This window comes from Bactrocera oleae, chromosome 3 (assembly GCF_042242935.1).
Source record: "Bactrocera oleae isolate idBacOlea1 chromosome 3, idBacOlea1, whole genome shotgun sequence".
In the NCBI taxonomy this organism is placed as follows: domain Eukaryota; kingdom Metazoa; phylum Arthropoda; class Insecta; order Diptera; family Tephritidae; genus Bactrocera; species Bactrocera oleae.
Window position 1 is genome coordinate 78,023,278 of NC_091537.1, and position 121,896 is coordinate 78,145,173.

The 121,896-nt window shown below is 33.6% G+C and overlaps 5 protein-coding genes and 5 non-coding genes across 24 annotated transcripts in view; 5 read left to right on the plus strand and 5 right to left on the minus strand.

Moving 5' to 3' along the window:
• The window catches only part of LOC106624681 (cilia- and flagella-associated protein 299), a 1,181-nt gene extending 188 nt beyond the window's left edge, over window positions 1-993 (plus strand). Inside the window, exons 1-2 of the mRNA XM_014244446.3 lie at window positions 1-426; window positions 493-993. The exon at window positions 1-426 is cut by the window's left edge and continues 188 nt beyond it. Of these exons, the coding sequence (XP_014099921.2) occupies window positions 109-426; window positions 493-888 (714 nt within the window). The 5' untranslated portion in view covers window positions 1-108 and the 3' untranslated portion in view covers window positions 889-993. The remainder of the gene's footprint in view (window positions 427-492) is intronic.
• A 3,835-nt stretch (window positions 994-4,828) lies between these two features.
• clumsy lies at window positions 4,829-14,583 on the plus strand. Its single transcript, XM_036376384.2, has 15 exons — window positions 4,829-5,112; window positions 5,198-5,344; window positions 5,431-5,493; window positions 7,945-8,148; window positions 8,211-8,422; window positions 8,488-8,676; window positions 8,742-8,894; window positions 10,072-10,313; window positions 10,374-10,563; window positions 10,623-10,981; window positions 11,194-11,296; window positions 11,356-11,451; window positions 11,875-12,106; window positions 13,367-13,635; window positions 13,703-14,583. Exons 1-15 carry the CDS (start codon window positions 5,028-5,030, stop codon window positions 14,414-14,416), a joined length of 3,258 nt encoding a protein of 1,085 aa, XP_036232277.2. The 5' UTR covers window positions 4,829-5,027; the 3' UTR covers window positions 14,417-14,583.
• A 2,027-nt stretch (window positions 14,584-16,610) lies between these two features.
• On the plus strand, window positions 16,611-16,774 carry LOC118683538 (U1 spliceosomal RNA). Its single transcript, XR_004979388.2, has one exon. It is a non-coding gene; the product is annotated as a U1 spliceosomal RNA (small nuclear RNA).
• A 3,654-nt stretch (window positions 16,775-20,428) lies between these two features.
• Window positions 20,429-20,542, plus strand: LOC118683541 (U5 spliceosomal RNA). The gene has a single exon (XR_004979391.1). It is a non-coding gene; the product is annotated as a U5 spliceosomal RNA (small nuclear RNA).
• A 6,330-nt stretch (window positions 20,543-26,872) lies between these two features.
• Atg18b (Autophagy-related 18b) lies at window positions 26,873-51,592 on the minus strand. Of its 2 annotated transcripts, none has more exons than XM_036376382.2 (5): window positions 51,013-51,592; window positions 29,826-30,550; window positions 29,374-29,763; window positions 28,569-28,853; window positions 26,873-27,260 (listed from the first exon to the last, which is right to left on the minus strand). In XM_036376382.2, exons 1-5 carry the CDS (start codon window positions 51,054-51,056, stop codon window positions 27,160-27,162), a joined length of 1,545 nt encoding a protein of 514 aa, XP_036232275.2. In that variant the 5' UTR covers window positions 51,057-51,592; the 3' UTR covers window positions 26,873-27,159. The 2 variants fall into 2 exon arrangements, with proteins under 2 accessions (XP_036232275.2, XP_036232274.2); XM_036376381.2 differs by having other exon boundaries at window positions 26,873-27,263.
• LOC118683540 (U4 spliceosomal RNA) lies at window positions 31,494-31,634 on the minus strand. The gene has a single exon (XR_004979390.1). It is a non-coding gene; the product is annotated as a U4 spliceosomal RNA (small nuclear RNA).
• On the minus strand, window positions 34,222-34,435 carry LOC118681549 (small nucleolar RNA U3). Its single transcript, XR_004977272.2, has one exon. It is a non-coding gene; the product is annotated as a small nucleolar RNA U3 (small nucleolar RNA).
• On the minus strand, window positions 37,705-37,918 carry LOC118683539 (small nucleolar RNA U3). Its single transcript, XR_004979389.1, has one exon. It is a non-coding gene; the product is annotated as a small nucleolar RNA U3 (small nucleolar RNA).
• A 563-nt stretch (window positions 51,593-52,155) lies between the features above and the next one.
• Pez (protein tyrosine phosphatase non-receptor pez) lies at window positions 52,156-74,818 on the plus strand. Of its 2 annotated transcripts, XM_036376379.2 has the most exons (9): window positions 52,156-52,601; window positions 52,661-53,116; window positions 64,800-65,240; window positions 65,305-66,143; window positions 66,739-69,060; window positions 69,815-70,033; window positions 71,940-72,116; window positions 72,189-72,512; window positions 72,585-74,818. In XM_036376379.2, exons 2-9 carry the CDS (start codon window positions 53,026-53,028, stop codon window positions 72,711-72,713), a joined length of 4,542 nt encoding a protein of 1,513 aa, XP_036232272.2. In that variant the 5' UTR covers window positions 52,156-52,601; window positions 52,661-53,025; the 3' UTR covers window positions 72,714-74,818. The 2 variants fall into 2 exon arrangements, with proteins under 2 accessions (XP_036232272.2, XP_069963074.1); XM_070106973.1 differs by having other exon boundaries at window positions 52,156-53,116.
• A 2,152-nt stretch (window positions 74,819-76,970) lies between these two features.
• PDZ-GEF (PDZ domain-containing guanine nucleotide exchange factor) lies at window positions 76,971-104,716 on the minus strand. Of its 13 annotated transcripts, none has more exons than XM_036376376.2 (8): window positions 104,357-104,716; window positions 94,100-94,799; window positions 93,329-93,526; window positions 89,468-93,269; window positions 89,258-89,317; window positions 85,169-85,558; window positions 84,770-84,895; window positions 76,971-82,952 (listed from the first exon to the last, which is right to left on the minus strand). In XM_036376376.2, exons 2-7 carry the CDS (start codon window positions 94,127-94,129, stop codon window positions 84,813-84,815), a joined length of 4,563 nt encoding a protein of 1,520 aa, XP_036232269.2. In that variant the 5' UTR covers window positions 94,130-94,799; window positions 104,357-104,716; the 3' UTR covers window positions 76,971-82,952; window positions 84,770-84,812. The 13 variants fall into 13 exon arrangements, 11 of the variants coding, with proteins under 11 accessions (XP_036232269.2, XP_036232267.2, XP_036232265.2 ...); XM_036376374.2 differs by having other exon boundaries at window positions 76,971-82,947; window positions 89,258-89,401; XM_036376372.2 differs by having other exon boundaries at window positions 89,258-89,401.
• Window positions 104,717-121,896: the final 17,180 nt, after the last annotated feature.

Below are 121,896 nucleotides of genomic sequence, written 5' to 3' on the forward strand. Positions count from 1 at the left end.
AAAAATTAAGTAATACCCAATTAAAAAATATTCGCAAAATAAAGAAAACCAGAGAAAAATTTGTAGCAACCTACACACCAGAGTCACTACCAAAACACCAACGTCAAAATGAGTTCCGTACAACAGGATATGTTTCTACTGGACTGTCCCACCTATGAGGACTATTTAGATACATTCATCACTCGCCATGATATACATTTTCTACGCAACATACGCTTTTGTCGTATGCTTGTCGAGCTTGGCTATCGTTCAGCTTCCGAAATATACACACCCGAACAGTATGAGAAACGAAAGGCTGCGGTACAAGAATCATTATGGCCGACTAAAAAATCGGCAATGTTATTCAGTGAGAATATGAATTCCACAGATCCGGTGCTGCTCGAGTTGGCGCGACGTGAAGAGCCGAATACGCAGAAAATCATATCGGTAACAATGGCTAGTAATGATTAAATTTTAATTTGTACTTAAAGAATATTATTTTACTTCTTTCAGACCATTATATTTGTTAAACATCGCCTAAAGTCCGGCTTCGAGATTTCCGGCTATATTGATTTCGAACACAGTCTCAAGCAGGCAAATTTGATGGTCGAAGGTTGCACGGATTGGTTGGGCGTATTTCAGGAGCGTGTTCTATTGCGTCCGAAACCGACGGATCTCAGTTTTTACGATTGGCATAAGGGTACAGTGCATTACAATCATTCCGAAAACTATGTGGTTCTGCACGATGTCGAGAATGGTCTAATATTTATGCATCGCGGTGATCACAAGAAGATCTGTGTCGATATTTTACGCGAAATGTATACAAATAATTGCACACGCGAAATGCATTTCTCGGAAAAATATGGACATGTCATATTTTACGATCACATAATTCGAAAGAAGATATAGTTTTATAGCATATACTTGTATTTCTAACGGTGTGTATTTTTTGGATGTTATTGTATAATATAATTGCTATTGGCGCGCGTTTACAATTTTTTGCCATTGTAAAAATATTGTGACTTTGATTTTTTTGGGTGTTTCTCATTGCATTGACTCGATCGGTAGGAAGCTTCATGAAAAGTCTATAACAGAAAATTGAAAAAACTATAATCAAATGAGCAAACATGGTGTCTACATTTTATTCGAAGTAAGTAGTCCTCCTGAGGGTTACTATTGGATAGCTGGGCCTAGCAGGAGCAGCTGATGAGTGATGGGCAACTATCAGTACCTGTCCGATCGCAAGATCTTTCGGACCTGATGTAAACACAAACGAAAGGCAACGAGCTTTTCGTCTTCAACAAGGTTAAACTTTCTCAGTAGCTGCTTGAAAGAAGACGAGGTAGAAACATCTCAACACTTTCTTTTAAAACACAACGTACATTACATCTTTAGACATCAAACTGTGTTGGCCTTAATATTCCAAGCACGAACCTATCAGGATCAGCTATATAACTAACATAACAATTTTTTTCGCAAGAATAGCCTCAACCGAAAAAGAAACATCGATTTAAAAAATATTTAATTCAATAAGCAAGAAATAAAATATGTAATATGGGAATCTCAAATTCCATGATATATTGATGTAAAATATTATAGGTAATAATGAATTATTTACTCCATTATCATCCCATCAGTGGGCAAAGAATATGATGCAGAGCCTTTTTTAATTATTTCCAAAAATACACAATGCTGTACTCGATCCCTATTATTTTGGGAGCCTTAGCGAAGCTACAGACATTGGGATTAAGAGGTGCAGCTTCCAGCTCCAAACAATGGGACTCAATAAATAAATGTCGACGATATATCACTAAATCTTTGCGTTCCAGAATTATGAGAATTGTTTTACTCACTTTATAATATGGCTGAATGAGTCTAAAATGTACTTTGATTGTTCCTTAATATACAGGCTATCTCTGCTGGACTGGGAGATGCTATCGTAAAAACAACAACGAAGAGAAAAACTCTTAGCAATCTCTTCCCATTACCCTTAACGAAAGTTATGTTTTAATCGCTTAAATTTTTCGAAATTTCATAACTTAATTTGTATCGTTTATGCATTTATACAAAGCGATCGTTTTGAATGTTAGTATAGCTGTTTCTTTAAAGTGGTCCGTGTTAGACTATAACTCAGTTAAAAACATTTGTCTCCGAAGTGATTGCATAGAGGTTTGCCGGGACTGAGGATGAATCATATTTGCTCTCATTTCTTTTGCCATCCAGGTGCATTATTGAATGGGGAAATTATTTACTTTGATATATTTGGACATGCTTAGAGTTATCTAAAAGTGATGATTTGATTGAGGGTAAACCACTATAATCAATCCTATCCTAAAGTTTATAAAAAGGGGTTGATAAAAGTATTATAAGGACAACACCAAAAATGACAATCAGTGCCATTCTATACTGGACATAGTTGGCAAGTACATTTCGGCGAAGGCTGCTATTTGACTAAAGGAAAATGAGTACATGAGGAGTCCCAAGAGTTGCATTCTGAAGTCCTCCGCTACTTCTTTTATATCCCTGACAACTTGAACCGCTGTATCATGAAACTATCGTCGGATGGTCCCCATCCCCTTCGAAGTTTAATGAAAAGATGGGAGGAGATTTTTCTGTCTGGAGCTCTCTTTTCACTCTAGCTTCAGGCTACCATACTATAGCTAGAGTGAAATACTGTAGTATTTTTCAAGCGTTGACGGCTGCCATCAAGCTAGCAGTAGATGTACTGCTTCGAAGTAGAGCTTATTTAAGAGAAGTGTGCATTCACTCCAATAGCAGAGCTGTAATACTAGCGTTGAACTCGCTGACAATGCGCTAAATACTAGTCAAGTAGTATGCTTGACCTCACTATCAGTAGCACCATACTACTTTGTTATCCCACTGGTTTGGGTACCGGGCCTCAGCGGAATCTCTGGAAGCTGCAAAGCCGATGCACTCAGATTGAGAACGAATCGATACTCTTACGCTGTAGCGTTGACCTTGCCAAACGCTGGTTACCAACAAAAACTTGTGCGATATCCTTCTGTCCCAGAGTGAAACGTAAGAGGTCCTCTAAACTGCTTGTTCTTAGCAAGGTTCATCTCGCCGCTATTAACGATGTTCTGGCTAGACACTGTCCAATAAGTCCACATGCGGTGAGACTACATATTTTGTCAAATATAAATTGCCAAAGCTGTATGAAGGAAGGCAAGGATGAGTCATCTAGAATATTCTTCTCAACTGTCCAGCTTTTACCAGACTGACGATGAAACACCTCGGCAGAGACACCTCCGACGATACTACAGCTAATATCGTCGGAGGTGTCTCGAACTCCTGGTAGGCTCAAAGCGCTTCGATGATATATAGGGGTCTGATAATACACATCAATAATATTGTCTATTAATTAATTGTGGTGGTCCACTCAATTGTCAAAACCAATAGAGTCTGGGGCTGAATCCGGTGAAAACGGTTCTGATTGTGTTCACAAGAAAATATATAATCCCTTCAGCGAGGCTCCATTCGATTAATGGAACACAACTCTATATCAAGGACCGCACCAAGTAGCTTGGGGTAACCATGGAAAGAAAACTGTTCTAGAAGCACAATGTGAAAGAAAGAGTAAGAAAGGCCAGCTCGGCACAATCTGAAGGATTTCTACATGGTACTACACATTGTAAGACCAATTCTGCTCTACTCTGGTTCAGAGGCTTGCTGCGCTGTGCATAACGGAAGCTCTAAGAATCACTCCAACGGCTGCTCTTGAAATAGTTCTAAACTTGCCACCTATAGACCTTGGCTACAGGAGAATTTACATATAGAACCTTCGCGCATAGCTCCGTGAGTAACGGCGGTTTAGCAAGCACCGACTATATGATTCCACTTTTCAACTGGGAAAAAAGGTTCAAAGTATACATAGAAAAAGATCGATGACGTAAAGATATGTTAGCTAAAGGTGGTGAGGAGATATACTGTCCAGTAGGCAGCAAACTCGTATTGCATATTGGCCAGATGTGTCTCGGAAAACAGGACAGCACCAAGCGACTTCATTTCTACTGGGTGCCAGGTGACCGAAGGCATCGATTGCAATGAGATAGTGGTCGAGATTGCCAAGAGTGGTATACGGCTGTAATTCAGTAACGTGACCGACATTGGTAAATCCACTCATTGGCTTTACGACGATCTGTACAAGAGCATGGAAAGGAAGATTACAACTCGATGAACGATCCACCTGGCGGCAAAACTACAAGTCAAAACTGATCTACGCGAGCCTACCAGACTAACCTAACTTAACTAAAAACTGATGGTCAATTGGTTTTTGACAATTTGACAGTTATTATGATTTTTTTTGTGTTTTTCTATAAACAAATATTCGACGTAGCACTTTGTAAAATAAAGATCGCGTCATTTTGGCCGCTTGCCAACGCTTTTTACTTAGTGGGACTTAAACATAATCTAACATACATATATGTACATATGTATGTATATGTTTGTATGTATTTAACGATTTATTTGTATTGTGCTTGGCGCACATTTTACGATTTGTTTAGAAAGCACTGAGCAAAACAGAGAAGAAACATTGTAAAGGGTACTTTTATGTATTTTTCTTTGATGGCAGCATGGTCAAATGCAATATTTAAATAAATAAATGCAAATGAAGTGAACGAATAATAAAACTGAAAACACATGAGAGTATACGCCGAAAAAAAATTGTGTTAATCTCTGAGCAAAATGAGGACAATGACGCTTTTTCATGCACTTTTATGTTTTTATCATACGCCGATCCACTATTGCGATCCGCCGGCGTCTGCAAAATTTTTACATTAGCTAAGGCTTTCAATGCAGCAGTCGATTTGTCTTAATGTCGAATATCTAAATATAATTTTAGCATTAATGGGCGAAAAATTTCTAAGTGCTGCATTTCAGCTAGCAACTTTTAATGCAACGGTTGTACGTGAATTCTCAACAGCGCATAGTGCGCAGCACGTAGTGAGACAAAGGATTTGTTAAGTAATTTCATTTCAAATATTTGAAAATGTGCTAAAATTTGTTAAAAATAAAAATTTATTGCAATGAAAACTTTATTATTGCATATCATATATGCGTTACTCTACGCTATCGCCTACGCTGCTGAGGAGCGTCCGAAATTTAATGTCGGTAAGTACATCACGCAAAAATATGCTTCGAAGTAGCTTGTAAACTTACCTTATAATTGTAATGCATATATTTACCAAAAAAAAAGGCATAATTTTCGCCAGCAAAAATGATGAAACCGAAATCGCCTTTCGCACAGCGATCGAGCGCGCTAATGTCTTTGAGCGCAGTTTCGAGCTCGAGCCCATTGTGGAGTATGTCGATACCGATGATAGCTTCATGGTGGAGAAAACAGGTTAGTTAGTCAAGTGCTATTACTTATTACAATTATTATTAATTTGCGTTGTTGTCCATGAAAAATTACGCTTTTCTGCAAAATAGTCTGCAAATTGATTGCGCAAGGCGTTATTGCTATTTTCGGGCCAAACACAGCAGGCGGCACAGGTATGTAAGAGCTACGAAAGAGAAGCGCATAAAATTATACATACATATATATCTACAAACACACATATACATATATACATAAATACACACCTACATACATGCAACTGCACACACACACATATTTAAGTTTAGTGCACTTGAGCAAGTTCATCTCTTCTCCTTCAGCAAGTGATTGTTTGTAAATAAATGCCGCAGTTCTTGTAGTATATTTATTTACAAACACACATACACACCTGCATTATTGCAGGCACGTATATGTATGCATTCGCGTTCTTATTTATAACTCCCCTTGAAATTTGTTAACCTACTTACCTACAATATACCGGCGTTCTTAGCACGTGTTGCACACTGGTGGCGAGTGTGTTGAGCACAATAAATTTATATTGTTGTTGTTGTAATTTTTAGTTAAATAGGAAAATGCTAAGGATTCGGCACTTCGGATCACTTGTATAGTTAAGTATTGTTGTTGTTGTAGTGGCAGTAAACCTTTCAAAAATTTTCAGGTTTACGGCGGAGTTGAGATTTATGGTACTGATTTATAATTGTATACCCCGGGCTGTTAAAGTTACATACTTTTTAAAGTGTTGTTGTTGTTGTAGTGACAGAAAATTTTTCAAATAATTTCGAATTTATGTATGTATTTTGATGTTGACAGTACTGGCCCTGATTATAGACCTAGTAAAAATAAATGTATTATTTTTCAATAAATTGAAGGTTTTCTTCTTGTCATTTTGACGGTTATCTCATAATGCCGCTTTCGTAGAGACCCTAACCTCTATTGGCAAAAAACTGGGACAGTCGACCTTTCACAGGCTTCTTTTGAGTTGAAGTTTTCAGCAACAAAATCATTTGCCTTAGACAAGAACAAGTAGTAATTACTTCGTTTCAGGTCCGGAACATACGGTGAATGCATAGGAAACTCCTAACCGGATTTCGTGAGATTCTAACAAATTACTATAAATTAGTATGGCCTGGCGTTGTCCTAATGGAACAGAGAAAGCTGATCGCTTTTGCTCGATTGCTTCCTTCAGACGGTCCAATTGCTGACAGTATAGGTCCAAATTTACAGTAAGGCAGTAAGGAAACAGCTCATAGGTTATTCCCTGACAATCCCACCAAACACATAGCAAAACCTTCCTCACAGTCAATTCTGGCTTCGCCTCAGCGATCATTTTTGCTTGACGTTGTCGTAAGTCACCCACTTTTCTACATCTTCCGCTTCAGAAATTGATCGGTTTTGTTGCGAATTCAAAACATGAGTTTTTTTTTGTTTGACAACCATACGAGCTACTTTTTATATTCAGCCTTATTTAAATGCTTCCAAACGGGTTTTCGTGCATTGTTAAGCTCCTGATCAATCGAAACAGTATCGACACTTAGAGTTTTTCCGCATGATTGGCTGTTAAAGTGTTGGGCGTGTTCGTCTTTATCGAAAAGAAAAACTTTAAAATATGACATATTTACTCTTTCCTGGCTCAAGCAATCACAAAACTGTCTGAGAAGTTTCTTTAGTACGACATCTTATACTTCTAATGCCCTGGAACTTATACCATGTGAGTTACAGAGCTATCGTAAGAACTAAAGCAATTATATATGATGGAGTCTTATCCGGTTGTCTCTCGTCAGACAAGGTCAAAGCTCCGAGTTGGCTTTTTTCGGCTCATTAACTGTAGTTAGACGGCTTCAAACTAGTGCAACATTGCATTTGAAATAAGATGGGAAGCTCTGTTGTAGGTGCAAGCAATAATTATATAAATATATAATAAATATAGCGATCAAACTTATTCATACTTTAAAAATAAAAACTATTGACAAGGTTAGTCAAGGTATAAATAATGGAGGTCTTGCAGGAGGTCTTGCAGGAAAGAAGAGGCTCAGCTAAGAATTTTGCAGAGGAATTAACGCTAATTCTTTATATTATATATAAATAAGCATTATCGTGGCTTACAGTCGGAATGAACTATTGGCACATGAGGTCTTGTCAGACAATTTTTTCTCATTGAACCGCTTATAAGAATTACTAATAATTCATTTTCATAAGATCGCGGTTAACATTCCATCTCACTGATAGGAGCAGGACAGATCGGTCGCTGTTGTAGCGGTTAGACCGGATTGGTGAAACTGCTATATACGAGGTATCATAAAAGTAAAATCATTGCCATTTAACTATATTAAATTTCTCATAGAGCTTCCCAGGTTTGAAACTTATTGTACGTGGAAAGTTTCCTTCTATTAAAAATAACAGCTTTACTGAAATTCAAAAAGTTGTAGATTTAAAAGTTTTCATAATAGCTCGGTAATAGTTCACGGAGTTGAAGTTATTTCGATAATTTCTGAAAGTTAAAGTTATACGATTATTAACAGCTAACCCTACTAAAGCTAATATAAACCGACTGAAAAAGTCAGCTCAAGTAATTTATAAAATGCGAACAAAAACTCCACTTCTACCAGATATTGTGACATCCATCTGCAATATGCTCGACATACCGCATATTGTTTTCGACTGGACCCCTAGTGAAGCACTATCCGATCGCCAGCACTCATCGATGACACTCAATGTACACCCAAATAATATATTACTATCACGTGGCTTGGCTGAGATACTACAGAGTTTTAGTTGGCGCAGCTACACGATCGTTTACGAAACAGAAAGAGGTAAACGAAAATAAAAGACATACAAAATATACAAAGTTGAATAATAATGAGTGTATTTTTAGAGCTTCAGCAATTACAGGACGTACTGCAAGTGGGTGAGCCCAGCACCAATCCAACTACTGTACGTCAGCTAACCGAAGGTACTGATTTTCGTCCCTTTCTGAAGAATATCAAATTGTCCACAGATAGCTGTATAGTGCTGCACTGTTCGACAGATAATGTTATGAAGATTTTAAAGCAAGCGAACGAACTGAAAATGTTAGGGGAATATCAGGTCGGTTGGTTTTTGATGTCGGGAGATCCTTTAAGTTTGAAGTTTTTGTAATCCTTCATTCACAGAGCGTTTTTATCACGGTGCTCGACACGCACACTTTGGATTTTCAGGAATTACTCTCAGTTACTGCTAATATTACCACTATACGCTTGATGGACCCCACCGATTATCAAGTAAAGAATGTGGCACACGATTGGGAGGAACATGAAAAACGCGAGGGTCGTTATTATCGCGCCGATCCGTCACAAGTGAAGGTAGTACTCGCAATTTCTTACCTAAAATTAAATATTAGTATATATTCTCTCTTTTTTTTCTATAGACAAATATGATTTTAGCTAATGATGCCGTTTCGATGTTCGTGAAAGGTCTCGCAGAGCTTGGCATTGTCGAAGAGCTTAATCCGCCGAAGTTGGAATGCCGCAAAAATCGTGCTTGGACGCATGGCAAACGTATCATTGAGTTCTTAAAAGCGGTAAATATTTTATGTTGATGAACACTTTCTTCAACAAGGTAAAATATTTAAGACTCTTTTTACTGCCTCTCGCTTATTAACCTCAAAAAAAAGAAATTCACGTATTTATATACATATGTTTCACGAGACCACTTCTTAATAACTGTTATGATCTTTCTTCGATTCTTGTTCTTTAATAGTAGCATATCCTAAAATCAATCGACTGCAACAAAATTATGTGACGCAACAAAACATCGTCACACTCACCTGATCAATTTAGAATTTTTTTTGGATTAGCAAGAGTAATATTCGGATGATTTAAAAGAAAAACACAATTGAAAGTTGCCACCTGTTTAACAATTTTGAATGCTTAAAAATTATAAAATAAATTAAACTTAAAATAAAACATCTAAATATCAGGTTTGAGGAAGTTGACAATATTGCGAGGAGGGTTACCACCTACTTTAAAAATATAATTACGTACATACAACAACAAAAATCTAATTATTACAGTATGTATACCATACTAAAGAAATTTAAAAAAATTGATGAAAAAAAATATTTTTCAGATTTTTTTTTTGGCTGTTTAAAATTTGAAATGCATAAAATTTATCAATTAAATTAAACTTAAAATAAGGCATCAGAATAGCAGGTTCGAGGAAGTTTAAAGCAAAAAATGTTTTGAAAAGGGTTACCACCTATTTTAAAAAATATTATTAATTAAAACATAAAATAATCGAATTAGTACAATATGGATGTCAAACTAAAGAAGTATAAGAAAATTTATGAATATATATATATATTTATTTTTTAAGAGGGTGCCACCTCTTTCAAAATTTTAATTGCTTAAAATTGATAAAATATATTAAACTGACTATGACATCAATATAAAAAGTTTGAGGAAGCTTAAAGTTAAATTTATTTTAAGAAAGGCTACCACTTGTTTGAAAATTATAATTAAGTAAAGCATAAAAGAATCGAATTATTACAATATGCATATAAAACTAAAAATATTTAAGAAATTTATGGTTAAAGATATTTTTGAGGAGGTTGGCAATCTCCAAATACGTTCTAGGCAACACACTAAATACGTTTCGTATTGTAGGTTATTATTAAATAGATTACATTTCATTAAATTTAAAATAAACTGATATTATAGCTTCACTAATTTAGAAATACTTTCTACTCTCTTCCACAGCGCTCGGTAGAAGGCGCCACAGGTCGAGTCGATTTCAACGAACATGGCGAGCGCAACTTTTTTACTTTACGCTTTATGGAATTAACTACCAGCGGTTTTCTAGACTTGGCCACATGGGATCCGGTGAATGGTGTAGATTCACTTGAAAAAGAGGATGCCAGTGAAAAGCGTGTGGGTGAGAAACTTTCAAACAAAACTTTTATAATCACTTCGCGTATTGGTGCGCCTTTCTTATTGAATAGGTAAGCGTTAGAAATTTCGACCGAGAATTATTGATGTAATTCGGTATTAACTTATTTCAGAGAACCAAAAGACGGTGAAATACTACAGGGCAACGCACGTTATGAGGGTTATTCAATGGACTTGATAGATGCCATAGCAAGATTGCTGAACTTCAAATATGAATTCGTTTTAGCGCCCGATGGCAAATATGGCAGCTTTAACAAATTAACGCAATCTTGGGATGGTCTAGTCAAGCAGCTGCTAGACGGAGTGAGTAACACCTCATCGAGATGAACATTTAAGCTTATTTTTTTTAATATTTCTTACAGAACGCCGATCTTGGTATTTGCGATCTCACCATGACTTCCGCACGGCGTCAGGCTGTTGACTTTACGCCACCCTTCATGACATTGGGCATCAGTATACTCTATGCTAAGCCTGAACAGCCACCACCAGATCTTTTCTCTTTTCTTTCGCCGTTTTCTTTGGATGTATGGGTTTATATGGCCACCGCATATTTAGGTGTTTCTCTGCTAATTTTCGGTCTATCGCGTATGGCACCAGCGGACTGGGAAAACCCACATCCCTGTAAGGAGCCCGAAGAAGTAGAAAATCCTTGGTGCATGTCCAATACGACTTGGTTAGCAGTCGGTTCCATTATGGGGCAAGGATGCGATATATTGCCTAAGTAAGTGCCGCGTCAGAAGATTTTCATTATTAGAAATATATTGCCTGCTGCCGAAAGACCGCTGATCTCTAAGAGTTATCTGTAAAGAGTCTGAGACCATGATCTGCCAAGTAGTAATCACGCATTCAACCTGCTTGAGCCTGCTCTTTAATGTCAAATTATTTGTTTTGAAGCTTAAACCATTTATAGTTAAAAACTTTATTTTTTCACAGAGCTGCTTCGACGCGTCTCGTTACCGGCATGTGGTGGTTCTTTGCCTTGATGATGTTGAACTCTTACACAGCCAACTTGGCCGCCTTTCTAACAATGTCTAGGGTAATAAATTTGATACCAACTAACTGGAAATGAAAGTTTTAAATATAATTTCGTTTTAGATGGAAAGTTCAATTGAGAGCGCTGAAGATTTGGCGGCACAAAGTAAAATCAAATATGGCGCTTTACTAGGCGGCAGCACGATGGGCTTCTTTCGCGTAAGTGAGCGAGCTTTAAAGCTTACATATGTATCTAGCTGAAGCTTTCACGTTTTTGGTTTCATATTTAATCTAAGCGAACTTTAAAGCTTAAATATTTAGAGCTTGAGCTTTTATTTTACTTTGTTTATAATTTTTGTACAAGCTTTAAAGCTTTCATATCCAGCTAAAGATTTCACTTTACTTATGGTCATTTTTGCATGAGCTTTGAAGCTCTCATATTTAGCTGAAGCTTTCGCTTTACTTTCTGTCATTACTGCACAAGCTTTAAAACTTTCACTTTTCTTTTTATCATTTTTGCACGACCTTTGTAGATTATATATTTAAAGCTAGAGACTTTTCACTTTTCCTTTTTTTTAATTTTTTCACGAGCTTACATACAAGTATTTAGCTAGAGCTTTAACTTTTCTTTTCATCAATAAGGATTCAAATTTCTCCACATATCAACGCATGTGGACCGCCATGGAAACTGCGCGTCCATCGGTATTTACCAAAAACAATGATGAAGGTGTGGATCGCGTACTTAAGGGTAAAGGGCTTTATGCCTTTCTAATGGAATCAACCACATTAGAATATATAATCGAACGTAATTGTGATCTGATGCAAGTCGGCGGCTGGTTGGATTATAAAACGTATGGCATTGCAATGCCTTTTAGTAAGTGAATACAGGATATCATTTTTATACTCTCGCAACCTGTTGCTACAGAGTATAATAGTTTTGTTCACCTAACGGTTGTTTGTATCACCTAAAACTAATCGAGTTAGATATAGGGTTATATATATATAAATGATCAGGATGAAGAGACGAGTTGAAATCCGGGTGACTGTCTGTCCGTCTGTCCGTCCGTCTGTCCGTCCGTCCGTGCAAGCTCTAACTTGAGTAAAAATTGAGATATCTTTATGAAACTTGGTAGACATGTTTCATGGTACCGTGAGACGGTTGGTATTGCAGATGGGCGTAATCGGACCACTGCCACGCCCACAAAACGCCATTAATCAAAAACAAATAACTTGCCATAACTAAGCTCCGCAATAGAATACAAGACTGTTATTTGGTACACAGGATCACATTAGGGAGGGGCATCTGCAGTTAAATTTTTTTTTTAAAAGTGGGCGTGGTCCCGCCTCTAATAGGTTTAATGTGCATATCTCCTAAACCGCTAATGCTATAATAACAAAATTCACTGGAAGCAAATGTTTTTAGCACTTCTATTGACGGTGTGAAAATAGTTGAAATCGGGTGGCAACTCCGCCCACTCCCCATATAACGGTACTGTTAAAAACTACTAAAAGCGCGATAAATCAAGCACTAAACACGCCAGAGACATTAAATTTTATCTCTGAGATGGTATAAGATGACTTTATAGGAACTGCGTTCAAAATTAGACAGTGGGCGTGGCACAGCCCACTTTTAGGTGAAAATCCATATCTTGAGATCTGCTTAACCGATTTCAACCAAATTCAGTGCGTAACGTTCTTTTCATGTTTCTATGTCATAGTGCGAAAATGGGCGAAATCGGATTACAACCACGCCTATTTTCCATATGACACCATTTTAAATACCACTTGATTCTTTCACTTTCCACTATGCATATCAAGCAACAATGATTATATCGGCGTAAAACTTTGCGTGAATAATACGTTTAAAGTATGCCACCTTGTGACCAAAAATTTTCTAAATCGAACCAAAACTGTTCAAGCCCCTAGGTACTGAATATGTGGACCCCAGTACCTATAGTTGACCTTATACCGAAAATATCAGTCAATCCACAAAGAAATCACAAAAGAGTATACCATTTGACTTTGCGAGAGTATAAAATGTTCGGTTACATCCGAACTTAGCCCTTCCTTACTTGTTTTTATATTATATTTTTTGAAAATTTATAAATATACAATATTTGTTCTCTGGGCACAGACTCTCCCTACCGCAAGCAGATTAGCGGGGCCGTATTGAAGCTAGGCGAATCTGGTATGCTCTCGGAATTGAAGCGTAAATGGTGGAAAGAGATGCATGGTGGGGGTTCCTGCTCGCAAGCCGAGAGTAGTGGTGGTGATACTCCTGAATTGGATTTGGAGAATGTCGGCGGTGTGTTTCTTGTGTTGGGTATTGGACTACTCACTGCTATTCTAATTGGTATGTGCGAGTTTTTATGGAATATTAAAGCGGTGGCTATAGAGGAGAAGGTATTTGCTTTTATATTGATTTTTTTTTTTTTTTGCAATAAATAACACCATTCATAAATTCCCACAGATTTCGCTCTCAGAAGCCTTCAAAGCTGAACTCATGTTTGCGCTACGCTTTTGGATACAAACAAAGCCTGTACACACTTCTTCTACCAGCAGTGGTAGTTCGTCCTCCTCCTCCTCTTCATCTTCTAAGTCATCGAAATCCAGTAAATCATCATCCTCCACTTCATCCAACTCAACGAAACGTTCGAAACGCTCATCGAAATCTTATGCGCGCTCTATTTCGCAAAGCACAAAAAGCATCACAAATGTCACACACGATCTGGTGAAGAATGATTTATCGATACACGATAAGTTGGGTAAAATCAGCTCTATGTTTTCACTAAAATCTGCACCATCCGAACCATCTATCGCAAATGTACACTTGGAGGCCCCGCCGGCATTAAAACATAATTCACAGCCTAATCATCATGCTGCAGTTGAGAAGCGTACACAAATGGTTCGAGAAGTGGCTCAACAGACAACACTGACCGCAGATGATCAAAGTGATCGGGACGAGGAGGAGGTACAACAACCGGAAATTGATGAAATGCCAACAGCACAACCGCATCATCATCACAATCATCATCATCATCACCACCACCATCACAAACATCAGGATCATAATCATCAGCAGCAACTGGAGGATCATCAACCGGCCATGCAACTAATTGAGCGCGCACAAAATGGCAAAGTTGCCCGAAATGGTCATGCCGGTTTTGGCAGCGCTGAAGTTTAAAGCTAAATTTTAGTTCCCTTTCAATTCAATATTTGTACACTGTATATAACAGTACATCTACCTCTACCTCCTCCTTGAAATGTATATGATTTACTAATTGTTCACTCTGATAATATATTCTAAAAAATAAATATGTTTAAATACAAAATATAGTATTTCTCCTTCAAGGTTCAAAGATTTTTACTTTCGAAAAAAAAGTAGTATTGTAGTCGAGGCACAAATGGTAATTTATAATCAAGAGTGTAAAAACTATCTAAAATTATATTAGTATCAGACTTATATATATAAATATACTGAAACTATTGTTTATTACTCAAAAAACTCGGAAACTGTCAATTGTCGCAAGTGTTTTTTTTTTTTTTGCTTTTTTAAAAGGAAAGCATTTTGTAAATGGATTTCCAATTTTTGGAACAAATCGAATGCAATAAGGTCTTCGTGGCTAAATGTTCCTAAATTTGAAACAGCAATCAAAGCAATTTCGTTTGGGGATATTTCATTACTCTTTGCAGTAATACTCTCAGCAGCTGTATTAATATCATCAATAGTTTCTGAAGTTTTCATCAATTACAGCATCCAACTCGAAGTCTTCATTATCGGTGCATACATATTGTGTTATCTATTGCGATAAAGTCATCCGGACTAGATTCCTCGAGAGTTTTTAACAATGAGAAAATTGGAGCTAACGTTGTTAACGGCAAAGCTTCTTCGAGCTCAAATTAAGATGGCTAATTTCTATTTCTGTCAAATAGAAGCAATTTTTTACGGTCGGTTGAATCTTCGCCCAGGCCTCTTTAATAATATTGTCTTTAATAGTATAGCCTCTAAAAAATTTATATTTTTTTAGGCGCACCAGCTTACCAAGATATCTTTTACTTGAAAGTTTCGATAATGAATTTTAAAATTTTGAATAATTCCCTGACAAAAGGCTGTCAAACTGAAGTCGCGTTACTAGGCAAAAAAAAATTATTTTAACACTTTTAAAACTCTCTTAGATATTATGTTGCGTTGTCTAGAAATAATAATACTTTTCTATTTTGTAACTGCATTTTTTGTCAAAATCTTTCAGCCACGGTGCCATTACGTCACGTGTCGTCCATGTTTTCTTGTTTTACTGCCAATTTACTGGAAGGTTTTAATATCTGTAGACGCAAATGCTCTCTGGCGGGCAGCTTTCCCAATAGCAAGTGGCTTTTCTTTGCCTCTGCCACATTTACCCAAAATAGAACAGGCAGCCATTCTTTCGAAAGTTTTCTTCAATGACAAACCTTGTTTTTCAGAGCCAACGTGTTGTTTAGCAAAGCTCGGAAGAAAATAACTGTCTCGTCAGCTTTATAAATATCCCTAGGACTATATCCGATTAGCATTAGCTCATACAAGGACTCATACATAAGTGAAAATTTTCAAGTAAAAAAAAAAATTTCGTAGGGTTCTTCAATAGCTTGATGATTTCATTTTTTTCCTTTAAGCTTAGGTTTGATCGCGCCATCGTACTTGTTAACACATAGACGGAACATTATTCACTAACTTTTCTAACGTACTTTTGATTTTATTCGGATAGTCCCATGTTTCATTTCGTAAATACATATTTACATTATCGATACGACACGGTTAAAATCCACCGAACATCTCGTTGATTTTTTTTTACTTTTGCCCAACTTTAGGTTTAGGTTGGATTTGTTTTGAAAAATAATATTTTTGTATGTTGAGAAGAGGTTCGCGTCCGCTCAGTAGAGGTTTTTTGCTCAATATAATAGCAAATAAATATCTGCGTCTGCACAAAAGAGAGTCCGCTTAAAAGAGGGTCAAAATTTCTAAAAATTTCATTTAGAACTCGGTGCATGAAAAAATGTCCGCTCCAGAAAGGTGTCTGTTAGGACAGGTTTCCCTGTATAGGCATACACACACGCATACATGCTGTTAACATACTTTGTACAGCGATGGAATGAATACATCAGTAATCTGTTTTTCATTCATGCATAAATATGTACATACATATACATATACTATGTAGATACAGTATACCCACCAACAAAACTATCAACCGCATTCGTTCAACAGCGTTTAGCGCAGCAAGAAATTTCCAATTCCACTGAAATGTTCGTTCCGCTATTCTATTAATATAGTTTTGCTGTGTAATTCTCAGCCACCTTAAAGAAATTGTAGTTCAAGAAATTAGTTGTGTGCGGATCAAAGCATACTTACCTGGCGTAGAGGTTACCGTGATCATGAAGGCGGTTCCTCCGGAGCGAGGCTTGGCCATTGCACCTCGGCTGAGTTGACCTTCGCGATTATTCCTAATGCGAATAACTCGTGCGTGTAATTTTTGGTAGCCGGGAATGGCGTTCGCGCCGTCCCGACATGGTTTAATAAATGCACAACATGTTATAAGAAAGTAGAGAAAATTTTTCGCCAACTGTGAGCCGTACGTTCTATTGAAACCAACATGCCTTGCGCATAACAAAAAAACACCGTTTATAATTAATTATAAATATTTTAACTTTTTGTTATATTATTATATATGAAATTATATAATACTATGTTGATATAAGTAAATATGCGGTATATTTTAAAGCATTTTAATTACTTATTAATAGACAAACTGAAAATTCAATTTAACTATGAGTGGACGGGAAGAAATAGTTATTGTAAAAGAATTTGAGTCATAATAATTCATTTGACCAAAAATAATTCATTTAAAGCAAAATTTATCGTTGTAGAAATAATAATAAAAAAAATCAAGAAATCGATTGAGCCAATATTTTCTCTAATTTAAGTAAACATTTATTTAATCACAAATTTTATTTATTGTACATTTTATATTTCAGCATTTAGCGATAAAAATATGTACAATATTTCATTAACAGCTCTTTACATTAAATTTTACCATATTACAATATTATATAGTTCTAAGTTTATTTTTTGAATATATAGAGACTATTTAAATAAAATATTTGTTGACGTTGCGATATTTTTATAGCATAAAATAGGGTAGGTATACCCGGTAGCTGCCTCTGTGTTTCAGCATGCAGCGATAAAAATATGTAAAATATTTTATTAACAACTCTTTATATAAATAAATTACCATATTGTTATATAGTTTTAAGTTTTGTTTTTAAATCTATAGTCTTCTTAAATAAATTATTTGTTGAAATTACAATATCTTTTAGTATAAAATAGTAGATGTTTCTTTCTTAAAAAGTTATTTAAAATTAGCTTACGCAACACTATTACACAATGCTCAATAGCAATACTGGCAACAAATTTGAATTTATTAACAACTACTTGTGAAATGGACGGAGCTGCCAAGGCTCGTTACGCCTTTACAAATTTCCGGGAGTGCGGGAAATTCCCAGCTGAGTAAAGTATTTTCATTTTTATTATATTTGAGGAACACTCATATTCTTCACCTTTAGGAAATTTGAACAATGGGGCGATTTTGTATCATTTACAACGTAATTAATGCTTAATTGCACCTTACATTTTTCTGTGGTGAATATTTATTAATTTACCACAGTTAAAAAAGAGGCATAAATATATATCTTAATTATTCTGGAATTTGCCAATAATAGTCGCTCTTTTAAGAATATATGTATATTAAAATAAACTGATTTTATTTTGAAAAAATACAAAAGTTTTACATATAATCAATATTTTAACTAGTTTTTTTTTATTCCCCTCATTTTCAGTTTGTACTCACATTCCAAAGACAGCTGTTAAAATTCATGACATTCTCATCATGGTTGTAGAGACATCCCATGATGCAAAACACAGTGGGCGTCCAAATCAGGCTGTAACACCAGAAAACTTAAAAAAAATCCACAAAATCGTTCTGAATGATCGGAAGTGACATCGTATGGGTTTCAAAAAAAAGTGTTGGCTTTATATTGCATGAGCAATTTGTCCATGAGAAAGCTCTGTTCAAAGTAGGTGCCGCGTTTGCTGACTGTTAATCAAAAACAGCAACGTGTTGATGATTCTAAGCAGTGGTTTGGCTATATTTAAACATAACAAACCGGAATTTTTTTGTTTTGTTCCCAGCGACTATTGGTTGTTCGCAGACCTCAAAAAATTGCTCGCGGGTAAGAAATTTGGCTCAGATGAAAAGATTAACACTGAAACCTAGACCTGTTTTGAGGCAGAAGACAAATCGTTCTACAAAAATATTATTGAAATGTTAGAGCGGTGCTGGAATAATTGTGTTGCTCTTGATGGAGATTACATTGAAGAATAAAGCTTATTTTGAACAAAAAAATCGCCTCACAAAGACCCGGTCATTTTCAGCCCATATGTTAAGTTTACCCAGAAAAAAACGTCGGATATACCAACTGCTGGATCGATTTAGTCATTTCCGTCGCTCTGTTTGTCCGTCTGTTTGCATACACGCCAATTCTAGTCCCTCAGTTTTTGAGATATCGATCTCGAAAATGTCCTTTTCTACTCAAAAATTGCTCATTTGTACGAATCGATATCGGACAACTATAGCAAGAGCTGCCATACAAACTTACTGATTTAAATTTGAATAAAGATCTCTTATACCCTTTTATTCATTGAAAAATGTAAATATGAAGAGTATTATAGCTTCGGTAAGGCTGAAGCTAACAGTTTTTCTTCTTTTTATTAACTACAAACAATTCCTGTTATGTAATTTTATTGGAAAATTTGAAGGAATGGAAGATGGCGATAAAATTGCTTCCGTTCCATAGCATTCTTTTAGTCTGACTTCCAGTCGTTTTTCCAGGTTCTGAGACCAAAATAACGATTATTTTTTATTTTTGCCTATTTCGAATGTACTTACATATAATACATACATATGTACATAAGAATGTATATTAGAGGATATTCTGCTTTCTGAGTCGGTGAGGAAAAGCGGATGGACCAATCGACTTAAAATTTTCACACGAACTTCTTAAATATACATATTTTCCGGGTAATAATCAAAGAAATAGGATTTTTCTTAATACTTTCGATTTTGTAAGCCACAAAACAACAAAGTGTACAATTTTTCACAAAATTTAATTTTTTTTCTTTGGGTAGCTACTAAACACACAAAATTGTGACTATTCCTTCGATCATTACTTGTATTCATAATTGTAATAATAAATTTTTTTTCGTCATCATCACTAGACCACTTTATTTGGAAGTTCTCCTTTAGATCGGCTACTGGATCAAAGGAATCCAAAATTTTTCATTTTGTGTTACCTTCACAGTTACATTTTATTATTTATATGTATACTATAATGTTATTGTTTTGTATACATATGTATGTATGTACACATATTTATTCCATAAAATTATTATTAAAAAAAAACTAACAGAAAACGAGTTTTTTCTGACTTTAAGTGCATATAACCGCTAAATCTGGCTTCCGGCCACTTTTCCGGGTTTTCAGACAATTAGATAATGCCCGCTGGAAAAATAAATACTTATATGTACATACCTTTCAACTATGATTAGGTAAACGCCGAAACTGATGAGACACTTTTTTAACACAAAAGATAAATTGAAACACAGATACATATGTATGTACATATGTAAGTACGTAGGTAAGTAAGTACATAAAAACGTATTGAAAAGTGGGAAGGTCACTCTATAATGCTTTTTGATAATAAAATCGACTTTTGGTAAAAAAAATGTTCTTCTTTAAAACAATACAAACTTTTTAGTCTGTTGCTGTTATAGAATTTGTATATAATTATTAATACTTCACATATCATATACATATATCAACTTTCCATGCTCTTATGCTATCGTCTGCTTAGTACACTGTACTCACGCGAGTGTTAAACTGTTGTTGCTTCAGGTATTCCACTATGGCAATGCTCAGCTAACAAAAACAACGTATTGAGTACACTGTACACACATCCATACGTACAAATTGTGTATTTATTTGGCTAGGTTTCATAGCACAACAAGTGTGTTGCCGATGTCTTTTGTTGAGTATCATTTAGCGCTATAATTCACAACCACTTCATGTTGGCGAGTATACTAAAGCAAATGTATAGGTTGTAATAGTTACTCTGGCTTCTCTTCAGTTGTCGAATAAATCTTTCGCCTTTTACTAAAGATTTCCGTGGAGAGGAGCACTCTAATGAGTCTAAAATAAATTTTTGAAAGGTTTGCGACTCTATGGTTGCGAACCGATTATGAATGAATTCAAGTGTAAAAGAAAATAATACAATTTTGTAGTGGGGATGGTACATTTTATGTCCCACATTCTACAAAGTTACATTTCGATTATAATAAGTCAATAGTTTTTATGTTAATTAATTCACATAAATTTATTTATAATATCGCAAAGCCATGAATTTATAAAATAATAAGCGCAGAATTAATTAAGAACATTGTTTACACTCAGAAAGAAACGTCGAAGACCCTATAAAATATACACATAAATGATCAGCATGAGCTGAGTTGAAATTTAGTCCGTCTGGTATGTATGCAAATTCTAGTCCCTCACTTTTTAAGCCATCGATCTGAAATTTTGCAAAATGTCCTTTTCTCACTAAGAAAAGCAGCTCATTTGTCGGAGCGGTCGATATCGAACCACTATAGCATATAGTTGCCATACAAACTGAACAATAGGAAGCAAGTCTATGTATGGGAAGCTTTTTTATTTGATGTAATATCTTCACAAAATTTGGCATGAGTTATTTTCTAAGGCAATAGTGCAATCTCCAAAGAAATTGTTTAGATCGGATGACTATAGCATATAGCTGTCATACAAACTGAACGATCGGAATCAAGTGCCTGCATGGAAACATTTTTTATTTGACGAGACATCTTCACGAAATTAGATCGGAATCAAGTTATTGTAAGGAACCTTTGTAGCTGTGAAGGGTATTATAGTTTCGGTGCAACCGACGTTAACGTTTTTTCTTGTTTTAATTTATGAACGATGTACAAATAGGTTAGGTCAAATACTGTATTTTAGGTATAATGTAAAGGCCAATTAACTGAAAATTACTGTTCATAAATCGTTTATGTTTAATAATGTAGTTATCTAAATTACTGAAAATTTTTTTTAAATTATTATGTCAGCATAAATCATAATTCTCATATTACTATACAGCAGGAACTGTAACACACTTACTGAAGATAAAAAGGCGGTTTTTGGGAATGTAAAAAAAAAACTGTATCAGATGTTTTAAAATTTTAAGGGGGTATATTTAAACATATATTATATTAATAATCCATACATAATAAAATTTTTGAAAGAAAAAGACATTTTTGAGTTCACGCGAGCTCCAACTACGCTGGGGTTGACCAGCATTTGTAATAAATATAATGAAAAATTAAAAAAAAATTTTGTGAAAATAAAAAAAATATTTTAATAAAAATTTAAAAAAAAGAATCAGGGTTGATGTGGAATCCAAGACAGATTTGCGTAGTTGTCAGAATTGCAAACCAATTTTGATTTTCAATAGTGTCACAGAATTTGATTGAATTTTCGTCTTTTCGAACATATGCCAAACCAATATTCGTATCAGCTGTTTACTAGTGTGACAAATGAACAAATTTTGAACAATGAGTTCCGCTATTTTAGTTTTTATTTTATTAGAAAAAAAAAGCAACGAAAAATTTAAAAGGAAGATATTAAAAGATCACAGTATTCCTCTGGATGCACCAGGGGAGTCACATGTGAAATTTGGCTTGCATTTACTTGTATGTTTGCATACATGCTTACATTACAGATGTACAACACATTATCGACTGAAATGCATCTTTATTCAGTTGGGTGTTAAATTACGTTTATCACGTTTTGTAAATCCTCTTAAAATATCTGGACAACAATATAAATTATTTTCTTAATATACATATTAAATCTATCAGCGAATATCCTCCTGCTTTGTTTCTGATAACAAAACTGATAAAATTGGTTTCCGTCACACCCAAAACCGTTACAATTTCTGTTTCGAACGTCAAGCCAATAATATCTGAATTCATGACACCCACTACATTTTTTTATGGGTTTCAATCCTGATTCCGACAACTATCAGAGTCTACAACACCCCTGACTTACTGAAAATTAAAATAAAAATTAAATTAAAAAAAATTTAATGAAAATTAAAATAAAATTTTTAAAAATCAAAAAAAAATTTTATGACAATTAAAAAAAATTTAATAAAAATTTAAAAAAAAATTTATGAAAATTGTAAAAAAAATTTATGAAACACACAAAAAAATATGTAATAATAATAATAAAGACATAAATAGCGTAAATAAAAAAAAATAGAATAAATTAAAAAAAAAAATTAATTAAAAAAAAATTGTATGACATTAAAAAAAATTAAATAAAAATTAAAAAAAAAATGTATGAACATTGTAAAAATTTTATGAAAATACAAAAAAATATGTAATAATAAAGACATAAATAGCGTTAACGAATCAAAAACGGTATTTTGGTTGTTTGATTTTTGAACTTTTTTCAGTTTTTATTTATTTTTTTGGTTTTTTTCATGAGATTTTTAATCTTTTTATTTATTTATTTTCTTTTTGTTGTTTTTTTTATAATTTTTAATTTTTTTTTTGCACATTTTATATTTTTTAAGTTCACAACGTTTAAGCTTATGAAAATAGTTGCTTGTACATATTTTTTGAATGATTAATTACATAATTGAATTATTCTTTTGATTAAGCTTGAAATAAGGTGGCACTGAATATTGTTAAAAACAGCAGGGTTGTAATTTCAATATTTAGTGTTTTTATTATTCCTTATTATTAATTTGTTGTTTTATTATTTATTTTTTACTTAAAATTTTTTTCTTTGATTTCAAAAAATTAAAAATAACTAATTTGTGGTAAAAAGTTAAATTTTGATGAACCATAATCAAAAAAAAATGCATTCGTTTTCGCCCTGCTGCTGATACACGTTTGAATCTACCTCAGTTTAAATTAAAATATATTTGGAACTACAAGTGTTGGTTTAAATCGCACTTTTGTCGCAAAAATTTGGGTTGACTATTGAATTTGTGTTATTATTATTTTTTTATTGCACAACAGTTATTAATGTTATTTTGTTTTGAAAATTTTGTTCATTTTGATTGTAAGTGTAGTCATCTAAATTAAACATTATTTAATGTCAGCTAAAAAATCGCAATATTTAATCAAACCAAAAAAAAAAAAATTTTAATATTTTATTTTTTAAATTAATATTTTAAAATTAAAAACTAAATTTCATAAAAAATGACTTGAAATTTACAAATTTTATTCGAAATAAAGATTTGTGAAAAATTAATTTTTACTAAAATTGTTCACGGTTCAAAACCAGTTCACGGCCCCGATTTTTTTTTTATATTTGAAAAGAGGTGTTTGACTGCACTGACAAAAATATTTTTACTTCTTAAATACTGCTTTAAATATATATATATATATATATATATATTTTTTAAATAAAAAAATTTATTACATATTTATATATTTTTTTAAAACGCAAAAACATCTGCTAATATTTAATTTCACTGACTTCTTTGTTGCGCCAATAAGGAATGTGTATTTAATTAACAAAAAAATTTATAGTTTCTATATTTTATTGTTATTAATTTGTTGCAATTTCATAATTAATTATTTTGGTCATGGCCTATGGAATCATTTCTTATTTTTAACTTTACATACATTTCTATATTAAAGATATATGTATAATATTATTACAACAATATTTTCAATCTATTGTGCTTGTTTTTTATTATTAAAATTATTATAATATTAATTTAGAAAATTTAAAAATATATTAAAATTAGCAATAAACTGTATTTTTATTATTTTTATTTTCATATTCAGTTGCCAGTTTGTACATTAAAAAAAGTTAATTACACAAAAAAAATGTTTTTTAAAAAAAATGATTAAAAAAATAATTTAAAAAAAAATTATTAAAAAAATAATTTAAAAAAAAATTATTAAAAAAATAATTTAAAAAAAAATTATCAAAAAAAATGATTGAAAAAAAATTATTAAAAAAAATAAATTTTAAAAAATTGTAATTGGAAATTAAACAATATTTATATTTTTGTAATTTAATATTATTATACGAATTAGCAAATTATTAAAAAAAAATATTTTAAAAATTTGAATTGAAATTTTAATTGAAACTTTATTTTTTGTTTATAAAGAATATAACAATATTGGTTAAAAAATTAACAAAAAAATATGCAAAACATTTTAATTGAAGATTAAAGAAAAACTTTCTTTTTTCATTGCTATAATTATACGAATTTGATTTATACGAATTATTAGATTAGATTATTACAATTTTTTTTTTGCTAATTGCGTTATTTCAAAATGTAAAGTTAAATATACTACAAAATGTTTAAGTGTATTTTTATTTCATTCCTAATGTTGAGAAAAGTGCAAGTTGCATAAAAAAATATTTCTCATCTATTTATGACATACAATTTTTTACTATTTTAATGTGATTCTCTGCGAAAAGATATTTTATTACAAATAAATTTAATTAAAATTTTCAGAAAAAAATCTTTTGTTCTTGATAAATGTAATTAATTTATATTATAATTAATTAGTTGCTTTTTTTTATAGAAAATATTTTTAAATCAGCTATTTGCACTGCTATTTTTTATTATTATGAATTTTATTATCTGCAAAAAAATGTTTGGTTATAAAGTAATTTAATTAAAATATCTGGAAAAAATTGTATTAAAAAAATAATTTACAAAAAAAACTTTTTTTATTTGTTTCTTTGTATTTTAAAATGAGATATTTGCACTGTTTTTCCTTTTTGCTAATAACTGTAGATGTATATTCATATTTTATTATACCTATATGTATTTTTACTTGTTTGCTGCACTATTGTTTTTTTTTTTTTTTTACTTTGCTGTAAATACATTATTTATTTTACTTGATTTCATTTTATATCTCTAAAATTTTGCCATTTTTATATTAAATATATTATATGCAGGTTATATACCATATATTTCATTTCATTATATAACGCTAATATTTTTCATTTATTACTGCACAATACTGAATTTTTTTATTATTTATTTGTAGATATATTAACACATTATTTTTGTTTAAAAGAAGTTTACTTTATTTTTTTAGTTTTTAGTTTATATTTGAAAAATTATGCAATTTTTTTTTGTTTTACATACAACATTTTATTTGATTTTTATGATTTTTCTTTTTGTTTCTTTTTTTTTTAAATACTTTTCATTTTTTGCTTTGTTAAAGTGTCATTCCTTCACTATTTCATAAAATTGCAACATTATTTTGTACAATAACATATATACTTATTGATTTTAATATTTTCATAAGCTCTTTCTGTTGTTTAAAATATATTTAGGTACTTGGTTTTAACACTTTCAATGCTGTATTTATTTATTGACAAATTGTAATTTCTCCTTTCCAATGTACATATGTACGTATGTATAGCCTACAAATTAATTGAACGCACACATTTGTTTGCAAGACTTTGATGAGAGATTGTCGATAAGTATGGACGTTAATGCTGTTATTTATTATATGCATATGTATGTACATACATATGTATGTATGCATGTATTCTACTATATACATATGTATATAAAGTATTTGTGGCGCCAGTTTCTTTGCTATTAAGTTCTATGGTATTTTTGTTGTTAAGCAAATGTCAAATAGCAGCAAACTAAAAAAAAAATTATTAAAAAAAATTATTAAAAAAAAAAAATTTTTTAATTATTAAAAAAAAAAATTATTTTTTATTATTAAAAAATTTTAAATATTTAAAATAAAACAAAAATAACAACTAACCAAAATAAAAACAAACAAAAAAGAAAGGGAGAATTTGTTGCTGTATTAAAAACATGTTTAAAAGATAAGTGCTATTACTACTAATTAAAAAAATTATATATTAAAAATATACATAAATCAAAAATTAAAAAAACAAAAATAAATAAATTAATTAAAAACATTAAAAAAGAAAAAAAAAAACAAAAAATAAAAATAAAAAGAAATAAAAAAAAATAAAATTTAATAATTAAGTAATACCACTACTAGCATTGAAAATATTAAATATCATTAAATCAAGTTTTAATTTTTTTTTTGTTTTCAAAAATTTACAATTACAAAGACCAATATTTATCGAGAGTATTTTGCGATAGTATAGTAACATAGTATAGTAACATATCGTGTATATAAAAGTAAGTTGAACTTTAAATACTAAAAAATCGTTAGGCGCCTATTTGTGGGCTTCGAAAAACACAAACATAAAAATTTTAACTAAAAGAGAGCATAAAGCATAAAATCGTAATATTTAGTCACATGTCGGCTATAGTTTAGTAAATTATTTAAATTGTATATATGCATGTATATATATATATGTGTGTGTATAAGTAAATGCTAAGTAAGCTTAATTGGCTAACAAATGTTGTTTGCTTTGCTTTTATGCTACATAAATGTACATATGTGAATTAAAATGCTACAACTAATATTAATACTTGCATATGCATATGCGCTAACAATTAGGTGTGTAACTATAATTTTATTTTTTATTTTTAATTTTTAAATTTTTTGCATTAAAATTTAAGACATTAGTTTTTAAACAATAATTATTGGCTAATTGATACGCTTTATATTTTTATATTTTGCTAATTTAATTGTTAATAAATTTTTTTTTATGCAGCTGTGCCTTTGCGAAAGCCTCACATACAATTAAAAACTGCTTTTGCCAATTTAATTTTGTATTTTTAATTCAAATTTAAGCTTTCAACAACGGCGTAAAGATTCTTCTCCTCATTTCGTACGCGTTTCGTTGGTCAGTCGCGTGCCGCAATCGCCACTGGTGGAAATTGACGTTCATCGAAGAGTTTGCTCGGCGTATCAATGGCATCACAGAGCTTACGGTACTTGGCAGAGTCTGCTGAAAATGAAGATGGATAGAAGTCGAGCGTTGTCAAATTCATTGCAATTGCAGAGCAATTGATAGCAAATTTGCATGGAAGGGAAAATAATTTAGTAATTTTGTGTAGAGATGAAGAAAAATGTAGCGCCAAAGTAGACAGAAATATACATATGTTTATGTATGTATATATACAGGGGTGTACAGAGAAAACCGAGGCTCGGGAATTATTTTAGTGAATTGTTGAAGAAAAAAATATGCAAAAATTGTTGTCCCCGATTCGCCCTCTCTTCTCCACTGTATATATACACATTCATATTATATACAAATGTATAATATTATATATGGGACATTCATTAAAACAAATTTTTTTTCCATCGAAAATTTACATTCAAAACTTATTATCGTACAAAAATAATTAAAAATAATTTCAAATAAATAAAAATTTATAAAAACGTATCTTTTGTTTATAAAAATAAGTCCCAAAAATTCAACAACCTACATATATCTCATTGGAAAGCTGAGAAAAAATCGTAAAAAATAGGCCGGCTAGTTATTTTTATATAGAAGTACTTTTTCTCGTATATGCAAATGTTTAAAGGTAGTTTTTTTTACAGTTGAAATTTTGAAAATTCATAACTCCACAATTTCTCAAATTGAGTCGAAATAAAAAAATGTGAGACTGTAATGATTATAAGTTTTATTTTAAATTATCACGTAATAAATTTTATTAATGATTAATTTTACAACAAATCATAAATAATTTTTATTTTTGCGCAAAAAAAATATAAATCAAAAAAAAATTATTATAATCATAACATAATGATTATTTTTGATTTTTATTATTATATTTTTTTTTGCTCAAAAATAAAAATTATTTATGATTTGTTGTAAAATTAATCACTTTTGACCACAGGTTTCTTATGAAGTGTTTTGCAAACGTTTTTTGGTTATTTTTGATTTTTTTTTGCTCAAAAAACTAATTATTTAGGATTTATTGCAAAAGTAATTAAAATTAATAATTGTTAAATTAAAAAATCATCATGGAAATGCTAAGATCATCGAAAAAGGATTAACGTGACGTTATCTGTTTTTTTTTGTTTGTAAGTCGATTCTAGGTATTAATTTATTCAAAATCGCAACAATATTCATTATTTACGGTTCCTGAAAAAAATACGTTTTCAACATTTCGCCTCAAGAACACAAAAAAAAAGTTTTGTGCGACAAAAAATTTTGAATGTCAATTTTCGATGGTATAACCCATGCACATATATGCTTGTATGTACTGTACTTATGCTTTTAATGACACCATCAAATAGTTATTACCTGTTAGTGGATCAGGCTTTTGATGGCCCTTTAGTATGCCGGCATACGAATTATCCGGCACTGGATCTGGATTTTCTATGATACAGCGCGCAATAGTGTTCTTTTTACTTTTCGCATCGCTGCTGCTATTTGTACTTGTTGTTGGTTTACTGGTTTTTGGCGTGCCATCACTTTGTGTTGCATTACCACCGGTCACATTTATGGTCGGTACATGGTCGTTTCCTCTATCCTCCTTATTGGATGAGCCAGGTGACATTTTGTCACTACTTTCGCAGAGGCTCAATTCTGAGAAATGAAAAAAAAAATAATAATATTATAGTATATAAAAAAGAATTAAATTTATTTTTATAACTATATAACTATTAAAAAATATTTCTTTTATTTAATATTTCGCTTATATTCTAATACCTGCAATTGAGTTAATTCTTTTGCTTATAATTTTTTTTTTTTTTAATAAAAACCACAAAAATATTTTAGTTGTGGGGCTTCGAAGCTATAATACCCTTTACAAATAAAAAAAGTTGCCATACAAGAACTTGATTGCGATCGATATCTCAAAAACTGAAGGGCTCGATGGCATATTTTTAGATAGACAGACGGACATAGTTACATACCACAAATCGACTCTTCTCATCACGCTGATCATTTATAGGAGAACTATGTAGGGTCTCCGATGTTTCCTTTCGAGTGTTACAAACTTCATAGCAAACTTAATATACCCTGCTCAGGGTATACAAATAGATTTTGTGACACTCACATGCGGATATGACCCCTTAAAAAAATATAAAATAAGATTCTCACTCACCCACGACACCGTCGAGCGCACCGCGCAAATCGTGCACAGCCTGCAGTTTGCATGGGCCACCCTGTTCCGCGTCGAATTCATGAATGTAGAGGAAGCCTTCTTGGCTGGCGATCAACACTTTCAGATTCTTTTGTACGTACGTCAAGCCACAAATGTGACGCATGCCAGGCTGAGCCAATACAGCTGTGGCGAAAGCGCGATCCTGCGCAAGCACATCGCTCACTTGTGTTGGCAAAAGGTACGAGGACACCGCCTTCGACAGATAATCGGACCAGCCGCTATTCGGCGATGATGAGACATCCGTACCAATGGCATCAGCATTCGCCGACGATGGCGATGACTTCTCTTGTTGCTTGTCAACAGCAACGTTGGCCGCCTTCAAGGCTTCAGCTGTATAATAAATACTTTTTGAGTGAATTTTCAATTAAACTAATTTTAACGGGTTTACTCACCCTCTAGTGCCATCATCACAGCCTTTTCGTCAATTTTGAATATGTGCACTGTCTCCGTATTGGATGTGACACAGAGAAATTGTGAATTTACCGAAAACACCAACGATGCAATGCGCACACAACGCTTCACACCACGTCGGAATTCCTGTACGCGCTGACCAGTCTTCACACAGAACACACGTATCACAGTACCACGCTCGGAGGCGGTCGCTAATAGCTGACCACTCGGCGAAAAATTCAATGCCGACAAACGGCTTTCGTGCGCATGAATTACAATCCCCGGTTTCAGTTTGGAGGCATTATACAGACGCAAGTCGCCGCTGGTGCTGCTAATGGGAAAGGCCAAATGCGAGTTGAGCGACAGTGAGCAGAGGCCCAATTCATTGGGCGCAATATTCTCAATGGAGTACAATTGCTTCATGTCGCGTATATCGTGTATGTGTATGCTCTCCTCTAGGCAGGCAATCAAACGCGTACGATTCATCCGTATACTAAGTATGTTCGTGGGGTAGACACAATTGCAGATTTTCTGATTCTTCTTGAAGTGCAGCATTTGCAAGCAATGCGGCTTCTCGGCAGTGACCATCACCACAAGTGAGGTATTGAAGAGACGTTCCATTAAAATAATATGCTCGGCATCGCTGGTGAAGATCTCCTCGACCTTGTCACAGCTATTAATGGAGAAGATACGAAAACCATCGCTACCATCCAAAACGGAAATCGAACTGAAATAGTTCAAAAAATTTTGATTAAAAAAAAAATTTTGATTAAAAAAAAAATTTTGATTAAAAAAAAATTTTGATTAAAAAAAAAAATTTTTTTTTTTTAAAATGTTGACTAAAAAAAAATTTTGATTAAAAACAAAAATTTTAGATTAAAATATGATAAAAAAAAATTTTTGAATCTTTAATCCGGAATACCGGAATGAAAAATAGGAAAAAATTTAATACGGTTTTTTAAAATAAAAGTTGTATTTTTATACTGTGAGCAGCGTATATTAAGTTTGCCACGATCTTTGTAACATCCAAAAGGAAACCTTGGAAACATTTTAAAATATATACATAAGTATGTGCGATATTCATAAATGATTAGCATGACGAGCCGAGTCGATTTAGCCAACCGTCTGCAAGACACATACGCTAACTAGTCCCTAGTGATATATCAAACTCTGAAATTTTGCCCAAGTTCTTTTCTCCCCAAGAAGCTGCTCATTTATCAAAACCAACGACCACTATAGCATATAGCTGCCATAGAAACTGAATGATCAGCATCAAGTTCTTATATGGAAAACTTTTTGGTTTGAGAAGATATCTTCACGAAATTTCAATTCGATCAAGATCTTTTTATACTCTTTTATGGTATAAAATATAAACATGCGAAGGGCATTATTATAGCTTCGCTTCGATACCAGCCGGAGTTAACATTCTTGAAGACAAATACAAGATCAAAACCAAAATTTCATATTGGCAAATTCATAAGTATTTTTCCATTATTTTAGTACTTTTTAACAATTTCATTTTTAATTACCGTAACCAGACACAAAAAATAATCTAAATGTTGGCAATTTTCGAAATCATTAATGCCATATACAAGTATGGAGCCTACAAAATAAACACCATTTAAACTTTTTCGTTTACTTAATACTATGTGAAATTTATTAATTATTAAGCCCTCTCGGGCTTCCAAAAATTGCCTTGGCGGACGGTATTTCACGTCCTCCACGGCGGGGTATTGGTTAAAGTTTTCAACTAGCAATAATCGCACCTCGGTAGAACCTCATTGGTTACGATATCGCCTCTGCGCAAAGCTAAATTAACAACGCTAAGCAAAAACTACTTCATTGCACATATTTATTAACCATATGAGAATTGCAAGACAGCTCAGTGCGCGTGACACAACCATGTTTGTGTGGAATGAAAAGCAGATAAGCAAAGCAAGACGCGCAAAGGTGAATAGGCAGCATAACTTAGGTGGTTGGTTATATTCTGACTGGTTTGGTTTATTTATGGCGCTAGGCAACAAACGAGCAACAACAGTTTAAAGAGAGACTATATAAAATATTTATGCATGTACATATATATGTACACACGTGAGTAAGAATTTTTTTTTGCATTTTGGTTGCTTCAGCTGATTAATAAAACGTTTACGTGGTGTTCATTGAAATATTTCATTCGCAAATATGTACTTATGTACATATGTATAATTTGCACGTTTGAGGTTAAAAAGTGGATAAGGATGGAAATACATACTTATATAATATGTATGAAAGTACATATGTATGTATGTAATAGGACAGAGTACTTAGTGTGTCGATAAATTAAAATTGTATTCATAAAAAATACATACATATGTATATTAATTTATTAAAGTGACAATATGTCCATGTCTAGATTATAAAATTCGAATTTTCTTAAGAAATCTAAATAGTTCTTTTATTTTATAATTGAAAAAATAGAAGTGCATATTTTGAGAAAAATTAAAAATAGTATTTCGCGGTTTCGAACCAACGGCCCCACGAGTGTATAGAAACAATTCTACTTTTTGACCTATAGTTGAATATATGTACCTATGCCATATTTCAGCTCCTCTCTTTTATGCAGATGTATACGGCGATCCTACGACTGCAATTTTTTATATATGTACATATACATACATATGTATTACAAAATTCTTATTATTAATTTTAGGGTAGTAGTCAAAAAAAAAAAAATAAAAATAATTCTTCATATCAATATGAGCAAAATCTAACAAGTCAATCACCAATTGTATTTGATACTATTTTCGAATAGACGTATAGAGTGCAGTATATGTACATACCATAAGCTAAGCAATCAATGGATTGGGTAATAAATAAAAACAATGAGTTTGTACATTTTTAAGTTTTAATTGTTTTCGTCCTAAGATTAAGATTTAAAACCAAGTCTAATTTTTTGTCACCACGAGGCGTTTGAAAAATTATTTAATTCCTAGCAAAATAAACAAAATATTTTTTGTACAATTTCATATGTGGATGGTTTGGGTCAGTGAGCTTCAGCATATAAAACTTAACCTCAGACAACGATGGTACTCGGAGATTGTCGCAATTGAACTTATTCTTATGAAGTGACATGCGATTTCAACCATTTTTACAATTTCAAATGCTAAACATATTTGTTCTGAGCAAATTTGGTTGATTTAGCTTAAGTGGTTTGAGAGATACATATGTATATATGTATGTACATTAAACGTACTAATTGCAGTAGTAACATATGTACTTATCTACATATATAGTTATACCGTAAGTAATGTGGTATATTTATTGCCATCCACCGAACTGTGATTTTAAGATTTTAAGAATAATGTATTCCGCGCTCCAAAATATCACAATAAATCACGAAACCAAACATAAACAATCTTAATATTGCCAACGCAGACATTTTCTCAATTTTTTTTTTTTTTTGAAAATGCCTAAGATTTTTACTAAAAAACCATATCAAAGGTGATGTCGGGCTCGGGCACTCGTCCTTTCTCTGTAATATGACCAAACTGCAGCTTTGTATAGTGACGTCATGTGCTTTCGACTTAAAGTATTTCACTGATATTCAATTTTAAATAAACATTCGTGAAATCAAACTTGCAATACAAAAAAATTATCCTATAAAATAATACCAAGGATGAAATGATGCGAGACTCTTTGAATCGAGAGAGAGCTGTCAAAACCCACATTTTTTATAACATTTGCCAACCATGCCACTGTCGAAAGAAAATGGATTGGGTATTATAAAAAAAACTTTTGGGTATTTTGTATTTCAATATTATTTTTAGGTGCTCCGTCCCCGAGTAGGCCTTTATAACGCATATACATCCCTATATACGTATATTTATATTATAAAATTTTTTAAAAATCATATAACATAAAAAAAATTGCATATAAATAAAAAAAAATTATAACAAAGAAACAAAACAAGTCATAATAAAAGATCATGGTTTTATAATGAACGTTTTAAATTAAATTAACAAATACAATTTAGTTGCCCGTTATTCAAATGTATTTGTGTCGTTCCTTGAAATTTTGTTTCGCACTGCTTTTGTTAGCTATTTTTAGCTGGTTTGTTTCTGGCATCCCGCCTTTTTTGACATCAGCTGTTCGAAATTCCCTGATTTTAATAATCAGGGAAAGAGAATAACAGAAAAATCAGCGAAAATGAGAGAGTCTCGTATCATGTCATCCTTGATAATACAGCAAGAGAGTTTAAGCGAGAAACCACTGCACCACCTGCTTTGACTGTTCGCTCTCTCTGAAGACCCATACAGCGATTTATACCTATAAGTAGCATCATATCTAGCTCCCACTTTAATATAAGCCTTAGATTAATTTCTTAATACATTTGAATTTATTAATTTAAAATTTGTTTAGACCATTCAGAAGTCGTTTTATCCGTTAAAACCGAGCGATCATCGAAGAAACATCATCTCAAATATGCCATAAGACAAAATTTGGGAAGAAGTTCATAAACCTCACGCTGTCAGATAAAACGATATACCTCCTCATCGTGGGCCCGAATACTTTCGAATTGCAAAGAAAGTAAATGAAGACTGACTACAGAAATGATCCTGTGAAGTATAGTCTTAACTTTAACACACCAAATGGCAAACACTTAAGGTGAACTGCTGATAAAGTAGTTGAGAACTAAAACAAGCGTTCTGCAAGCAAGAAAATATACAAAATGTTGATGAACGAGAAATACTGTGTGAATAATTTAAACAACAACAAAACCTATGAGAAAATTAAGCATTTTACTAACAATTCATTAAAATTTAGTGGTGACGTACAAAAGCGAAGCAGCACATAGCTCTATACATATGTATGTGTGTATGTATGTTTTTTTATATTTGTATCTACCTACAGGGACATAGTGAGATAAAACTTCCAGGTAGCCAGGTAGCTAGGAATTAAATACCTAAGGTGCTAAAATAAAAAAAATGTGAATTGAATTTTCCTACAAAAATGTAATGTTATTGTACATATTAGAAATTTGGAAAAAATTCAATCATGTTATAAATGTGGTATGTACATATGTACATTAGGCTAAGAAACGCTCTCCAAGTATCAGATCTTAATTGTAACGGGAAGATCCTCCACTTTACCGTTATCTATTTTTTTCTTATGATCGGATAGAAAGATTCATATCTCATTTCAAAAAGCTTGAAAACATATTTCGTTTTACGGATTTAGTAGAAAATTGAGTGCTCTACAAAATGGTCTCTTACGGTAAAAAAAAAGTATTAAAAAAAGAATGTCATACGATTCTTCAATATCTAGTGGGATATCCTTTTCTCTTCAGTACTTCTATAAGACGTATGGGCGTTGAATCCACAAGTTTCGCTGTATCCTCTGCCGCATTCCTCCATTATTATATCCTGGAGCATAATTCTTGATGTTATGAAGTGTTTTCGGATTCTACCCTCGAACCAGTCCCATAAATGCTTAATGGGGTTTAGAATCGGAGATTGAGGAGGCGTTCGCAATTGGTTTTTACATTATACAAAAGCCAGTGCTTCACATTTTGCGCAGTATGTTTGGGGTCGTTATCTTGTTGGAACCAAAAACTCTGTCCCAACCCCAGTTGCTGAGCACTTTGCAGAAGATTATCTTTCAAATTTTTTTTTATATAATCTCTGGTTCATTTTGGAGTCAATAAATGTGAGTTTTTCAATACCGTTAGTTGCCATACAGCCCCAAACCATAACACCGCTTCCACCACGTTTTACACTTGGCACCATATCATCTTTTTCATATGTCTTTCCCGTTTTCCTCCATATCAGTTTATTCCCTTTTATCCCGAAGATGTAAAACTTAGTCTCGTCCGTAAAAATAACGCTTTTCCAAAATTCTAGGCGCTTTGAAACATATGCATTCGCGCCATCCATGCGTTTCTGCGTATTCACTTCCGAAAAATAGGGTTCCTTACGTGCTACTAGGCTTCATATCCAGCTTTTTTCAAAGTTCTACGGACGGTATCATCGGAAACAACTTTAGAAAACCTTTGCTCCACTCCCAGTTGCAATTGACACGCTTTGTTTCGCTGTTTGTTAGGATGGTTGGACGACCAGCACGTAGTTTTGTAGTAGTTAAAATAAATGAAGTTGAAATTTATTTTTTTACCACTTTATGTACCGATGAATGAGTTCGGCCTATTATTTTTCCAATTCTCCTTAACGATTTTCTCTTAAAATACAATTTTATGATGATTTTTCTTTCATCGGTACCGATTTCCTTGCATGTCTGATTTAAAGATCTCTTATTTTTTTTATCACTTGAAACAAACTAAAAGTGTTAATGCCCAAACAGTCACCGACATTCCTTCCTTCCTTAGTTACCGCCCGTATCAATCGAAATTTGTCAAAAGTTATACCCGTAGTTGCAACGCAGAAATCAGTTGTTCCCTTTTGTTTTCATTTCACCAATATTGCCATTGTTCTAATTGTATACACGATTTTTCACACCTTTAGTTTTTTAGTTATAATTTTTTATGATGTAAAAGCTCAAAACTAAAATCCAACTATTAACAAGTAAGGAAGGGCTAAGTTCGGATGTACCCAAACATTTTATACTCTCGCAAAGTCAAATGGTATACTCGTTTGAGATTTCTTTGTGGATTGACTGATATTTTCGGTAGAAGGTCAACTATAGGCACTGGGGTCCACATATTTAGTACTTAGGGGCTTGAACAGTTTTGTTCAAGTCCCGTTAAAACGAAAATGTACGCATTATAGTTCTATAAAAGTATTGATATGCAACATAATTTTCTTTCTATTAAAATTAATTCAAAAATTGCTTAATATATTATAAATATATCATATTTCCTGAGACATTTGCGTTTAAAATTGGTTTTTCAAATATTTTAGCGCTATACGCAGATTTATGTGGGCAACTGCATATTAATTTATTATTGACAATATGTCCATGTCTACTTTCTAAAATTCGAATTTTCTTTTACAAACCTAAGTAGTTCCCTCATTTTATAATTAAAAAAAAAGTATAGAATTACACATTTTGAAAAAAATTAAAAATAATATTTCGCCGGTTCCGAACCAACGACCCCACGAGCAGAAAGAAACAATTCTACTTTTCGAGCTATTGCTGAATGATATGCCATATTATGTATGTATGTACATACCATAAGCAATCCATGGTTGGATAATAAAAACAATGGGTCTGTACATTTTTGAGTTTTAATTGTTTTCGACCTAAGATGATTAAAATTTAAAACAAGCCTAAATTTTTGTCACCATGAGGCCTTGAAAAATTATATAATTCCTAGCAAAATAACAAAAATATTTTCTTGTACAATTTCATACATACATATGTAATGGGTTGGGTCAGTGAGCTTCAGCATACAAGTATAAAACTTTAACTCAGGTACTCGGGGATTGTCGTAATTGAACTTATCCCTATGAAGTGACATGCGATTTTATTATGGAGAGTGGGCAGGGTTATATAATCCGATTTCAACCATTTTTACAATTTCAAATGCAAACATATTTGTTCTGAGCAAATTTAAACCTACTAATTGCAGTATGTATGAATATACTTAAACCGTAAGTAATGGTAATGTGGTATATTGCCGTCTACCGGTCTGTGATTTTAATAATAATAGCTTAAACACAATACGAGCGAAGACGAATATTCGTCGTACTCGGCGACAACACAAGTGAATGCACCACCTGCTTTGGCGCTTTGACTGTCGCTCTCTCTGAAGACAAATATAGTGATTTATAGCTAGAAGTAGCGCCACTTTATAGCATCACACATACACACAACTCGCTCCCACTTTGGTATAAGCCTCAGATTAATTTCTTAATACATTTGAATTTATTAATTTAAAATTTGGTTTAGACCACTCAGAAGTCGTTTTATCCGTTAAAACCGAGCGATCATCGAAGAAACATCATCTCAAATATGCCATAAGACAAAATTTGGGATGAAGTTCATAAACCTCACGCTGTCAGATAAAACGATATACCTCCTCATCGTGGGCCCGAATACTTTCGAATTGCAAAGAAAGTAAATGAAGACTGACTACAGAAATGATCCTGTGAAGTATAGTCTTAACTTTAACACACCAAATGGCAAACACTTAAGGTGAACTGCTGATAAAGTAGTTGAGAACTAAAACAAGGTTCTGCAAGCAAGAAAATATACAAAATGTTGATGAACGAGAAATACTGTGTGAATAATTTAAACAACAACAAAACCTATGAGAAAATTGAGCATTTGCTAACGCTTCATTAAATTTAGTGGTGTCATACAAAAGCGAAGCAGCACATATGTAGATCTATACATATGTATGTGTGTATGTATCTTTTTATATTTGAGTTACCTACAGGGACAGAGTGAGATAAAGCTTCCAGGTAGCCAGGTAGCTAGGAATTAAATACCTACGGTGCTAAAATAAAGAATGTGAATTGAATTTTCTTACAAAAACGAAAATTATTGTACATATTAGAAATTTTGAAAAAATTCAGTCATGTTATAAATGTAGTATGTACATTAGGGTGGGTCAAACAACGAATGGTTTTTTTTTCGCTTGGTACTCCGAAAAATTGGTTCGTAGGGACAACGCTCTATAAGTATCAGCTTGTTATTGTAACAGGAAGGTCCTTCGGTTTACGGTTAGCTGTGTTTTTCTTATGATCGAATAGAAAAATTCATATCCCGTTTCCAAATACTTGAAATTTGTTTTATGTATGTACATATTTTGTAGGAAATTGAATGCTCTACAAAGTGGTTTATTACGTTTTTTTTCGCAAACCTAACCGTTTAAAAGATATTAACAGTCCAAGTTTGACTATATTTTAAGGCAAATTTGTTTTTTCTTTTGAATTTTATAACTCAATTAAAAAACATTATTTTCAATTGCAAAGCTCATAGTTTTGTAGGAATTTTACATATGTATACAAATCGACGAGCTGAGTCGATTTAGCATGTTCGTTGGTCTGTATATGGTATATGGTATATGCGGACTAGTTCCTCAGTTTTTGAGATAATGATCGAAATTATGCACAGGTCCTATTCTCCCCAAGAAGCTGCTTATTTGCCGGAACTGCCTATATCGGACCAATTTAGCATATAGCTATCATACAAACTGATCGATCAAAATCAAGTTTATGTATGAATAATTGTTGTATTTAACCAGATATCATCAAAAAATTTGATAAAACCAAAAAAACGATACAATCTCCGAAGAAATTGTTCATACCATATAGACTGATCGACCAGAATCAAGATAAAGATCTTTTTACATCCCATAGAAATGTAGCTGTGAAGGGTTTTATAGTTTCGGTGTATTCGAGGTTAACGTCTTATCAAAAGTAGTGCCATGAAGTATAAAGCGATTTTCTTTGGTCAAAAGAATATCTCGCACTGAGATTACAAGTTAATTAAGTAAACTTTATTGTTAACATTATCATTAAATAATTTCAGAATGTATGTATGTACATAAGTATATCTGGAGAAAAATTTCTTGGATATTAGTTTTGGCTGCTTATGTATCTAAAGGTACTTATTCGAGTAGTTTACTGTTAACCTCAATGTATTTCCCATAGACAGGATGAAAAAAGTGACTAGGATAAAGTTACAACTCTGCTGTCGTGCTAAAAACCATTGTTGTAGTCATTGAACATAAAAACACTTCGAAACAGTTGATTTTGATATTTTGAGCTAAAATACTACTGAGAATTGTTGTTTTTTGGGCTATCGGCACAACCTTATATGTATATTTTTATCATGATAAATGGTAAGTATATAAACCACTACTTCGTCAGAAGCAAAATACTTTTGTGGACAATAATATAATGATAATCTCGATTTTTATCATATTTTGTTACTTTCATTTTATTTTGTTTACTTCAAAAATAGATCATTTTAATTTTTTTGAGAAACAATAATGAAGATTAAAGCTAGATTCAATTAATTCTAAAACAAAATTGGTTAAATTATTTAATTAAAATTCAAAAAAAAAAGATTTATTTCATTATTTTCATATGCAAAATAATACTTCTAATAAAAAGTCCAGTGTACTTAAGCCATCTATTGGAAAAATATTCGATTCTTTTTACTAGGCCGTATACTTTTGTGGGCTACGGTGTGGGAGATAATTTTCATCAGCGAATATATGTATGTATGCAAGGTTCGTTCCAAAGTAAGCTGTGCTAAATTCAAAATTGTTTGATCTTTATATACTTAAATATATATGTATGTATACACATACACAATCTAAAACAGATTGACCTAATCATACATATGTAAATATCTGTATATAAATAACTTTTTTTCACAAATATGTATCAATGTGACGGTATATAGTATGCAGAATTACAGATACAAACTTATGTGTGTATAATAATTTTTTTCTATATATTACATACATACACACATAGTATTTATACATACACTATATAAGTACATATGTAGTTAGTCATACTTAATTACTCATAGCGTGAATGCAAGTAATTAGCTAAACCAATTTAGAATAAAATAATTCATTGCAATAACATTGAAGGCGCGTTTCTACGAATACATACATAACTATATATCTATACTCATACCCAGTATATGTATATACTATATATGTATGTACATCTGTATACTTTTATATGGATGTACATCATCTATATCGAACCGTGAACAAAACGTGAGCAAAATTGTAAACAAACAATAAAGTAGAACGAGCACAGTATTTGCATCCATATGTAGAGTAGACACAGTTATGGGCAAAACAAAAATAGGTCATCTAAATAATTTTGTGATTGGGCATAATAATGCAAATAAATCAAATCAATCGAATGTATAGGCTATAAAAATATTTGTTTAATGTTATATAGCATAGGGTGATCTATTTAGAGGTTTCCTATTTTTTTTAAGAAAAAAAAACAGAAAATTGAAATTTATTGGGGGAATATTTATTATCTTTCGAAAAAAAAATTTTTGGCATTTATTTCTTGAAGATTAAATGTTTCAAATGTTGACGAGACTACGTCTCGGATGCGCCATCGTTCGAGCATTTCGACTGGTAACTGCCGAATGACACGCATGATGTTTTACTTTACACAATGACATCCCCACAGGAAAAAGCCTAACGGTGTGATATCACACGATCTTGGTGGCCAATCGACCGGCCCAAAACGTGAAATTACATATCTGCTCACCGAAGTATTCTCTCAATAAATCCATTGATTGATGCGATGTGTGGGAATATGGACCGATGATTCCAACGGCCCACAAATCACACTAAACCGTTGTTTTTTATGGATGGAAGGGCAGCTCTTGAATCTCTTCAGCTGACTGTTCGGCGCCGAATCGACTCTTCGCGGTCTTCGTGTACACTCTTTGCTACGGCCGCTATATTTTCTTCACTGCGTGCTGGACGTGGTCTATTCGGTCGAATATTATCAAATAATGAATGCTGGGTCGTAAGATCGGTGATGGTGTTGCGATTAGTACGCTCATAGGCCGATTATGTTGAATATAAGTTGAGCGAAGTGCGCGAAACACATTCTTTACAGAAGAGATATTTTATATAAATAATTAATAAATAAAAAAAATTAGAGACACAAAATTTAATGTACTTTAATATTCGGCGATTTATTTTGAAAATTTTGGATTCGCTTGATCCCGTAACCGATCTCCGAAAAAAGGTGCTTGGAGGCGATGAAGATTTTTCTGCTTAAAATTATCTCAAATCCAAAAACCAAAACAACTTTTTTTTGCTATACAGTAATACAGGCAATGATCGCTGGATTAAAATCGTTAAAATTTGGATTTGTGACAAACTTTTCAACTATAATATTTGAGAGTAGCCTAATATATCGAAATTATATAAAGAAAAGCTTATTGTACATATGTACATGATGGTATATCTAAGAAGGTTATGTGAAAATTTCAAGTCGAACGTTCCCGCCGTTTTTCCTCACCAACTCAGAGAACAGCGTTTCCCATAGCATTAAAAAAGTCTTACAAATAAGCTCATTTCTCCAAATTGTCGGATTAAGTTAAAAATTTTTGAGAGTATTATCAAATATACATTTGTATGTATGTATGTGCGTTCGAAATGCATGCAGAAAATAATCGATGTTTTGAAATATATATTTGGGATATAACTCCTTAGTAAGTTATGAAAATATTTATATGAAAGCTTTATGATTTTCTATTAAGGAAGTAAATATTGTGAGCGCTATTACATACTTTCTTTCTTAGAAGCAACACTTTTTAATAGAAAAAAAGAAATAGTTTTAATTATTTTAATTAATATAATTTAAAAACAATTTACACCAACCATATATACCTAAAAAAACTCTCAAAATTTTTTATCAGAAGCACGACTTATGAAAGTGAATTCTTAAATTTTTTTTAATACCATTACAGTTTTAAAAAAAAAACTTAATTTTTAAACAAAATATAAGATAAAATAATTTTTAACTTTAATTCAATAATTTATTTTAATTTCAATTTTAATGCATTTATTTTGTTCATGAGTGTATAATACATACAGGAGGCAAAGAAAGAAGTTGCGACACGAAGGGCAGAGATAGTTGAGTACCCCTACATATGTATGTATGTATATATGGTATATTTTGTGCTTACATATATATATACATACACACATATCTACATTAGCGGAATATACATAAATAATTATATTATTTCCTGTTGTGAATGATAGCTTCAAAGTTAAAAGCGTACGAGCATTTGAAAAAGCTGCAACCATCCAAAAAGCACAGCAGTCGAACGCGATAACGCATTTACATATACATAAGTATATATGTATGAGCACAGCTGTATATCTATTTCATAATAATAAGCCTGTATTAGTTTTGTTTTGTTTTCCATATTATATTACATATATGCATATGTTTATATAAGCCAGCTGCTAAATATTGTGTTTAGAATTTGCACCGACTGACCCTGTAAACTGGCAAAGTCAAACGTGTTTAACGTGTGAGCTAAAAATGCGCGGGTACGTTAATCTCACGTGACCCTGTTTCGATCAAGTCCAATCGTCAGCTGTGCAAATTTAAAAAGTATAGTATTAGCAGTGCAAACAGATTATGGCTAGCAGACTGGTTTATATTTTCCATACTAAATACAGATTTATGTATGTATGTGCATATTTTCATATATGTATTAGGGTGGTACGTAAATAGTTGCAGAAAACAAGTTTAAGAGGTACACCTAGTGTGACAGTCTAAAAAAAGGTGATTATTGGGAATTATGAGTTTCGACTTATGGCCGGTTTCTTGGGGAGAAAAGGAGATTTGCAAAATTTCAAATCGTTATCTCACAAGCTAAGAGACTAGTTTACGTATAATCGATTCAGCTCCGACGTTCCCTACTAGATCTTACAAACCAACTTCTATACCCTGCTCAGAGCATAAAAAATAATAATAATAAAATGTAGAGTATATTTTTGGGTCCACCCTAATAATTATTTACATAGAATATATGAAATTAATAGTTTCACACAAAAAGCTTTTTTTCATACACTATGTACTATTTGGCGCATAACCCCGCTCAACTCCACAAATGCTTACGCGTGTCCCCACATTTACGGCACTCACCACTCGGCCCTCAACCAGTGCTAACTACAACGCCCATTAACAATTAATTTATTTATGTTTTTTTTTCTTCTCATGCATGACTCAACTAATATTTGTCGCTTTGATATACCCATTGGGGATATCGCAGTAGCATTTGAAGTGGCCTCTGCGCTTTGTTTATATTTACTATTTCATACTAGTTGTTATTCGCAAAAAAGCGTTTTTGGGAGAAACAGTTGATAAAAAAAAAATACGAAGAAGTAAACAATATAGATAAACAAGTGGTGTTTTTGGCTTAACTAGTTTTTTGTTTTTTATTTACTCTTTATTTTTTTGAAATGACCTCATGCATTAACGTAACTCATTAAAAATGTCTACTATACGCGCCATCGAATTGACACTTTTAGTTTGGTTTTTTAATGTACTTGTAGTATACAAATTCATAATTCTACTTTTCGTAAAATTTTGTATTTACAAATTTTAGATGCTTTACTGTAGTTCAAAATGCTCAAGAGATAATTCCGATGGAGTGTTTTCCTGCATTTGATAGTTTTTATATTGCGTTTTATATATGTGTATTTATACCAACTTATATACACTTACATATGTACAAATTGTAGTTGAGGCTGGTGAACTCGAATAAATTGTTTAGATCGGACTACTAAGCATACTTGTATGAGTACTGCTGCCATACAAAATCAAAATCAAAGCCTTGTATGGAAATTTTTTTTATTAAACAAGATATCTTCACGAAATATGGCATGTATTATTATCTTAGGCAACGGTGCATTCTCCGAACAAATTGTTCAGATCGAACCACTATAGCATTTAGCTGTTATACAAACTGAACGATCAAAAGCAAGTTTATATAGACATTTTTTTTATTTGTGAAGGGTATTATAGCTTCGGTGCAACGATTTTTCTTGCTTTACATCAAAATTTCATATTTTCATACAAGGTACAATTCAAAAGTTCCAGGTCTTTTTAAACAACGCGGCTTCTAGTGGCGCCATCTGTCTGAAATTGTTATCCCTCAATTGTGTATTCTTCAGTGTTGTCGTATAAAATTTATACAACAGCTGACTTATATAACAGCTGAGATATCGCGCTACATGTGACAATATATTTGCCAATTAGCCAACATTAAGTTTTGTTTTAAACTTGGTAAAACTTTTACCAAAACTCATCAAATGATGAAACAAGTTTATGGCGATGATTGTCTATACCGTAGCCGTATTCACGAGTGGTTTAAACGTTTTCAAGAGGGACGGGAGGACTTGGAAGACGACGAACGTTCGGGCCGGCCAAAAGATGTGAATTCATCAAAAAAGAGCAGAAATCATCGCTTAAATATATGGAATCGGAATTATCAATATCCGCAGCGTCGATTTATCGTATTTTTACAGAAAATTTGGGCCTCAGAAAGGTTTGTGCTCGATTTGTCCCGCACACTTAGAAACAATACGAAAAAGACCTCAGAATTCAACATTCAAGAGACATCATTAAAGAGGCCAAAAAGGACCCAAACTTTTTATTCGCCTGATATGGCACCCTGCGATTTTTAAGGCGACCAATAAATTAAAAAAAAAAATAAAAATAAAAATATTATTCGTTTTTTAATAAAAGTCCTGAAACTTTTGAATTGCACCTTGTATGTAAGTGTATGAACTTAGCGCATTTTACTACAACGACAATTACTTTAGAGAAAGACAAAATGTGTTTTTTATTCAATTTAAAATAAATAAAAGCAGACTACGTTTTAAATAAATAGTTTGCAACAGTGGCGCTCAAACTTTATATAGTTGGAGTTTTGAAATATTGTGTGAGCTTAAAAAAATATTAAAAGCCATAATATGTAATTTCTATATTTAATTTAACAACAATAATTGTATTTCTTGATAGCTTATTTGAATCCCAATTGTATGCTCGATCTGATAATGTATTGAAAAAGAAATGCCTGAGAGTTTTATAATACGACTCGACTCTTCCACAAGTGAAATGTTACTTGGTACTTGTTTACTGCATTCATTAAGCGGATCTCTCCTTTTTATTGCTAGACGCAATGAAATCACCAACAAAAGCAATTACATACATACACATGCGCAAATATACATACATATGTATATATATATTTTGATTGTTTAATCAATTTCGCAGTTCGTTATTCGGTCGCACTAAATCAACATAAGTACATATATGGGAAACGAATTTGTAAATAAAACAAACAAATAGTAAATAGTGTGGTAAATAAAGCAAATAAGCTTGAAATTATAAGAAAGTACGTCAAAACAGTGTGTCATAGAAACAGAAAATGGAAGTCAGACGTACAACAGCGAGTTTAGGGCAAATAGAATAATAAAATACACATGTATATATGTATATATGTAACAAATAAAGAAACAAAAACTTTAACTTCGGCTGCACCGAAGCTATAATACCCTTTACACATGCACTTTTGTTCCATTAAAGGATATAAAGAGATCATTATCTTGATTTTGATCGGTCAGTTTGTACGACAGCTATAAGCTTTAGTGGTCCGAACTCAACAATTTGTTCGGATATTATATATAAGCGCTGTCTTGGGTAATAATTTATATCTTGCCAAGTAAAAAAGTTTTCTATATAAGGACTTGATTTTGATCGTTCAGATTATACGGAAACTACTCATATCCTATAGTGATTCGATAACGGCAATTTCGATAAATGAGCAATTTTTTTGAGGAGAAAAGGAGCCATGTATCAAAAATTGAGACTATATATACATATGTATGTATATGGTACATACAGAAGGACTTGGCTAAATCGACTCAGCTCATCACACTTGTTATTTATACATATGTGTAAGAACTAAATAGGGTCTCAGACGTTTCCTTCTAGGTTTTTCAAACTTCGTAGCAAACTTAGTATACCCTGTTAAGGGTATAATAACAGTAATATTAAAATAAAAGTTGTTGATTAGGTAAGAAAATGAAATTATACAGTCACTAGAAGAAATAAAAAATAAAAAAAATAAAAGCGAAAAATAAACAAATATTAATATCTTAAAAACAATAACAATATTCACATAAATACATATTAACAAAAACACGGGTAGATAGGTAGTACACATACATACATCTTATGCAATACGAGTTTTTGTTCTCTAGCAATCAGCTGATTGCAACAGCTAATGAAATAGTAGTGTGGTTAGACGAGTTAGACAGCCAGACATACACACAAATATTTAATTTCGCAATATTTACCAAGTTTGCACAGTCTCTTCTAATAGAAGTGTGAATGTACACATATACATACATATGTATGTAATAAATCTGGAATGATGACTTGTCTACTAATAATCAGGCCAAAAGCTCAAAGTTTTCGATGAAACAGGCAGGTGATGCAATTAAGTGCAGTGAAAAAATTACATGCACACATACATATGAATTATAATTGTTTCTTTAGCAATATTTATATTTGAATGTCAGTAGCAATGAGACATAAAGGCGACATTTCTGATGAAATTTTATGGACGCACTAAAGCAATGGAACAAATTTTTGTTCAAAGTTAATTTGAAAGTTTTTTTCGGCATGATTAATTGTAATCTAATAAGTATTTTTTATATGAATTCAGAGCTTATTATCTAAATATTTGTTTAAGAGACTACAAAAGACTGGTTATCTTCTCCTTTTTTTTTAAATGTAAATTAATTAAAAAATTATTCTCAATCGAATTTCGCATTTATATGGCCGGAAAGAGTGTCAAAAATAGCTATCAAAAGAAATATATAAACTTTCGAATTAGAAAAGAAAACACGGTAACTCGTTTTATATGTACTTACATATACATATGTATAAGATCTAATTGTCTATATACTTATTAGAATAAGTTGGAAATACACAGAAAATTACTTTATTAACATGTTTCAATTTCGATTACTTTGGTACTAGTTTTAAGAAAATTTTGAAAGAAAGTTGTTTATTTATATTTATTTAATTTTTGAATTTATTTATTTATATTTTTTTGAAATTAATTTATTTTTATTATATTAATTTAATTTTTGAATTTATTTATATTTTTTTGAAATTAATTTATTTTTATTATATTTACGTGAGTAATAACATATTATCGATGAGTTACATATGTAGTTGCTATGATTTTACAAAAATTTTAACTTTTTCAAAATCCAAATAGAGATGAGCTTCCAGATTGACCATTAAAAATATGTACAATTGAATTAATATTTTAATTAATTTTTTTAAATTTTGTTATCTAGAAAGTCTTAATTAAAAATAATTTCTATTTTGTAATTTCAAATTTTATATTGTTACACCGTAACCTTAATTAAAAATAGTTTTTAAAATTTTTAATCCCGAAGTTCTCAATCAAAAATAATTTTTACATTCTAATTTCAATTTTATATTGTTAGTCCGTAACCTTAATTAAAATTATTTTTAAAATTTCTAATTCGAATTTTTAATCAAGAAAAATCGCATTAAAAAATAAAACCAAAATTAAAAAAAAAATTAACCCCCTGTTGATAATTAAAAATTAAAACAAAATTGTGTTTTTCAATTTTAGATTATTTCACGCTTGCGTAAATTCGTGTTCTAACGTGTTGTATTTTTAAACATTTGGCTATCTTTGTAAAACGAAAAGTTATTTTCAATAAAATTTCAACATGCTTTGTCTTATTGACATTTAATTACGTTTAATTATAGTGTTTCAGTTAGAAATATATGTTCTTTCCAGCTTATGATTTGAAAAAAAAAATTTATTTGCTACTGAAAATTTTTAAATTAAGAATTATTTTATCAAGCATTAATAATAATTTTAAGATTAAAAATTAAATTTCCGATTTTGCAATTAAATATTTTTAAATTAGCAAATTCGAAAACCAGCTTGTCACACCCTATATCAAGTGACACCAAACGCTCATATAAGCTGCTTTATCAATTAAATGAAATCGTATTTTTAAACATTTAATAATATACTCAATACAATAAATCAAGATTGTACAATAGAATGTGTGCTGCGAATGAAAAATTGCAAATGTATGCTTTAATTAAATGCATACATGTATGTATGTAAGTATGTATGTATGGCTGCACGCATTCATACATATACATTTATGATTATTTATGCAAAAACTTAATCATTGGCAGGTAAAAGGACAATGCTCCCAATATTAAAGTTATATAGTAGAACTGTAAAGTCCTACGAAAATCTATATATTTTAGAACTGCTAAAGCGATAACTTGCAAGCGATGTGTCACTATGGTCACCATGTAAATACATATGTATGTATGTATGTATATACTATTAAATGATTTGAAATTTGGATACGACAACATGTTGGTAATCACGTGCAATTTATTATACTTTCATTTTTTTGTACGGAAATTTTGCTGATTGGAAATAAAATATTTTTAAACTAAATATGTACATACATGTGTATTTATGTCAATAATAACATACAATCATACAAAAATACAGTAGACGTACTTATAAATACAGTTAAAAATCATTCGTTGAATGAATGTTAACATCATGATCTGATTATAATTTATGGTAATATCCGCTGTGTTAATAAAGGCCAAAAAATGTACCTGTGTGTACACATGTACATAAATATATTTATATATGTACATATATACAATATATCTTCGAAATTTTTATAATACATATTTTTGCGCTGCAATTTTTAGTTAATGTCTATTTTCAAATGCCGTCATCTAACAACAAGCAAATGATAAGACCCATAGTGATAAAAAAGCAAGCCTAAAAAGCTAGAAAGGTGTGCATTTTACCAAAAAAGATAAATGAGAAAATGAACAGGTTGTAGTATGTTTGAGATAAAGCAAACCTTGAACTTTTCAATGTTATTTACAGCAGTGCATTCGCCTTAGAAAGGCGATAGCTCGCCAGTCAGCTTAATGACAATTTTTAATTTTTTTTTTTAATTTTTGACACTGGCTATTTAATAACCTATTTATTAACATTAACAAACCTATACAGATGCTGCATATCTTATACGCATACATACACATGAAACTCAAAATGTTTGCGCTTTTTGCTGTAATTTGCATTAGCTTTCTTTCTTGTTCGCTCAAACATTTAAATTAACTTTAATTACTGTATTTTTTTCACGTCTGCTCTCTATACCCTTAACAGGGTGTATTAAGTTTGTCATGAAATTTATATCACTCATCAAGAAAACGTCGGAGGCCTTATAAAATATATGTATATATGTATGTATGTGTATATAAATGATCAGCATGACGAGGTGAGTCGATTAAGCCATGCCCATCTGTCTGTCCGTCTGTCTGTATATACGCGAATTAGTCCCTCAGTTTTTGAGATATCGATCTGAAATTTTCCCCACGTCCTTTTCTCCCCAAGAAGCTGTCCATTTGTCGGAACCGACGACATCAGACCACTATAGTATATAGTGTGCCATACAAACTGAACGATCGGAATCAAGTTTTTGTATGGAAAACTTGTTTATTTGGTAAGTTATCTTCAAGAACAACGCTTATTTGTCGAGGCAACGGTACAATTTCCGAACAAATTCTTCAGATCGGATCAAAATAGCGTATAGCTGACATACAAACTGATTGATTAAAATCAAGTTCTTGTTTGGAATTTTTTTGTGCAGATTTTATTCGCCGCAGCCGAAGGTAATGTTTGTTTTTGTTTTAATATATGTACATATGTATTTATTTATTTCGCACAATTTTTTACATTTTCACAATCATTGGTTAAAACTTTGGTGGCTTCACTAACAATTTTTCTAGATATCATTGTTTTATTTATAGTGAATCCTTTCAATACCACGCCCTCCGCAACATAACTGGAGACAATTCTTATCAAGGTCAAACCTTAGTAAGTTATTTTAACACATTAGCACAAATATATATACAAATCCATACATACATATGTATATGTGATGGAATTACTGATCAGCTGTCCAAAAATTGCTTCGATTTGTTTGATCGAAGGCGATTCAATTAATTTTTTTTACATATATAATACATAAGTATGTATGTAAGTCAAGCACAGCAAGACATCTGCTATGAAACAACAATAAAAATATGCGATTGCTTTCGAAAGAAGGGTGAGGGTCTGTTTGGTTGTGTGCTCCTTTGACGTAAACACTTGTGCGCTCTAAATTGTTGTTCCTACAAGACGCAAAACAATAATAATTACTTTAATAAAAAATATCCACACAAAGCACAACAAATGAAAACTTGTTTTTTCACAACAACAACAATAGTATTTTGGAAAAGTATAGGTTTAACCATGGAGTTTGTTATGTTTGGTCTTGTTTGCTTATATGTTCGTGTATATAACAAGAATGAACCACTGCATATTGTTTTCAGAACACAGCTTCATAAAGCAATAACTGTTTCAAACCATAGCTGAAGCTTATGAGCGTTCTATTTCATTTCTAAAGTTCTTTGTGCAACTTATTTACCTTGTTATTTGCAATCTTTTTATTTACGTTTTTCAAGGTTTCGTTTGCAAGCGTCAACTCTTCATATTCAATTACGTTTTACGCATTTTAATGTTGTTTTGGAAATAAAAAATTGAAGCATCTTTTATTTTTGGAATAATGCATTCACTTACGTAAAATCCTGATTGAAATTTAGTTGATATCCTGAGGTAGCCATAATTTTTTTTTTCTGTCACTTTTCCTTTGAAACTGTAACAACCCACAAAATTACTGTTATTCTGTTGATTTCGGTAGATTTACAAATTTACTATTATTATACACTTTCACTTTGCAACACAGTTATTTTTATATTAGCGCAATCAATGCAATTGACCTTTTTAGTAAATCTCTATTTGTTTATGCTTTGCACAACTAAAATTTTTTCTGTATTTGAGTGTTCTGCAGCTATTGCTTCTTCGCCCACTTCTATCGTATTTCTATTTCTATTTCGTCTTAGTTCAGTGCTGCTTTGTTATTGCTATACGGAATGTCTGGCTAGTTTTGTTTTTATTATACACTATTGCGTTTTATACAACGAAATATTAGTTACCACTTTGCTCAGCGAATGTACAAAACGCTTTGCATTCAAACGCTTTTGTTTCTGAAGATCCCCTTTTGGTTTGGCGTTCGATTACTTGTCGTTTCTTTTGTGTACATTTTATATTTTTATATTTTGCACTTGCTTTTTGGTGTAATCCCTTGTTGTTTTGTTCTTTCTTATTGGAAAAAGCATTTGCAAATGTAAATATTTTCAACGTGGTTGGCAGCACTTTGTGAGCGTACGCATTGCCAACTAGTCGTATATTGTCTCGCATAAATTAATGAAATATTGTCGTTTTACTAAATTTACCTATAATTAGTAAATTTTTAATATCATATTTTCCTGATTAGCATAATCTAGTTAATATATCATATGATAGTTAACATATCTAATATGATATGTCCAATAATATATCTGAATTCATACACGTTCTATAAAATAACTAGAGTAAATTTCGTCTCAGTTCAAACCTTTGTATTAAGTTTTTATCAGAAATATAATATAAATATTATAATTAAGTTAAATGTTAATTAATATTTCCAATCTGTAGCGTTTTTGTTTAGACTTTACGCACGTTATGGACTCAGCTTAAATTCTCATTCAAAATGGGAACAGTTTATCTAACTAAACTTGCCAACCATTCCAATTGGACACAGAAATATCGAAGCAAAGCAACTTTGTGATAAAGTAGATATGACATACGCTCGTTTAAAAAATTTGTGGACTGTCAAAATTATCAAAGTTTCAGTCATCGACACAACACGCACGAAATTCTTTCTTCTTTTCTTAAAATTAATTTAAGTTTCTTGTTAACATTTTTTATATGTGTCTATTTATTTTTCAATTAACATAAACGCATAACGAAACCGCATATATTTTGTTACGAAAAAATACGTTAAAGTCGATAAAAATCGAAACGAGAACAGACGGGCAACGACGAAAGCGTGGAAAATTTGCGAAAGTTTCTTATAATTTAGTTGCTTACAAATATTTGTTAGCCGCTTAATTAGTGCGTAAAGATTTCGAAAATTAAATGGAAGTGGATTAAAGCTGCAGCTTTATTTAATTTGCTTGCATCTTTTGAATAATACAAGTGTAATAGTGTAATATTGTGCTTTATAAGCCCATTAAGCAATCATTATAAATTGTGGCTGTTGAGTTCTTGTGCGGCGGCTGATAAGTGTACGTGTACACCAATTAATATTAAAAGTTCTATACACGTTAAGTTCTACATATTCTAGGTTGATAGAAATACCAAGCGAACAAAAATATACAAATTGTGTAATTTATATGCAAATGGCTAACGAAACGACAAAAGAGTGCGTGTGATTGTTTGCTCTAATGCTGCTCCAAACGGGCAGAAACGTCATACCTTAGTTGGTGACTGAGTGCGAGAGCGCAACAAGTCCAATTGTGGGTTGAATGTGCCTAGTAGTAGCTAACGTGAAAGTCGACCGACAGCAAACGAAAAACGTCAACTGCGCTACAGTGTGTAAAAGCACAAGCGCGACAATAAACGTAACTCCAGCTGCGACTGTGACTGCGCGTGCGACGCAGCAAAGTAACGTAGAGCAAAGTGCCTGTGCAAAGCAATACTAATTAGTAGATGATAATGCCGCTGAAATTTTTGAAAAAGTGTCGTCAATATAACGTGACATCGAAGAGCTTGTTTGTCATTTCAGTGCATCATTTATTAGGTGAGTTTTTATTTTTGAACAATAGTTTGTTATGTTCTCGTACATAAATGCTACACAATAAATCTTTGTGGGGGTGTTAAACAAATATATAAAAGTTTCAAAAATAATTTCTACTGTGTATATATGTGTGCATATGTACAAATGTATTCACAATTGTGTTAGCAGCGATGCGCTTGTTGTAAGTATTTTTCTTGTCAATGCACGACTGATAAAACACATTTTCACGTAACTCGTAAAAATCATATAAAAATTCTTTGCCTTTATTTGGCGAAAGCAAGTGGCTTAAGTGTTGACAATTGATTGAAAGGTGCACGATAAATATATGTATGCATATAAATACGTATATTCGTGTGTGCATGCGTTGGTATATATGTATGTAGTATATTCCAATCGGATGATAAATACCCATACGCCCCTTTAATAATTTAACCAGAGAACGTAAATGAATGAAATGTACTTCTAAGTTGTCTGTTTTAACGTCAATGCGCTGTCGACGCAACATATTGATTCTGCCGGTACATAATATTTACACCTTACAAAAGTGCTAGTTACAAGTGTACACATACACACTGGGTATGGATTGTAAATCTAAAAGTTTTGCTTCATTCATAGGCGGAATGGTTATATATATATGTATGTATATACGCGTTTGTTAATTTGAATATAGTAATTAATGCGCTTAAATAGTAATATGCATTATATTATAAATATCTCAGTGTATTTAAAAAAGAAATTATTTTATACTTGTAATTATATAATATAAACTAATTTTATGGCGGGCGTTATTTAAACTCTGAGTGATGTAGCTAATTCCTCAAAATTAATCACGTTATTTACGTATTTTACCATTTTAATAAACTGCTTTTCATAAAAGACTAATGTGTCATACATCCCCTATATATAATTTTTTAGAATTATGCAAGATGGCATTCTATATTCAGATTATTACTGGATTTCATTTTTTTTAACGCTCCGACCAATTATTGTTAGATTTCAGGCGAAATCTTTAATATTTTATATTTAATGCTTTAATTTGACTAATTTGAAGTATAGCTGCCTCTTCTCGGAAACATACATATGTATAGACCAATATACTGGGAAGGTATACTGCTCCATATCCCGATGAATTTTCACCGGAACAACTCCAACTCATAATTAGTTAATTACAGATTTTTATAATTTCCTTCGCCGATAATGATTAATTTTATTATGAATCGTAATAAAATATAAAATAAAAATTTTAAATAATCATTATTTTTGAGTAAAAAAAATTAAAATTGTTGTAGTTTGTGTATCGTTGATGCGGGAGGTATGTTTGTGGTTTTCGGGGACAACGTAGGCTCATTTAGCATCAAAATCAATAACACTGGTAAACAAAATTAAACTTTTTAATTTTATGAATTTTCTAAACAATTTCTTACTAATTTGACGTGGCTGATTTCTAATCTACCCACAGTTTATTTCTAGCAGCTCTAGTTTTAGTGATGCAGGTACTTCTTGAATAAATAAATCGCTATGTGTACATTAAGAAGAGCTTGTTTAAATTATCCGAATAGTTTTTGTGCTGTTTGTGATGACTATATGTATGTTTAGAGAATGCCAGCTGATATGCGTCGATCTTAAAATAATAACTTTTTTTGGGTCAACAAGGAGGATATACCATAAACCCCTGTTTCATGTGTTTTTGGAATAGCCGAGCCAAGACAGTACACTGGATTAAAACATACCGGCCTCTGAGAGAGTATTTAGTACCGAGTAGTATGAATGTGATGAATGCCCCTCTAGTAGCCAGAAACCGCATTACGAGTATATTACCCCCTCTTTAGATAAAGTTAGGTCTGATAAAACAGTTTGTAAAAGCTCTAAACAAATCAGCAACTAATAAAGTAGCAACATTTTACTGATTTTATGACATATAACGAGAAATATGCATTGATTGAATTGTTTTAGGTTTTGCAAAATGCTTAGAAAATAAAAAGTCTCCAGAATACATTTAACATATTGAGCAGCATATGTTGTACTTCCAGAGTCTAGGATGTAACATGCGCATTAAGATGCACATTCTCTTCAGCCATTTAGCCCGCTTCCCGGAACATTTAGGCGAATTAAGCGAAGAACAAGGAGAACGTGTTCTTCAGGCTATACGCACTATGGAAGAGCGATACTCGGGTCGTTGGAATGCAAATATGATGGCTGATTACTGCTGGAGCATTCAAAACAAGACTACTGTTTCTACTCATGTTCGAAAAGCACCTAAAATAAAGTTTTTTTTTTCATGTTAAGTAAGAGAAATATATTTTTTAATTCTAAAATTGTAGTATCAAGTCCTTGTGTGGAAAACTTTTCTATTCGACAAGTTATCTTCACGAAATTTGGCATAGATTAGTGTTCAAAGTAATGCTACAATATCGGAACTAATTTTTTGGATCGGATAAATATAGCATATAGTTGCCATACAAACTGAACGATCAAAATAAAGTTCTTGAATGGAAATTTTTTTCTTGTTTTTAATCTATCGCCACCCACATTATTTCCTGGTCCATAAAATCTACGCTCTCTACTCTCTTAGCGCGCACATTTTTTACAACAATAATTTTTCTACCGCATTCCACGCCAACCATTCTCTGTTTTATAACTTTAACGTTTCATCACATTTAGTTAAGCATACCCATATGAATAATAAATCTACCATCTTATACTGCCTATTTATTATAACACCCATACACAATAGAAGTTTTATTTACTTGAGTTGACTTTGTTATTAATTGTTTTCTTGTTATTGTATATTGCACGTTCATTTAACGCTGTATGCATTTTATTTGCTAATCTATTTAATATAAAAATTGTTTTATTCTCCCTCTTTTGGTAAGTTTATTATTAGCGTTATTCATTCTTGAGGTGTTCTGTCTTCATTAACGCCATTGTAGGCGCCGTCAACGGCGTATGTTGACGTCAACTGTGACGCTGACATTCGCCGTTTAGGTCTGCTGCACGCAATTGATATTCAGTTATTAACAGTTTGCTTATGAGCACGGTTAATTCAGTTATTGTGGTGCGTAGTACGCGTAGAACAAACAATTTTTCACATAATTTTGATAAGACAACAAAAATTCTTTTCTGGCTTTAATTATGATGTATTTGGTTTAGTGCGTACTTTTTTGTGTACGTACATATGTATGTATCTATATAGGCATGCGTGTATTATATGACCGCGTTAATGCGTAGCGCCACTTGTTTTGCAATTTGTGTTATGTTTTTTGGCTTGCTGACTTTATAGGTTTGTAGTTTATTATTATTTATTGTTTATTGCAACATTAAGAGTCTAATGTTTGCTTGCGTACTCGAGTCTCTTGATAATTTATATAGTTTACATAACTGAAACATTCTCGGATTTTTATGCGACCAACCACTGTCATGTCAATAGGATTTCCTACTATTTAAGGGTTATTAGAACAGTAACTGATCTCAATTTATAAGGTGTTAAAGGTACTCCAGTACCAAGTGGCTTTCAGTAATGTTTTAAGAAGCTAAACCAGTCTAGACCTCTCATAGAGGCCTAACTTTGACATATTAGTCTGTGAGTGCGGAAAAAGGAATCCAATTTCTTTCTTTTTAAATTCACATTTTGATACGTAATGGCGACTGAGCCCAACTTCGGTAACACCTTTTACAAGAAGTCCTTGATGGACGACGCTTATTCTAGGAAGTTGTACTATCAGAAAAAAAAAATAGAAAACGTAATCTTAAGCTGCATGCGACTTTTTAACTGTTGCAACTGAATTTTTCGCAAATGGTAGTTTTTGTAAAAAATGTTAAATTTTTAACCAAAAAAATTAGTACATTTTTATATAAAAAAAAGTTGCAATAATAGCAATAAACAAAAAATAATTTACTTCGCATGCATCGAAGCTATAATACTCAATTTTTTAAGCCCATAAGGAGGATTTAAAATGCCTTTGCAACACATACGCTGACGATCCCAGCCCACTAAAACACTTTCCCTATCTATCATGGATTTTTTCCTCGCCCCGGAACGGCTTTCGCATGACTTCAGGGCAATGGTTCCAAAATGGACCTATTGTAGGTCAATTTCGACACTCCCTGTGTCCAGAGTTGCCTACGATTTTGTAGCATCAAACTATATCGGTCCACTTCTAACGACTTGCATTCACTTAAAAAATATATGGTTTACGTCGTCTAGTGGTTCGTCTCCGTAAGTACATGTAGGACTTTCTGTTTTTCCCATAATGCACAGTTATTTTCGGAAATAGCTCGCCATGTTTCCTGCTGTGTCAGATCTCCTGTCTTGTCTTTTGGACACGTGTATTTCTATTCCTTCTTCCATAACCAGAGTTGTCTTCCGAGGCGACTCTCAGGGCTGCTGTCCTCTGCAGAAGATCAAAGAACCCTGTACATAATATTATATAATATTATAATTACACAATATATATATTTATGTATCAAAAATTACATGTGATATTGAACTTTAACTAGCAAAGTTAAATATCTTGCTTCAAAAACTACTACCCTAAAGTGAAACTATTTCTAAAACATATTTACAGTTATCTGACAAACACTTGGAATTCACGTAAAGCACTTGATAAGAAAGTACAATAATAAAACTGTTTGCGAGTGCTTATTGAAAGATGACTAAGCCAAATAACTTCAAGCAATATTTGTAACCAATTTAATAACAAAAACAAAGTCTAATAGCATTATAGTTTATTATGCCCTGAACAGGGTAGTTGATTTAGCCATGTACGTCTGTCTGCCCGTCCGTCTGTCTGTCTGTCCGTCCGTCCGTCTGTGTATATGCGAACTAGTCTCTCAGTTGTTGAGATATCGATCGGAAATTTCGCTCCTGTCCTTTTCTCACTAAGAAGCTGCGCATTTGTCGGAATGGCCGATATCGGACCACTATAGCATATAGCTGCCATACAAATTGACGATCGGAATCAAGTTCTTGTAGGGAGCCAGCCTTTGTATTTGTATTTGTGAAGGGTATTAACATTTTTTCCTAACTTTATGATTACCTTCCGCCATTTCCGGTCCATGCTTAAGCTTGTTGTTTATTATGTTCTTTTTCCTATTAAGAAAACAAGTACCTTCACTTATCTTAACAATTTACGCTCTTATCATGCAAAATATTTTTCTGTTAATCTACATTTGTGTGCACCAATAGAAGTTCTCCATATATGCCTGATTAAAAAAATGTAATATTTATTGCTTATTAGCTTCTAATTTAATTTATTCATTGGTCGCTACATTTGGCAATGCGTTTGGCCATCATTTATTCATAAATATATTTGGATATCTTGCGCTTCCAGTTGATATTCTTTTGAAATCTATTTCTTGCTTTTAATGAATAACTCTTTACACTGTGCGTCAAAGGTAGGTTTACCAAAGCAGCAGGTTCTTTAAGATTGGGTTCTGTATGCTGTCACTTACACTTGCAATTAGATGCTAGGATTTCTTGGAAATTTATATTTTAAAGTGCTTATGTGAGTCTACTATTTAAAAAAAATCTTAAAGTACACCTTTTTTGGGTTTCTGGAACATTTCATTGGTAGAATAGTGAAAACAATGTTCCCTATACTAAAACCGCTGTAGGGTTGGAAGTCTTTTGGACAGTTAGCTCTAGTACGTAAAATTTAAAACGCGTTTTTCTCGAAACTACAAATTTTCAAGTTGGGATCTCGGAAACTATCGCACGTATCCAATTAAAATTTTAACTGTTGCTTCGCAGCACTTACTGTTTCAACTTACCCTGAACAAGGTATATTAAGTTTGCTACGAAGTTCGTAATAGCCAAAAGGAAACGTCGAATACCCTATAAAATATAAACATACTCGTATATGGTATAAATAATCAGCGTGACGAGCAGTGTCGATTGTCCGTCTATCTTTCTTTTCTCTCCAAAAAGCTGTTCATTTGTCGGACCACCCGATATCGGACCACTATAGCACTTATCTGCCATTCAAACTGATGGCATGGAAACTTTTTCATTTGACCTGGCCTAACTTGATTATGCGATATATCGCATAGCAACTGCTACTTACCTTCTGACTAAATATTTTTTTTTTATAATTCTGGAGCTAATTTTGAATTTATGATTTTTTGAAAGATAGAAACATTCTCAGTACTGACATAAACTCAACAAATTATCAAAAAAATATTAAAAAATTTTCGTGCTCATTTCTCACTACTAAAAGGGAACTCTGACGTTTTGCATCGATTTCAAATTATATCACCACAGTTGGTGCTTATTTCCCGTTGCCATATTTTTGTTGTCCAATTTCATTATTTGCATACATAATTTATCTCCTTCTTTCTCTCCACACATTGTTTGTCGTCTCATATGATTGTTTCTATTTTGTTTATTCTTGTCCTATTTAAATTTCGTGATTAATAATTTTTATCTTATAATCTAAATCGCCGTTATTTTATGGTGTTGTGCTCTTAAACACCGTAGTTGAACACTTTTATGGTGATAAATTATTAATAAATCTTTTTTCATATTCATTCATTAGCGTTTTTCGAGCTTGAATTTTTTTTCTAAAATTGCTGAGTTTTTTTCTCAAATGTAGAAGTACAGTAACTCCGCTGAAGTTATGTATTCATTACTGAAATGGATCCGATTTATTATATAAGATTAAGAGCTGCTATTCGAATACCCTCTTTAGAACTACTTGGGAACGTTGGGATTGCTTTAAGTCATTATTAACAATGCAATAAAAAATGTCTATAAAGAAGCTAAAACATATAAGGTGGACTGAAAAATTTGTATCCTCAAATAAATAGAAATGTGGTTATATAAATAATAGCGATACATCCGTTATAGCGATTTTTCGATCATTTTGTATAATCCAGATTTATAGTTTGTTTCAAAATAGGTCTCAGTTTCTTTTTTCTTTTCAGAAGGCAATTTCTTGTGGTCTAAGACAAGATCTAGGTACTGGAAATTAGTTTTACAGAAATTTGGAAGCATTTAAAGCATGATTAATGTAATTTAGGCATCCTTTTCGGAGCTTTTACATGTCCAAATTCCTTAAGATAAATTTGATAACTTAAGATTGTCAGCTATTTCCATCAACTTCATATTTTGGTTATCCAAAATCATGCCGTGATATTTTTTAGATCTTTTCATCTATATACTTGTATATATGTAGATCATACTCTACGAAAGTTAGAAACCCAAATAGTCTGGTGCCAGTTCAAGTCAGTTTTTAGTATCAGTAACTTTTTTGTTTATCAAAAAGTATTGCTTTATGGGTTTATATGGCAACATAGCAACAATTTATTAAACAAAACGGTGCATATTTGATCTAAATCGGATCGTTCGTACAATGCTAAATGAAAACTTTAATTTATTCGAAAAATTATAGATCTACCACACACCTCATACATAAATATACATTTTTTTACGCATATTAAGAAATATTGAATATTTAATCACATGTTCTTTTTGGCAAGAAAAGGTTGGGGACCTCATCGTTTATACGTCACATTTGGAGTGATGATAATCCACAAACTATTGTTGAGACGCCGTCACTGTTTTGTGTGATCTATTGGTCCATAATTCTATAAAAATGAACTGTTACAGTCAATGGGAAACGATTATTATGCTGAATGACGATTGATTAATGACTGAAATGCTTGAATTAGAAGGTGTTAAGGTGGACGACCTTTGGTTCCAACAATATGGTACTACATGCCATACAGTTAACGAAACAATCAATTTGTTCAAGGAAACTTTTGCTGAGCGCATTACCTCGCGTCGTAAGTCTGTGGCGTGCCCTCAAAGATCGTGCGACCGTTGGACTATTTTGCGTGTGATTATATGAGGTCGCTTGTCTACGCAGACAAGAGAATTTTTTTGACGTAAAAAAGTGGTCGAAAATCGGATCTCTTGCTTAGAATTTATTCGAGCCAGCCGCGGCAGTCACTTCCCCGAAATCATTTTTGAAATATTATTGGAAACCCTTATCTTTCTAATAAAGCTAAATGCTTGGCCATAATATGAAATAATATGCGTTTTATTTCTTCTTGAAAACCACATGTCTAAAAAAAAACCACATTTTAGATGATGCTGTTGCCACTCAATCGAATTTGGTGATGCCAACACTGCTATATACATTTATACATTATATACTCCTTATAAACATTATTATTTGACTGAAAAAAGAATTATATTAGTAAGTAAATTAAATAAAAAATTATATCTGTCAAATATTTAAATACACACGTTCTTGTGGAGACAGTTATTTGGAGAACAGCACGACTTCACGGCTGCAGGCTTGCAGTTGTCGCTGTCGCTAAATTAAAACCATTTCTAATTTTTGCCGACGACAATGGGCAGCTGTAGTGTTGCCACTAATATGTGAAATGTAAAATTATTCAAAGCTCTAACCGTTAGACTTGTTATTTTATTAACATCAGCATAAATAGTTCGGAAATATCATTTGTAATAAGAATTGATAATTTAAAATAATGAATTGACCAATTTACTAATTTTTTTTTGCAAAAAAATTTTCACTTTGTACAAAATATTTAAATTGGAGTGAAAGATTTTAGTACGGCAACAACGAAATTGTGTACAACAGCTGTTTGATATGTCGCTGCCGTCTTCAAAATGTTCAAGAAGCTGGCTTCAAGAAAACATTTGCAGAGAAGAAAATTTCGCTGTCGTGCAGTCGTCTTTGAGTTCAAAGCATTAGCATCGTTGCTTTGCTCATTGGTATGGTATGCAAAGACAATTTTGCCGCCTACTTTTTATTGCACTAACAATCTTTTATTTAAACAATCAGTTGTCTATATTCGATGTAAAAATCTGTATATTTGCATAGAATTTTTTGTTGCTATTGTTGCTAATAACCGTCAGCAATTGCTTTAGTATTTATGGAATACTAATAACATTTGTTTTTTATTTCGATTTTGGTTATGTCAGTTATTATAAACAAAACGCGTGACATTGGCAGTGGCGCAGCAACGGCGGGGATTGACAGACGATTCACGCAACAGCTGTCGTGCTTTGGTCGACCTATAAAAATATATATGTCTATCTAGCGCTGTCTTCAATCTTCAACTTCAGCTAAAAGAAAACGTTTTTTGTACTGTTCATTTTTAATGGAATTGAGTTTTTATCATAAGCCATAAAAGTTAATGCCATAAATATTCTCTCTCTCTCTCGAAAATGTATATCTATTGTTTGTTTGTGTATATATTGTTAGTAATCCAATAGATACATATATGCTGCTAATTCATTGGTTTATTGAAAATTCTTAATTGGAATTTCTTTATTTAATTGATAATATAATTAACTGTTGTTGTTGTCAGCTGCGAATCTAATCGAAATCACTTTCATTAATCCATCTGTCATGTCTGTAAATTGTATTATCAACTATTAGGCCGTTGTGATCAGTTGCGTTTATTGATTAATTTGATCTGGCAAATAGTTTCGGAGATATAAACGTGCTTATAAAATTTTTTTAACTTATTGTAATCAGCCCCCAAACTTTAAAAACGTTTTTCTCGAAACGCTGTTTACAGAGACGGTGCGAAAAGTTTTATCGAAACGGCTAGTGCCATCGACTTAAAATATGCACACCATCTTCTTAGATATATTTTTCAGGTAATGATCGAAGGTATGAGATTTTTGCTAATAACTTCGATTTTTAAGCCACTCTGAGGTGTAAGTTTTTGCATCAAAAACCACCATCTTTTTTGGGAAGCTGCCATATTTTTCAAAATCAAAATTATCTGTATTCAACTATAGTAATATTTGTTTTTTGTGATTTTTCGATTTGTGATAATTTTACGCAGAAAAACTTTTCTCACCGCCAGGTACCTTTTTTCGGAGATTCTCCTGGAAATCGGCTACGGGATCAAGGCTATCCAAAACCTTTCAAAATTAATCACCGATTACTAAAGTACTTACAATTTTGTAAATGTAAATAATTTTTATTTATTTACTTAATCAAACGCTTCAAAAAAAAAATGAACAAGAAAAAACGTTAACTTCAGTTGTACCGAAGCTATAAATCCCTTCATAAATTCAAAAAGTCCTTAGAAGAACTTCATTCCCATCATTCATTTTGTATGACAGCTATATGCTATAGTGATTCGATCTGGATAATTTCTTCGGAGATTGCATTATTGTCTTAGACAATAACCCATGCCAAATTTCGTGGAGATAAATCGTCAAATGAAAATTTTTTTTCACACAAGCACTTAATTCCGATTGTTCAGTTTGTATGGCAGCTATATGCTATAGTGCTCCGATATCGGCCGTTCCGACAAATGAGTAGCTTCTTGGTGAGAAAAGGTCATACTGATCATTTATATATTAGGTGTAGTAAAAAGAAATCCATTGTTTTTCCAATAGATGGCGTTATTTATCTGTATCTAGCGTTGTGTAAGTCCGAACGGGTTTGGCCAGATGGCGTTAGAAAGATGACATTGCGTACTGAATAAGCTTTTCTGACAGTGTGTAAAAATCATCAAACACACGTTTGCAAGTTGTTATAAACCCTTAAATCAAAATAGATCATCAATGCGCTATTAAAAATATTTTTATACATTTTCTTAACGAGATTTCTTATCATAAAAATTAATATTGTGACGTTGTAGATAAAACCGAAGTTTATTACTGTTATTACTTTATTACTGTTGTCAAACACAATCATTTGAATTTAGTTTGCCCAAACCTAACCGTAACGTCTAACTTTGTGTTCGCTAGTATTTTTAGAAAGCGAAGCAATCTCTTCGAACTAAAGATATAATTGGGGTTTATAGCATAAATCGTTGCTCAAATATGATAACCAAAGGGCTGTTTTCTGAAACATCGCATATAACCACTTTGTCTAAAGTTTATGGTAATTTAAACATTGATCCAGGCTTTCTAAACTCATCTAATAAGTAGAGAATAAGTTGGCATCACTGTGAATATGTGTGAAAAATGTCCGAAATGAGAGAAACATTGTATGGTTAACTACCATCTTATCAAATTTGACAGGTCAAAGGATCTCAACATTTCTTATAGATCGACTCAACCATTCCGGTTAATGGCTTGGGTATGAAATGTATCAATGCTAGACTCTTACTAGATCGGAATATTTTGCACGTCGAGTAGAGTCGCAAAAGAGATGTATAACAACGTAGCTCCTTAAACGCATAGTTACTGGTGGCTAGACTTAGTTTATATATATGACAACGAATCTCTCCAACAATCTAAGTAGTGCCGCTCCAAAAGTGAGTCGAAACCGAAAAACCTAAAATTCGCTGAAAGCACTGAAGAACATCCCAACCCAGGCTTATAGCAAGTGTATGCTATTGGATTAAGCGTTGGGTTGTTTGTATTCGCTTAAAAGGAGCGTATTTTAAAGGCGTAATTAAGATTTGTTTAAAAATACGTGAAAACGTGGTTATTCCGCGTGAAATTTGATCAGTTAATTTTTCAATTAACTTTAGAATTTTTCAATTAGATTGAGTCCGTTACATTTTAATTTGAATGTATCATGAAATGTAGTTGGCAATTCTGAATGGCTAATGGAATCTAATATTGTTTTATATGTTCCTCCGTCAGCTCAGGCTTAACCAGGCTATTTTTTTCACTATATAAATCCATATACCAATTTAATAATTTTATTTACAATAATACAAAACATTACATATCACTTCACAGAAACCTCCACAACAGTTGATTGTACAATTAGTTCAGAAAGCAAAGGACAAGAGTGTTTAGACAATGTCTGCCAGCGACTAAATCTACAAAAACCCGAATTTTTCGGTCTGCGCTATGTGGTGAAGGGTAAGGAGGACGAATTGAAATGGGTTGATTTGGAACGCTCATTAAGCAGACAGCTAGAAAAATATGCAGCGAGTACGAAAATATATTTACGCGTGCGCCATTATGTCGATCCATTGCGCAGTGATGACTTAACACGTTGCTATTATTTTCTGCAATTGAAAAGTGATATTTATGAGGGTAAAATTATATGCGATATACGCACTGCCATACTGTTAGCGCTCTACTGCCGACAAGCCGAATACGATAGTCATCAAAATGACAAACAGACCAAGGATAATCTGAAGAAGTCGCTGGTGCTGCCGAAGAATTTACAAGGTAAGATACTTTTTGCTTTTTTTTATTTTAATATCTATAACATATTGCCAAAAATACCTGCTAGGCCTCGCCAACGATGACAATCTGCTCGACAGTCTCATCATGGAAGTGTTACAGCAGAACGCAGGCATCCAGCATCTGCAGCAATCCAAGGCTGAAGAAATGTACATACAATGTTGCCAGCAATTGGATGGCTATGGTGAGGAGCGCTTCCCCGCAAAAGACACACTGGGTAACGATCTGTTGCTCGGTCTAGCTATTAATGGCATGGTTGTGATGGCTGACAATGGGCGTCAATATTTCCCCTGGAAAGAGTCACAAACGGTGTCGATCGACAAACGTACCATAAAAATCGAACAAAACAAAACGGATGGCTCGATTGTGGGCTCATTCATTTTTCCAGATGCCGAAACCGCGCGTTACTTTTGGAAATTATGTATAACACAACATAAATTCTTTAAACGCTACATAGACGAAGAATCAGCGTCGTCTGTGGGCGATGCGGAGAGTGCGAACGGCAATTCAATGAGCGTAACTGGTGGTGGTGGTGTGTTAGCGGGCGGTATGGATGCTTACGCTTATGGTGACTTTAATGATTCACGTGAAGATTTGCTACTTGAGCAACAGCAACGTGCCATTTACAATCCCAATGCGATTACGAGTGGTGGCGGCGGTGTTGGCGCGCTGTCAGCGGTTAATCCAGAATTCATGTCAGCGCCGGCCTTACATCATGGTTTGCTCGCCTCCACACACGCGTCCAATGCGTTAATGTCATCGAATATATCGCTAGCGGCCAGTCATCAGTCTGGCGGCGGCGGTGGCGGTGGTATGGGCGGCGGCGGCCCGAATGGCGCTATGCATTCGCATAGTGTGGGTGCTATAGCGCCCAGTTGGCTGGCAAAGGTGAGTCATACATTCATAAAATTGAGTGTTTTATACCCTAAACAGAGTATATTAAGTTTTCCACGAAGTTTGTAATACGCCGTCTGTCTGTATATACGTAAAATAAGCACTCAGTTTTTGAGATATCGATCTGAAATTTTACACACGTCATTCCATACAAACTGTACGATCAAAATCATGTCCTTATATGGAATACTTCTTTAGTTTACAAGATATCTTCATGAAACTTGGCAGGAATTATTGCCTAAGGCAACGGTTCCATCTCCAAAGAAATTGTTTAGATCGTACTACTATAGCATATAGCTGCCATACAATCTGATGGGTAAAAATCCAGCCCTTGTGTGGAGAACTTTTTTATTTAACAAGATATATTCGCGAAATTCGGCAAGGATTATTGCCCAAGGCAACGGTACGATCTTCGAAGAAATCGTTCAGATCCGACTACTATAGCTTATAGCTGTCATACAAACTGACCGATCAAAATCAAGATTTTATATGGAATCTTTTGTATTTGTGAAGGGTGTTATAGCTTAGTTACAAACGAAGTAAACTTTTTTTCTTGTTAAATAAATATTTATTTATTCGTTAACTGTAGGAGTATGGTCACGAATACGCTTCGACGCAGCACTTATCGAATAGCATGTTGGATACGCGCTTACAGCAAAGTAGCTCCTGTTTGGATCTAAGCAATAATAACGCCAATAACATTGGCGGCGGCGCCGCTTTCCACAGTAGCAGCAATAATATCGTACATGGACACTTGGGTGGCAGCGTAACGAACAATGGCAGCAATGTCGCATTGCATGCAGTGGACGCGCACGAGCGCGAGCGACTGAAAGCCATGTTGCCCACATATCGCCCAGCGCCTGACTATGAAACTGCAGTACAGCTGAAATATCATACACCTTCCAGCGAATTGCATCATCCGCAAATGAACAGTTATGCCAACTATCAACCACAATTGGCGTCAAGCGCCTCTGCCGTTGCTATGGCTGGGACGCCTGCCGCTAGTGGCGCCATCTATTACGCCGGCTCACAGCCTGATGTACACAATGCGGCCGCAATTTACGGTGATGGTGTGCTATTAAGTCAATTAGCGCCGCACCGCTACCCTGACGTAGCGCAACCCGCAGCCGCTATGCATGCGCAGCATCATCATTTAACAGCGGCGGGCGTAACAATGGCGCCGGGTGGACATAGCAATAGTGTTAGTGGTGGTGGCGCTTATATTGATTTGGGACATCGCCTACAAATGGTGCGCAGCAAACCACCACCACCCTATCCGGTCAACCGTTTGAATTCTTCATCCACACCCGACTTGGCGGTCGCGTCACATCGGCCGCTAATGGGTTATCGCTCATATGTATCGGGTTCATCACCGGATTTGGTGTCAAATCGTAACTTAGCCAACGGCCAATATCCATATGTCCACAGCAGTAGCGTCGGTGCAGCTCAAGCAGTAGGCGCTGTGGCGGCTACCAATCATGCCTTGATACACCCACATTCTTCGTACATGGGCGCGGGACATATAGGTCATTCACAGCCATATTTGCCGCATGGTACTTTCGAGAACTTAAATATGATCGAGGAACAACCGTCTATATTGTCGCAGCTGCGGCAGGACTGTCTCTTTTTGCCACCCAGCTATGCAGAGCAAAACGCAGCAGCCAACAGCAACAGTAATAATATATACCGGCAAACGTCACCATCAGTGCAGGCGCAGATCCAAACGCCACTGCCACAGGTGCCGCAGTCGCAAACACATCAACAACAGCAGTTGCAAGCGAACGCCTCCAACGCCTCACTGCAACGCAACACTTTAAACGGTTCTATCGAACCGATTTATGAAAATGTGCCGCATGCGCGTTACGTTGCTGCAGAGCCAGTCGTGCAAAGGAATATGGAGCAACGCTCTTCGGGCTCTTCGGCGACCAGCGAAGCGATGCGCAATCGCACAGCTTCAATACAATCGGCGCCGGGTGGCACGCACACGCAGCCGCAGCAACAAATGCCGCCGGTGCCTGCCGTGCGACATCATCATCATCACCAGCACCAACAGCAGCAGCAACAACAACAAGCGCTTCTGCAGCAGCAGCAGCAGCAGGCGCACGCGCAGCAGCAACAAGCCGAAGCGGAAGCGGCAGCGGCTGCCGCGGCAGCACTCAACATGCATAAATATGCTGAGCGCGCAGCTAGTACTGAACTGCAATTTTTAGAGCCAACGCCACCGCAACGTACAGTGCGCGCCGCCTCCGCAGCACCAGCCGTTGGTCATAATAGCGGCAGCAATCACCAACAATCAATGCTGCAAACACCGCCGCCAAGGCAACATCCGCACGCGCATAAGACACAGCAGCTAATGCAGAACGCCGCATCTGTTTCCCCCTCCGTCGTAGACGCAGCGGCAACATCGCCGAATAATGCGGTCGCCCGCGCGCATACAACTTCGTCTCTGCACGACGACTCCACAGACTCAATGCTGCACGCAGCGCAGCAACAATTCAGTGCCATGAACATCTCTTCGATTTCATCTAATGTCTCAGTTTCAGCCGCCGCCACCATGCAACACACTGCGTCGCATCATCAACGTCATCATCATCGCTCACATAATTCATCGCTGCTCGACACCACTGCCAACTCTAGCAATACCACACACAGCTCGAACACAACGAATTCCTCCAACACCACCGGCAAGGAGGGTAAACGTAAGAAAATTTGGAATATTTTGGGGCGCAGCAAAACGCCGGACAAACAGAAATCCGCTACGCTCGGACGGGAGAAGGCGTCGTCATCGAATGCGGCAAAGACAGCGGCGAAAGTTAAACTCGCACAGGACGATCTGAATTTAATGCATCGCTGGTCGACTGGTGTCTCGCGGCTACAGCCCATTTCCGGACAGTATTCAAAGGACAAATTGGTAAGCAATTATATACATATATATATATATATCTATACTCTTAACGGTGTATATTAAGTTTGCTAAGAAGCTTGTAAGACCCAGTAGAAAATATCAGTGACATTATAAAAAATATATATATATGCGCGATGCGTGATAAGTTGCGTCGATTTAGCCATGTTCGTCTGTCCGTCTGTATATACGGGTACTAGTGCCTCAGTTTTTGACATATAGAACTGAAATTTTGCACACCTCATTTTTTCGCCAAGAAGCTACTAATTTGTCGGAACCGCCGATATCAGACCACTATAGCATATAGGTGCAATACAAAATTAACGTTCAAACTCAAGTCCTTGTACGGAAACCATTTTTATTTGACGAGATATATTCATGAAATTTGGCATAAATTCTTTTCCAAGGCAACGCTACGACATTTGAAGAAATTTTATAGATCGGACCACTACAGCATATAGCTGCCATACAAACTGATCTATCAAAATCAAGTTCTTGTATGGAAAACTTTTTTTATTTGACAAGGTATTTTCACAAAATTTGGCACCGATTAATGTTGAAGAGAACGCTACAATCTCCTGATAACTTGTTTAGATCGGACCACTGTAGCATATAGCTGCCATTAAACTGATCGATCAATATCAACTTCATGTATGGAAATCTTTTTTATTATATCTGCAAGCAACCGAAGTTAACCTTTTTTCTTGTTTTAAAATATTTCTCTGTAAACTTTTTTCTGTAAAACCGTTATTCATAATTTCAGTGCCCCATACTTACTGAGAAACTAAATGATCCGCAACTGTTCATGGAATTTGAAAGTATACCGAAGCGTTGCGAAAATCCCAGCTACGACTGGGCGCTGATGGAAGAAAATGCCAAGAAAAATTCCGATCCTAACTTTTTGCCATACGATTATAATCGTGTTAGCATAACACCGACGTGGGAGAATAAAACAGGCTATGTTAATGCGTCGCGTATTTCGGTAAGCAACTAAGAACAAAATTATGATATTAAAATTTGACATAAAATGCCGTTATACTTAAGATATGTTATTTTAATTATCTCTAAAAAAAAAAATAGAGTCGGATAGTCGCAGCATTTATAACTCAATAACGACTAATTTTGTTTATCTCTGATTAGCTTCAAGATATTTAATAAAATAATGAAAAGATTTTATTTACAAAAAAAAATGAATTTTGGAAAGATATCCAAAGAACAATAAAAAGGATAATTGAAAACAATTATCAGATTGGTTGGATGATTTTACTTTTACCTAAATTTGTATTGTTGTTGTGGTTGTAGCGGCAGAAAACATTCCTGAAATTGTTTCGAGGAATGGTGCCGAGTTGACAGTCCTTGGCTTGGATAAGACTCCGGGTCCGTTTCGGTTATTTACACCCGACTGTCGTGAGAACGGTGTTATTATCATGAGGCATGGTTTTGCCCCTTTTTCTACTCTTATACGCAATCAATATCAATAAAAAAAAACGTGTAACACTCGAGGGCTGCCGCGGTAAAGCTATTGCATAGCTTTTTTTGATTCAAGTTACACTTTTTGAGCGTGGTGACCGATAAGAAAACAAATTGTTTTATTTAAATAAATGAGAAGTTAATATTGTTTAAAATATTTATATTATCTTACAATACATGTAGGTTATTCAGGTTTGTGGTAACTGAAATAAGAAACATAAGTTTGAGACTTGATATCCGCTAAATATCTGGAAAATACCTTGTCAATAGTGGTCCCATATTTTGTTGTGGATTCTTGTGGATTATTATTAATTTTAAAATTAAATTTTTCCGAAAAAAAGTTGCCAATCGTTCTGATTTTATCAGCGAAGTTGATGTTGAAATCGCCAGCCAAGTTAAATGGAAATTTATTACCATTGATTATCCGATCCCCATAATTTCGATTGTATTGTTCAATTCAAACGAGATACTGCTCTAAAATAATAATAATGTTATTAATATTATGACTCCGATTATTGAATAATTTTTTTTTTATTAATTAAATTCCATTAATTTTTATTTGCCATTAAAAAAAATTGTTTCTCAAATATTATTATTTTTGAATCACTGCTCTTCAATTAATTAGTTCCGCTTGAAATATGCGAAAATACGCCTAAAAGTATGCAAACATTCTGCGCATACTTTATGATCGTGTTAGGTTTATTTCCGTTACGAAATTTCTTGATTCAGACCCCGCGCTCAAAGTCCGCGAAAAAAGAATTTCTTCTAAAGCTGGACGTGGCTATATTTATCTCAGCTTAATCAGTTATGATTGCTTATAAAAAACAAAACTAAAACTACTAAAAAGAAAATTAGAAAATTACTCCACAAAAAGAGAATCGTAGCACAAATGCGCGTGCATCAGAGAACCTGCTAGCTCAGGATCGAACCACAAGTGCTGCCTGTTTATTTTAACATCTCGTATAGTTTGTTCGTTTGGCTACTATTTACCTAATTGTATTTGTATAACATAAGGCACACCTAGTGTGACAACCTTAAAAAGATCTATATATTTATATAGACTTAAGAATATATAGTAAAATTTTTGAAAAAAAAAATTATCGAGTTACACGTGAGCTTTCGATCTGCTCCGTGGCGGAAACCTACCAAAAACTTATCACTCACAACATCAAAAATTTACAAAATGGCGGCAGTTTTTATTTCAAAAAAGGAAAACAAAATCGATTTTTTTAAAGTAAATATATAGACTGGTTTGCACTGTGGCCAAATGTGGGTAACATTATTTTTATACATACAAATATGTACTATATAATTTATGACTGTCTGAATATCGTTGAGTTTATGGTATACTGGGAACGAAATCCACAACTATGTACTAATTTTCAGTTTAATTATTTAATTTTTTTTTCTCATTTTAGGCCACAGTTGGCACAAATCAACGCTTCTACATAATTGCTCAATCACCACAGGACAAGCTGACCACAAATATTTTCTGGCAGTGTGTCTGGGAGGCTGACGTTTATTTGATTGTAAAATTATCGGAGGGTCTAAATTACATGCCGCCGAATAGCAACCAGCGGCTTGAGTTTGATCAAGTGAGTTTACCTCAAACACTTTGCGACAGCTTTTCAGTTTCTCACTACACATACACATTCACTTAATTGCAGTTCCAAGTGTATCAGGAATTCTCACAAACCACAGATCGTTGCATTACCAGCAAGCTGCGCCTCTTTCACATACCATCGCGTCGTTATCGCTCCGTTTGGCATTTGAACTACACCAATTGGGGCGAACAGAATTGCCCGTTGGAGGTGAATCACTTTTTGGATTTTCTCGAAGAGCTGAATTCTGTACGCATGGCTTCGGCAAACGAAGTGCCACCGGGACATAATACCAATCCGCCAGTGTTGATACATTGTCTCGAGGGTGGCGGACGCTCGGGCGTAACGTTGACCGCTGACTTGTTACTCTACACGCTGGATCATAATGAGGTGGGTAGCTGTGTATTTGTACTACATTGTAGTTGTCAATATATTAATGCAAATTTTCACATAACTTTGTAGGATTTGGATATTCCACGCGTTATAGGTCAACTACGTGATCAGCGTGATAGCATAATACCGTCCTTAGCGCAGTATAAATTTATTTATAGTCTACTCATAACATATTTAAAACGTACGCGTTTAATTTGAGCGCCAAATGTGCCTTATAAACGAAAAACCCTCCAAAACCCAAACTGCTCACACCCCACACTTGTGGCCATTATTACGAAATTTAAGCAATTCTAAATTGCATTAGTTTTAAAACAGAGAGCTAACGAAATAGTATGCGTATCGCATTTTTTTTTTTAATTTACAGTTAGCTTAAGTGACGATATTTATATTTACCTATACAAAAGAAATGAGTAAGCAAAAAAGAGAACCGAAACAAAAATGAAAATAAATTAGAACACAATGTGAACGAACAATTAAAAATATGCGTTAAACTACTAATTAAGCAACATTGTATACAATAAATTTTTTTTATAACCTACATACATGTTATATATGGTGCTTCCATCGAAAAAGTGACTGACCGATAACAAACTATACACCCCTAACACAAAAAAAAAATGTAGATACCTGTTTGTTGAAAATATTGAAAATTTTGATAATTAGGCCAGAGTAAATAATTTTTGGGAGCAACAAAAAAAAAAAATTAAATGAAACCCATTCGAAAATGTGGATAATATAACAAAAATGAAAGGAAAATATTTACGAACGATTTTAGCTCCGGGAGAGAAAGGAGAGTGGAGTGGTAATTTTTAAAGGTCAAAAACGGTTTATCACGATTTCCGGCGAAAGTAAGAGTTCTATAGCAAAAAGTTATATAGCAAAGTTGTAGTTAATGAAAATTTCTACAACTTTTGTATTAACACAATGTTCACTTAACCTCAAAATATGTGGAAAACTTCAAATAACACTACGAAATAATAGGTAGATAATCTTTTTTTTGCATTTTCTGAGAAAACTTACCCTAGTATTGTACCATATATATTTTTCATACCATCAGAAAGTAAAGATTTCAACGAAGAAAGAGCCTACCGACTTTTTTAAAAAAGCAAATATTTGACTTGAGCATTTTTGATTGAAAATTAACGCTTTTTTCGATATTACGACAAAATAATTAAAAAAAAAATATTTCTAATTAAAAAAAATTATTTCAAATAAAAAAAAAAATTTTTGGAGAAAAAAAATATTTTAATAAAAAAAAAATATTTTAATAAAAAAAAAATATTTTAATTAAAAAAAAAATACAGTGCGCTTGAGATATAAAAAGGTAACTTTACACAAAATTTCTTAAAAAAGAATATTTTTTGAAAAGATTAAAAATAAAGAATCGAAAACTTGGTTATTTTAATTTTTCACTTAAATTTTGATATTATGTGAAAAATGTGCTAATACAAAAGTTGTACATCTTGCCATTAGCTACAACTTTGCCATATAACTATTTTTTCTATAGGAGACGTAGTTTTGCCGGAAATCGAGATGTTTTTAGTCCGTAAATTATTTTACTCTTAATTTTTGTTATTTTATCTTTTTTTCCAATGCGTTCCAACATATTATACTATGATTTTTTTTTTAATTTTTACCATTTTCAAAAGCTGTGGCGCTGGCCTAAATCAAATATATTGGAATTTATAGCTTATTATTATTGTATTGCTGATTTTTTATGCAATTTTCACACCATTTTACCACTTATTATAACTATATACAAATTTATATCACTATACACATTATACAAAATTATACGAAAATTATATGAAAAATGGCGTACCATTATTGCTATTATGTCATTGCATTATTAAACAAAAAACACAAACATAAATTATGTATTTATTAGCTTGTTTACTTGTGCGCTTTTAAAAAGCCCATTTATCAACATAAAATTAATTTAATTTTATGATTTGTGTAATTGTTAAAGTTTTGAAGTTTTCCATGTATGACGTATTTTATGTATGTGTGTATGCACGTTTCATGTATTTAGTTAGCGTTTAGTTTAAGTGCATTAAGTGCCTGTAGCCGCATTACCGGCACATACATATATGTAGACAAGAATTTTAAAATTATTATTATTAAGCGTGACGCTTGCTAATTTAGCAAAGCTCATTAGACATTTTTTTTTTAACTGTAAAGTTACATATCATTATAGTCAGTCAGTTTCGTATTTGTAATTGAAGGCAATAATATGTTGCATATACGTCATACATACATACTTATATTATTTAATAAATAAAATTTGTAATAGCAGAAAAAAATGGCTTTTAATTGGGTTGAATTTCAGTGAGTGTGACAATTATAAACTAAATGAGTGCTCATGAGAGGAAGAGTGATATAACAAAATTAATTTTTCAGCTCCCCGTAGAATGAGACTTTTAGCTTGATAATTGCTTTTGCGAACATCGAAATGTCAATTGCTCCGAAAGTACTTGACGGATTTGAAAATTCTTTCACCGTTGGGCAGCTACACTTTCACTGGTGAACATAGGCTATAATATATTTTCAAGCACGTATAAGTACCTACAAAAAATGTCTAACTGTTATAAAGAGTGATCCATTTGGCGGTTTCCTACCTTTTTAAAGAAAAAATACAGAAATTTCAAATTTAATTGGGAATGTTCATTATCATTCGAAAGAAAATTTTTTGGCATTTTTTTTTAAATATTTGCCGCGGCTACGTCTCGGATGGTTCATCCATTGAGTCCAATTTTCGATGACGCGTGATGTTTTGCTTCAAGGTCAGAATCGAAGCGGGATTGTCCGGATTGACTTAAGATTTTACACACCAAACAGGAAAAAGTCTAACGGTGTGATATCACACGATCGTGGTGACCAATCCACCGGCCCAAAACGTTAAATTATCTGCTAACCGAAGTGTTCTCTCAATAATCCATTGATTGATGCGATGTATGGGCAGTGATCTCGTCTGTTTGAAACTTGGCGAGATCGTGAGCTTCAATTTTACGCATCAAATAGTCGGTTGTCGTGGCGCGATAACGGTTGCCATTGACGGTTACGTTCTCACTGGCATCATTTTTGAAGAAATATGGACGGATGATATCACCGGCCCACAAACCACACCAAACCATTGTTTTTTCTGAATAAAATGGCAGCTATTGAAACTCTTCAGGTTGCTCTTCGTCCCAAATGCGGTAATTTTGCTTGTTTACGTACTCATTGAGCCAGAAATCGCTTAATTCTATAATTTGGTTCTAAAACGTCGGATCTTCTTGGAACTTTTCCAGAGCCCATAGAGCGAAGCGATGTCGCTTGGGAAGTTTGAACGGCTTCAGTTCTTGCACAAACTGTTTTTGTACGCTTTAAGATCTCGACGTAAAATGCGCCAAATCGTTCCATACGTCAATCCGAGTTGCTGCAAACGGCGCCGAATCGACTCTCCACGGTCTTCGTGTACACTCTTAGCTACGGCCGCTATATTTTCTTCACTGCGTGCTGGACGTGGTCCATTCAGTCGAATATTATCAAATAATGACTGCTGGGTGATGGTGTTGCGAATAGTATGCTCAGTAGTCCGATTATGTTGACCATCAGTTGAGCGAAGAGCGTTCTTTACAGAACGTTAATTTTCGTAATAAAGTTGAACGATTTATAAACGTTGCTCAGGCGTAAGTTTTTCCATGATAAAATGCCAAACAATACTAAACAAAAATAGCATGACAGCTTGACACGACTTACACGTGATCTGTCAAAAAAAGGTTATTGAAAAGAGTACCTCTACGTGGATCACTCTTTACAAATTTTTATTATTGTTATAAACCTCGACCTTCAGCAAATTTTGTTTTTTTCGGGTTCGGAGTTTACCAGTACTGTTACGTTTGATGTATGTAGGGTCGTCAGCTACGTTGTCAAGTACTTATCCGATCTCTACTCAACGTAGTGTTTACAAAAAATTGAGGTGTTAACCAAAATGTGTTGAGTCGATCTGCTATCTCTCTGATGCCAACACGTCGATTTTCAAGCTTTGTTTCTTTAATTTTGTCGACATTCTTGTCATTAACAGAGGCAAACTTTCGATGACTTCACGACCTGCACTGAATGCCTTGCGCCACTCAAATACTTGTGTTCGTGATAAACTAGACTTCCCAAAACACTTTTGAAAAATGTTTAACATTTCCGTAGACATGATTTCATTGGAAACACAAAATTTCAAAAAAAAAAAACATTTTCCAAACACACTATAATTGACTTATGGAGAGCAAACTGCACACAAACGTAAAATAAGTTTATACCAATCTATGATCAGCTCATGTTCAATTTGATCAAATTAGAATATGTAGATTTTAGAAGTCTAACTTTGGCCATAACAACTGCACTTTCGATGTCTATATTTACTTATATGTACGTCCGACTCGCTAGTACAAAATAAATAATAAAAAAACACAATTCAAATACATTTATGATATTTGTATATTGATTGTTTTTATTGATTTATTCAATATTATAATTAATTAAATAGCGAGAGCAAATTTAAAAGATTAACTTACTTATTACTACTACAAACGAAATGAATAGCGATTGAAGGCGAGAGAGCGCGTTTAGCAAAATATTACAGGTGTACATATATTTAGGTCTTTTTTGTTATGCTTATTCTTATAGAAATTAAATTAAACTAAAATAATTAAAAAATCTAATTAAATTGCATTAAACAAATTAGCTAATTTAAAATGAATTTTCACATGAAAAGAAAATGACTACATGCATGAAATTAAGTAGGGGTACGAAAAAAAAGTAAATTAAAAAAAATTTTCACAAATAAATTCGCATATTCTAAAAGCTTACATTAGAGCGATGAAAATACATTTTCGAAAAAAAAACAAAAAAAAATATATACATATGTATGTATTTTTTATTAAATTTTTTTTTAATATAAAAATATTTTTAAAGTAGTAATAGTAGTAGCGAAAGGCAAAAAATGTGTGCAGCAAATGCGACTAATGTTAATAAATTACATATGTACTTTCATAAATATAGTATTTTCCATATATGTATATATATAATATAACATAATAATATGTTTCATTCCTTTTTTTTTAATTGGTTTGCTTGTTTTGTTTTTTAATTTTTTAAGAGTTTCATAAATGTGTAAAATATAGATTCTTGCTAATATTTGATTCATGATTTAACGTTTTCCAACATTATTATATATGTATTTGATTTGATTTATTTTTATGTCCCGTTATTTGTATTTGCTGTGCGACAATTAACTAACTGAACAATAAATTCATTACATTGAAATATTTACAAGTTTAAGTTTATTTGAAAGAAAATTGAATTTCAATAAACACTATAAATATTTTCCATTGTCTTTAATTCGAACGACACAATAACTTTTAATTTATTTTTTGTTTTATATTAACGCTTAAAGTTAAATATCAGTTTTTAAAAAATATTTAATTTTTTTGTATACATTGGATGTAAAGCCGGCAGGAAGATATGTGGATTTTTGGTTGTATATAATATGTGTGGAAGAAACAATAATAATATTTAAATTTGTATGGGTCAAAAAATATTTCTAAAATTTAGATCAAGAAAAAATTATTTTTCGAGTGTTTTTGATTAGCAAAAAGAATAAAATTTCTGGCTCGTATATGCCATGCAAATTTCAGCATATTTTGCATAATTATCTGTTTATTTTTATGGTTGAAACAGTGTAAGTTTTCAAAAAAAAAAAAAATAATATTAAAATAGAATATAAATAGTGAAAAACAATTTTTCAAAAAATTGCTTTACATTTTATATTTAATTGCAATTTAGTACAATTCTATTCGTTTTCGATTTACCGTTCACTTGTTAAATTTGAGTTTGGCTCTTTTATACGAAAGCAAATAGAAATAGTACAGTTGGATTTAAAACAATTTAATATGTGGAAAAATTATTGAATATTTACTTTCTTCCATCTTTATGCCAGTTGGTTGTTCGTTTCGCCACTCTATCGGATTCGGTAAATTGAATACTGCAGCAAATATATTTTATACATTTTTTGTCGTGTAAAAACTCATAATGAGATTGTATAGTTTTATCTAAAATATTTAATTAAATCTAGCTTGACCCAAAAAAATTAAGTTTGATATTTACTTTTTAGCTCAAACATTAAATTTAAATTCAGAAGGGTCTCAGAAGTAAATTTTCGAACATTTGTCGCTATGAAAAAAAATCCTTCTATGATTCTTTAAGGCATTTTGTAATAGCCTAAAAAATGCGATTTTGAAAAAAAAACAAAAACTGTATCGATTGTTCCAAACTATTTAAGGATATTAAAAATACATAATATTTTTAGAAAAAAAATTAAAATTTTTTCCAGTTACAAGTGATCTTGGATAGCGTAAAAACAAGGTTATTCACTACTGCAGTGATTCCGGATATTGTCCGTTACAAAATGACGTTTTTAAAAAGAATATAATTTTACCCAAAATTTTGTTCATATTTGGCGTGTCAGCCTATGTCATTAAATGGAGAACTATATAAAGAACATGTAGAAAAAATTTGTTAGTATCGGAATCTTTATCTTCGAGTAATTAAAGTAATAAGTTTGAAAAGTGTAGTTTTGAGAAACAGTTTAAAGATAAATTGATTGTACTGAGTGACTACACTTTAGAAGGCTGTAACTCAGAAAATTTTTGAAATATTTATTTAAAGTTTTAGTATGGTATTTTTAAAGGTATATACTATCGAAATATAAAGATAGATTTTTTTAAAATTTCTTTTAATGTTTTCGATAGTAAATATTAACAAATATGTGCATTAAATTTAAATTGCATGAGTCAATAAGTATAATAGAAACCATAAAACCTTACAACTTTTTTCAGAATAAAGAAAAAATATGTATGTATACAAAATATTTTATGTGGGCAATTTGATTAAAAAAACTCTTTTTTATTGTGCAGAGTTTGATTATAAACAAATATTTTTTAATGTGCTGTAGTTTTTGTAAAAGTATCTTCGTAGAAGTAGAATGGAGCGCAAAAAATTATTTTAAAAAAATTCAAACTTTTAAAAGAAAAATATTTTCAAAAATAAAAAAGTTAAAAAATAATTAAAAATTATTTAATTTAAATGAAATATAATAAAAGAAAATTTTTTTTGGAAAAAAAAATATTTTCAAAAAAAGGTATTAAAAAAAATTAATATTCTTCATAATGAAATATCAAAAAGAAACTTGTGCAAAAATAGCATTAAACAAATGTCACATTTTTTTTTCCAAAATTTTTTTGAAGTTTCTTCAATGACATTATTAAATTATATAAAGTTGTCTTAATTACTTCCGAGCTGCTGCCTCTTAAATTTTGTTTAAAATTTTTGAAAATTTTATTTTTGAATCATATGGATTTAAACACGTGTGACAAATTTTTGTTTTTGGGCTATCGACACAACCTTATTTCATTGAGTCATGATTCCTGAAATATGAAGTGATTGTAAAAGACAACATTTTGATATTTTCTTGCTAGTTTCTGCTGCTTTTCCGTTTCTTAAGTTTTTTGTTATTTCGCTCTTTGTGAAAGTAACTGTCAATTTTCTTCTTCCTGCATCTTGCAAGAATAGGTGAACCAAAATTTTTCGAAAACATTTTTGAAAATTAAAATAAATTTCTAAACATCTACTGCTAAAGTGAAAAAAAATTAAAAACTTTAAATGTTTTTCCAAGCGGCTTTACATCAAATTATACTAATTTGCAAAGTATATATGTATATGTATTATTGAGAGCTTCTTCTTTGCTTGCTTGATATGAGAATGCCAACTGGCACATGTACTGCTAATTTATGTAGTGTAACCAACAGCTTAAAAAGATATACCACTTTTTTTTTTCAATATTAAAAAGCAGCAAAGACAAACAAAATTTGGTTTCGTTACGAAAATTATCAACGCACATGCTGGCTATGCACTCAACTACTGGCCTGGCCCACGCTACATATATAACCTCGCTTGATTGACTTCACTTAAATATTAAGCTATACACTTGTACTTTATAGTCCATATGTAGGCAGATTACTTTTCGCTTTTGCTCATCCACACACAAACAGACATTAATGTTGGCATGCTTAAATACTAATAAAATATATGATTTTTGTTTTGAGTTTTTTCTTTTTATAAATATTGAATGTTTGCCTTGAACGCTGCTAGCCAGTTAGCAATATTGCGAAATAAATTTGTATAAATATAGTTATATATATTTTTTTGTAACAAAATTATTTATGAAAATTTGTAAATGCTATGAAAGTTTGTTGCCGGTGTTTGTTTTCGGCATGAAATGTGCGCTTCAGAGCTTACTTATATGCTTGGGATTATAAATAGTTATAAATTTGTCAGTCAGCTTAGTTGCAAAATTATATTTTTTGTGTGTCTTATGTGATTAAAAAAAAAGATAAATTATTGAATTTCCAGAGCTAAACAACATTTAGGCATTATGTGACTTTATTTAAACGCCGTTAAACGCATCATAGACCAGGGTAGATAATTTCTGAAAGCAAAAAAAAAATTATAGTAGGTTGTAAAACATTCAAAAATTAAGATAAATTAACAAAAATTAAAAGAAATATAATTTATAGGCGATCTGTGGTCTGGAGGAGGAAGGGGATGGTTGAATTTTTTGTCACATAAGCTCAAAATTTATTTGAAAAATTAAAATCATCAAGGTTTTATTATTTTTATTTTGATATTGTACAAAAAATTTCTTTTTTCTCACGAAATTTGGCGTAAGCTTACCACCTTATGCTCCAAAAAATATTTTCTTTTCGGCTGTTTTTGACTTAATAATGAAAAAAAAACCAAATTTCCAAAGTTCAAAATATCAGATTTTTTTAAAAGGTCAGTAAGTTTTATTTTCATTGAAATCTTTACCTTGAGTTGGCATAAAAATATTTTCATTATTGTGGTAAGTTTTCGCAGAAAAATCATCAGATAAAATTTTTTTGTACGAAATAAAAATAAAAAACCCAAAAACTCGGTTATTATAATTTTTCACATACACTTTGAGGTTATATGTAAAAATTGTTAGTACGAAAAATATAGCTCTTTTCATTATCTACAACTTTGCCATACAACTATTTTCTATGAATTCGTAGTTATAGCGAAAATCGAGATAAACTGATTTAACCCTTAAAAATTCAACTCTTCCTTCCTCTATCCGACCTAAGATCGGATTTTCTTTTGTTTTTGTTATTTTATCTTTCTTTTGCAATGAATTTCAACCTGCTATGCATTTTTTTTTAACTTTTTACCATTTTCAAAAGCTTCTGCACTGGCTTATCAAAAGTGTACTCGCTTACAGTAATAGTACACACACCGGTAGCAGTAGCTCTTTATTTGGGGGTAAATACTTGCGTACATTTATTACATATTATTTTAATAATTTAATATGTTTCACGGTATACACTTTTTTGTTAGCAACTTTAAATATTTATATATATTTTTGTATTTATTTCTTTACATACTTAAATTACAATGCGACAAAAAGACAATAATGATTAATTATATTAAAAGTAGCGTGCTAAAAGCGCAATATTTCATATTAATTATAAGCGAAAACTAAAAAATAAACAAATAATTAAAACCATTTTGATTTATTTACTTAACTTACAACTAACTATTTTTTATTATTAATTTTAGAATTTCTATTTTTAATTAAATATTTTTTATGTTTTTGTTTTTGGGTTTACTTTCGAAAAGGTAAAAAGTTATAGTAGAAATTATAAATATATTACTTCTCATAGCAATAAAACTTAAAAAAAAAAAAAAGTTTTTGTAAATATATTATGCTTACATTATAAATATAAAAAATCGCACAAATGCCATTGATTATGTGGGTGTGTCTACAAGGGTAAGAGTGTGTGTGTAAATTTTGTAGTTTTTAGCAATTTCTTTCCTCTATTTAAATTTCCTTACATTAGCTATATACTTATGTATTTATATAGGCATGTTTATATACTTTAACAAGCAATTCTTTAAAATTTAAAATATTTAGTTTGCCTTCATCAACTTTATAATATTTTTTTGCACTTCTTGCTGTCAGCATTTACATATATGTTTATATATATATTACTTTCTCTCATTTGGCTACTTTGCTTTAGTCTCTGTTAAATATATACGAAAATAAATATTTGTGTATATTACGTTCAAAAACGGTGGTGGCATCTGGCGGAGTAGGCTTTTTTTGTTTGCATTTCACTTTCAATGGACGACAAAGTTTCATTTAGCATCTCATTACCGAATAGGAAGAACAGATTGGTTTATATTGTGGGTATAAATAATTTGCAGTCAATTTGGTTTTTAGTTTGTTATTTTTTGTTGTTGTTCTAAAATAGTTTGGTTGTCAGTTATTTGCATTTTTAACACAACCAAAAAGTAGTTTTGGCATTTTTGGTTTTTTATTCTAAACTGAAAAGAAAAGAAATAGGTAATTGAGTATTTCAAGAACATTTTTTTTATACCATACATATGTATAAACATAAAAACATATTTTTAAACAAAAAAATGAATTACTATTTTTTTTGTACGAACAATTTTTACTGAACTTTTTTTTTTATAAAAATATTTTGTACTAAATTTTTTTCTTTTTATAAAAGTATTTGTTTGTCCTTATGCTACTTTTGACACAGTATATGTTGAGCTAAGCGTTATTACCAAGCAGGGAACTAATAGAAGACAGAGGGAGAGAGAAAAATATTTTATAAATTTTTAATTCTGACTTTGGAGTAAATAAAAATTTCCAAATTTGTAATTCTGTTTTTGAATTTTTAAGGATTAAAAATTCATTTCTTAATTCCAGTTTCAGAATTAAAAATTTGTTAATTCCGATTTTTAAATTTCAGTGATTGAATTTGATTTCCTTGTTCCAATTTCGGTATTAAAAATTAAGTTTCCAATTTATATACTCTTGTAACATGTTACTAAAGAGTATATAGTTTTGTTCACCCAACGGTTGTTTGTATCACCTAAAACTGATCCGAGTCAGATATAGAGTTATATAAAACTATATAAATGATCACGATGAAGAGACGAGTGGAAATCCGGATGTCAGTCTGTCCATCCGTCTGTCTGTGCAAGCTGTAACTTGAGTAAAAATTGAGATATCTTGATGAAACTTGGTACATATGTTCTTTCTCTTCCAAGGAGAGTTGTAATCGGACCATTGCCACGCCCATCAAACGCTATTAATCGAAACCTATAAAGTGCTACAACTAAGCTTCAGATTGAGATACAAAGTTGAAATTTGGTGCAGGGGATTGCAGTGGTGAGAGGCACTTTTGCTAGGGAAATTTTTAAAAAGTGGGCGGGGCCTCTAATGGATTTAATGTACGAATTTCCCAAACCCCTTAAGCTAAATCAAAAAAGCTTGCTCAGGGCAAATCCTTTTAGCATATCCTTTGAGAATGTAAAAACGGTTGAAATCGGATTATAGCCCCGCCCACTTCTCATATAACGGTTTGGTTGAAAACTACTGAAAGTGCAATAACTCAAAAAATAAAAGCGTCAGAGGCACTAAAAAAACTTTATAGAAGCTAATATCAAAACTCGGCAACGGGCGTGACACTGCCCATATTTAGGTGAAAACCCATATCTCGGCACCTGCTAGACCAATTTCAACCAAATTTGGTTCAGAACATTACCCTGATATTCCTATATTACAGTGCGAAAATGGACGAAATCGAACTACAACCACGCCTACTTTTCATATAACACAATTTTAAATTCCATCTGATGCCTTCACTTTCCAATATACACATCAAGTGCCACTGAATATGTCTAGATGAAACTTTGAACGAATAGCGCCTTTAAAATGTGCTACCTTATCACCAAAAATTCTCAAAATCGGGGTGCAACTGTTCAAGTCCCCAGATACCGAAACCCAGTTCCAATTGCCAACTTTTTATCGAAAATATTGGTCAAGCTGTGAAATATATTATTGAAATTCGGAAAAGTTGCAAGAGGAAGATATGTTCGGTTACACATGAACATAGCGCTTCCTTACTTGTTTTAATTCTTTTTTTGCAATTTTAGGGATTTAAAATTGATTTCTTAATTCTAACTCCGCAAAGGTTCGCAACTTGATTAATATTTATTTTTATAAAGACCTTTGGGTACTGTGAGGACTTCCTTAAACCAAGATAATGTCTCTATACTGGATTATTAGCTGAGCTATAGTATAAAACATAAATATACAAATAAAATGGGTTTGCGTTTGCAATACTTACTCTAAAAATTATACATAATCTCAAAACATGTTTTTCAAACATTTTACTGATTCATATTTGATGGTGGCGACATTGTTGGGCACATTGGGCATTTGTTGTTGCCATCAACGAAATTCGGAGTGCCGCCTGTAAGATGAAAACACACATTTAAAATTACAGCACAAAAAGCACAAATGAAAATAAATTAAAAAAATTTGAAGAAAAAAAAAATTTTCTTAAACAAAAAAGAAAATCTTTGCGTTTTTATTGACTTGACTTGCTCACTTGCTTACTAACATATTGCTGTTGTGTTGTTTTAACCATTGCTTGCCAACACATAAATTTATTGCACTGTTTGTTTTTTTTGCTCTGTCCTTTCACTTTGTACCCACTTGCACCCACTCACGTGTGTTGACTTACCATGCATATTGGAATGTCGTGTATGCGCTGGATGCATCAGCGGCGCAACCATGGTCTCACCACAATGCAAGCGCGGGTAAGGCGGTGGCGGCAGTGGTGCCGCACTTGTCGCATTCGCGTGATACATGCTATTGGCGGCATTGTGTGCGGCACTGCGCAACATGTGATACGGTGGCGGTGGTGGTATCGGTGTAGTTGGTGTACTGCTATTGCTGCCACTACTACTATTACTGCTGCTGCTGCCAGCGCCGCCGCTTCCGCTCAAATTGCGTGCTGCCGTATTGGAGATTTGCTGCAGCAGTCGACAATCGGCGGCGGTGTAAACCGAGCTACTAGTGTCATGTTGTTGCGCATATGAGCCGTGTCCGCTGTCGCTGGATGACACCGAGCCTATGATGGATGGTGATGATGTGATAATATATGTATGTGCAAAGTGCAGTGTACGTGTAGTGTTGTTGCATATAAGTTGTTGTTGTTGTCGTTGTTGGCACGTCAGCGGCATTGTGTTTAATTGCAGCGTGTTATTTTATCCAATGTTTTGTTGCATTTGTTTTTGTTTTGGTTTTTGGTGTTTTTTTCGTCGTTTGGTTGTTTTTGGTGTGATCGGTGTGAAATAATGATGAGACAACAGAAAATTATGTATTGTAAACTAAAAAAAGTTAAAAATTGTTCAAATACCCAACTACAGTTGCGTCTCAATTTTTGCAAAACTACAGTGTAAGAATGTATGTAAACGTGTGAACGTAGTGGTTGTGTGTAAGCCGACACGCTGTTATACATATTAAATTAGATGATCAGCGTCTACATACGTTTCGGGAATGGAAGGGGGAAAAAAGCCAAAATAAACAAAAGAATAGTAAATAATAAAAATAAGAGCAAATTATAATCACACACCTATAGTAGTAATATATATGTACATATGTATGTATGTAGCGATGTTAGTATGCAAAAGTTGGGTATTGAAATTTTTAAAGCAACTTTTCTAAATAAAATATTTACTAATAACTGGCTCAAAATTGTGTTTGATAATGTTTTGGTTAAGTTTGCCCTCATATTTTGAATTTGAAATATGGACTTGATTTTGTAACTGGAGGATCACCAGAAAAATTTTGTATCAAAACTTGATATTTATTATTATTATAAAATTCCTAATACTTTTTATACTCTCGCAACCTGTTGCTACAGAGTATAATAGTTTTGTTCACCTAACGGTTGTTTGTATCACCTAAAACTAATCGAGTTAGATATAGGGTTATATATATATAAATGATCAGGATGAAGAGACGAGTTGAAATCCGGGTGACTGTCTGTCCGTCCGTCCGTGCAAGCTCTAACTTGAGTAAAAATTGAGATATCTTTATGAAACTTGGTAGACATGTTTCATGGTACCGTGAGACGGTTGGTATTGCAGATGGGCGTAATCGGACCACTGCCACGCCCACAAAACGCCATTAATCAAAAACAAATAACTCGCCATAACTAAGCTCCGCAATAAGATACAAGACTGTTATTTGGTACACAGGATCACATTAGGGAGGGGCATCTGCAGTTAGAACTTTTTTTTAAAAAGTGGGCGTGGTCCCGCCTCTAATAGGTTTAATGTGCATATCTCCTAAACCGCTAATGCTATAACAACAAAATTCACTAGAAGCAAATGTTTTTAGCACTTCTATTGACGGTGTGAAAATAGTTGAAATCGGGTGGCAACTCCGCCCACTCCCCATATAACGGTACTGTTAAAAACTACTAAAAGCGCGATAAATCAAGCACTAAACACGCCAGAGACATTAAATTTTATCTCTGAGATGGTATAAATTGGCTTTATAGGAACCGCGTTCAAAATTAGACAGTGGGCGTGGCACAGCCCACTTTTAGGTGAAAACCCATATCTTGAGATCTGCTCAACCGATTTCAACCAAATTCGGTGCATAACGTGCTTTTCATGTTTCTATGTCATAGTGCGAAAATGGGCGAAATCGGACTACAACCACGCTTACTTCCTATGTAACACCATTTTCAATTCCATCTGATTCTTTCACTTTCCACTATGCAAATCAGGTAACAATGATTATATCGGGGTAAAACTTTGCGTAAATAATGCAATTAAAGTATGCCACCTTGCGGCCAAAAATTGTCTAAATCGAACCAAAACTGTTCAAACCCCTAAGTACTAAATATGTGGACCCCAGTGCCTATAGTTGACCTTCTACCGAAAATATCAGTCAATCCACAAAGAAATCTCAAACGAGTATACCATTTGACTTTGCGAGAGTATAAAATGTTCGGTTACATCCGAACTTAGCCCTTCCTTACTTGTTAATACTATTTTTTTCACATTTTGGTGATTGAAAAACTTTTATAGAAGAATTTGCACCGCTGTACGAAATTTCTAATTGGAATATATGAACAAACAACATAAAATGGGGGAAATTTAATTACATTAAATTTAATGCAAGTTTTTTGTAAAGAAACAATTTTTTAAAAACTATTTTATAAGAATTTAAAAAAATAAAAGATGTCAGTCTGATACATCTCTTGAACATTTTACGAAAGAATATTTGCTTAACATTTATCTACGGTTCCACAACAAATGTAGTTTAGGGAAAGTATTTTTTTGACATATTTTCGTAACTGTTAGTCGTTTTCATTTTCTTGCTTGTTGTAAGCCTCTTTCCGGTCGAAGAACATCATTAATTAGTACAAGCCATTAGGTAACAAAAATCCCAAGTTATAAACATACAATAGCCAAATATTAAGAAAACTCTTTAGTTCGAGAAAAAAATTACAAAAAACAAAAAGCAAGAAAAAACGTTAACTTCGGCTACACCGAAGCTATAATATCCTTTACAGGTGCATTTCCTATAACATAAAAGGATATAAAAATAACTTTTTTTTTACTTTTAACTTGATTTTAATCGGTCAGGTTGTATAACAGCTATATGCTGTAGTGGTCGGATCTGAACATTATATTCGAAAATTTCTTCGTAGATTGTACCGTTGCCTTGGACAATACTCTCTGCTAAATTTTGTGAAGGTATCTTATCATATAAGAAAGGTTTTCATATAGAGACTTGAATTTGATCGATCAGTTTGTATGGCCGCTTAATGCTATAGTGATACGATCTGAACATTATATTCGAAAATTGTAGAATTGCTTTAGACAATAATCCGTGCCAAATTTCGTGAATATATTTTGTAAAATAAAACAGTTTTCCATACAGGGACTGGATTTTGAACGATCAGATGGTATGATAGCTATATGCTATAGGGGTGCGATATCGGCCGACGTGGTTAAATCAAAAACAAAAATTTGAACTATCATCGTCCGTTAACCAATAAAAGTTTATCTCGATTGAGCAGTATTCTTCATTTGTTCCAGGAAAATAACTTATTAATTAAAAAGTGGAAGCAATTTCAATACGCCTTATATACTATAACTTTTATTTTAAATTTTTTTAGCTATAATTTTGTATTTTTTTCATCAAAATTTTGAAACAATGAACCTTTAGTTGTTTGGAACGTACTTAACACAACTGCTTAATTTTTTTTTTAGTGAAAAGAGCAGCTGTTCAGAACTCATAAATTTCGAAAACTAAAATAAAATTTTAAAATTTTTTTATGATGAATTTAGCGTCAGGCTACCTAATACCGATTGCTCATTAAGCGCCAACACCAGAACATGCAAATTGATTAAGTTCTTAAAACCGTTTTTTAAAAATTCAAAATTCTATATAATTAGTTTTTTTGCTGTTGTTGTACAAAAAATCTTTTCGTCAAAAATTGTGGTTCAAAATTTTTGTAAAGCTTTGTATACATCTTTAATGAAATATAATATAATATAAATAATTATTTTTCTACTTTCATTGCAAAAATATTTAACAGTTATTACCTTAACCAGTACTTTAACCGTTTACCTAAATGGAAGCAATCTACTGCTGAGAACTTAAACTTCAAGCCACTAATACTTTTCAATACTAGATTGTTGTTAGTAAGCAAGAAAGGAAGTTAAGCAATACGAGTTGTGATAATAAAATTCCGCTCAACCAAAAAAATATTGCATAAAAAAAAAGCAAAAGAACTGTTGCTTACCCGAAGTCACAGATTTGCGCAAAGGCAAGTCTCGAAATGTGGTAACGCTACTGCTTTCGGCTGAGAGATCAACAGATGGTAGTGGTGGCGTTGGCGTATCCGAATTTGAACGTTCATGTATGGCCCGAACGGGTACCATATTACCTGTGTGTGAATTGCAAATTGATTAGTATAAAAAGTAAATGGAAATATATTGCAGTATTGACTCACCTGCAGGCATTGAATTGCTGCCGGATGCCAGACGTCGATGCGTACACGGACTTGGCGTTGTGGAAGTGCCAGCTGCGGCAGTTAAAGGCATGCCCGCTGGGGTGTTGCTGTACGCATGCGCAAGTATATGATGCGGTGTATTAACTAGCAGTGGTGGCGGTGGTGGTGGCATGCCTGAATGACGCGCTGTAAACGGTTGATGTGGACGCACTTTTGTCGGATCGGATAGCGCCAGTATCTTTTTGACGGCTTGCGGTGAGGCGATGCCAAATTTTGAGTTGTTATTGAGCGCCATATTGCGACGATTATGATGATCGCTGGTCGACGATGTTGAGCTGGTGGTGGAGAGTGTTGGCGACGAGGGATGACGTTTGCGCAGCGACAATGATGAATTCGGTGCCGATGAGGATGATGTGTGTGAATAGATGCTGAGCTGATCACCGCTACGTGTCGAAGAGTTGCCGGTGCCATCACGGCCCAAACCGCTTTCACCGCGTGTACTACCGCTGCTGCCACCATGTGTTTGTGAATTAGATGCTGGTTCGCATTCAAGCGAGAATTTGTGCAGTGCATCCTCATCGCTGATGATTTTCAGATTATTCAGGTATGCCTTGACGCGACGCACCATTTGTGCCTCTTCGAACATTTTCTTTGGATTCGGTGCCGCTGTCGACTTTTTGCGACGTTTAATAGTCGATTGGCCAGCATTGGCGGCGATAACGGTGCTGTGTGTGCCACCGGCATTTTGTGAAGTGGATAGCTGATTGAGCGAGAAGAGCGCATTAGAGGGCGATTGACCTTTAAGTTCGAGTATGGCGAGCAGATCGTAGGGGGAAGAGCACATATGCGTGAGTAGACGCACCTCCTTGGCGAGCATACGTAATTTTTCAAAGTTTATGAGACCTTCAATGCGCGTGTCATTGCCCAGATGAATGAAGGTGAGATCCTTCTTCACAATCGGATAGAACGGTATGATGGGATGTTGTGCGAGCAGTTCGGAAGAGACAAGTTGGCGATATTTGGACATATTGCGTGAGGGGTCCATGAGATCCTGCAAATCGGAGAAGAGCCGTTGATATTTAGAAGGCAGTTTTTCCCAGGTAAGACGCAAGCGTGACACAGCCGCATGTCCGAGTCCAGATATAATGGCGAACATGGAATTGAAATTGCGACACTCTTTGCAGTGACGTGCAATTTTTATGAATTGCTTAACAATTTTCATGCGACGCACAATATTATGTTCGCCGCAGATCTCTGTGACGACCCAAAACATTTCACGATTAACGAGTTCGGCAAATTTTGTTAACATTGGCACACCATATTTCGTCTTCAGATTGAACAGATCATCGATATACTCAGTCGATTCGATTTGCCGAAAGATGGCGAAGTCTTGCAGTGTCAATTGTATGGCCAATTCATAGGCGTTCAGCTGCAGAAAATGCACACTTGACTCACGCACCAACTCGAGCGCCAATTCGTCGGGCACCAGCGTTTCGGTGCTGCCGTTTGTTTTCAAATAGTAGCGCGCTGCAAAACCAATACGTTCGGCTAAGTTCTGCAGTTGATCGGGCAGGCGACGTTGTTTTACCATGCCACCTTCACCGACGCTAACCTCACACAGCGAGTAATTCGAGCTGGGGTCATGTATGCCGAACTCTTGCAGCGCCAACATAACAACTTCGTGCGCCGTCGTCTCCTTATTGATGAGCAAATATTTGCACGACTGATCTGCCTTGAAGACTTTCAACACATGCTCGGGATAATCACTCAGCATAGCGGAGCTTGTTGTGGAAACGGCTGATGGCCGATGCATGGAGGCAGTCAGATAGTTGGGAGTTGGCGTAGGTGCTGTAGCAGTGCTGGTTGTTAGAGAAGTGGCGTCTTCGTACAGCAGGGACGAGCTCAAATCCGGATTGGATTGCGATTGGTAAAGGCGATTGCCACCGCCAACACCGCCGCAGGTAGATGAGGAACTGGATGAGGAAGTGGTCAGTTTGCCGGCTTTTTGTGACATCGTTTCCGTGGGCGTGGCTATATCGACCGAATCATTCAAACCCGCGCCACCGATACTTTTGTGCTGCAGCAAATTCATTTTCGCTAATGCTTTTTGTATACGTCGCCTTGGCGCAAGCGTCATAAAACCACCACCTTTGGAACCACCACCACCGTCATTGCAATTGGCTTGGGAGTCCTTGCGCGCCGATGCATTACTAACACTTTGCAAAAGATTCGACATAAAATTACTGGCCATATTACCACCGCCGCTATTCGGCTGTTGCGGCATTATCGGTGGTGGCGTCGCTGGCGGACAACAGTCCGTTTGGTCTGTGGGCAATAGCATATCGACTGAGCTGAGTCGCAACATATGCGAACGATTTGCAGTGGTCATATCGTCCAACATGCAGCGTCCATGTAACTTGGCAATGTCGTTGGCGCATATCCGACGTGGACTGCGTAATGATTTGCTGCCGAGTGAGCCGCCGCTGCTGCCGCTGCCACTACCGATAGGCGTGCCGGCACCATTGCTGCCACTGCTACCATTGCCACCTTGTTCAATGGCTAACATCATCTCTTTAAAGCCAAGCAGATTGCTTTTCACCGTTATACTCAGATGTGTGCTACCCATTAGTATTTCCATTGCACGTTTACTCGTCACATGTTCGAAGGACTGACCGTTCACCTCGTGTATTTGATCGCCACGTTTTAGACCCACATCCTGCGCCTTCGAAATGGGCACTACATGTGCTATGTATATGCCACAACCGCCAACGCCAGTCGCCGCCGTAATGCCGCGCATCTCATAACCGCCGATAATATTGAAATTTAATGGTTCATCACGTGACGAACGTGTCAATGTACAACTACGCATGCGCGCTTTGGCCGCGCACGCTATGTGTAGCAAACGCAGTTGACTCAGCAGTCGCGTATGCTCCAAACCAGCCTCGAATACCTCCAGGAACTCCATCATTTCATGATCAGCCTCAAAGTCGGTAAAATGATTGTTAACCCATAGCAAGACAACGCGTGTCACGCGATCGCGTATCTCTTGTGGCGATGCAGTGCTACCCTTTGGCGGCTCGGCATCACACTCGAACCAGGCGAGCAATTTTTGTGTTACTTCTTGTGGATTTTTGATGAAAATACGTTGTGTGAGCAAAAAATCCTCCACATATGTCGGATCAGTCATTGAATTCTCCTCCACCAACTGTTGCAGCAAACGTTCGGGTGTGCCGCGTATCACGACATGTCCACGTTTCATGCCTGCGGCACTTGCGGCGGTCGCATTACTGCCCGCGGTACCATGTTCATTACTGCCGATTTGACGCAATTCGGTGACCATCACTATACGCCCGTCCTCATCTTCGTGTCGTCGCGTATTCTCCTCACCCTGATGCTGTATGCGATAGTAATCGGTTTGCGTTATGCAAACGAATTGACAATCGTCACATTTGGTGCGCATTACGCCACGATGATATAGCTTATCCATGGTGGGTAGTATGCCAAAGGAATCACCCATTTGCAGTTCTTCACGCGTGCCATTCGCATGCTCGATCTCCACGGCGCCATTAATAAGCACCGACCAGGAATCGAGCTCTTCACCATCTGACATTACCACAGTGCCAGCCTTATCGACTACAGCAAACACCATGACGGCGCAGAGTGCGCGTCGTACCGCTAAGGTGATATTGGTGAAGGCCTTCAAACCTTGTGTGAATTCGAGCAGTATTTCGACATCTTCCTCTGTGCGTTCGGAGGGATCTTTCTCCAGGCAATCACGTACCGCATCGCGCACATTTAGACTCTAATAAAGTACAAATATTAGCATTTATAAGTTTTTTGTGAAGTTTGAATGCAACTCACATCCATGCTCTCCGCCAAGTCCTCCTCATCGGAGTCCACCACTGACTCCACCAAACCGGACAGATCAATCTCTTCCGCATCCATTGAGGAGCCGTATACGGATGCCATTGTATCGCTGCCACTATACGCTGAGCTCGTGTCACTCGAATGAGAGCCACGATTGCATTTTTGTTGCAATTCGGGACGCGTGGGTGGATACTGCGGTTTTAAAAACATATATTAATAATTTTAAAATATATATATAGGGTACATTAAATTTGTCACGAAGTTTGTTACACGCAGAAGTAAACGTCGGAGGCACTATATAATACAATATGTACAATACATATATTATACATATAAATTATCAATGTTATGAAAATTTTTTTATTTGATAATGTATCTTTACGAGATTTGACATGGATTATTGCTTCAAGCAACAGTATAATCTCCGAAAAAATCTCGGATCGGACCACTAAAGCATATAGTTGCCATACAAACTGAACGATCAAAATCAAGTGCTTGTATGGAAACCCTTTTTATTTGTCGAGGTACGTTCACGAAATTTGACTTGACTTATTATCCAAGACAAGGGTACAATCTTTGAACATATTGTTCAGATCGGACCACTATAGCATATAGTTGCCATACAAACTGAACGATCAAAATAAAGTGCTTGTATGGAAAATTTTTTTATTTGTCTATGTATCTATTTGTGTAGCGTATTATTATAGTTTTGGTGCAACCGAAGTTCACGTTATTTCTTGTTATTGGTCAATAAAAAATACTTACATGATGTCTGATATGATGATATGGATCCATTAGTTGCCAACCAAAATCACTTTAGCTGTTAATATTGTCGCAAACTTGGCATTTACGGTGCCACTAATGTAAATATTTACTGTTTTTTCTAAATTTATGCGTTTTCTAATGCAATAAAATATATTATGATTATGTTGCTGATGTGCTTGTCGCTGTTGTTGGCCACGTTGATAACGTGTATGCATTAAAATTGTGTCTGATATGTATTTCACTTTATCACACACCTACGGCTAAGTTAGGCTGGAAGTGCGTTAAGCTTGAAAATGCTCTGCACAGCGCTCTTGTCGAACTTTTCACACGCAATTATATGTATATTTGTACATATGTTTGTATGTTTGTATGTATATGTGTGTATATTGCAGTTAATATGCAGATGACTACGACTGCGTTGGAGACTCAAGACTTTCTTCAGCAGTTCTTGCACTTCTTCAAGTATGCATGTGTGTATATACATATGTACATATGTGTATATGTTTAATACTAAGCTGCTGCTGCTGCTGCTGTTGTTACGGCCATCATTGTCGGTTTTAATTTCCACTTATAGCTTTGCTTTAGTCGGTTTTTGTTATTATTTGCTGTTGTTGTTGTTAGTTTATATTGTTTACTTTCTAGGGCGGCATTCAGCAGTCAGTCAGCAATCTGTCTGACCGTCGACTGTTTATTTGAAGCGCTGCGAAAAATACAAAATAAATTGCTTTCAATTAATAAACACATACAAAAAATCATACATATATAATACATTAAGTTGCTAAATAAATACATAATATGATTATTGTATAATAAATTTATTTGGGCGCATGATACAGACAGTACCGACAAATTGCATTGCTGATGGGAGTCATAATTTACAATACCATTGAGGAAGCAGTGCGATAGTGATGAGCAATATCATAATAGCGCTTAAATAAACCAATAAACGTGTGCCCACTTGCGGCTGCAGCCGTAACAGTACCACCCACACTCAAGTTTATAGGGTATAAATACATACTTGCGTGCTTTAGTGTGTGCCTAGCTGCTGTTTCCATTGTGGTACACACGCTTAACATATAACTACACACACACATACAAGCGCAAATTTGTCAGGCCCTATATTGCTTATTTGTCTGGTGCCACTTGACTGCCTGCACAGCGATGCCATGCAACGAATACACACATCTCCCCTTACAACACTCCTCAGGAGGCCATCTTCCATTGAGCGTCAACATTGATTTGCATTTTTCCGTTTTATCACAAAAGCAACATTCTTGTAATACCAAATAGCAAAAAAAAAAAAAAAAACACATGACAAAACATAAACTTTGGTTGCACCGAAGCTATAATACCCTTCACAAATAAAAAAGTTTATCACATAAAATGTTGATTGATTTTGATGGGTCAGTTTGTTTGGCAGCTATATGATATACTTGGCTGATCTGAACGATTTGTTCGGGAATTGTACCGTTATCTTAGACATTAATACATGTAAAATTTCGTGAAGATATCTTGACAAATAAAAAAGTTTACTCTACAAGGACTTCATTTTGTTCGATCAGTTGTATGGCAGTTATATGCTCTAGTGGTTTCGACAAATTTGCAGCTTCTTAAAGTGTGCGTGTGTTAAATTTCCGTTCGATATCTCAAAAATTGAGGGACTAGGTCGTGTATATACAGACGGACAGACATATAGAGATGGCTAAATCGACTCAGCTTGTCGCGCTAATCAAATATATATCTATTTAATAGCGTCTCCGACGATTTATTTGGAGTGTTACAAACTTGGTGGCAAACTTAATTAACCCTGTTCAGGGTATAAATTTATGTATATATATATACTTATATATATAGAAAAGTATGTGCTCCACATGAGACGCAGTTGACTGGAGTATAAGATCACAGGAAGCTCAGTGCGCCAAGTGTGTATTGTTGTCGGTCAGTGACAATTAGGGCATGGCAAAATACCGGCTAACAACAACTTTGTGAACTGTGAAGTTTTCAAATGCTGCCAAGAGTTATTTCAATTGAATATTGAATCACATCTACTTTGGTGTTGCTGTTGTAATGATATTCGAAACCCGCTTAGATGCATCATCTTTGTTGTCAGTTGTCAGTTTCTTAAGGAAGTAATGAATGGAAGTTTATGTTCTTCATTGGTGATTCTGGTTCAAAGGAGTTCTGAAGTTAGCTATATTCCTACAAGATTTTTTATGCTGTACCAACCCGATTTGTGAACATATTGTCATTCTCAGTGATGGTTAAGCGACGCTTCAGACAATCTCGTCTGTTGAAATCATATTGACAATAGTACTGAAGTGCATCAAAATGCTTAACAGGCTTGGCATGAATAATAATAATGGATTAATAGATAAAGAATGAAGCTTACCGACCTACCAGCGAAAGCCCAAATCCATAGGACTGGAACCTTTCTTCACTGCGGGACTCATACATTACGAGAGGTGCAACGGGAACAGGAAATGTCTTGTAGAAGAAGGAAGCAAATGCACGGACTACGGCAGGCGAAACTTTTTTCCAATACAAATAGTTTCAAGCTACAAATTGTTTTCTCTAAAAAAAAGGACAAATTAAGGTAGCTGGTCTCTGCAGGCTTGGGGTCATATACACAACTTGCGATACTACTTTACAAATCTATGTGGATTCTGTAATCATGCGGTAAAATCACTGGTACACATACTGCTTGATTGCCCCGCAATCGCAAGAAGAAGGTGTCAAGCTATCGGGACAATTAATTCAATGAGAGAGCATATCACATCCATTAATCTCTCTTTTATTGAATTCGTGCACCTGGTACAAGGTGCCTCCGGGAATTTGGGAGAGAAGAAAGTTAATCGTTTTACCATTTTTATTCGACGAGGGTTGTTTTTGCCACGAAAACCTGTTTAAATCAATGAATAGAACTTAGTAAATTAAGGGTGGTAGTGTTTTTCTCCAATGAAAACTATATAAAGAAAACTTTTTATGATAAAATTATATCTTTCTCAAACATAAAAATATGTTAAACAATAGAAAATGCAGCTTAACAATTATAATGGGCAGTCCTTAGGCGAATATACTAAATCCGATTCGTTTAGAATAAATAGTTTCGACTGTCAGATGTTATCTTGCCAACATTCTCTCAAACGTTTAAATTGACTACAACAACAATACTAAAGATTGCAAAATACTATCAATTATAAGAACTTTTATTAATTCACAATATTTAAATAAAATTTTACTTCTAACTTTTTTACTTCACAAAAATCGAAATTTGAAATGTCAAATTATAAGAACTTTTATTAATTCCCAATATTTAAATAAAATTTTACTGCTAACTTTTTTACTTCACAAATATCGAAATTTGAAATGACAAATTATAAGAACTTTTATTAATTCCCAATATTTAAATAAAATTTTACTTCTAACTTTTTTACTTCACAAAAATCGAAATTTGAAATGTCAAATTAATTATCCAATTGAGAACACTTTCAAATTATAATAAAGAGTTGTACGTGATTATTTAACTTCAAATTGCGCAACGCGTTTGCGTGAATCGCCTCAGAAGAGAATACATAAGAGATTGAGTAAAATAATTATTGCATTTATTACCTTTAATTGTTATTATGCATTTGTATTTTTATTGATAATTACAATATAATTGTAATATGTGGGAAATTCAATTTTGCAATTATTCGTAAGAAGTTCAAACGGTGATAAAGCAAATATTTACATACATACATACATACATATGGACGTGCATAAGAATAAGTATTTAAATAATGATTGAGAAAAAACTTGAGATATATTCAAATGATGATAAAACAAGTAAGGAAGTTCAAAGTTCGGGTGTAACCGAATATTTTATACTCTCGCAACTTGCCAGCATCAAAGCCCGGGAAATTACTTCAGGTGTTGGCAAAATTTTATATTAAAGAAAGTATTGATCCGATTCAACCAATTTTTGACACAAAGACATACTATTATCGAGAGTTTCATTTACTTATTTTCTGATATGAATTTCAATTATATATCTGACACATTGACCGATATTTTCGGTAAAAAATCAACTATAGGCACTGGGGTCCACAAATTCAGTTTTCGTTCGATTTAGACGATTTTTGGTCACAAGGTGGCATACTTGAAACGAATTATTCACGCAAAGTTTTACCCCGTTGCAATTATTGTTGCTTGATTTGCATAGTGGAAAGTGAAAGTTATATGGGAAATAGGCGTGATTGTAAACCGATTTCGCCCATTTTCGCAAAGTTATCCATACATACCACCCTGTATGGGCGGTTCCGACAAATTGGACTGATCAATTTCAACTGCACGTGCAAAAAGAATCGATAAATTTTTTTTCAAGATTAATACAACCTTTTTTAATGTTCGTGTGAAGTTAAAACTCCATTAGTGGGATCTCAACATCGCGCATAGATCAACTCAACACATGTTGGTTAATATTTTAGGTATGAAACGTGTCTATGCTAGTCTCATAATAAAAGACCTGAATATTTTGCAGAAACGACGTCGAAAAGAGATACCTGACAACGAAGCTGAGGACCCTATATTTATCAAACGCACCATTACTGGTGGCGAGACGAAGTTTTATGAACAATCTTGTGAATGGCCGAAAACGAAACAATTAAAGACATGGAAGGCACTGATGGCCATCCCAGCAGATGCTTATAACAACTGAATGGATTAAGCGTTGGAATCAGGAATCTATTTTTAAGATGATTAATATATTAAAAGTATTAAAATGCGTTAAAATGTATTTTTTTTGGCAGTCCAGGTCATTTTTGATCAGATAGCAGATTGAAAAAATATATATTTATGATGTTTCCTGTTTATAGTACGTCGCTATAGAGTCAAACACAACATCACACTCTTTTCTTTTGAAGAAAACGCGGAGGTCGTGTAAAAGTTTCAAAACAATATTTGCTTTCCAAAAAAAAAAAAAAATAATAATAATAATAATAAAAGATATAAAGTAGGACAGCAGACTCGCTAGCTCTCTTTGACATTTGCCGAAACTTGAATATAAAGTGTGTGAAAAATTGGATTGATTTTATTTTTATTAACAAATTGGTTACAAACTTTATAATTATATAAACTACAATAATTTGGACTAATAAAACTTCCTTTAACGTTAAATTGATGCCTTGAAATCACAATTTAAACTTTATTGTCACATTGAAAACGCCCATACATACATTTATCTCGAAGTATAAATAGCTGTATATACTACCTATATAATTTTAATTTACAAATAAATATATACAAACGTATAAATAGCAACAGAAATTTTTTAAAATTTTAAGCATATCACATGAAAAAATATGTAATACGACTATCTGACAGCGCAACTCTTCGTTTTTTTTTTTATTTATTATGACATACGAGTGGGCGCTAATAAGCTGGACTTTGTATATTTGGACAGGCAGCGCCAAATAAAAATTGCGAACAACAGACGTTTAGACAGCTTTCTTACTTTCCTTTTTGAATTTTTAAGCACAACGACTAAATTGCGATACACAAATTATTTGATACACAGATGTATGCATGTACATGTGTTTATATGTATATATTCGTATATTTTGAGCGCTTCATAGTTTATTAGATAGCTTGTGCAATATTATTTTTTACTCACATACAGAAAATATATACATATATTTGTAAGTACACACATGTTTATCTACATGTGCATGTACTTAAAGTAATCACTTTATATTACGCTAGTACCAACTAGTACAATATTATATCGGATCACATGTATCAGCACGCGAAAATTAACCGCGCGCGCTTGTATTCAATCGGATTCTTTGTACAACTGAGTTTTATACTACATTGACAGACTGACAAGCAAGGCTATTTAGTCGGACATGCATGGAAAATATGGGGGAGATAAAATATAAAATTGAAAAAATATAAAATAAAAATCTGTTTAGAAATATTCACATACTCATATAAAAAATGTGTGTATATACACGCAATATGTATATAAAAGTGTGTGACATTTGTAAATATATAGTTCAACAAGCCAGCAATATGCAAACAATTTAAATATTTTGTTTTCCTTGTTCTTCCGTACTGATAACGCACAATAACTGATTGGGTGTCGTAGTATAACATGATTTGTTTTTTTTTTTTTTTGTTGACGTGATGAGTTTAAATATTTTGCATAACATATTGAGGTATATTTACATTTTATACCCTGAACCAAAAGGAAACGCAACATATAATATACCATACATAGCTGTCATACAAACTGACTTGCATGGGAAGTTTTTTTATTTGATAAGGTACCTTCACAGAATTTCGCATAGATTATTGTTCCAGACAACGCTACATTGTCCGATAAGAAAATGTATGAATTGGACCACTATAGCATATAGCTGCCATACAAACTGATCGATCAAAGCTGAGTATTTGCATGGAAAGCTTCTTTATTTGTTAAAATATTTTCATGAAATTTGGCATGGATTATTGTCCAAGATCACGCTACAATCCCCGAATATATTGTTCAAATTGGACCACTATAGCATATAGCTGCCATACAAACTGATTGATCAAAATTGATTTTATGTATGGAAAACTTTTTTATGTGTCAAGATATCTTCACGAAATTTGGCATGCATTATTGTCCAAGACAACGCTACATTCTCCGAACAAATTGTTCAGATCAAACTACTATATCATATAAGTATGTAGCTGCCATCAAAACTTACTGTTGAAATTCAAGTGTTTGTATGCAAAACTTTTTTTTATTTGTGAATGGTATTATAGCTTCGGTGCAAACGTAGTTAGAATTTTTTTCTTGTTGAACATGTATAAATATGAATTTTGATATGAACCCTCTTAAATTAAGGTAATTCAATGTATGACTTATTACACTTATTTATTTCCGAGAAAATAAGCACTTATAATGTTATTATGTTGAAGATATCGCAGTAACAAACATGAAGAATGTCATGGTGGAATTTCGCAAGCTGAAATCAACATTTTTTTTAATATGAGAAAGTTAATTTTCAAATATTTTCGCAGCAAAGACACTGAAGACTGGTTTTATGTTCGTTGTTGCTATGTTTAACCCGCAATTTCCGAATTAAAAATTTTGTATATAATAATATTATACGTACATATATGTATGTACGAGAACGGCATTATATTATATAAAAACCATTTGAATAAGCATTTCTAACTGAAATCTATATGAACTGCTAGTGAAATCACATGACAATACAAATATAATGCAATTTGTAGCTCAAAAGGCTGCTGGATCTTTAGATTTTTCGTATGCTACATTTATCACAGTATAATTTTTTATATTTTCCATATTCCCATATGAGCTTTATTAGTGTACATTTCAAAGCATTAACAAGAATATGATATTCAAAGTGCAGTTACTCAAAAAGTGCAGTATGAGTGCCCCTATCTTTCTCTCCGTTACAACATATACAAATCGCATTTTTATCAACACTATTCCAAGGCATTCCACTTGACTTGCCGCCTAAATAGGCAAATAGTTAACCAAACTCACAACTACTGCATAGTAAGTGCAAAGCAGCAAAGAAAATTACAAAAAAAAAAAGAAAAAAAATCACTATATTTTTTCAAGTTTAGCCTGTTCGATTGGTGGTACCCTCCACTAAGTTGTACCAGTAGAACGCTCTTAGCGCACAGTGTGACTGACTGCATGCCACACCAAATAAGCAATATAATCAAGTGGTACCAGTGTGGTGGCAATGACAACAGTAGGATGTCCAGAGCACACCTGATGTTTATAGCCAGCGCGGATATATGTATGTATGTATGTGGATGGGGTGGTGTGGTAGCGTTAATTACTGTGGGCTGCGCCACAGATACATATGTGCATATGTATACAAGCAGCTATTGTACCAGCAACATACGTCATAAGTTGACAATCATTAATACACATACTTTCTATTTTTTTAGTAATATTAAGTGCGAAAGTGATATTATTATTTTTTTTTGTGTATCTTAGCAGTTTCTCGTGGTATTTTATTTTGTTTACATATACATACTTACATATGTATGCACATTGTTATAATAATTTTTTTTCGTGTTGCTATGTATTTTATATACAGCTATACATATATATTGTATTTTATGTATATATTTTTTACTTTTTTGCAATTAATAAAAGTTTTGTGTTTGCAGTTATAAATAATTATAAACACAAAAAGTTCTGTGCGAACGAAAAGTGCAAAAACATTAGTTTTACATTTTTCCGCCTAACTCACTGTCACTTTCATTTTCCAGGAAATCCAGCTTTTTGTAACTTTTCTTTGCTTCCTTAATTATTTTCCTATTAAGTAGTAGAGTACAACTTTTTTTAGGTAATCGCAAAAAATCAGGAAAAGGTTTATTTGTTATTCGTCATTTTATTATAAAAAGTTTAAATACATTTTTGTTGTGTAAAACTTATAGTTCCGAAGGCACCCTAATTCACAGTTGCCATTGATTGAAAATTTTTATTATAAGAAATTTTTTATTATAAACAAAAGAAGAACTGTAACATAAATTACTTTTTTATTTAATTTTCATTCAAAATTTAGTATGCCAAAATTTACAAATTATATTATTTGGTTATATTTATATAGCTTAATAACATTTATGAACAAGAAAATAAAACTGGCATTTGACCTTTGTCATTACACCCACTATGAAATTGGCAACTCGACTAAACTTTTACAGATTATTTTTTTGCTTACACAACTACAATTTACTGGCTACGTCACAATGTGCGCGCTATAAAATACTTCTTTGGTGCAATTAATTTTTAGTTTCATTTTAATGCATTTGAAGTTTTTTCTTTGTGCCACTATATCGTCGTTATTTCTAACAGAGAACAATATAAGCACAAAGAAACAAAAAAAAAATGTAATTTCAATAGGCAATTCGTTACAGCTGCCGCTCGGCAGCAGAAACAACTTGTAGCGTATGAGATGAAGTGGGAGTTAAATTGTACAGCAGCAACACTGGCGTTGGTGCTGCGCTACCGAATATATGAATGAATGGAATGGGGCGATGGATTGGTTGGTTGTTTGGATGACTGGCTGGCTTGCGCACTGCGCAACATGTGAACGGTGGTATGCGGTGCGGTATGAGAGGCGAATCCAAACACTACAGCTATAAAATCTTGTATAAAGGGGAACAGAACGAGGGCGTTGTTTGTATGCTCTCGTGTGCTGTTGTAAATATTTATGTATGTATAACGTTATTTGACGGGAAAACAAGTGGGCGAACTACTGACATTTACTTTAAACTATATTCCATAACAATTTGTTTATATACCTTTAATATATTAAGTGTATGTTATATTAGTTAAATGTAAGATGCCATACTTGGAGACATGATACATAATGATAAATGTTAAATAACATTGTCTATTTAAGTAATTTTGCGTTAAAAAAAATTATATGTAATGTTACAAAAAATATAAGCTATAAGTATACAGATTCGTAAAGGGTATAAAGTTTAAGTAGATCATGATAGTACTGTTTTTTTGCACGTTTGTCATTTTCACACAAAATTTTGCACGTTTTGCAATTGACCGCGTTAAGTTTGAGAACTGATTGTACAACCATAGCGTCACTGCATCCGCTTTATTTGAATTAAAATTGTGGTTTTCTTTAACTGCATGGGCGTAAAATTTCAAAAACGTTCAAACTCAAAACATAAACACACCAAAGGAAATTACTTTATAGGTATGTACAAAATTTACGATTTGTGAATAAGCACCTTTTTTCGAAGAGAAAACGGAAGTAATTAAGTTTCTCTGTGCATAAATTAATTACCATTCAAATGTAAATTTCAACAACACACATGTATGTTTTCGAAGTCTTTTTGTTAATTGTACACAAAAGATAAGGCAGCTAATACAGCAACAAATAGTTGAACTTTATGCGAATAATAAAACCAAGACCACAAAACAATGTTTAAAACATTTTGAATTTTCTCTATATTTGTTTGGAATGCAATGTGTTTGTGACAATTTGTTTCACGCACAATGGGTTAATAATGACGAAGTCATGCAGCGAATAAAATCGGAAAACTTCACCGTACGCAGGTAGATGTACTCTATGTTGTAGTTGTTGTTGTTGGTCGTACCCACTCCAAAAAGCAATGAACACTTTGCCAACACACTATACCAAGCGCAAATTTAATACATTTTTTAGCCAAATTTTATTATTTTAACTATTTATGTTACATATTTTTTAAGTTTTCACGTACCGTTGTTCAATTGCATATTTTATTTGATATCTTCGCGGAGTTATATTAAAATCGGATTTTCGGAGCACAATTTGTCGCTATCTCTGCTGCTTCGCCGCCACTGCAATCAACCGAACGAGACGGACTACGCGACGAGACAATGAGCAAGGAAACGCAAGTAGAAATTCGCTTTAAAATAGCTATACTCAATTTTACACAATTTCACTTAAATTTATTGTATTGTATTATGCCGAAATGCATTGATGCCCATTCAATTTGTTTATTTTAAAATGCACTTAAAGCAAATAAATAAATAAAAAACGAAAAGAGCAGCTAAATTCTTTCCGTACGCGTCGACGTTTTCGTTTTCGTTTTAGTTTTCTTTTCACTGCTGCTGTCTGGATTGGTGGTGTTGCCAATAAGCTGCCGATAGTACGGAATGACCTGAATTTGCGGAACAATATGATTGTGTCCCGTTGTAAAAATGCCATTCTAAAAGCATATAATCATAGACTATATATATTCATAATTCTAAATAAATCCGTTAGTTTACTTTCAATATTTGAGAGAAATGAAATGTTTAAAATACAAAGATTTAGTAAAACGCAAACAAGTTTTCTAAAGAATATGGCAACGTTTTTTGCTGTTTAAAGATAAACCGCGAGTGGCGCCCTCTTTTCAATTGAGAAGTGAAACAACGTCGAGTATTGCCAGTATTAAGTGAGAGCAATATTTAAAGTTAATTGAAGTTAGTTTATATAAATATAAAAAAGTATAGTTATCTTGTAATTTGACAAAAAGGCAAATCTAGCTAATTAGATAATATTTTATACGAATTTTCTATTTATTTCTTTTGAGATATACCGTTGATTGCTCTTCTGCATTTCCTAAAATCAGAATTAATTATATTTTTGTTAGGTAGTTAGGTTATACTGGCTGCTGTAACACCATACATAAGTAGATCTAATGGTTAATGCCAGATGGATTAATTCGAGCTGAAGTATTCGTGATACAGGACGTCAACGCTTTTTGCGAACTTTAAGAGCGATTTGATATCTAATTTTGATACTTTATCTAGTCCCTTAAACTGCGAAGCTCTTAGATACCTAAGACAAATTCTAGATAAGACTGGACAGAGGCATAAGCGACAGCGTTTCCCTAATTCCTAATTTCCTGTACTTTCTGCATGTACCGTCGTTACTAATGCCCATCCGGTTCGCATGTGATGACGGTAAGTGTTGACCTGACATTAGGCTTCCAGCCTTTTCCTTTTCATGTGAATAAAAAGCATGTGAGTTTTTCTTCGGGACCCTTTTATATGATCTTGGCGATTCTGCATGTTATAAGGGCATTCCATCTCAACCTGATTCGTTTGTAAACTATTTCGAAAATTTTATTATGTATCGTTTTTTAGCGACATAGGTGTTTTCTACACTGGTTTGCTACCCAGGCGAATGAAACTTTTGACTTTACCTGAGGCAATCTTTTCAGCTATTTTGTGTTTTTACAATTCCTTTGTAAATTGGAAACCAGGTTATATGCAAAAACTTTACGGCAGGCACTACGTCTACTGCCTCCCTGTTTCTATGGTTATTTTCTGACGTAATACGTGTGAGATTATTATCTAATTGCCGTTTGTTTATCGACGAATATTTTGATCTACTTTATGCTGTCTCCTGCGTTGTTAGCTATCTCAGCCACTTTCCTAACCGCAAAGACCTTCGCCTGGAAGATACTGTAGTAATCCGGGCGCTTGAATGGTCGCCTGAGTTCCAGCTCCAAGCAATAGATTCCGGTGCTCACTCTGTTACCCATTTTTGATCCGTCTGTGTAGATGTTGCAAGTTCGCATGCTCCTGTGCCTTAAAACTCCTATTAGTGCGATTTGAAACCTACTCTCCCAAATAAATCGTGGGGGTATGCGGTCAATTTATCCAACAACCCCCTGTTTATCGAGTTTTCCCCGAAGGCCCTTGTAGTAGAAGTCTTCTGGGTAGTTGAGTGGTATGCAAAGAAGAGTTTACCTGTGCGGAAAAAAGTAGATCGAATAATTTTTCCTGTAATTGGACTGGTGTATCCGGATGGATTCTCTGGATGCAACTATGTAGCTATGTACATGTTAATACGGCCTCACATTTCATTTGAGGAATAAGTTACCGACTTTTAGCTCTATAAAGGAGTTAATTCTCTCCGGGTAGTCAGTATTCAGAAAAATATTTGCCTCATAGCTTTGACCCTGCACTTTTCCTTTTGCATTGTCCGCGATATTCATGCTCCGTATGTTTCATTGGGTATTTGACCCTTACTTATTCCATAATAGTAACATGTCGGAAATACTGCTTACAAATATGCAGTTCGAAAAGCCGTTATTTTATTTTTGTTATTATTGTTAAAAATTAGAAAAATTTCACAATGGAATAAAATTTTGTTGCATTTCTCTTGGTGTTTTTACTAATTCAAACTACTTCTTCATGGAAGAATATGGAAAACAGGAGTATCCAATATTAAAATAGTTTCTTTCTATATATTATATTTAGATCAAACTTGGGAAGGTGTGTGAACTACCGACACACTGGCAGGTTAATGCGAATAGAATTTGCTAGGGAAGCAATGGTGAAGTAGACAAAATATAGCTAGGGCGTGATAATTTATTTATTTATTTAAAGTATACAGACGCCTATCGGTTAAGTGTCTTTGGATTAAGGGTATTGCAGTAAGCGCGACTTAATTTCTTGGGCCAATGCGTTTCACTCATACACTGTAAAAATCCACTTCGTTGTGTAGAGTGTTGACTAGCCTGGCAATTCGATCGTGCGGGACATTGAGCACATAGTTCTTTGTAGTTTTTGTGGTTTTCAGCAGACGGTTGTGTCTCAGTGGGAGACCCACTGGAGCAAACTCAAAGCAGCTGCAGATGTCTGGCACGTCAATTTGACAATTGACAACTTTATTTTGATCATAGACATCATCCACTGAGGCATGAGGGCCAGGTAATCCATAGCGGTAACCCAGGTTTTTACTGAACTTGTGTTGTACCTTTTCTATACGCTTGGTCGCCATGCCCGTGAATGGAGACCAGATTACTGTGCCATACTCCAAGATAGGAAGAACTAGTGATGAGTAAAGGCGCATCAAGCAGCTTGGATCTAAAAAGTCTCTGCTGGTTCTGTTTATAAAACCTAGTACTTTAAAAGCCTGGAGTGTGATGCTTTCGATATGCTTGTTGAAAGTTATTATATTGTCTATGATGATTCCTAAGTACTTTACTGAATCAACCTCATTTATCGCCTCATGATCCAGTAGAATATTATGGTCTACTCTATCAAAAGCTTTATTGATAGTTATAGAAAGGCAATGCTAATAGTAAGCTCAGTAGGCCGATTATCTTGACCATAAGTTGAGCGAAGCACGCGAAACTCATTCTTTAATTCCGTTATTAAATTTCACCGCTTTAGTTGAGGTTATATGTCATATATCGCATATACCTATGTCGATAAAATTAAGCGAGAATATATTAATTAGCATAATGTCAATCGTTAATAAAAATTATAGATATCTGTATGTACCTTCCCGCAACACTAATAGCATGAATATAGAGATTTGTGTTATGTTAGTTAGATATACATACGTATTTTAATAAAAATATCTCAGATGTAGGACTAAGTGGTTATATACGTATTACCTATAATATAAGTTAATACTAAATTTGATTGTAATCCATTCGGATTCTATATATGTATAAAATGTTTGGTTACACCTGAACTTAGCGCTACCTTACTTGTTTTTCTTTGTAATCAAACTTGTTGTAAAATCAGTTTTATTCGAAATTTTAAAAGTAACTTTAAAGCCTCTAAACGCTTGTACAGTTAAAGGAATTTAAAGAAATATACCACCTTAAATTATGATAATCTTAATCAAATAAAGGCATGTTAACTTTCCGGCGTTCGATGCTAAAGATGTTAAAGCAAAATGGCAACCGCAGTCACATTAAGTATGGAAATATATAAATACTTGTTTGCATTCAATAGAAAAATAAACAACAAAACAATATAAACAAGGGTACTTGCTGCCAATCAGCTGCAAAGCCTAAAAGGCTGCTTTACTAGATGCCATCAAAGCCGGTAGCTAGTCTATTTATATGGATGTGTATGCCTTTGGCTTGCAAACACAAATAAGCATTCAAATAAAAATAAAACAATGTAATGCAGAAAACGAATAAAAGAAATGCATTTGGGGGTAAGAAAACAAATTTTTTATTGAAAATAGTGAGTCTCCAGAGAGCAAAAGGATAAAAATATGTTCCAATTCTCGAATATGGCAGCTAACAAGACAACAAACAAAAATAAAGTTGAACAAAAAGTTAGGGCGCTGGAGTGCTTTGGTGGTCAAATAGTGCATTTCGGAGAACGGTTGGAAGGAGGTTGTCATAGAAGGGCGTTGACTTTAAGCTCTGCATATTCGGGTGTTATTGATGAGGCTTTACGTGTGGGTAACAGGAAATGGGAAGAGTAATAACAAAAGGAACGAGCATGTGGTGCAAATATGGAGTGGGAGTGTGAGTGGGTGACTAGGCGACACGGCGCAGCAGGGGTTGTTGCATGCCTTGTGTTTTCTCGTTATGCTTAAAGGATGTGCTTACGCGATTATTCCACTGCGTGCGATTTTGTGTGTGTGGCATGTGTAAAACTGCCATATCCAATTCTTTTTTATATGCACTCAAAATGCAAGTAACATATACGGAGACTAATGTATACGGGTAACCTTAAATACTCGTAAATGTGTGTCGATATACGCTACTTAGGTGAAATTTAACCTTTAGCCTCGTTGTGTACGCAAGCCAAAACCACGACAAGCATGCAGGCATGGCCAAAAGCAAATGTACGCCAGCGTTTGCCAAGGAGGCGAGACATTCACTCATATATGTACATTTCTATATTTGTATATATGTATGTATGTTTATAAGAAGGGCACAAGTCAGCATCTCTTCTTTCATTTCCATTACCATTTGGGGGTAGTAAAATTCCCATAGGTGTTAAAATAGTGTTACGACGCTGTTGCATTGGCTTATGACGGCTGGTTTGTTTCGACACCGTGTCTTAATCAGACCGAGTGACAGAGCTTGAAATGTAGATGGTATACACCACAAACATGACCAACCCGTCGAGCTTTAATAACTCAAAGTGTTTGGAGATACCATGGTACAGTGTGGTGAGGAGAGTAAAGTGTTGAATAAAATAATGGATTATTTACTTGGATGTTAGAGAACAAGCGTATTTTATGGGAGCTGAACTGTTCAGGTGTAACTATAGTATTTCCTTTAACTACGGTTGGAGCGTAGGTAAACATTTAAGAATATATTAGAATTGTACACGAGCATCCAATGATCAGCACTATTGGTTTTGGTTTGATTTGGACCTATTGGGGAAGGTCTTGATTTTAGTTGTGGTTCTAAGAGACGCCGACTTACCAATAAACTGCTTCCAATCTAAGATGTTACAGGTTAGCTGAAAAGTTTCTGCGCTCGAAATGAAAAAGTACTGTGTTTGGTACGAAATAATATTTTTTTATTCCATATAATCTCGCTCAACTTCAATACACTTATTTTAAAGATCTTTCAATAATTTTACGCCAACCCTATAATGACTTTCCGGAAGCTCTGAAAATTCCCAGGCTGTAATAGCTTTCTTATTCGACGAAAAACGCTTTCCACGAAGAAATTATTTCATGTTTCTGAAGAGGTAGTAGTCACTGGGAGTGACATGTGATGAATAGGGTGGATGCTAAAGCAATTTGTACTTTAATTCGTTGAATTTTGTCGTTGTTAAAACATCTTTTTGAGCATTGTCTTGATGAAAAATGATTTTTTGTGCTGCAAACCAGGTCTTATCTCACGAAGTTTTTCATCCAACTGATTTTTTTTTTATTTTCAATTTAGGATCCAAGTCTTATCCATAGTTATAAAACGATGAAGGAAATCGGTTTTATTCTGCTAAAAACGCTCCAAACTATGCTGAGAAATTTGTTTTCGATCCAGTTTTTGTTGAATTGTTAACGTGCGTGGCACTAACTTTCAAAACAGCTTTTTCCTATGTAATTCTCTATGTAAAATATGAAGTACTCGTTCGTCTGAAATGCCTATGGCATTAGCAATTTCACGTTTAGTCAAACTTGGATCCTCACTAACAATGTTACGAACTTGTTCATTGATTTCTGGTGTGGTTGCGGTTTTGGTCCTCCTTCGCGTGGATCGTCTTCACCAGCTCAAAATTTAACGGTGCGTTTTGAAGGTGAGGACTTCTTATACACTTCTAACAATTGTTCATAAATTTCCTTTGCTTTTATACCTTTCAAAACAAAGAATCTAATCACTGCGCGATATTCAATTTTTTCCAAAATAAAAAAATACCCTGACATGTCAACTTCACATGGCTTGTAAACAAAGAATTAATTGACACAATAATTTCTAAATTTGCATGTGTTCTCAAACCTGATGTACCAACTTGAGAAAAAAAAATTTGGTAGTGTGCTAGTAGTGCTATTTATTAGTGAGTACAGTGCTATTCTTCCAACCTGTATCTCCAAGCCCTTTTAGGCAGTTAGACATAAGAGATTATTAAGCTTCTTCCACATTAAACTCCTCTGGGTGCCTGGACGCAGCGGAAACTGTAAAGCCGATGAGCTTGCAATAAAAATGCACCCTTATCCAAATTGAACCGGTGTTGCCTTGCCCTCTTGCGTTTTGGCGCTGGATCTATGACCTCGCGTGAGCTTAGTTAGCGTTGGTCTGTAACCAAAACATGTGTGTTTCGAAATCTCTTTGACCAACAATAGAACTATTGAACCAATCAAGCGAAATTGCTGGAATTGATATTAGCCACCTCTATAAATTTGTGGCTGGTTCAAGGTGCATTTGCGGATAAAGTTGGCGCTCTTTGATAATACTTCCAGAACACTAGAGAATTATGAGGCAATTTTTTTCAGATTTCAATCGACTCATGGACGCACTTCGTGGTACGGAAGAGGACTATAATGAGAAATATCTGGTGATATACTAACTTGGTTAGTGGTTCGTTGGTAAGTATCTCTTTTTCGAAGCTGACGCGACGTCCTTTTATAAAATCCAAACGTTCGGCACAACTTGGGCAGCTTCATACAAAACCAAATTGTGTCGAGTTATTTCACAAAGGATTGTGAAAACGACTGCTATCATATTACTGCTCGGTCGATGACTTTAGAGTGCAATTTACACAAATCGATAGTGACACAACAGAGACTTTGGAAGCTTGGTGGGGAGGTCCTAATGCATCCACCTTATAGTCCGGACCCGACACCAAGTGATTACTGCCTGTTCCTGTCTATGTGGAATGGTTTTGTTAGTGAAAAATTCGCCTCAAGAGAAGCTTGGGAGAAGTCGGCTTCCCAGTTTTCTGTAATTAGGGACGAGGCTTTCTATGATTGTAGCATAATGAAATAAACTTCAAAATGGCAGTAAGTTTTCGAATAAAACGGTGCAAATTTGATCTAATTAGAATCCTTCTAAATATGCTAAAAACCACCAATTTAATGGAATGTAATGGGTTTATTTTTGTCAAACTTTATATACTTTTACATATGTATATTTTAAAATTTCGGATTATATTTATTTCAAATCGTAATCAATAACACATCAAATATTTTATAAAAATTTCACTTAATTTTCTTACGATATGAGCCCACTGTGCTCGTGTCGGCCCCGTTTTTTCATGCTTACAGCCATAACCTTAAGATAGGCTTTACTTGCCGCCTGCATATCGCCTTCACCGACTTATGCTACCATCTTAATTTTTGTTTATTTCACTTACATTTCATTTACTCCTCCACTTCCATTCCACTGCGATTATTTTGGTGTTGTCTTTGGTTTATTTTTTGTCAGTTGTTTGGTTTTGTTAATGTTTCTTTTACAAGACATAAAAAATCATAGCTTGTCGGATGTCGTTTTAAAAGTGCAAATGTGGGTTGACTGCTGTAATATCCAACCAAGCAGACATACATACACACATACCAGCAATATGCGCAAGTGGTTGTAAAAAAGAGTGGGTCGAGCAGTGTGCACATTGAATTAAATTGAAATGTATTTGGTAGTTGTTAAAAGAAATATGACCGCCGGGCGTTCGTAATGCGACAAGTTGCTTTGAGGGTTGCGAGTGTAATGTAAGGATCAGTGTGAGACGTGTGTGCTTCGTGGAAAGTCAAAAGCCAGGTGTACCCATGTGGCGGATGTTAGGCAGGACGAGGCTTCATGACGCGTGCGGATTACAGGTGTGGCGCAAGGGATTAGTTAATATATTTTTTTGAAATGTGCCTGCAACGAAGACTCGTATAAATAATTATTGAAGAAAAATGTTTGGTTGCTCGTTATTGACTTTTTTATTTAGTTTAATCAACAATTAATCTTCTCTTTCTTTTTTTATCATCATTTTTCATTCGCTTTGTAGCGCAGCAAATCAAGAAAATGAATTTAATATACATATTTATAATAATACTAATGTGGTGAATTCAGGATTGATGGGGAAGTTTTCTGATATTTTTGAATATCGGTATAAGCTTCCTTGATAAATAACGCGTTTTTTGGGATTAGCTTTAAGAAGCCTTTATGTTAATTGCTTTTGAGCTCAAGGAACTAATCAACTCACTTTGTGTTAGCTTTATAGTAAATTGATAAAATAAAAAACAATTAATATTTTTACTATCCAGAGTACAAGAAATAAATTGCCTTGAACAATAATTCATGCCAAATTTCGTGAAGATATCTTGTCAAATAAAAAGTTTCATTCTAGGTGTTAAAAACTTAGTATAACCTGTTCATGGTATAAAAATAAATAAATTTTCATAAAGTTATTCTTCCTTAAAATAGAGGGGGGAAAAGGGCGTACTCACGATTGCTATACCCTTGTGGTCATTTGAAAAATAAAACAATGATCGATTACTCAAAAAGAAATGTCTATTTTTCTCTAATTTTTTTTTCTCCACGCCGAAAAAAGTAGTTTCGAGAAAAATATGTTGAAAGTTTCGTTGTACGCTCAAACCGGTGTAGTTGCCATGACACTAAAACTCTATCTTTGAAAATTATGCTTTGAACACAAAGGCGACTGCACCACAGCGAAATTTTCTTTTCGGCAAATGTCGTCTTGAAGCCAGCTTCTTCAACATTTTAAAGATGGCAGCGACGAATCAAACAGCTGATGTACAATATTTTGTTGTTGCCGTACTAACGTTAACTTCAATGAAATTTTAATATTTGGCTTAAAGCGAAAATTGTTGTACAAAAAAAAAATAAGTAAATTGGTCGATTCATTATTTTAAATTATCAATTTTTGTTACAAATGATATATCAGAGCAATTTATGCTGCTGTTGATAAAATAACGTTAGACTTGTTAGAGCTTTGAATAATTTTACATTTCACATATTAGTGGCAACACTACATCTGCCCATTGTCGTCGGCAAAATTAGAAATGGTTTTAATTTAGCGACAGCGACGACTGCAAGCCTGCTACGGTGAAGTCGTGCTGCTGTCTAAATAACTATGCCCATAAGAACGTGTGTTTTAATCATTGGCAGATGCTGCCTGTCGCTTGTCGTCGTCTTTCTGTTCAGCATTTCATATGTATTTTGAAAAATCAGATATTTTTCAATATCTAAACGATCTAAATATGAAAAATTTTAGATTATAAATTGTTTAATTTTTGTAGACTCTATATTGCATTGCATTTATATAACTAATTGCTATCTCTCTGCAAAATTTATTTCGCAGTATTTTGACACTATCCACTTCGTATTTAATATTGACAAGGCTGAGCAGAAGAAACATTACAATATCAGAGAAAATTAGACCTTAAGTAAATTTCTTAAAAAAACCTTCACCTTGAGGGCAATTTTCTCCACCACACTTAAAAAGCTATAACTAGCAAAATAATCTGAATTTGGAAAAATCTTTTTAGGTATATATTTTTTAATTTTTAAGCTATCGAAATATGTAAGAAAAAAGTATTTTTAGATTTTTCCAAGTCTCTAGACTATAATGCTTGATGCCTTTTCAGATAAGCGATTGATGGCTCTCCCTAAAACTGGTCAACAATTATATTACAAAATCACAAATCAAAGAAAGGTTTTAATGTTGAGAGTAAAGTGTTGGCTCACTATACGACGAGTGATGGTTAAGTAGATATCTACAGATCTACAGCTGATATGTGGGTATAGTAGAAGGGTATAAGACAAGCAGGCATAACTTGATCTATTCATGCAAAGAAATAGCAATCATTCAAATAAACATAGTTGTGATCGGACTGCTTTCCATTTACTCCAACAGTCAAATATATAAAGTTTGTTAGATTTTGGAGATGGTACTCCGCATTTGAAGACAATGAGACATTAACACCAATTTTTCGTTCAGTTCACTTTGATTACACAGCTCTAAAAATACAATCTTTTTTGTTGCCCTGGATATCTTAGCAAATTTCGATGGTTTCAAGTGTACGAATTTATTATTGTTTAGTATTAAAAATGCTCTTGTTTCTTTTAAATTTGTAATTTTCATATTTTGACCTATGATCGGCTTATTGGTAATAATATTTAATTTTCCAATCATATTTAGGGTTCTGCTCCCCTTTTGTGCACATACAAACACCACGTGATCCCCACTTTCAGGCTCTTTAACGCAGATAGGAAGGATTATGCGGAATTTTTTAAAATAAAAATAATAAAAATTAAATGAAAATCTCTCTTTGCTTTTTAAAAGTAATTGAAATGCGCTCAAGTGCAATGATGTCCCCGAATTCCCAGAAATCGTTGCAATCTATCAGTGGAATTGAAAGGTAGGGTGAAACATCTACGTCAAAGTTATTTTCTCAAAATGAACTTATAACGAATTTTATACGTGATCAATTTTGGAATAATAAGACAATTTTTCAAAATATTTTTAGAAATTTTCCGAAACTTGGTATGGAAAAGTCGAAAGGTGGACTATTTATTGTCCTCAAATCTAGCGATTTATAAAAGTTACAGGTTTTATCAAGGTTATGACTGTTCTGGAAATGAGTGCTTGCAAATGTTTTATTGGTAGTCAAATTTTTTCTAGGTAACCATAAAACACCAAATTATGAAGAAATTTTGCAAAATATGCTGACAAACTTCAAGATTCTTAAAGCAAATAAGAGTATCAAGTTTAACTACATATATCTCCAATCATCTACATACATTTTCGAATAAGTAAAACAATTAGAGAGAGAACAGAGAGAGAGAGAGAGATCGAATGCACTAAGATCTAAAGGTGATCAAAGAAACGTATCAAGATTGATGGGAGCATCCCATTATGGCAGTTTACTGCTGATTCTTAAAAAGAGAACGGTAAAATTATAAAAGAAGATCAAATAAAAGACGTTGAATTGATATATAACATATGTTTTCGAGATTTGTCCCTCTGTTCTTCGATGCATCCTTAATTTTCAAAACTTAACTGATATTATAAATATACCATATCTGTTGTTTAGTTTAATGTTTTTAAACATGTTCATGTTTTAAATAAAGATTCAAAAATAAACGAGAGCAAATCTTACAAAATCTTTAGTGTTATCATAAATTAGTGTTATGTAGGGATTCAGAAATCGCTTGTCAAGGTTTTCTAACTTTCAATGGGGGGTTTATACTCTCTGAAGCTTTGTGGTAAAGTTGTTTTTTGTAGTTAGAACTAACCACCAAAAAGAGCCATGTTGAGTTTCTTAACTGTCAGGCAATTGGTTATTGCGGTACAAAATTTCGAGGGACGAAAGCTTTAGTATACTAAAAAAAAAAATTATAAAACTCGATACCATGTATTAATGAAATATTATATCGCTAAATTCCGTACAGGCCATATGAGCTCCGATGGCAATTAAGCAACTGTACGTTGAAAAAAGGCTCTTATAGACGAGATTTCGAAAAATCCACAATAAGATATTGCTTAACCGTAAAATAAAGATCACGAGATAGCGGACACTCTGAAAATTTCATGAAACATCATTAAGGTTCATATCATTGATGAACATTTGCGGATGGGAAAGCTCTTTATAAATAGAGTGCCTGCGAACTCCTAATCGAGACAATGCAACGTATTACACGGGCTTTGCATTGTATTCGCACATTCCACATTCGACGGACCTGGTTCTCAGCGACTGTTTCCTGATCTCAGACCTCAATGGAGAGGTATCGTCCATACTAGGACCTATTTTCAATCAAAAGATCAATTACACAACAAAAATTGTATCGAAAAGTTGGAAGAAGAAGAAGCTGTAATCGGTGTATCGCCTCCGATTCGCAAAAATTACGAGTTTCTTTCATTTTTGAAACCAGAATTCCATACGAGAGAAATGCCAGCCTGGTAATCTGATGAAGACCACTAAACAATATTAAAACTTTACTTGTAGACATAGAGTACAGTGAAAGAAAACTTTTCTTATGATGCCAAATGTTGTGAAAGCGAGGATAATGAGAATTTTAAGGAATACGACTGCGGCAGCGACTATGATAATTATTTTTTATGCGCTTCTAAAAGATTTCATGATGAGTTCATGCCACTTTGTATAAGAAGAAACTAATATATGATCGACTGTAAGTAAAACTATTGCCGTTGTAAGGCAGCTGTGCTCAGTACTTGGATACGAACCGCTTCTGACTAACCACGAAATTCTATATTTTTTAATAGCGCTTAGGTCGGCAGCAATCTTTTGAGCGCACGCCTGTTACGAAAAGGCTTCTCGCATAACCGGCTTTGGCTTCCAACGAGTACGACCTTCCACATATAGGATAGTATCAATCTATTTGCTCTGCTCTGACTGCCGACAAATGGACTCACTTTGAAATAACAATAAAACCAAAACAAAGCGAAACTTCAGTTACCCTTTTAACCCAACTTGTATTCCTATTACACACGCATTAACTACAATACTATGGCACTACTTTCATTTTTCATTCATTCATTCATTCCGTTTGAGCTAATCTAACCAATTTTTATGGCAATCTGTTCGAGGTCTCACCAAATCACTTAAAGCTTTGCAGATAATGACATTTTTTTGTGTCTTTCATTTGCGTTAAAGATTTCGTCATATCCCCCCGTATACCGTTACAAACTTGCAATGCCACACTGACTGCATATTGCGAGTTTAACCCAAACCAATTGAGTAGTTAGTCAACCAAACCGTTCACTCAACCGACGTCAGATGACAGATGGCAACATCGCTCTAAGACAACTCATCCGTTTGCATTTATTGTACGTTTCTAGGCCGTTTCTAGGGGATTGACTTTTTCTACTCATACGTTGCCATATTTCGCTATAGTAAGCACTTTTCCGACTTTCCGTGCATTTTGCTTGTCTTATTTGACGCTCTCGTTTTCCTTTTGTTTTTGCAAACCAATCGTTTTCTTCGCATTTGTTTTTGTTTTCTTTAATTTCACTAGCTTTTGTTTTTATTTTCCTATTTGATTCTATTTATTGAGATTGCTATATTGCGATGAAGCGCACAGCGGTCTCACATCCTGTGGGATTGAAATTGTTTTCTTTCCTGTCTGGCAGTTTTTCTAAATCAAAGATTGTGTTGGGATTTAGTGGCAGTACCGAATAGCCGTTGGCGCCCGTTCGCTCTCCGCTCCTTCAGCAAAGCCGAACTACTTGCGGTTTTAACCGACATTAAGGCGGTATAACACCGCATGAGTATGAGCAGGGAAAGTAAGTTGGGTATGAGCTCGGTCGCTTAAGTACGAGATCAATGCCTTCGTCTTGTCTCCTGTGTGCTTGTGTGCACACTGACGTCTTATCAAAGTCCAATATCGATGATTTTGATTGCTTTTAAGTTGGCAGCACACAAACGCATATACACCCACGAAATGGGGTTAATGGTCGAAATTGATAACTAGGCTATATTGGTTGCCCGGTTGCGCAGCGGTGAGTTAATAAAGCCATCGGGATAGAGAGAGAGAGAGAGGTTGGGTGGGGTTGTATTCAAAAAAAGGCCAAGTAGATAAAAAAAAAAGAAATTAGGGTGAAAGTGCATGTCTTGGGGAGTTTGGCATCTTTTTTTTTACCCCAGCATCCTGTTTAAAGCTGACTCTGATTTTATGCTGACGGTGTGTAAGTCAACACTAAGGCGAAATTCAATTTTCTTAAAGTGACTCTGGTCGGCATGCTTGGAGCGAAATTTGAATTTATGCACCGGAAATACATGGCGTCGGGTAGATTGTATGTGAAACCACAAAATCGGATTAAGGAATTTAAAAAATCGACTAGATACGCTTTTGTATATGTTTGTATGTATAGAGGCAATGCGGTTGGGTGGGTGGTGGTTTTTCACTTTCACGAAATGTCAATTAAATTTCAGAAATTTACTTTTGCTTACTTTTTTGTCTTGGCGTTTGATGTGGGCTGCGTCGTGGCAGTTGAAAGGGATATCTGCGTTTAAATAAAAAGGAAGTGCTTAAAAGCATAACATGTCGTTAGAAATGCAGATGAACTATATATGCAATAAGCTTTTGTGCATATTTTATTAAAGAAACCGCATTGTAAATTTGATACTTTTAATGGTTCGCTGTCAGTCAAAACTTGTCAGTCGCTCAGCTTATTAATAAATGTGGTGCATAAATTGATGTGGCAACTACTTACACGTGCTAGGGTTAAGTGGCTTACTGGTCTTTGAATATTATACGTATATTTCATTTGCAATAGAGTTACAAAAGAGGCGGCATAACAAGTTCGTATCGTGAAATAAAATAATTTTTAGGCAAGATTAGATTGTCTTCTAAGGCGCTACAGAGACTACTAAATATTTTTCGAAATTAATTCCGTATACGACTAATCTTTTGCCTTAAAAGAGGCTTCAGTCTGTTATAAATCCGGATTCATTGATTTGAGATAGAAGGAATGTCTCGATTGTTCGTTGGCGCGACTTACCACGTTGCACAGAGCTTTCGCATGCCGAAACATTCAAGAACGAAGTGTCTAGCACGTTCTGTGTTATTTTTAGAGTGTCAGCTATCTCAATCAAATTCATTTTTAAGATCAACCCAATTCATTTTGTAGATTTTTTATACTTTTATTCTAGATTTACGTCTAGAGAGCCCGGATAACCGCCCTTAAACCATTTTTTGGTATCGTCCAGTATTTAATTGATGAAAAAACCAAATTCTTTCCTGTACTTTTTTTCAGATCCGGTCTCGAAAATGGAATGAATTGGAACCTAGATAACAATAAAATATTCATAACAAAGTTGTCGTCGTTTCTCTTGATAGTAAGCACTAATACTATCTTTTTACAGGCTATCGGCATTTTGTCTATCTCTTATGAACTTCTCGTCAGATAAAAAAGTTATAGAATTGGCGGTCATTAAGCTCATAATGCTGGATTCATTTTTTGCAGTGTGCCGACTTACTATTAAAGAAGAGTTCAATCATAAATTGAGGCGACGGCGACCCTTAGCAAACATGCTGGGCTCTGATGTTACCAGATCGGGGGTTAAAACGATCTATTCTAATTTTTTCAAATCCACAATACTGAAATTAGAATACTTATATAGCGTTATTTTTTTTCGTTTTTACATAATAATTATAAACTAAAAATTTCTTTGATCCACTCGATTAACATTAATTAAAGAGGATGAAAACTGTACAATATGTACGTAATTACGCTTTCGACGACGAAGTCTATTTCCAGGTATTTTACTTAACCTTGAAAGTATTAACGATTTTGTTAAAATCTGAAATATGGGGCTTTGTCCGCAATTAGTAACATAACTGACACTAACCGAAAAATTGAGCCAAGAATATCCTTGGGTAGGTGGCTTCAAATATTATATATACTTAATTGTTAACTTTTGGTTTAAGGAAATAACTGATTTCAAAAACATGAATGATATTGAATTTGTGTGTGTCGAAGTCAACCTAAAAAATTATTCTGTTCTAGATTGCCTAGATTGAACATAGGGCAAACAAATAGTAATCCAAAAAAAAATAATTAACGCTAAAAATTTAATTGCTATACACAAATGACCGCCTTTCTGTGCTTCTGTTTCAATCTCCCGCCTGCTTGTCTTGGCTCGTCTCCGCGTCTTAGACTTCTTTGAGGTTGCCAATTTGCGCTGTTCGGGTAATGCAATTGGGTGATTTTCGCAGAGTACGGCCGATCCTTTTTCATTTACGACGTTTAATTTCGTTTTGGATTGGTAGTTGTTTAGTTGAGATCCATTGTCTTGGACAAGAATTCGTGCCGAATTTCGTGAGGATATCAGGTCTAATAAAAAAGTTCCCCATACAAGGAATTGAGGTTCGAGGAAAAAAGAACGGACTCAGCTCGTCACGCTAATCATTTAATCATTTAGTGTAGTTTATACTTTAAAGGGTCTCATATGTTTCTCTCTAGGTATTACAAACTTTATGGCAAACTAAATATATACTGTTCAGGGTTAAAAAATATTTTAGTTGGGGTTTAATTCAGGAATGCGCCTAAAAGATACTAAAATAATTGCAAGGATATAATTTTACGTTTAAAGTCATATATGTGTGTATATAAGTACAATTATATAGTTTAGTATACAAATATAAATTTTGCAGTTCGTGAATCTCAGGGTTTAAATAAAATTCCATAATACTTGCGAAATAGGCCATAACTGACCTCTTTTGAGAAACAAATTTTAAATGTTATACATACGATTTCATAGCGTACTTTTAGGGTTGTGTAGAAATTTTCATATTGTAACCGTGAACTCTATCGATTTAAATAATATGCCTGTCGTTTTTCAGGAAACCAACTCAATCCATAGTAAGCCTAACATATTTTCAAAACTATATTCATATTATCGTAAAAATCTTTTAATTTCTGTCAGTTCTTTCTGTTATTCCATTAGTAACAGTGCTTACCCAGAGAACCCGCATAATCTTTAGAAGACTTCTGTTAAGAAATAACTGAAGCGTTTATATTTATTACAGCAAGTAATGTGCCCCATGTCACAGTTGATGTCCTACAGATTTCACGCTTGCATCGAATGTTTCTATCTTTGTACGTCTTGATACATTTGTCGATCTCCAAACTTTATTCAACAATCCCATCCCAAGATAAGGTTCTTTAATCTAATCAACTTAACATAATCAGCTTCAAGGTTCATTTTCTCCACGATCATTTATACTATTTATTTTATAAACTTATGGGATCGCAATGCAGAAGAATGCCAGCGAGTTCCATTAGGACCTTTGTGTGATTGGAGAACGCTGTCAAGGTCATTGGAACACACATATGATGACCGACTTTAGTTGGAGCACTCAGAATACCTCTCTTGTTTTCAACTTCTTCAAGAATATATTATAAAAAAAGTTTCCGAAAAGCTTTTAACATTAAATCTAGACAAGGAAAAAACTGGGCACTAGGTTGTTTCCATGAATTACTAATAAACCCTGTACATAGGTTCAGTTGAATTTGAAGCTTAAACCTCAGTTAAGTTGATTTTCGGTTTGACAGTTTTTGGACCGATGTTCGAAGCGACCAGAAGTTAGATTTCCATACTTGTTTA

Bases quoted from the DNA above. Each gene is read 5' to 3' on its own strand.
- clumsy (XM_036376384.2), top strand. From the start codon at position 5,028: ATGAAAACTTTATTATTGCATATCATATATGCGTTACTCTACGCTATC. The intron at 8,149-8,210 runs GTAAACGAAAAT...GTGTATTTTTAG, and splicing joins CGTTTACGAAACAGAAAGAG to AGCTTCAGCAATTACAGGAC. The intron at 11,452-11,874 runs GTAAGTGAGCGA...TTCATCAATAAG, and splicing joins GCACGATGGGCTTCTTTCGC to GATTCAAATTTCTCCACATA.
- Atg18b (XM_036376381.2), bottom strand. From the start codon at position 51,056: ATGGCTACCTCAGGATATCAACTAAATTTCAATCAGGATTTTAC. The intron at 30,551-51,012 runs GTAAGTGAATGC...GAACTATTTCAG, and splicing joins AATTTCAATCAGGATTTTAC to TTCGATTTCCGTTTTGGATG. The intron at 27,264-28,568 runs GTAATAACTATT...CTTCATTTTCAG, and splicing joins AAAGCCTGATCCACTAACAG to CAGACTCTGCCAAGTACCGT.
- Pez (XM_070106973.1), top strand. From the start codon at position 53,026: ATGATAATGCCGCTGAAATTTTTGAAAAAGTGTCGTCAATATAACGTG. The intron at 70,034-71,939 runs GTAAGCAACTAA...TTCTCATTTTAG, and splicing joins TTAATGCGTCGCGTATTTCG to GCCACAGTTGGCACAAATCA. The intron at 72,513-72,584 runs GTGGGTAGCTGT...ATAACTTTGTAG, and splicing joins ACACGCTGGATCATAATGAG to GATTTGGATATTCCACGCGT.
- PDZ-GEF (XM_036376374.2), bottom strand. From the start codon at position 94,129: ATGGATCCATATCATCATATCAGACATCAT. The intron at 93,527-94,099 runs GTAAGTATTTTT...TTAAAACCGCAG, and splicing joins ATCATCATATCAGACATCAT to TATCCACCCACGCGTCCCGA. The intron at 93,270-93,328 runs GTGAGTTGCATT...GTACTTTATTAG, and splicing joins ACTTGGCGGAGAGCATGGAT to AGTCTAAATGTGCGCGATGC.